A 144,179-nucleotide genomic window follows, 5' to 3' on the forward strand; every position below is an offset into this window, starting at 1 on the left:
AGAGCTCTTATAGGATCAGTGCACAAATAATAATATACTAATAATCAATAATTTGACTATTTAGCCAACTCACATATAAAACCTTATTTGTTCATCAAAAATGGTGAATAACTCACCACAAGTTAATGAGAAGTGTATGCTTGAAAAAATGCACATAACTTGGCAATGTTGGGTTGTATTGGAGAGAATCTCAGTCTTAAATCATTTTCCATCACAGTCTGTGCCTGTATTTAGTTTTCATGCTAGTGAGGGCTGAGAATCCACTCTCACATAGATACATGGTTGCAAAAGGCATCAGTGTCTTAACAGCACAATTTTCCAAAACAAGAAACTCTGAGCGCAGCCCAATCCAGAAATCTGGCAGTGGCTTCTGATTAAATTCAATTTTCACAGAACCGCTTGTTGCAATTTCGATGAGGCTCTCTTCGGTAAGTGGACTGGAGGCAGGGCATGAAAGGGATAATGAATCCAGTTTTTTGTGTCATCCATTTTGGGAAAGTACCTGCGTAATTGCGCACCCAACTCACACAGGTGCTTGTGTGTTGTCCTTCTTGCAAATCAGTGGGAAGCTAGCGTAATTCGTAATATCAAACATTCATGAAAATACAAGTGTCTTACATCGTTTAAAAGCTTCACCTTATGTTAATCCAGCCACTTTGTCAGATCTCAAATTGGCTTTACGGCAAAAGCATACCATACGATTATCTGAGGACAGCGCCCCACTTACAAAAGCATTACAAACATTGTCCAAACAAGCAGAGGTGTCACGGAAGTCAGAAATAGTGATAAAATAAATCACTTACCTTTGAAGATCCTCCTCTGTTTGCATTCCCAAGGGTCCCAGCTACATAACAAATGGTTGTTTTGTTCATTAAAGTCCTTCTTCACATCCCAAAAAATTCAGTTTAGTTGGCACGCATGATTCAGTAATCCACCGGTTTCCCTCGTTCAAAATGCATACAAATGAATCCCAAAAGATACCAATCTGCAAGCATCACAATACTACTGCCAAAATGGGAGCGACCTAGAAAAACTACAAATTCTAGCTTTTCAAAAAACAAGCCTGAAACTCTTTCTAAGGACTATTGATATCTACTGGAAGCCCTAATGAACTGAAATCTGGGAGGTATTCCATTGATTTTCCCATAGACTGCCATTTCAATGAGTGGTGAGCTCAATTTTTTTTCCCAGATTGATTTTCCTCGTGTTTTTGCCTGCCATATCAGTTGTGTTATACTCACAGACATTATTCTAACAGTTCTGAAAACTTTAGAGTGTTTGCTATCCAATTCTACCAATTTATATGCGTATCCTAGCTTCTGGGCCTGAGGACAGGCAGTTTACTTTGGGGACCTCAGTCATCCAAACTTCAGAATACTGCACCCTATCCCTAAGAAGCAGACAGAGAATAACTCCAACTTCTTAATCATAGCCTCAATTTTGTCCCGCACATTGAATATAGTTGCAGAGAGTCGCTGTAATCCTAGAATAAGATCATTCAGGCGAGAAAAAACTTCACCCAGATAGGCCAGTCTTGTGAGAAACTCGCCATCATGAAAGCGGTCAAACAAGTGAAAATTATGGTCAGTAAACAAAACTTTAAGCTCGTCTCTCATTTCAAAGAAATGTGTTAATACAATGCCCCTTGGTAGTCAGCGCACTTCTGTATGTTGTAAAAGTGTTACATGGTCGCTGCCCATGTCATTGCATAGAGCAGAAAATACACGAGAGTTCAGGTCATTTGCTTTAACTCAGTTAACCATTTTTACTGCAGTGTCCGAAACGTCTTTCAATCTGTCAGGCATTCCAATGGAAGCAAGAGCCTCTCGGTGGATGCTGCAGTGTATCCAAGTGGCATCAGGACAAGTGCTTGCACGTGTGTTACCACTACACTATGTCTCCCTGTCATGGCTTTTGCGTCATCAGTACAGATACCAACACATCTTGACCACCAAAGTCAATTTGATGTCACAAAGCTGTCTAGTACTTTAAAACTATTCTCTCATGTCGTCCTGGTTTCCAGTGGTTTGCAGAAGAGGATGTCTTCCTTAATTGACCCCCCATAAACGTAATGGACATAAACCAGGAGCTGTGCCAGGCCCGCTACGTCTGTTGACTCATCCAGCTGTAATGCATATAATTCACTGGCTTGTATGCGAAGCAGTAATTGTTTCAAAACATCTCCTGTCATATCACTGATGTGTTGTAAAACAGTGTTGTTTGATGAAGTATTGTCTGTATATTTTTTTTGTTCTTTTCCCCCCAGCATTGTCCCAGCCATATCCGCGGAAGCAGAAAGAATTAAGTCCTCCCCAATAGTATGGGGCTTGCCTGTCCTAACCACTCGGTAGCTCACCATATAAGACGCTTCTAGTCCCTTCTTAATAATGGTATCTGTTGCTTTTATACATGTCTTACTACCCAAAAGTGGTCTTTATTCTCACGCAAAAAACTCCTGTGGCTTATTTTTCAAATTGTCATGTTTCGTTTTCTAAATGTCTGAGCAAGAGTGAAGGTTTCCCGTGAGAGATGAACAGTTAATGTTATTGGATGTTAATTATTTGACTAGGCTACCTGCATTTGACATTGTGTTGTTATTTCGCTGAACACTAGATGGAATAATTGTATTTTTGGCAGTGAAACGAGGCTACTCAGGTGAGAGAAAACCCTCATCCAAATGTAAAGCCCCGTTTGAAAATATAAACATACTGTTTGAAGATGAAGAGAATTATTATTATTTCTTTTAAATATTTGTAATGTTTTTTTATTTAAAATGTGAATCACATTTTTATTTTGGCTTACCCCGACGGCATTGCGTGGCCCACATCAACACCATTATCCTATAAACCCTAGATCCACTCTAATTCGTATACCACCCCAACAGATCCATAGATGATGCAATCTCTATCGCACTCCACACTGCCCTTTCCCACCTGGACAAAAGGTACACCTATGTGAGAATGCTGTTCTTTGACCTACAGCTCAGCATTCAGGGCCACCCCCAGGTGGTAAGGGTAGGCAACAGGGAGACATAGTGTAGTGTCTGCCATGCTGATCCTCAACACTGGGGCCCCTCAGGGGTGCTTGCTCTGTCTCCTCCTGTACTCCCTCATCACCCACAACTGCGTAGCCAAAAACGACTCCAACACCATCATTAAGTTTGCTGATGACACAACAATGGTAGGCCTGATTACTGAAAACGATGAGACAGCGTCAGAGACCTGGCTGTGTGGTGCCAGGACAACAACCTCTACCTCAATGTGAGCAAGACAAAGGAGCTGATCGTGGAAAAGGAAAAGGCAAGCCAAACAGGCCCCCATTAACATCGACAGGGCTGTAGTGGAGCGGGTCGAGAGCTTCAAGTTCCTTGGTGTCCACATCACAACAAATAATCATGGTCCGAACACACCAAGACAGTCGTGAAGAGGGCCCGACAACACCTTTTCCCCCTCAGGAGATTGTGAAAATGCTGCCCCCTATCCTGAAGAAGTTTTTAACCACTCCACACATTTCTTGTTAACAACCTATAGTTTTGGCATGTCGATAGGACATCTACCTTGTGCATGACACAAGTCATTTGTCCAACAATTTTTTCCAGGTCATATTATTTCACTTATAAGTCACTGTTTTACTATTCCAGTGTGTCAGATGTTTACATACACTAATTTGACTGTGCCTTTAAACAGCTTGGAAAATTCCAGAAAATGATGTCATGGCTTTAGAAGCTTCTGATAGGCTAATTGACATCATTTGAGTCAATTGGAGGTGTACCAGTGGATGTATTTCAAGTCCTACCTTCAAACCCAGTGCTTCTTTGCTTGACATCACGGGAAAATCAAAAGAAATCAGCCAAGACCTCAGAAAATGTTTTGTAGACCTCCACAAGTCTGGTGCACCCTTGGGAGCAATTTCCAAACGCCTTAAGGTACCACGTTCATCTGTACAGACAATTGTACGCAAGTATTAAACACCATTGGTCAAGCAGCCGTCATACCGCTCAGGAAGGAGATGCGTTCTGTCTATTAGAGATGAACGTACTTTGCTGCAAAAATTGCAAATCAATCACAGAACAACAGCAAGGACCTTGTGAAGACGCTGGATGAAACACGTACGAAAGTATCTATATCCACAGTAAAACAAGTCCAATATCGACATAACCTCAAAGGCCGCTCAGCAAGGAAGAAGCCAATGCTCCAAAACTGCCATAAAAAGCCAGACTATGGTGTGCACCTGCACATGGGGACAAAGATCATACTTTTTGGAGAAATATCCTCTGGTCTGAGGAAACAGAAATAGAACTGTTTGGCCATAATGACCATCGTTATGTTTAGAGGAAAAAGGGGGAGGCTTGCAAGCTGAAGAACACCATCCCAACCGTGAAGCACAGGTGTGGCAACATCATGTTGTGGGGGTGCTTTGCTGCATGAGGAACTGCTGCACTTCACAAAATAGATGGCATCATGAGGAGGTAAATGTATGTGGATATATTGAAGGAACACCTCAAGACATCAGTCAGGAAGTTAAAGCTTGGTTGCAAATGGGTCTTCAAAATGGACAATGACCCCAAGCATACTTCCACAGTTGTGGAAAAATGGCTTTAGGACAACAAAGTCAAGGTATTGGAGTCGCCATCACAAAGCCCTGACCTCAATGCTATAGACAATTTGTGGGCAGAACTGAAAAAGCGTGTGCAAGCAAGGAGGCCTACAAACCTGACTCTGTTGCAACAGCTCTTTCTGGACGATTGGGCCAAAATGCCCTGAACTTATTGTGGGAATCTTGTGGAAAGCTACCTGAAACGTTTCACCCAAGTTAACAATATAAGGCAATGCTACCAAATACTAATCGAGTGTATGTATCTTCTGACCCACTGGGAATGTGATTTACAAAATAAAAGCTGAAATAAACAATTCTCTCTAATATTATTCTGACATTTCACATTCTTAAAATAAAGTGGTGATCCTAACTGACCTAAGACAGGGAATTTGTACTTGGATTAAATGTCAGGAATTGTGAAAACTGAGTTTAAATGTATTTTGCTAAGGTGTATGGTAACTTCTGACTTTAACTGTAAATAAAGGTTATATTTGAAAAAACGTCCAATGTAGTGAGAGCTACTTGATCACATCCTGCCGTTTTTCTGTGTGCTTGACCGCCAATTATTCAAATACACGAGAAAACATTCATAATGAGTTAACCTTTCCTTTAAGAAACTTCTTAAGTTTTTGCATAATACATGTTTTGTGAGGTCTGCTCCAAAAAGGGTGCTTGCTATATTTCCATTATTTTGTATTATTAAAGTCATCTTACACCTTGATGACATTTGCATAGGATACAAGACATCAAAGCAATAACGATCTGAGCAGAATCATCACAATAAATGGCAAAACCATTAACTTCTTGGTGACAGGGGGCAGTATTTTCACGTCTGGATGAAATGCATGCCCAAATTCAACTGCCTGATACTCATCCCCAGAAGATAAGATATGCATATTATTAGTAACTTATTTAGCAGACGAAACCCCGAGGACAAACCATTCAGATTTTCTTTTTTGAGGTCACTCTCTTTTCAATGGGATTTCATTGGGAATCCAGATTTCTAAGGGACCTTCTTGCAGTTCCTATCGCTTCCACTGGATGTCAACAGTCTTTAGAAATTGGTTGAGGTTATTCCTTTGTGTAATAAAGAAGTACGGCCATCTTGAAGGAGGGTCACTTGAAGTGTACTCTTAGATAGAGGCGAGTGACCAGAAAGCATGCTTCAGTTTGTTTTCTTCCTATATTGAACGCAGATCATCCCGTCTTCAATTTTATCGACTATTTACGTTCAAAAATACCTAAAGTTGTATTACAAAAGTAGTTTGAAATGTTTTGGCAAAGTTTACAGGTAAACTTTGATATATTTTGTAGTCATATTGAGCAAGTTGTAACCGGTGTTTTTCTGGATCAAACGCGCCAAATAAATGGACATTTTGGATATATATGGACGGAATTAATCGAACAAAAGGACCATTTGTGATATTTATGGGGCATATTGGAGTGCCAACAAATGAAGCTCATCAAAGGTAAGGCATGAATTATATTTTTATTTCTGCGTTTTGTGTCGCGCCTGCAGGGTCAAAATATGCTTTCTCTCTTTGTTTACGGAGGTGCTATCCTCAGATAATAGCATTGTTTGCTTTCACTGAAAAACCTTTTTGAAATCTGACATGTTGGCTGGATTCACAACAAGTGTAGCTTTAATTTGCTATCTTGCATGTGTGATTTAATGAAAGTTTGATTTTTATAGTAATTTATTTGAATTTGGAGCTCTGCCTTTTCCCTGGCTTTTGGCCAGGTGGGACGCTAGCATCCCACATATCCCAGAGAGTTTAATCAGTCCAATTGTATTGATGATTCTTGTAATTTAATGTTCTTTCTGCATTAAGACACTAAGACCGGGATTCAATCTGATTGCTCATGTAGATAATGCCGCTTTTAAAGACAATGTTCCCACTTTTGCAGAGATTGCATTCACAATAAATGCTGCAGATGCCGGATCAATCGGATATGACCTTTAAATGTCGACTCAAGCGAGCTATAATGCAGATCTAATGCGGATCAGATTGAATTTCGGCCTAAAACAATAAAGCAAGGAAAAATGGACCTATATAAATGGACCACCCCTCAACTTCAATTTACTGCAATTGTTCATAAGAGTCAAAATATTTAACAGGTCCATGTCAATCTTAACAATCATTTTTTATTATTATTACTATGATTTTATACAGAATTAAAGTAGTACATATATGATCCTGGGGCTTACCATTATATAATACTAATACATACATGATCTTGGGATTTACCATTATCTAATACATACATGATAGTGTGGATTACCATTATCTAATACATTGTGTAATGATCACATTTTTCAGAAATAAAGCATAATCCGATGGTGAAACACATGGGTTATTACTGCAATGGTGTTCAAATGCACTTATTACAGGGCACAGGTTATATTGAAACATTTCAGAATTTAGGTAACATGCTGAAAATCGAATTGCAGTTTCTATTTAAGTGTGTAAGCCCAATGCTAGTAAAAGTTTCTCAACACAGTCATCAATTATCAGAACTTAAAATGTATTCCCTTACTTCACAAACAGAAGTATACAAACTGACAGAGAAGGTTATTTAAGCAATAATGCATGAGAACCAGTGGATTATTGTGAATAAATCATGGCTAAGGTTGGCTTGCTACCCAAACTCCTTGCTCTGGCCGAACGCTATGCCACACCCACGGACAATATGTTCCTTCTCTGCAATGAGGCTAGATCTGAGTACCTCCCTGACGATTTCTAGAACGCAAACACATTCTAACCGTTCTGATTGGTCCCAGAAACTGATGGGTTGGGCCAGAGCCAGAACACTTGGGTAAAGCAGCATTTGATACTCTGATTGGTTAGAGATGATCCAATCAGTGATGGTATTGTTTTGTACAACACTCCTCATTTTGACGGCTCTACAAACAACTTCAACTATGGCAATAAACGTTGATTTGATTTCTATTGCAACATTGTTGCACAGATTGGAGAGGCAGACAGCAAGGCTTATACAAACCCCCGCTTTTGAAAATCAAATGAAAGGCTAGAAGTAATAGGAAATGTTTATTAGTGGAGATAAAGTTTATGAATTGCCTGACTGGGCTGTGGGACAGTGGTTGCACAGTGATAATTAAAATGCTTAATAATTAAAATGGATAATCCGTGAATAACGCATATCAACCAATCAGCATCCAATATCCAAATGACCCATTTTATAGCATATACTTTCATTGGCATCAGCGCAAAGGGTTAAACATTTTACAAATGTTCCATCCAGAGAATACATTTATTTTCTTCCGGACAACACGGTATTTCCCACCAAAACCCGAAGGGTCATTCAAAAGGATTATAACGTGTATAAATAGCCCTGTGTCTGGATTTGATTAGAGCTTTGATCAAAAAGCCGGATGCTACCTGAGGCTGATGAGCCATACATGAAATACATTTTATGAGCCCTACAATAAAGACATTTAATGAGCCCAAGCCCAAAAGATTGTGGCGTTATCCAATACATGACCTATATATGATCTAGGCTACTGCACATTACACACAACAGAACAATTTAAAAGCCCATAGGTGTAGCTAGCTTTTGAGTGTGAACTGTATTACTGTACTGCAGTGGTGGAAAAAGTACCCAATTGTCATACTAGAGAAAAAGTAAAGATACCTTAATAGTAAATGACTCAAGTGAAAGTCACCCAGTAAAATACAACGTGATTAAAGAGTCTAAGAGTATTTGGTTTTAAATATACTTAAGTATCAAAAGTAAATGCACTTAACCCTTGTGTGGTTGGGTCTGAGGGACCCATTTTCCTGTTTACAAACAGAAAAATGATACAATGAATTATTTGTTCAACTTGAGACTCATTGTCCTTGACTCATATTCTATGAAGAACATGTAATATAACACATTTTAATTGAGTGGACACTGTGCACCTCCCTACACCTTTTTATTACACATGTGGTGTTCGTGTCCACTGGATCCAAGGGTAATAAAAGTGTGGAAAAGTCTGTGTACATCTGAAAACAAGTAAAAAATGAAACAAAAATGTTTGCTGTGTGCCTTCACTCTGTCTTCCTCCTCCCTGGGCCTTCTGTTTCAACATGCACCAATAACCTGCCTGTCTCCTGCTTTTCTCACACTCTTTACCCTTTGTAGTTTGTGAAACTACACAATGTCTTGCGCGATGAGGCACAATGTTATTTCGATACATTGTTAAAAAACATTTTAAAAAATTGCTTTGCATGTGTGGCTCCTAACCACAATCAATCAATTTGGCAAAAATAATCTCTGCTCAGAGGGCCTTAGAAAGAGAGAGAAGCTAGTTGAAGGAGCATCTTCCACTTTGGAAGATGAAGAATTTTCCCGAATATGGGGTTCAGGAGGACAAGATTGACCCTTAGCCAGCCCCAGGACCAGTCCATCAGCAACCAGCTCATCAGCAGCCTGCAGGAGGAGAAATATGGATGTCCAGAAATTGTGATATTGAATAGTCTTCTTGCCCATGGAATGAGCCACCCGACATGGCTGCCAATGTGATAAGAATGATACCAGGGCCGACGCTGATGGCGGTTACTCATGCGCAGGACATAAAGTCTAATTTTGAACTGTTCATCCCAGACACCATCCAGAAAATCATTCTGGACTGCACTAATTTGGAGGGAAGGTGTGTTTTTGGAGAGAGATGAAAGGAGATTGACCAAACTTGTTTAAATGCATACTGTGGGATTCTTATCCTTGCTGGTGTGTTCAGATCCAATGGGGAATCCACAGATTCCTGTGGGATGCAGAAACTGGCAGAGAACTTTTCAGTGCAACAATGTCTCTGGAAAACCTCCACATTATTTCCAGGATTATCTACTTCGATAACCGAGACACCAGACCCGCTCGGCGGCAGAGAGACAAGCTAGCTGCAATCAGGTCAGTGTGGGACAAGTTGGTGGACCAGCCTCCCCTGTTTTACCACCCTGGGCTCAATGTTGGCCCTTCAGGCAGTATATACCGTCTAAACCCACAAATATGGAATCAAGATCTGGGTTGCCTGTGATGCTGCTTCATCATCTCGGCTCTTGCAAGTGTATACGGGGAAGCCAGAAGGAGGAGCCCCTGAGAAAAACCAAGGGATGCGGGTTGTCCTCGACATGAGACAGGGACTCCATGGCCACAACATCACATGAAATAACTTTTACTTCACACAACCGGGGCAGGAGCTCCTCAAGAGGAAGCTGATGATGGTAGGAACAGTATAAAAGAAACAAGCCAAAGTTCCCACTTCAGCTGCTGAATACACAGAGCAGGCCTATCAATTCCTCTAAGTTTGTGTCCACGACCAACACGTCCCATGTGTCCCACGTGCCAAAGAAAGGCAAAAATGTGGTCCTCATGAGTACGCTGCATAGGGATGGAGAAGTTGTGACCAGGAACATTAAAAAACTGAAATCATAATTGATTTCAATGCTATAAATGGAGGGGAGGACCACTTATACAAGCTGGTGACTGGCTACAGCTGCAAAAGAAGAACCCCACGCTGGCCACTTGTCATATTCTTCAACATCTTGGACATCTCGCACTACAACGCGTTTGTCAACGCGTTGAGCCCAGATTTTAACAGAGGGAAGCTCCGGTGGAGACGGCTCTTTCTCGAGGAGCTGGGCAAGGCATCGGTAAGAACAGAAATCCAGAGGAGGCAACATATCCCAAGGACCCCAGCTTCTGAAGCCATTGTGAGGAGGATTCAGGAGGAGGATGCTGGTGCCCAATCCGCCCGACCCACAGAGCAAACAACTCCAATACCGGAAGTATGTGTGAGTGATGTTGCATTTGTGTGTTTCTGACTCTCCTACCTTGGCCTGCTGTAACTATATATGTGAGGGAGATGTTAGTAAAATTCCTGAACTAAGTGTTTATCATTCTAGATTGCAGACGGAAGCAACAAGAAGAAGCGCTGCGATGTGTGTGGACCCAAGAAGGACAGGAAGACACAGTACACATGCATCACATGTAAGAAATACATTTGAAACACACACACAGTAAAACTCTGTCCCTCGTGTGGTGTGTAGACCGTCCATAATGTGTGTTCAATGGGGATAATTTATAATTTCCATAAAATACTGTTTGTTAAATTACTCCTTTCAATTTGTTCAGATCGAAGCAATAAACATCAATAGTGATGAAAACCTTGTTTCATTTATATTTGTTCAAGATAAACATGATTCATTCCACCAATGTCTTGATTATAATTGACTGTTGTTTACAAAAATCACATGTAAATGGAAAATATTAACCATTGATATTAGTCAACATCAAAGTATTAGGTATTTTTACGTAAATTGTTATGGCTGTATTGTTTTAAAAAACCAATAATGTCATGGGTAAATCAGACCTGCGAACATTGGGTGAATAACAGAAACATGAACTCCACACAAGGGTTAAGTGAAGAGATGTGCTGAAACTGAAAAGCTATAGCTAGGTAATGACTTCCTTTTCAACGTGGAAATAAATGGTGGACCAAGACCTGCTAGCTACGTTAGCTAGCTAGCTTGGATTTTCTACAAGGAATCTGCCTCCCGGAAAAATACTTTTACAGGTGGGTGTGACACCTACTCCCATTGCCTGCTGCACCACTGCTTGGATTCCACCTGGTGATCTATTCACCGTCTGCCCTGGCCTGTCTCTCCCTGTCTGGTACAGGAACCCGCGCCACACTCCCCCCTCTCCCCCCTCTCGCCCAAGCTTTCGCTCACCTCCAGCACACTGACTATTTTTTTTATTGTGCTTTATGTTGTTTGCCTCATGACTCCTGTATGCTTTGTTGGCTATGAACTTGCTTGGTTACCTGACCGTGGGACAGAATATGTTTGTTCCCACACTCAGGACACTTACACAGACTCTTGGCCACCTATCCTGTTCTAACCACCTCTCGCCAGCTTTGTATTCATCTTACCTGATGAAATTGCTGTACAATATGGTCTTGTTGCCATCTAATGCACATTCAAATGTCATAAATCAACACCCCGAACTCTCCCTATCCTCTGCCATGCCCTGATTGTATTACTGCTGATGATATCTGGAAATGTGCATGTACACCCTGACCCATCTACTGTTGCTGGCCCCTATTCTCACTTGTGCTCTGATATCTGATTTACGCTCTCGTAAAAGCCTGGGTTTTCTGCACGTTAACACTAGAAGCTTATTACCTAAAATGGATCAATTGAAAGTGTGGGTTCACAGCTCCAATTCAGATGTGTTGGTCATTACTGAGACATGGTAAAAAAATAGTGTTTTGAACACTGACGTTAAGCGTTCAGGTTATAACCTTTTTCGGCAAGACAGATCTTCCAAAGGTGGTAGAGTGGCAATCATTACCAAGGAACAACTTCAGTGCTCGGTCGTCTCCAGCAAGTCTGTCTGGTTTTAAGCATTAACCTTTCAAGTAGCTCTTTGTTGACTTTTGCTGGAAGTTATTGTTCACCATCAGCATAGGCCTGTATCCTAAATGCCCTAACCTCTCTCATGGCACCTTACACGAACACTGAATTTGTTCTGCTAGGTGACCTAAACTGGGACATGCTTAAACCACCTGAACAAGTCCTAAAGCAATGGGACTCCCTAAATCTTTCTCAGATTATTACCAATCCCACAAGGTATGACTCCAAACACCAAGAAAAGGTTACTCTCCTTGATGTTATCCTCACAAATAATCGTATCAGTCTTGACATATCAGTCTTGTTTTTCTGTAATAACTTTAGTAATCACTGTTTTACTGCCTGTGTTTGTAACGGCTGCTCAGTGAAATGGCATGTCCTGATTTGTCATAGAAGCTTGCTAAAAAACTTTGAGAAAGCCTTCCTTCATGACCTGGCTTTTTTTTCATTGGTATTGTTAAGAAACACACCCCCATAAAGAAAATGAGAATTAAAAACAAGTTCAGCCCCTAGTTCGACAGTGATCTGGCAGAGTTACTCCACCTCAAGAATTCCATTTGGTGAAAGGCTCGGAACACACACACTCAGGTTGACTGGCTCTCGTTTAGGCAAATGAGAAATAAGTGCACTCAGGGTATCCGGCAGGTTAGTTACTTTAAGGAGCAATTCTCTCTCTGTGGGTCTATCCCCAAGAAGTTCTGGAAAATGGTTAAAGACCTGGAGAATAAACCCTCCTTCTCAGAGCTGCCCATGTCCCTTAATGTTGATTTTGTGGTTGTTTTACTGACAAGGAGCACATGGCTGAGCTGTTTAATCACCACTTCATTAGTCAGGATTCCAATTTGACTTAGCCATGCATCCTTGCCCGTCATGCATCCTTGCAACATTCCTCATCTCCCACCCCTTCTAATGTGACTCCCTCTTTTTTCCCCTGCCCTATTACAAATGTTCTACCTGCAGGCAGTCACTGAGTCCGTGGTGATAAAGGAGCTCCTTAAACTTGACCCCAAGAAACCATCTGGGTCAGATGGTTTAGACCCTTTCTTATTGAACATTGCTACCCCTTTCATCGCCAAGCCTATCTCTGACCTTTTTAACCTGTTTCTCCTCTCTGGGGAGGTTCATTTTGCTTCGAAGGCAGCCACGGTGTGGCCTTTAATTTTCAAGGGAGATATCAAGCTGATCCTAACTGTGTTGTAAAAACTTGTCAATAATCAACTGACTGGCATTCTTGACGTCTATAATATTTTCTCTGTGACAGAGAATCCTCTATTTCATGGAAGATCAAAGTTATGTGGTGTGCATGACACCATCCAAACAGTCTTTGAGAGTCAAGTTAACACTGTGTGTAACAGTGATCACCAACCGGGCGATTGCAATCGATTTCTAAGGCTTTTCTAGTCGGTCACCAAACGTTTATGTAGGCGGTGTTCCGATTTACATGTGGAACCATTTCATGTGTCTGAAGGTACAAATCCGCCCTCCTGGCAGGCCGGAGAGCAAATCAAGTGCACTATAGGCCTACCGCTGGCCAATCGGATTGCTCCGATTTCTCTGCAGTAATGTAGCAGGTGTTAAAAAAAGCTACAGCGAAGTTGATACTGTGAGATTTCCAAACTTTTAAAACCATGACTAGAGAGAGACTGTCAATGAATACTGTAAGGAGCTGCTGTTTTTATGAGCGAGTTCATGTTAAAGTTCTTGAGAGAGACAGAGGCTCAACACCTTTCGTTGGCGCTCCCTATTCTGATTTCTAGAAAAATAAGCCTTGATCTGATTGTCTCCGTTTTAGTTTTGCTCCACTTTTTGGGTTGGTTCCTCTTTACGTTTTCATGTGGATTTTCTTTGGTTTTTGCTTCTTCTTGGGCTAATTTAGTGGGTGCTCATTGTGGGTTTACTTTAGGTCACAGTAGTCAACTTTCTGTGGACAACCTCATGAGTGTCTTTCCGAACCCTTCCTAAAACCTCACTTGTTTTGTTTGGTTGTTGTCAGTGACCTTTTGTAAGTTCCCCTTTCTGTTTGAGCGACCATTTTTGATTTTCTTGCTAGGGAATTTAACACTTGCACTACAACAAATACTGGAGCTCTAATGAATGAGTAAGGAAGTGTATTGATAAGCTTGTTTTGTTATTATTAGCCGCTTTGGTCTTTTTTTAATATCAAAGAACATTTCACTTTCTCTGTTCATAGGAGTAACAACATACATTTTTGAATGACGCAGGAATAATGCAGTGTGACTCGAGTTTTGCCATCAGCTGGAAGACAGTGTTCCATTTTGGTCAGTGGAAGAAAGGGAGAGCGAAGGGACGTTGAGAGGCGGACCCTCAGTCTGCAGCTCTCCCTCCGCTGAGACTGACCATCAGATGCAGGCACCATCAGCCCAGTAAAATAAAAATATGTATTACCTCGTGTGATCATGGAGCCTACCTCAAATATTGAAATATAATTTTTTTAAATGGTCTGAACAACAATTAATTGGCAAGGCAATTCAAGCAAAGCCAATATGCAGTGATAATGTATTGGCCCTATAGCCTACTACACAAACCTTACTGCGACAGTACTGTTTTTAATAGGTTAATATTGCATTTTTAAGCTATGTTGAAAATAATCCAAGCAGTAGATCTGTGCTTGCATTTTGACTCAAAGTGATCTTGACTCAAAAGGTTGGTGACCACTGGTATACAATAATTACTGACGAATTCCCTCAAACCTTTTTCACAATAAAAAGGGAAGTAGGCTGATATTGTCTAACTTTGATAGCGTAAGATTAGGTATCCTATAGTCTAAAACATTCCAGGCAACAATAAACAAGCATGTTTAAATCTCCGCTGTTGAAAATCAAATGATAGGCTAGAAGTAAAGGGAAATAATGTGTAGATGCTTTTTTTTACTGTGATATAAAGTTTATGAATTGCCTGGCTCAGCTGTGGGATAGCAGATGCACAATGTAAAATGTAACTGGCATTTGTCTTGGATTATTGTGAATAACTAACTCTTATCAACCAATCAGCATCCAGTATCCAAATTACCCGTTTTATAACACAATTTCATTGGCATCATGGCATGAGAGACAGATTGAAATCCTTTTCTTCATTTGGTAGGGATAAAACAAGAGAATATCAGAAGTCAAATGAATATAGTATGCTGCATGGCATGTAGGGAGTACACTCAAAACAAATAACTATGGGTGTTCTGTTTGTATTTAATCTGTTTGTATTGAATCTATTGATCTCCAAAAATACATCCTCTGTCCACTTGGGGTGATGACACCTTGTATTGCTTTGGCTCATGGGGCCCAACTCCATTGAACAATGTCATGAGACTCTTTCAGTCACATGGAAAGACTTCCTTTAGTTTAATGTTGACTTGCACTGTTGCGCTGATGGCTACTAGGTCAAAACTTGGAGGATTGTTTGGTCCATTCTATTTCATGGAAGATCAAAGCTGTGTGTGTGGTGTGCATGAAACTGTCCAAACAGTCTTTGAGAGTCAAGTTAACACTGTGTGTAACAGATAAATTCACTCCAACCTTTTTGACAGCAAAAGGCAAGCATGCAGATATTGTGTAATTTGGAGAGCATATGATTCTCTGTTAAATCTTTCAAGCAATATAAACTTAATTTGTATAAAAATAGGTACCTTTAGACATTTTTTTTATATTTATATACAAAAATGGAAAACTTTCACAAGAGGTAAATAGTTGCCAAATTTCCATGTCTTCTCTTGTTTGATGAATTATGTGGTTGTTGATCTCTTACTGGCAGGTTAAGATCAGAGAGAGAGAGAGAGAGAGAGAGAGAGAGAGAGAGAGAGAGAGAGAGAGAGAGAGAGAGAGAGATGTTACTCAGAGTAAAAGTAAATGAGTTTAAATACAAACACTCAAGTAGAAATACAATTACTGAAAAACACTCAAAAGTACAAGTTCAAACACTCAATTACAGAAATATGTGACACCTCTGTTATGGTCTATCATGTGACATGACCTAGATTTTAACCTTTTATTATAAGCATTGTGTAGGAAAGAGAATTACACCAAAAATGACATTAATTGTCTGGGGTTGATGCTTGACCAATTGACACAAAGAAAAGGGATAGTTGGCTGACAAAGCTTTAAATAAAAGTTAGAATCCAGGTCATGTGACATCATTGTCCTAAACACAGCTCCCTAGGAATAGTATTACACTGTTTCTCTCCGATCTCAATAGGGATCCAGTCTATCCCAAATATGGGGCCGCAATCCCAGATACCCTTCTTGAGTAATTGAGACACATAAATACCATTTGAAATGAAAGACTCAAAACAAAACCAGACTCTGGCCATTTTAAGAGCTTGAAGCGGAATAAGGGTTCAAGATGTTATTTCCACATATTTTCACATTTGTGCATTTTCGTCAGAAATAATTGCCTATGTGTACGTACCTCCATGTGTGTGTAAAATATAACTGTTCTCAATTTTTTTATTCATAGATTTTGTATCCTGTATATTTGACGGTGATAGTGGTGGTCTAACCTATCTATCTTAAGATCATTGCACTTACTGTAGTCACTCTGGATAACAGCATCTGCTAAATTTCTGCATTTTTATCCAAATTTACTTATTGACATTGCCTTGTTCCGTTCAATGTTCTCTATGTATATAGTACTCTAAATACCCCAATTCATGTTGTTAAGTTCAAAAGAATACAACATAAACATTTCTAGCACCATTCAAACCAATATGGGTTCAGAACTTATCGTCCCAAACTCTCAAAATGTAAAATGTAAATGTTTTACATACAGATCTCATATTTCTGTATTGAATCTTTTTTTCCACCCTTTTTAAGTATCATTTGTGGATGTATCAAAAAGTATATATTTTGTTAATTTCGATGGATAGCATTTAGCAAAAAACATTATTTGTCTCTTTGAAATGAAACCATCAAACAATAAAACCTAATTTACCGATGTCTATGAAAATGGATATATAGCGTTTTGGAGTGAAACTCTTCAGATCTTCTCTAATGACATCCAAAAATCATTTTGCATTTCACTCTCACTGAAGAAGTGGGAAGGAAGGGTAGTGGCTCTTACCAGCTCTCTCAATCCTTGGCTTTGCAATATTGTAGCTCAATGTCCTCAATGCTGCTGCATGCCCTGTGGAACATGTTACACGGGTTAGGTTTCAGTGCAGACTAGACAATGGCATTGTGAGGGTGAGGTATCATATTCATTATGTAAAAATAAGTTGCAACAGAACAGACCATTTCTGCAGTTTTATCCTAATCAATTATCTGAAACAATACATTCATTGATCTGGACATAGGGATGGACACCAGGATCACTAGGATAACACTGAACATACCAATAAATGCTGCTGTCTAACATTTATATAGCCTATAATGTAGGTTTCCAGATATATTTACAGGAAAAATCGATATGAGTTGGAGTTCATTATAAGTTGCAAATGATCTCGAGCCAAAACAATGAGTCCATCACCTGACAATTTCTGTAGCTGTAGCACACCAATGCCATAATATCTGTGCTGTGGTTGTCGTTGCTTAGCAATAGTGCCACGCTGATTAGTGTAAATAGCCTTCAAAGGACTCCACTGTTCATAATGTTTTCTATTTTTACATGACATTTAAGGATATAATTAAATAAATGTACCTCTGGTTTTCAATTATGCTGGTACTGTGGATAAGGGCTTGGAGTCTCTGGAAGAAAAAAAAAGTAATTTGATTTTCATTTAGGAATCAGAGAGGGAAGAGTTAGCATAGTTTTTCCCCACTGTTAGAGGTAGATGTAAACTACCACTGAACAAAAATATAAACGCAACATGTAAATTGTTGGTCCCATGTTTCATGAGCTGAAATAAAAGGTCCCAGACATGTTCCATATGCACAAAAAGCTTATTTCTCTCACATTTTGTGGCACAAATTTGTTTATATCCCTGTTATTGAGCATTTCTCCTTTGCGAAGATAATCCATCCACCTAACAGGTGTGGCATATCAAGAATATGATTCTGCACCCTGTGCTGGGGACAAAAAAAGGCCACTCTAAATTGTGCAGTTTTGTCACACAACACAATGCAACAGATGTCTCAAGTTTTGAGGGAGCGTGCAATTGGCAAGCTGACTGCTGGAATGTCCGCTAGAGCTGTTGCCAGATAATTGAATGTTCATTTCTCTACCATAAGATGCCTCCAACGCCGTTTTAGAGAATTTGGCAGTAAGTACAACCAGCCTCATAATTGCAGACCAGGTGTATGGTGAAGTGTGGGCAATTGGTTTGCTGATGTCAACATGGTAAACAGAGAGCCCCATGGTGGCAGTGGGGTTATGGTATGAGCAGGCATAAGGTACGGACAACAAACACAATTGTATGTTATCAATGGCAGGGAATTCTTTGAAGACAGTACAATACCAAAAAAATACTGTCTGACACAGCATTACAGAATGAAGTGCTACTGAAATCACTTCAGGCTGTTTTCAGTGTTTCATTAACTTTGCATTAAGCACTAACCTAGCAAAGATGTCCAGATTAACACAATGTAGGCTAAAATATTGGCCTCAAGTAGGCTGCCCACATTGGGCCCATGTGCCTTTCCTCATCAACTCATTGCCCCAGTGTGTCCCAGTGTGGATAGCCCATATCCTTTGAGGGCAGCCCTCACTTTGCTTGAAATAATCAACTCTTTTGCCAGCACACAATGCCCACATTGGAACAATGTTGGCACAATGTGGGCCCAATGAGGGTTAAAACATTAGATGTAAACATGTAAACTGCCCATATTGTGCCAATGCACCTTTGCTCATCGGCTCCACATTGGCCCTCACTTTGCCTGAAATAAGCCCACCCTTAAGAAGCAGGATGTACAGGTCCTGGGCTGGCGTGGTTACACGTGGTCTGCGGTTGTGAGGTCGATTGGATGTACTGCCAACGACGTTGGGGTAATGGTATGAGTAGGCATTAACTATGGACAATGAACACAATTACATTTTATCGATGCCAAATTTGTATGCACAAAGATAGCGTGATGAGATCCTGAGGCCCATTGTCTTGCCATTCATCTGCCGACAACACCTCGTGTTTCTGCATGATAATGCATGGCTCCATGTTGCAAAGGTCTGAACACAATTCCTGGAAGCTGAAAATTCCTCAGTCCATGGCCTGCATACTCACCAGACACGTCACCCATTGAGCATGTTTGGGATGCTCTGGATTGACGTGTACGACAGTGTTCCAGTTCCCGCCAATATCCAGCAATTTCGCACAGCTATTGAAGAGGAGTGGGACAACATTCCACAGGCCACAATCAACTTTATGAGAAGGATATGTGTCGCGTTGCATGATGCCAATGGTGGTCACACCAGATACTGACTGGTTTTCTTATCTACGCCCCTACTTTTTTTAAAGTATCTGTGACCAACAAATGCATATCTTGTTCAGTGTGATCCATCTTACCTTCTTCTCACTGAGACAGAATAGGGTAATGATCAGGATTGGTCCGCTGCACACTGCTGCAATGATAAAGGCTGTCTGGTAGGAGATGCTTAGATCGGAATGACCAGTTTTCCCGTGCCGGAATTCCTTCACTGAGCCTTCACTGGACCTTTCTGAAATAGGAGCATCGTCTGCAGCTGTCCTCTCTGACAGGATATCTGAGGGAGAATGAGGAAGAGCATGAGCCATTGTTTGGAGACTGAATCTTTATTCAAAGCTCAAGGGCATTTATTTGATGGTACAAAGTGCAGTGGGGAACCATGAGTGCCATCTAGGCATTTATTCAATTCAAACTAAAATGTTGTCATTTATATATCATCTTCTGATGTCATCTCTTCAGTTTGTGTTGGAAAGAGATGGGTTAATACTGAAGAGAAAAAATATCCAATCACGATTTTCTTTGGTGGTCTCTGCGTAGAAATATATAGCTAGCTCAGCTAGCCATTGGCTAGCCTTCAGAAGCTGGATAGAAGGCCTTTGCGAGCGAAACCAACCAAAGGGCGGGGTTTGGGCTTTGAGAAGTCAATGATGGATGTGAAAAATGATTCCTTAGCTTTACATTTTATCAATCTAAAGGCACAACCTAGATTCGAGCCAATGTCTTAAGTAGTTAAACATGTTATTACTCCAACCTCATGAAAGCAACAAACTGACACGTTTTCATTTTCATGCAAAACAACTTGATATCGAAGGAGTGCCTTTGCACTGTTGGCAGTTTGGCGAGAGACGACCTTAGTAGAAGTGTTTCTAGTACGCATGAGCTTTGCTAGCCAACATCGCCATAACATTGTCTACAAGTGTGATCGGAGATTCTATTGTAGAAGCAGTTTTAGCTTCATACTGTACTGTCTTTGATTCAACTGTATTAGAGGTGAATTTTGGGGTGACAGTGGAGTGAACCAATCACATTTTGACTTGCAATGGGTGGGACAGTTTAAAAAAAGAGATGTGTCTAGGCCTTCTTAAAGGCTTAGACAGGTCACTACTGAGAGCGCAAGAAAAAACAATCAGTGGCGCAAGCAGTAGTTTTCTCATGCTAATACTAGTAACGTTAGTTAGCTTGTGTTGTAGTAGAGTGACAATGGCGACAGCAGCTGCAGCAGCTGTTATCAACTTCAAGGTGGATGTTACTCATTTGCTAGCAACACCCTTTTCAAGATTAACTTTCACACTCTTTCAAACTTAATTTGCAAATGATCTTCATCTAGTGAGTGGCACAGTTGTTGTTTTTTTGCAACTCACTTGTTATTAGTTATCTCTTTGAAAGCAATGAAAAATTGCTGAACATGAACTTCCGATCACTGGTTAGGGAGTGAACGATACATGGAGAAAATCGGACTTGAAATGAAAATGGATGGCCCTCCCTGAATGCTTGAAAAAAAACTCGTGACCCCTATACCCAAAATAATAATGAAAACAAAGTGGATAGCAGAGAACATGTCTACCGTTTACCCTCACTTCCTGGACAGACCAGAGCCTTGGATATGCAGTTTTAGCAACTGTTCTTCGTCCTCTAAGCATTTTATGGCAACACAGGAATGTTGACGTGCACAGGGCTACAGGCCAGAAGATTGTGTATTCGCAGACCACCGTGAACAAGAATAGGGGTGGAAAGATCTCCTTTATAGTAAAAGCATTGCATGACTCTATCATCGTATTTGCAGGTCTGAGAAAAGAAATGCCTTTTATTAAAATGTCATGCAATTCTATGTCATTTTACATATTAGCTGACACACAAATTACAAAAATGACAGGCTAAGTATGGACAGAGATAGGCCTGTGTGTTCCTCTTATCATATTTCTCCAATGCCAAATCAGTGTGTCTTGTTTACAACGAATCTGCCCCCGTTTACAAATAATTATATCTGAGACGTTATTAGGAATACAAGCATGGTACTTTCAAAAGTTAGGCCTGCTTTCCACCCCAGACAGAGTAGGTTCAAGTTTCAGCACCATAATGTAAGAATCTGGCTTATTGTGAGGTCAATAAATCTGAATGACACATAATGGGCAATAAATGCTGTATTTTGTTTTTAATCACATCAATTACAGTAGTAGCAAGCTATCAAAGTTGACCTCTAGTCTTCCTTATCTTCGCGCTCTCCGTCTCAAACTGAACAGAACATGGGCTATAGGCTAGTCCGCCCACAAGATGGTGCGTTTTTGGATAAGGCCTATTTTCTGAAGAAACCTTTGACTTTCCTCCTGAACTGTCACTGTAGCCTTAAACAGCACAGCCATTGGTTAAGCAACACACAAACGTTGTTGATCAGCAAGAGCAGAGCAGGCCGGGGCTCAGGTTTGGAATATCCATTGCAGTGTGTAATGCAGACTAATTATATTGACACCATTCCAGCAGCTATTTTAGAAATATAAACGTATTCTGTGTTTATCCAAGCAAGGCACTTCACAGCCTATAGGCTATGGATCATTTGGTTGAGACCACAATATTGAAATTGATATTGCGCTCCCAGCGGAGAATCAGAGATGAGGGGGCGGTATCATACACATATCGTTATGTATATCCTAAATTAGCAACTAGTTCTATTTCTGAGAAATAATGAAATTTCATCAATTACAAATTACATGACCCTCCCCTGGACGAGATTCAAAAAATACGAACTCCTCTCCTCCCCCTGAAAAGCATGACCCTCTCCCATTTTCCTCCAGGTAGTCATTCTGTAAATTTCGATCTGTCCCTTAGTGTGATGAACATGATCAAATATATTTGCAATGGGAAGTAACAGCTAATATTCATTTTGGAAAATAAATGATTGTGTTTTTGTATTGTTATGATTTCATGAGGCCTAACATTATTTGATGCCGTGTGTGACTGCTGTCGCCTGTCTATCAGCCTTGTATATGTGTTTGACCAAAATTGTCTCACCTTCAGCGCCATGGAGTGCTGAAGGTGTTGTTGTTGTCGGTCTTTCTGATAGTGTGATGGTGGTTTTAGGCTACCATAGGTTGTGTAAACAGTGTGTTTTTTATTTTGCTGGTTGCATTATTTTATGCTGTGTCACGTATGACTATGCCGTTTCTGTCTCTGTGCGTGCCCTGCAGCCCAAAGCGTGGCCAGGCATGTTTGATTCATTCATAATGGAATCAAAAAGCATTGCTCCTCATTGGTCTGACTACAGAAGATATAATGACAGGCACATTAAGTGATGCTATGTTTTCTGTAAAAAAAATATTTTTGAGTTTGATACAACATATTGGAAGATTATTGGTCCCGCTGAAGGCCTAGGTCCTATAGTCACTGCACAAATGTTTTCTAAATATATTACATGGTGAAATGGTAATAGCACAGCATTTGGTAGTATCAGGTAAGTATCAGGTTAACCCTTGATCTACAAGTTCCTCGCCCCATGGAAATCCCCATCACAATTAGTCTGTTTAAGCTAGATATCAGTTTTTTTGCATGGGCTGCATCTCAATCCACCACATCAGCCGACATTGCCATTCAGCATCTGCTGTGAAAGTTGGCTCGAGCTAGAGCTGTTTGTCAGACCATAAGAAATCCCCCAAATCAGTCTTCTCACAAAAACGTCTGTAGTGTTCGAATGGATTGTCCTGCAAACTAACCTGTCTGTGGAAAGCTGAAACTCCCACGAACACGATGGTGTTCTCCAGAAGGTTCTCTCATCTGAAGATCCCCGGTACAATATTTAAAAAATGAATGTAAGTACAATATACATGGAACAGTTTAGTTACTAAAATAAGGGGACACATTTTTTTATTGTGGCATACAGCAGGTCAGCCACCAGGGGGAGACTCGAGGCCTGGTGGCAGACGGAGTCTACATCACGAGGCGATGGCTCCCTCTGCTGGACGTGCCAAGTCTTGACAGGCTCTCCTGCCAGGACTAATTGGGGCTGATTGTAGTTGGTGGGTAATCCCATAAAGCTGCCAGAAGGGCAGCACACAAGGAGAGGGACTGGGGGAAGAAAGGTGACTTCCGTATAGTTGGAGACGGTGCCCGAGCTAAAAGGAGGGAGTTCAGTTTTTGTGACTGACAGGATACAGCAAGACCCGGAGCCCAGAAGACGGTATCCCGGAGAGGGTCTCATGGGGGAGACATATCCTTTTCTTTTGATTTATTGAAACCGAGCTAATCGAGCTAATCGAGCTAATCGAGCTAATCGAGCTAATCGAGCTAATCGAGCTAATCCTACTCTGTCCGTGTCTGATCTGTATAAACGTCTTGACCAAGCCCCCCGGTCTGCCACAAGTGGTGGAGAATGCGGGCATTCTGATAACGTGGTCAGATCATGGTTGACGTTTACACAGCATCAGTATGGAAGAGCTGATAGCTCAGTCCGTCTGGGCCCAACAAGCACAACAGGCGGTTCAGGAACGAACGCTGGAGGAACAGCGACTACAAAACATCCGCCTCCTTGAAGAAATCAGGAAGCTGCAAGGAGGAGTGTCTCCTGAATCACAGACGATGACATTGAAACATACGCTTGAACGGACAGTGCTACGGGAAGGATGGCAAAGACCGCAGTGGGCAAGTCTGCTAGCACCGTTCCTCTCTGGGAATGCCCAAAAAGTGTATTGGGACCTGAACAACGAACAGGCGGCTAATTACGGCAGACTAAAACGGGAGACACTTAGCCACTATGGTTACAGCCTGGCCAATCGGTCTCAACTGTTCCAAGACTGGAGGTTCGTACCCGACGCATCCCCCGAGCCCAGATGAGAGACCTACTGCGCGTCACCAGGGCATGGCTCCTAACCGACTTATCCATCCTCTCCATCCTCGACAAAGTGGTCCTGGATCGCTTCTACGGGCGCTACCCCACAACATGAAGAGGGCAGCAAGTCTATGAATGCCCCAGACCTTGGAGGGCCTCCTGGAAGCAGTGGAGATTAATCAGAACACTCAGGCCCTGCTGAGTGGGAGCCGGCCCGAGTCCTCGACCCGTTCAAGGGAACGGAGGGACAGCCCCACCGCTGGGTACCCCGAACCGACAGTCAGCAAGGCCAAAGGACCGCAAACCCATGGAGAGATGGCTGGGGTAGGGCCGACCTGCCACCGATGACCCCAGGTAGATGGAGACCAAAGGAGGGGATTTGAGTGTGGCGCCTGGGGGCATATTGCCTGGAATTGCCTGGCTCGAGAGGAGTCAATGCCAACAACAAGTCCCCGAGGTGAGGTGGGTCACGCAGTGAACTATGTCACCTCCTGTTGGGTGCACCATGAATCAACTGCACCCATGGTCCCGGTGATTCATGGATGACGGACACGACACGGAAGCTCTATGGTTACATATGGTTACGCTCGTAACCACGAGCCTGCTGAACCAGGAGACTAAATATGGTAGGGAGACACAAAGTGGTATCCAACCGTATGGACCAACATCATGACGCCACAAGGGAGCTGCTAGATGATGGTGGGTGCAGTGCCAGAGTTGCCGGTACCTGTCCTAGTGGGACAGGATTGTCCGCTGTTCGCGGCCCTATGGGGCACGAGCTGAAGAAAAAGATACGAGCCGGCTGAAGAAGAGACGGACGACCCATCGCCTGTGTGGCCCGGAGTTGACCAACCTGTATCTACGGGTCCGGAGTCGGAGGGGGCGCCAGAACCCGCCCCCCTCACCGGGGAACCACGGGAGGAGGAGCCCAGCCTCCTCTCCTCGATTTCGAGGGGCCAGTCAAGACACCCGCTGGGGGCCAACTGATGAGACAATTCGGGACGGCCCAGTGGGAGGATCCGAACGTGAAAGCCGCCGCAGCCCAAGTGATAGCGGTGGATGGACAGCTACATTGTTGCTGCCCCAACGGTACGTGGGAACCGTTCTTCAGCTGGCCCACACCCACCTGTTGGGGGTGCACCTGGGAATGGAGAAGACCCGGGAACGGATCGCCTCCCAGTTTCACTGGCCAAGGTGAGGAGGGTCGTGGAAGACTACTGTCGCAGCTGCCATGTATGTCAACTCACTGCCCCAAAAGCACACTTCCGAAACCCACTGGTCCCCCTACCGATCATCGGGGTACCCTTTGAACGCATGGACATAGTGGGACCCCTGGTAAAAACAGCACGAGGACAGCGGTACATCCTGGTGGTGGTAGATTATGCCACCCGGTATCCCGAGGCCATTCCCCTACGGCCGGTGGTATCCAAGGGAATCACCCGGGAGCTGTTCCACCTCTTTAGCCAGGTGGGCATTCCGAACGAAATCCTGACAGACCAAGGTACTGAGAAAGACCCGGAGCCCGAAGACGGTATCCCAGAGAAGGTCTCATGGGGGAGACCTAACCTTTTCTTTTCATTTATTGTTTAAATACACACCCTTGAAACCGAGCTAATCCTAATCTGTCCATGTCTGATCTGTGTAAACGTCTTGACCAAACCCCCTGGTTTACCACCATTATATATATATATATAGTTTCCTGCTCTTTTTATATCTCTCAGATTTAGGACAGACCCCCCATGCTTAGACAGGGCTTAGACTCTAGAGGGTTAATACCAGTGCAGTCAAATAAATTGCTAATCTCTATGAAATTGATTGTGTGTAGTTTGAATCTGTTGGGATTCATAAAGTAGTTTAAACAGGGTGCTTTGCTTTACCTGTGCTGAATACTTCCTTATAGGATGTCCTAGGATGGTTTGGCTCAGTCTTCATGATTTGGTCGTGTGCCTCTGTAGTGGTGTGTAGTTTGTCTGGCTCCTCCACTGTCATCTTCAAACGTGGAGATGCTTCGGTCGTAGTGCTTTCAATCGGAGGGTTCCAGTCATGTAAATATCTCTCTGTGCCTGGGTATTTTTCTCTAGTGTCCTCTAGTTGAGGGGTCTCTGTTGAAACCCAATCCTGAAGTATTCCATAATTCCTGGCATCCAGCGACCTCTTGGCCAACACATAGGCAGTGCTCTCATCACTACTGGGGGTGATGCCAATCAACTTGTAAAGGAAAGGGACTGGTGTGATCAGCTTGGCCCCAGCAACAGCGAAGTGACTGTGGGGTGAGCCTGCTGCTCCTCTCCCTGCTGGTCGGGCTGTGGAAGTCTCCCTTATCCTCTCAGTCTGGGGGTAGTAAAATGTCTCGTCATGGGAGCCAACGGTCCCCAGGAGAACCAGACTAGGAGGGGTAGACGGGGAAGGTTCATTCGTGGCAGACGGGGTGTCAGCAACTGCCTGGTAGAGTCCCGAATCTGACTCAGTTCCATTGGGTGAAGGTGGATGAAAGTCCCAGTGTATATCCCCCTCTCTGCGCCTTCCAAGTGAACGTCCATCGGGGCCAGTCCGCTGCAGCTCCCTGGGGAAGGGGGGTCTTACGGTACCAGAACTCACCAGGAACACCCGGGGCTCAGCGCCCTTGGTACCCAGGGATGGATGAGTCGGCCTGGGAGGCACAATCGAGGTGAGTTGGGAGAGGGTGGGCTGTGGGGGACTGCTCCATACGCTGTGGGACACCAGGGAGACATCAGGGGTTACCGGACCCACTGTCGGACATGTACACCGGCGTTCAGGTTCAGGTTCAGCTAGGGCAGAGGACAGGGACATGGGAATGGTTAGGGTAAATAGCTCTAAGAGAACAGTTTGAAAACAGCTTTGAGTAATCATGGGTGGCAAAATGTTTTCTGAAACAGCAAAGTAAACATACACAGAATCTCTTAATAATTTCTGGGAGCATTGCTGGCTTTTTAACATGAGGCATTGTTGAGGTGTGTGTTTTCGAGATTTTCTGGTGTTAATTTAGGTATTTTCCTCATAACATGCAAGTTGACAGATCCAAATGAAATATGATCTTTCCAGCCTATGCTCATAAAATATACCACTACGGGGGACAAATGGCAATAACAATCAATAAAGTATGTGGTAGTTATGGGAGACTGAAACCACCAGTAAAACTATACAAAACGACTACCTATCTCTTAGAATGGATATTAATAGATATTATCATAATTATCAGTTTATATCTCCTACTACCTGTGGTGGGGGTGGGGAGGGCAGTGGTGGATTCTTGGTAATCCTCTGCATACTCTTCCTCACAGTTCCAGTCGACGGGCCCGTTGCTCTTGGCCATCAGGGTCATGTACATCTCAATGACCCCCCGGGCTTTCGTCAGAGCCTCTCTGGGCGAGGTGCTGTGCATTCTGACAAACTTCAATGGGGTGTCCTGTGACATGGACGGCAGGAGAGAGGAGATGGAACGGGTCACATTCATTCCCTACTAACAATTCAAAACCTCCTGAAACACTTTCAAGTGGTTTTTAATGGCACCTATTGAATAATACATCATGCTTAATGAATGTTTCTAATGATGAAAACTCAGATCTCAGTGAAGGGAGTTGCCAGAGGAGCAGGCTATTGTAGATCATTATATACAGTTTTCTCACAAAATGAAAGTGTCTGTTTTCAAAGCCACTGCATTGGCTATCGGCAATCTTGGCTTAAGTCTTAGAGTATTTAAAAGTTTGAAAGGGTTTTGTAAAGATCTCTAAAAACAAATTACTTTGCAAAAAGTAAAACTATTTCAAAATATTTTGTTTGATTGCAGGAAATCAACTAAGAATTTTTTCAATCAATCACTCTGATTGGATCAAGTCATTTGTTTTGTATTGGGGTTAATTTAATATTTGATCATGGATACGACTAGCCATTTAGCTAGCCCAAACTTCACCGTGAGGATGTTGGACAAGGGGTTCTCATAAAATAAAGGAAAAAACTATATTTTGGTAGTTTTTCCTTTGGTGTACTGTTGATACAGTACCAAATGTTTTGCATGTGAGCAGCAAAGATTATCCATTATATTGACAAGATAGTCGGGTGACCACTCTAATGGAAATACATTGACGGCAGGCGGGGGGAGGCGAGATTAGGTGGGACCATTCTATCCAATGAGAGGGCAGATAAGCGTGTAAAAAACAGGCCCAACTCCTATATAAAGTAGTGTTTTTTTAAGTTGTCAAAATGACACTTACGTCCACTTACATCAGTGCATTCATTGCAACCTAACCATTACATTTTGTTGTGAACCAAATTCAAAAATCATTAACCTCCATACAAAAATGCCTCAATTCGTGGTTTATTTTCTTGGACAGATTTTAGGTGGCGTAAACCCTCTCACTTCGCCTGTCAGCAGCCAAATTTTCAAGACATAGGATTGTCAAGTTGCAAAGTGTCACTTGCCACCTCATAATGATGATGCATTTTGCATGATGCACCTTGGCACAATCCAAAACACCTTTGGAAGAGACTGTTCCTGGACTAGAGTAGGAAAGCTCATATGTAAGTAGCACTCACCTCAATCTCCTCATTAATTTCAGGTATGCAGTTTTGGGAGTAGAGGTCATATATGACCTTTTTCAGGAGTTTGACATAACGCCCGTTGTCCGATTTCCTGACATACTTGAAGTGTGTGTTCAGAAGCTCCAGGATTTGTGGAAATGCTGCTTTGATGTAACAGACTTCACTCTGTGTTTCAAAGGAAAAAGAAACCTATCGTCACTGCATTTTTTAACACTGGTTTGTATTGAGCCTTGAATCCCTTTTCCAAAAGCAGACCAGGGTTAGGGCTTTTAAATATATATATATATTTTTTACATTAATATAGATGTGGAAATAGGTGACAAAATGGGCTTTTGGATGTCACATCCAGGCCTGTACTTGTAGTCTTGGACCGAGAATATACAGTGTATTTGGAAAGTATTCAGACCCCTTGACTTTATACACATTTTGTTATGTTACAGCCTTATTCTAAAACTGATTAAATCTTTATTTTCCCTCATCAATCTACACACAATACCCTATAATGACAAAGCAAAAACAGATTTTTAGACATTTTTGTAAATGTATTCCATTTTTTAAAGTGTTCAGACCCTTTACTCTGCACTTTGTTGAAGCATCTTTGGCAGCGATTACAGCCTTGAGTCTTCTTGGGCATGACACTATAAGATTGGACAACCTGTATTTGGGGAGTTTCTCCCATTCTTCTCTGCAGATTCTTTCAAGCTCTGTCAGGTTGGATGGGAAGCGTTGCTGCACAGCTATTTTCAGGTCTCTCCAGAGATGTTCGATTGGGTTCAAGTTCGGGCTCTGGCTGGGTTACTCAAGGACATTCAGAGACTTGTCCCAATGCCACACCTGCGTTGTCTTGGCTGTGTAGTTAGGGTCGATGTCCTGTTGGAAAGTGAACCTTCACCCCCAGTCTGAGGTCCTGAGCGCTCTAGAGCAGGTTTTCATCAAGGATCTCTATGTACTTTGCTTCATTCATCTTTCCCTTGATCCTGATTAGTCTCCCAGTCCCTGCCACTGAAAAAAGAAAATCACCACATCATGAAGCTGCCACCACCATGCTTCACCGTAGGGATGGCACTTGGCAATCAAGCCAAAGAGTTCAATCTTGGTTTCATAAGTCTGGATAATCTTGTTTCTCATGGTCAGAGTCCTTTAGGTGCATTTTGGCAAACTCTAAGCGAGCAGTCATGTGCCTTTTACTAAGGAGTGGCTTCCGTCTGGCCACTCTACCATTCAGGCCTGATTTAGTGGAGTGCTTCAGATATGGTTGTCCTTCTGGAAGGTTCTCCAATCTCCACAGAGGAACTCTGGATCTCTGACAGAGTGACCATCGGGTTCTTGGTCACATCCCTGACCAATGCCCTTCTCCTCCGATTGCTCAGTTTGGGTGGGTGGCCAAACAATTTATTGAATCCATTTTAGAATGAGGCAGTAACGTAACAAAATGTGGAAAAAGTCAAGGTGTCTGAATACTTTCCGAATGCACTGCAGTTGTCCATTTTCAAATTGGATATCCTGTTTTATCCTTTAGTATGATGATGGGTTGGCCACGCCTATCTTGTTTATATACTTGATAAGGTCCTAAGGCCATTTGTCATATATTGATGCTGCGATTGGCCCAACATCAAGTTTGATGTTGGCAGTGCCACGCCCAGACACCCACTGAAGTTACAAGTGTCCAGGGGCAAGCATTCTTATATCCATGGTCTGATTGGCGTGAGACTCACATATGCATCTCCACAGACACGTTTGAGTGAAAATCCCCCCGAAAAATCCCCCCAGTGGCTTGAAGGGTTTATCGACTACACATGGATACATACCCTTACCTAGATTGAGTTTGGAAGTCTTCCCAAAAAGGGCTAAACAAAAGGCTCAGAAACAACTGGTTTCAACATATTGTATGTGCCTCTTTTCATCCCTGCAGACAAGAATCTGAAGAAAAGTGTGAAGTTCCCCCTTGAAATGTCTTGCCACCCTACTCAGTGGGTGCTAGGTGTATACACTGCAAGACCTTTGTCACAACTGAAAAACAGGCAAGAGATGAGCATATTGCAATGTTTAAAAAAATATATTCTAGTGTGAAAGACAAGTCCCTGTTGGCCCCGCTGGTATAAAATCAACTCTGTTTGCCCCCCATCCCTCTCAGTAGTCAATTAACCCATTGCGAGATGCAATCCTACTGACAGTCAAAATCATCTTGACTCAAGAACTTCAGAGACAGCTGATCTTCACATACAGTTCCAGTGTTTGGAGACACCTACTCATTCAAGAGTTTTTCTTTATTTCTACATTGTAAAATAATAGTGAAGACATCAAAACTATGAAATAACACATGGAATCATGTAATAAGCAAAAAAGTGTTAAACAAATCAAAATATATTTTATATTTGAGATTCTTCAAAGTTGCCACCCTTTTCCTTGATGACAGCTTTGCACACCCTTAGCATTCTCTCAACCAGCTTCACCTGGAATGCTTTTCCAACGGTCTTGAAGGAGTTCCCACTTACGCTGAGCGCTTGTTGGCTGCTTTTTCTTCACTCTGCGGTCCAACTCATCCCAAACCATCTCAATTGGGTTGAGGTCAGGTGATCGTGGAAGCCAGGTAATCTGATGTGGCACTCCATCACTCTCCTTCTTGGTCAAATAGCCCTTACACAGCCTGGAGGTGTGTTGTGTCATTGCCCTGTTGAAAAACAAATTATAATCCCTAAGCACAAACCAGATGGGATGACGTATCGCTGCAGAATGCTGTGGTAGCCATGCTGGTTAAGTGTGCCTTGAATTCTAAGTAAATCACAGACAGTGTCTCCAGCAAAGCACCCCTACAACCTCACACCTTCTTCTTCGTGCTTCACGGTGGAAACCACACATGTTGATATCATCCGTTCACCTACTCTGCGTCTTGCAAAGACAAGGCGGTTGGAACCAAATATCTCAAATTTGGACTCATCAGACCAAAGGACAATTTCTACCGATCTAATGTCCATTGCTCGTGTTTCTTGGCCAGTGCAAGTCTCTTTTTATTATTGGTGTCCTTTAGTAGTGGTTTCTTTGCCTCAATTTGACCATGAAGGCCTGATTCACGCAGTCTTCTCTGAACAGTTGATGTTGAGATGTGTCTGTTACTTGAACTCTGTGATGCATTTATTTGGGATCAAATGTCTGAGGCTGGTAACTCTAATGAACTTATCCTCTGAAGCAGAGGTAACTCTGGGTCTTCCTTTCTTGTGGCGGTCCTCATGAGAGCCTGTTCCATCATAGCGCTTGAAGGTTTTGCGACTGCACTTGAAGGAGTTTTCAAAGTTCTTGAAATGCTCCAGATTGACTGACTTTCATGTCTTAAAGTAATGATGGACTGTCAATTCTCTTTGCTTATTTGAACTGTTATTTTACCAAATAGTGGTGGCATACAGAAGATAGCCCTTTCTTGTCACAACACAACTGATTGGCTAAAACACATTAAAAAGGAAAGAAATTCAACAAATAAATTTTTAACAAGGCACACCTGTTAATTGAAATGCTTGACTACCTCATGAAGCTGGTTGAGAGAATGCCAAGAGTGGGCAAAGTTGTCATCAAGGCAAAGGGTGGCTACTATGAAGAATCTCACTTTTTTGGTAACTACATGATTCCATATGTGTTTTTTCATAGTTGAGATGTCTTTACTATTATTCTACAATTTTGAAAATAGTAAAAATAAAGAAAACCCATGAATGAGTAGGTGTGTCCAAACTTTTGACTGGTACTGTATATTGTCCCATAGATGCCGCCCAACAATACTTTTGGGAGAAGTTCAATTCATACAACCCTAAAAGCTTGAAGAGTTTCATAAACTACATAAGGGTAAATACCCTTACCTAGATTGAATTTGGAAGTCTTCCAACAAGTGGAAAAGAACACCTCAGAAACACCGTCTTTTGACATATGTGACATTAATGAGGGTCGCCAAACCATACATATGAAATTTTGGAAAGATTCAACCTTTTTAACCCTTTCAAAAAGCCCCTATGATACCAATTGAATGCACTTCCTGCTCTTCTGGATCCCCTGCAGTTCGTGTTTCGCACAAAGAGAGGTGTGGACGACATCAAGCTGTTTTTAATGGATACCATCGACAGACATCTGGAGAGCAGGAGGGACTTTGTTTCTGGACTTTTCATCTGCATTTTACACCATGCAGCCTTCCATCCTAGCCAGAAAACTTGACTCACAGTTCAATCTCGACCATGGCCTTATCTAATGGATTATGGATTTTTTAACTGACTGGCCACGTGGACAATTGCACAGGTTCACCACAAGGGTGTGTATTGTCACCCCTTTTTTTATTTATCTACACCAATGACTGTCAGATGACACATTCCTTCTCTAACTCCTCTCAGGGTCTGAGCAGGACCACAGCCCAGCCCTTCAGGACTTAATTATTGTGTGACAGTGCGCTGTTGGAGTTCAATGTGTCCAAGACGAAGGAAATGGTTGTTGACTTCAGGAAAGGACGCCCCCCTGGATGGTGATCATCCATGGTGAGGAGGTGGACATTGTGCACCAGTATAGATATCTTGGTACCATCTTTGATAATAACCTGAAGTTTGAACAAAACACAGACGCCATCATCAAAAACGCCCATCAGAGCAATACTTCATCAGAAACTGAACTCATTCAGTGTCCACAAATCTATATTGTAAACCTTTTACAGTTCTTTCATTAAGAGCGTGTTCTGTCTTTCTCTTTAAAATGCTGGTTCACATCCCTCTTTGTCAAGAAAAGGACTGCCTCCAAGCCATTGTGAATACCTGCTCTAAGATCACTGTGGTGCCTCTCGGAAGTCTGGCCTCCTTCTTTGAGCAGCAGACCAGGAGGAAGATGTATGACATGCTGGGGGACAGCACCCATGTCCTCAACCCGCAGATCCAACTGCTCCCCCTTGGACGCCACCTGCACTGTCTGAAGTGCTCCACCAATAGGCATATGGCCTCATTTGTGCCAGAGGCAATTCACCTGTTTAACAGGACCAACAAGGAAGATCTAGCGACTATTCTAGAGATAGTTTAGCCCTGAAATGGATTAAGGACTGTGGCTACCATAACTTTGTAGTTTCTTAAAATGCACCATTAACTTTTACTTGATGCATTAGTGTACATACTTAGATAGAATTTTGAAGTCTTCCAAAAAGGGTTGAAAAAGGCTCAAACACCTGGTTTCTACATATGTGCCTCGTTTCATCCCTGTAGACAAGTACCTGAAAAAAAAGTGGGAAATTCCCCCCTTTGAAATGGCTTGCCACCTCACTCAATTGGTGTTAGGGTTATACACTGCAAGGCCTTTTTGATAACTGAAAAAGAGGCAAGAGTTGAGCATATTCCAATGTTTAAATATATATATATTCTTGTGTGAAAGACCCTGTTGACCCCCCTGGTGTAAATATCTACTTTCAGTTTGCCCCCATCCCTCTTAGTGGTTGATCATCCCATCGCGAGACGTTGTCCTTCTGACAGTCAATCTTTCCCAATAACTTCAGAGACAACTGATCTTCACATATACTGCCCCTTAGATGCCCCCCAACAATACAACAACAAGTTTCACATTTGTGCCGGTTCATGAGGGTCACCGAACCACATGCAGTGCATTCAGAAAGTATTCAGACCCCTTCCCCTTTTCCACATATTGTTACATTACAACCTTAATCTAAAATCTAAAATTAGCATTCAAAAATTTGGGGCCACTTAGAAATGTCCTTATTTTTTAAAGAAAAGCAAATTTTTTTCCATTAAAACAACACCAAATTCATCAGAAATACAGTGAAGACGCTTAGTGGGACTCTCACAGGACAATGACCCAAAACCTCCACGATTTGTAAGGTTTGGGACGAGTTGAACCGCAGAGTGAAGGAAAAGCAGTCAACAAGTGCTCAGCATATGTGGGAACTCCTTCAAGACTGTTGGAAAAGCATTCCTCCAGTTGAGAGAATGCCAAAAGTGTGCAGAGCTGTCAAAGCAAAGTGTGGCTACATTGATTTGTTTAACACTTTTTGGATTACTACATGATTCCATATGTGTTATTTCATAGTTGAGTTTTGATGTCTTCACAATTATTCTGCAAGTAGAAAATAGTAAACATTAACAAAAACTCTTGAATGAGTAGGTGTGTCTAAATTTTTGACTGATACTGTATATACACTGCTCAAAAAAATAAAGGGAACACTTAAACAACACAATGTAACTCCAAGTCAATCATACTTCTGTGAAATCAAACTGTCCACTTAGGAAGCAACACTGATTGACAATAAATTTCACATGCTGTTGTGCAAATGGAATAGACAACACGTGGAAATTATAGGCAATTAGCAAGACACCCCCAATAAAGGAGTGGTTCTGCAGGTGGTGACCAAAGACAACTTCTCAGTTCCTATGCCTCCTGGCTGATGTTTTGGTCACTTTTGAATGGTGGCGGTGCTTTCACTCTAGTGGCTCAGGTAGTGCAGCTTATTCAGGATGGCACATAAATGCGAGCTGTTGCAAGAAGGTTTGCTGTGTCTGTCAGCGTAGTGTCCAGAGCATGGAGGCGCTACCAGGAGACAGGCCAGTACATCAGGAGACGTGGAGGAGGCCGTAGGAGGGCAACAACCCAGCAGCAGGACCGCTACCTCCGCCTTTGTGCAAGGAGGAGCAGGAGGAGCACTGCCAGAGCCCTGCAAAATGACCTCCAGCAGGCCACAAATGTGCATGTGTCTGCTCAAACGGTCAGAAACAGACTCCATGAGGGTGGTATGAGGGCCCGATGTCCACAGGTGGGGGTTGTGCTTACAGCCCAACACCGTGCAGGACGTTTGGCATTTGCCAGAGAACACCAAGATTGGCAAATTCGCCACTGGCGCCCTGTGCTCTTCACAGATGAAAGCAGGTTCACACTGAGCACGTGACAGACGTGATAGAGTCTGCAGATGCCGTGGAGAACTTTCTGCTGCCTGCAACATCCTCCAGCATGACCGGTTTGGCGGTGGGTCAGTCATGGTGTGGGGTGGCATTTCTTTGGGGGGCCGCACAGCCCTCCATGTGCTCGCCAGAGGTAGCCTGACTGCCATTAGGTACCGAGATGAGATCCTCAGACCCCTTGTGAGACCATATGCTGGTGCGGTTGGAGTATGTCAGCAGTTCCTGCAAGAGGAAGGCATTGAGGCTATGGACTGGCCCGCCCGTTCCCCAGACCTGAATCCAATTGAGCACATCTGTGACATCATGTCTCGCTCCATCCACCAACGCCACGTTGCACCACAGACTGTCCAGGAGTTGGCCGCCACCTCATCAGGAGCATGCCCAGGCATTGTAGGGAGGTCATACAGGCACGTGGAGGCCACACACACTACTGAGCCTCATTTTGACTTGTTTTAAGGACATTACATCAAAGTTGGATCAGCCTGTAGTGTGGTTTTCCACTTGAATTTTGAGTGTGACTCCAAATCCAGACCTCCATGGGTTGATAAATTTGATTTCCATTGATAATTTTTGTGTGATTTTGTTGTCAGCACATTCAACTATGTAAAGAAAAATGTATTTAATAAGAATATTTCATTCATTCAGATCTAGGATGTGTTATTTTAGTGTTCCCTTTATTTTTTTGAGCAGTGTATTTTTTTTGTTGCAACATTTGCAAAGACATTGGCAACTTTGTAATTGTAGTCGACTTTGCTTTGAAGTATTTGGAGGTTACAGAGAGACATATAAATATCTTGATTCAAGGTTTTGCAGAGATCTGTATATAAAGTGACGCGATAGGGAAACAACGTGTCTAAAGACGTACACAACTGTTCTTCATGTGGTCTGAGGCAGTTGGTAAATAATGAGCGTTTTCAAGAACAACTTTAGCATTTTACTGCAGTGAGCTAAATCTGGCTCACACAGTGTTTCTTGGTAGTCTTAAACAAATCTAATTTGAAACAAAAGTATGCACCTCATACACATGGTTATGGGTTTAATAAAAGATTATACTTATACCATGTCCGATTAAGGGCTCAATCTTCGGCTGGCTTTGAGGTGGCGATAGTGTCAAACGGATGTTAGTTTGCAATTTCTTCATGTAAAACGGGCGCACTGGCATTTCCAGTCTTAACGCCAGTTTCGGTAAATTATCTGTTTTATATCAGCACGTATGCGCTCCGATGGGTAGGTCGGAAATATTTGAGGTGTGTACTTAAAAACAAATCCCGAAGTGCTAATTTTAGGCAGCGAAAATAGGGATGTTTAAGACCAACCAAAAGCGGGAACGCAGTTGGCTATGGCATCGATTTTTTACAGTGGAAGCGCAGCCTATCCAGCCATGCCGCACACTGCCCATGTCCGCATGGAACAAGAGTAGTGTAATGTGCTTTTGAAACATAAAAAAATGACAGTTTTTTTTCCCATTTTGGGGGGGATTCAAAAACCAAGCATAGCCTCCCCTCCTCTCAAGGAAGGCTCCTTTTTTTAACCTTTCCAGTTCAATCGCGAAGTAGTCAAGACTGTCGATAAAGGTTTTGACTCCTGAAACCGCTTGGAAATAAATCTTAATCACCAAAGCTTTATTGAAATATCAAGTTTGAGAGTGGTCAAACAATGAGCTGATGTACCCTTTATATCTATGCATTGTATGCTGGCCCACATTATTTTAGCCATGCAGGTCCCGTTTTGGATGTGCGTAAAACGCTCCATAGTCTGGGTTGTTTAAATATTACATTCCCACGGGGAGAAATTATGGGGCCTTTAATTGTGAGGTAGCCTATTTAAAACAAGTTATTGTTTGCTTTTGTTTAGAATTTATTAGAATTATTTATTCTCATTCCCATTCTTTTAATCTTGTTTATTGACAATGCTTGGCATGTTCATGCTCAGCCATAATGCAATTAGGCCTATTACTTCGAACAATGTAGTCTGAAAATGGGTTCAAGTTCACGTATTTAGCAAAGATAGGTCTACATTTTGTTATTTTGTTTCTGTAAGGCATTTAACAAACTATAATGGACTAACATTGAAATTGGAGTTTATTCCAAGGCAATGCATAAAAGTCCGGAAATACACAACATGAATCAACCACATATTTTGCCATGGAGCACATTCTGATTGGCCAAGCCTCGACACTTCCACGACTTCATCATCAAAACCCAGCCATTCCGCAGCAACGCCAGCAAGTGCTGTGATAGTTGAGATAGTGAAAATAGCTTAAATATTTCTCACACACCCCAGAACCTATATCGCTACCACCTGTGCTTAGATTTACCATTGCATTAGGCTCATTAAAATAGAGCCCATAGAGTTGAAATGTATTACATTTTGAGTTTGCATCCCAATGTTACACTTTATATGCATCACAGAAGACTGAAATACAACGAAACCGTTTGATATAGAAACACCAGTTTTCTGTGTTAAAAATAAAATAATGATGAAGTTATGAAAAATATTAACATTCCACCCATGAGGCCACTAGAGGACAATTTGGTGATTTGACTGCAGGCAAGGGATACTAATGATGGTTTTGGGAAATAGCTTGGAGATTTAACAATGCTCCTACAAAGGTTCTAACATGAAACTTAGACTTAAGGTGCTTTGGGGAAACCAGCCCCGGACACTCATGTCTCAACAGATAGTCCTTTCCTCTTAGCCATATCAACTTTGCTTCCTGTAACACTAGACTCAAGGAGTAATAAAAGTTATCAACAATCAAGCAAGTCATCTTGACTACTTTCTTATGTCATTCTAGTTGGCACCAAATGTGAAAAAAGTGTTGATAGGAGACAGAATGCAGTCGGACCATCAGATAATTGGCATATACATTACTCTTGATGAATTTCCACATGGCCGGGGATATTGGAAATGTAATCCAAGCCTATTGGATAATAACTTGTTTTTAACTAGGACAGAGGAATTTATAACTGACTTTTTCAGACATAACATACTGTAGGTACAGCAAATCCCCTTATTGTATGGGACACTTAAATGTATGGGACACTTTTAAATGTGTCTTTAGAGGCCATGTAATTCAGTACTCAGTATAAACAAAAGCAATTTAGTTCAAAAGAGTCCATACTAACAAAGGAAATAGAAGGTCTAACCGAACAGATAAATAGCAATAAAAACTGTACCATATTGTCTCAGAATAAGTTATAGGAAAAACAAAAATAAATGGAGGAACTTAATTCAAGAAAGATCAAGTGCAATATATATTTTTTAAGTAAAGCAAACTGGATGGAATATGGGGAAAAAAAATCGCCAAATAATTGTTTAATCTTCAACATAGAAATGCTACCAAAAATAATTTTCTGAAACTTGTTGCAAATGACGGAATCACCCATGATACACCAAATTATATTTGAAAGAGGAAGCAAAGTACTTTAATAAGCATATGTTTTGGTTTCAGTCTCCTCCATCTCCTCTAACCGAAGCTAATTGTATGGATTGTTTTATATTATTTCTGTAAAATGAACAGGCATACAGAAAGACTCATGTGAAGGCGAAATTACGGAGGAGGAACTTCTTGATGCATTTAAAGCCTTTAAGTCCGAGAAAACTCCAGGGCTGGATGGTATATAAGTTGAGGTATACCAAACTCTTTTTTGATGTACTCAGAGTACCGTTATTAGCATGTTTTCACCACTCAAGCTGTTTGCAAATGGTAGATTATCAGACACTCAAAAAGAAGGTCTGATGTCATTATTCGTGAAACAGGATATAAGTGGGAAATATAAAGATCCAGTCCTCTAAAAAAAATGGAGAACCCTTACACTCCAATGTTGTGATGCAAAAATTCTCATAGAATTAAAAAGGTATTGTCGGACATTATTAATTCTAATCAGACAGGTTTTTTACATGGACGATACAGTGGAGATAATATAAGGCAAGTACTGGAAACAATAGAACACTAGGAAAAATCTGGGAAACCAGGCCTGCTACTCATAGCTGACTTTGAAAAGGCTTTTGATAAACTACGACTAGAGTTTGTATATAAATGCCTGGAATATTTACATTTTTGACAATCTCTTATAAAATGGGTTAAAATCATGTATAGTAACTCTAGGTGTAAAATAGTAAATAATGGCTACTTCTCAGAAAGTTTTAAACTGTCAAGAGGAGTAAAACAAGGTTGTCATCTATCGGCATATCTATTTAATATTGTCATCGAAATGTTAGCTATTAAAATAACCGCTGTTACTATGATGTTGGTAATGGCGCTGGAGGGGAAGGCTGCCGTCTTATTGACTTTTAACCAACCATGCAGTTTTGTTAGTTTTTCTGCATTGTTCGTAACTTGTTTTGTACATAAAGTTGTTGCTACCGTCTCTTGTGACCAAAAAGAGCTTCTGGACATCAGAACTGTGATTGATCACCTCAAACTGGAAAAAGAGTTCTTCTTCAATGAGTCAGATGGGAGGGATATAATACAGACACCCGACCAGGCCTAGATCCCCGTTATTCGCTGGAGAAGGATACACAGATTTAGCAAAAAGAGATCAGGGTGCCTTGTGAGGATCAGGCGATGAGTGGCTAATCTGCCCATGCCTTCCGTCCTGCTAGCTATTGTTCAATCGCTGGAAAATAAATGGGATGAACTGAAAGCACATTTATCCTAACAACGAGACATTACAAACTGTAATATCTTATGTTTCACTCGTTGCTGAACGACAACATTAACAACATACAGCTGGTGGGTTAAACACTCTATTGGCAGGACAGAACAGCAGTCTCTGGTAAGATACAGGGCGGGCACCTAGGCATTTATGTCTACATACCATCACAGACCGATACTGGCACTAAAACCGCACTCAATAAGCTGTACACCGTTGTAAGAAAACAATAAAAAGCTCATCCAGAGGCGGCGCTCATAGTGGCCAGGGACTTTAATGCAGGGAAACTTAAATCAGTTTTACCTAAATGCTATCAGCATTTTACATGTGGCCTATCAGAAGGAAAAAAATTCTAGACCGTATACAAAGCTCTCCCTCGCCCTCCATTTGGTAAATCTGACCATACAGTGGGGCAAAAATAGTATTTAGTCAGCCACCAATTGTGCAAGTTCTCCCACTTAAAAATATGAGAGAGGCCTGTCATTTTCATCATAGGTACACTTCAACTATGACAGACAAAATGAGAAGAAAAAATTCCATAAAATCACATTGTAGGATTTTTTATGAATTTATTTGCTATTTATGGTGGAAAATAAGTACACAGATTATGCCGTCTCTATTGCACACCACACCTCCCTTTCATACCTGGACAAAAGGAACACCTATGTGAAAATGCTCAGCGTTCAACACCATAGTGCCTTCAATGCTCATCATTAAGCTAAGGACCCTGGAACTAAACATCTCCCTCTGCACCTGGATCCTGGACTTGCTGACGGTCCGCCGCCAGGTGGTAAGGGTAGGTAACAACACATCCGCCACGCTGATCCTCAACACGGGGGCCCCTCATGGGTGCATGCTCAGCCCCGTCCTGTACTCCCTTGTTCACTCATGACTGCATGGCCAGCCACAACTCCAACACCATCATTAAGTTTGCTGATGACAGAACAGCAGTAGGCCTGATCAATGAAAACGATGAGACAGGATATAGGGAGGAGGTCAGAGACCTGACCGTGTGGTGCAAGGACAACAACCTCTCCCTCAACGTGATCAAGACAAAATAGATGATTGTGGACTACAGGAAGAGGAGGACCGAGCACGCCCCAATTCTCATTGACTGGGCTGTAGTGGAGCAGGTTGAGAGCTTCAAGTTCCATGGCATCCACATCACCAACAAACTAACATGGTCCAAGCACACCAAGACAGTCATGTAGAAGGCACGACAAAGCCTATTCCCCCTCTATACCAGGGGGTGTCAGAGGAAGGCCCTAAAAATTGCCAATGACTCCAGCCACCCTAGTCATAGACTGTTCTCTTTGCTACCGCATGTCAAGCGGTACCGGAGCGCCACGTCTAGGTCCAAGAGGCTCCTAAATAAATAGCTTCTACCCCCAAGCCGTAAGACTCCTGAACAGCTATTCAAATGGCTACACAGACTATTTGCATTCGGCTCAGGTGACAAATAAATATTGATTTGAAATCAGATCCAAGAATAATATCAAGGGATTAGAAATCCAGGGTTGAAAAGCAATGGTGTCATTGTACGCTGATGATTCATGTTTTCTTATAAATCCACAACTTGGATCACTGGATTACAACCAAATTATGATAAATGTACTATTTACGTATTTGATCACAAAAAAAGTATGACTTTTACAGTACCATGCAGTTTGCAAATAAAATGGTCTGATGGTGATGTAGATATACTCAGTATACATTTCCCAAACTAAATAAATGATCTCACTCCAAGAAATGTTAATAGGAAGTTAAAAATAGGTAAGATATTGCTAACATGGAAAGGTAAATGCCTGTCTATTTGTGGAAAAATCAGCCTGATTAACTTTTTAGTCATTTTACCTATTTGCTCATGGTCTTGCCTAGCAAACAGTTTTTTAAATTGTTTGAGAAAAATATTTTCCATTTTATTTGGAATAGCAAGTGAGACAAAATTAAAAGGGCCTATTTATATAATGAATTTGTATTCAGAAGGCAGAAATGTTTAAATATTAAAGAGTTAGAACTCTCAGTAAAGGCTTCAGTCATACAAATGTTATACTTAAATCCAAACTGGTTCTCTAGTAAATGAGTAAGAAAGTCTCACCCTATGTTCATGAATGGTCTTTATCCTTTTTTAAGATTTCAACCTCTCACTTTCAGTTATTTTAAAAGGAAATCATCTCCCAAATATCGCTATTTTAAAACAAATCTAATTTCAATCCACCAGAAAAGACATAACAAATAATACAATAAATATTGTGGATAAAATCAAATATAATAATTGATAGAAAAAAACATTATAACATTTTTTTTAAAGTATAATCTACATAAATTACATCATAAATATGCCTGGTGGGATTATGTCACACATGCATTTAACAAAAATATATGGAAATTAGGACAAACAACTAATTGCAGCATTACCTCAAAAATGGAAGAGGAAAGTTGAAAAGGGGAAAAGTAAGGAACTTGCCTGTCAGCCCTGCATTAAAGACAATAATTGGTTAAAGAAAATTGTGATAAATAAAAAGTATACCAGTTTCATTTAAGGACCAAAAAATTGACAGCCGTGCCATCTAAATGTCAAAATAGTTTGGAAGAGATTTTTACGAGATACGCAAAACTTCATTTTTTACAATTAAAATTATTATACACAATTCTTGCAACCAATAGAATGTTATTTATATGGGGGATACAACCTTCCCAGCTCTGCAGATTTTACGGTGAAGAGACAGAATCATTTGTAGCTTGTTTTTGGTAACAGTTTCAGAAATGGCTGAAGAATTGCAATATTTACCTGGAGCTAACCCTGCAGATAGCACTACTTGGTGATCTGAAAAGTCATAGTCAATCTATCAACACTATAATAATACTTTTAGCAATTTTTAAAATTTTCAATTAAAAATCTGTGGGAACAATGAGAATAGAAAGTTTCAGATCTTTTGTGAAACATCACATCACAGTTGAAATATATATGGCTGTCACGCCCTGACCGTCGATTGCTTTGTATGTTTCTATTTTTGTTTGGTCAGGGTGTGATTTGGGTGGGCATTCTATGTTTGTATGTCTAGGTTTTTGTATTTCTATGTTTCGGCCATGTATGGTTCTCAGTCAGGAACAGCTGTCTTTCATTGTCTCTGACTGGGAATCATATTTAGGTAGCCTCTTTTGCCACCTTAGGTTGTGGGTAGTTGTTTTCTGTTTAGTGTTTAGTTTCGAAAAATAATATGAACACGTACCACACTGCACCTTCATCATCACCTTCTTCCTCTGAATGCCGTTACAATGGCAAAAATAAATCCAATATGGATGGTGTTGAGAGATAGATGGGAGGGGTTGAATGGAGCTGAAGGTTGGGATTAATAACAACAAATAATAACAAGATAACTAACGTAAAACATACTGTGTCCATATAACATATATGGTTTAAGAACCTTTGCGAAAGACCACAGTTTGAAAGACATGGCAAATATAAATCAAACCGGATGGACATCGGAAATAGATGTGAGAGGTTGAAGGTAGAGAAAGGACAGGGGTAAAATGTATACAGTATGCATAAACTGGAATTAGAGGCCTTGTTCACTAGTTTACTCCAATTAGTATATGTATTTATTTGTATGTATGTATGTATATATATGTGTACGTATTTGTATGTATTTATATATATATATATATATATATATATATATATGTATTTGTATGTATTTATATACATGTATGTATTTGTATATATATATATATATTTGTATGATTTATATATATGTATATATATATATACAGTATATATTTGTAAATATGTATGTGTATATACACTGCTCAAAAAAATAAAGGGAACACTAAAATAACACATCCTAGATCTGAATGAATGAAATATTCTTATTAAATACTTTATTCTTTACATAGTTGAATGTGCTGACAACAAAATCACACAAAAATTATCAATGGAAATCAAATTTATCAACCCATGGAGGTCTGGATTTGGAGTCACACTCAAACTCAAAGTGGAAAACCACACTACAGGCTGATCCAACTTTGATGTAATGTCCTTAAAACAAGTCAAAATGAGGCTCAGTAGTGTGTGTGGCCTCCGCGTGCCTGTATGACCTCCCTACAATGCCTGGGCATGCTCCTGATGAGGTGGCGGATGGTCTCCTGAGGGATCTCCTCCCAGACCTGGACTAAAGCATCCGCCAACTCCTGGACAGTCTGTAGTGCAACGTGGCGTTGGTGGATGGAGCGAGACATGATGTCCCAGATGTGCTCAATTGGATTCAGGTCTGGGGAACAGGCGGGCCAGTCCATAGCCTCAATGCCTTCATCTTGCAGGAACTGCTGACACATTCCAGCCACATGAGGTCTAGCATTGTCTTGCAGTAGGAGGAACCCAGGGCCAACCACACCAGCATATGGTCTCACAAGGGGTCTGAGGATCTCATCTCGGTACCTAATGGCAGTCAGGCTACCTCTGGCGAGCACATGGAGGGCTGTGCGGCCCCCCAAAGAAATGCCACCCCACACCATGACTGACCCACTGCAAAACCGGTCATGCTGGAGGATGTTGCAGGCAGCAGAACGTTCTCCATGGCGTCTCCAGACTGTCACGTCTGTCACATGTGCTCAGTGTGAACCTGCTTTCATCTGTGAAGAGCACAGGGTGCCAGTGGCGAATTTGCCAATCTTGGTGTTCTCTGGCAAATGCCAAACGTCCTGCACGATGTTGGGCTGTAAGCACAACCCCCACCTATGGACGTCGGACCCTCATACCACCCTCATGGAGTCTGTTTCTGACCGTTTGCGCACACATATGCACATTTGTGTCCTGCTGGAGGTCATTTTGTAGGGCTCTGGCAGTGCTCCTCCTTGCACAAAGGTGGAGGTAGCGGTCCTGCTGCTGGGTTGTTGCCCTCCTACGGCCTCCTCCACATCTCCTGATGAACTGGCCTGTCTCCTGGTAGCGCCTCCATGCTCTGGACACTACGCTGACAGACAGAGCAAACATTCTTGCCACATCTCGCATTGATGTGCCAGCCTGGATGAGCTGCACTACCTGAGCCACGTGTGTGGGTTGTAGACTCCGTCTCATGCTACCACTAGAGTGAAAGCACCGCCAGCATTCAAAAGTGACCAAAACATCAGCCAGGAAGCATAGGAACTGAGAAGTGGTCTGTGGTCCGCACCTGCAGAACCAGTCATTTATTGGGGGTGTCTTGCTAAATGTGTATAATTTCCACGTGTTGTCTATTCCATTTGCACAACAGCATGTGAAATTTATTGTCAATCAGTGTTGCTTCCTAAGTGGACAGTTTGATTTCACAGAAGTGTGATTGACTTGGAGTTGCATTGTGTTGTTTAAGTGCTCCCTCTATTTTTTTAGTGGCTCCGCAAGAAGCATCTCAAGGTCCTGGAGTGGCCTAGCCAGTCTCCAGACCTGAACCCAATAGAAAATATTTGGAGGGAGATGAAAGTCCGTATTGCCCAGTGACAGCCCCGAAAACTGAAGGATCTGGAGAAGGTCTGTATGGAGGTGTGCGCCAAAATGCCTGCTGCAGTGTGTGCAAACGTATGATCTCTGTAATTGCAAACAAAAGTTTCTGTACCAAATATTAAGTTATGCTTTTCTGATGTATCAAATACTTATGTCATGCAAGGAAATGCAAATTAATTACTTAAAAATCATACAATGTGATTTTCTGGATTTTTGTTTTATATTCCGTCTCGCACAGTTGAAGTGTACCTATGATAAAATTTACAGACCTCTACATGTTTTGTAAGTAGGAAAACCTGCAAAATCGGCAGTGTATCAAATACTTGTTCTCCTCACTGTATATACTACCATTCAAAAGTTTGGGGACACATAGAAATGTCATTGTTTTTAAAGAAAAGCATCTATTAAAATAACATCAAATCGAACAAAAACACAGTGTAAACATTGTTAATGTTTGAAATTACTATTGTAGCTGGAAACGGCAGATTTTTTATGCAATATCTACATACACGTACAGAGGCCCATTATCAGAAACCATCACTCCTGTGTTCCAATGGCAGTTTTGTGTTAGCTAATCCAAGAAGTTCAGCATCCCGGAGTTGCTTCTTATTTAATGAAGCTGCCAGTTGAGGACTTGTGAGGTGTCTGTTTCTCAAACTAGACACTCTAATGTACTTGTCCTCTTGCTCAGTTGTGCACCGGGGCCTCCCACTCCTCTATTAATTCTGGTTAGAGACAGTTTGCGCTGTTCTGTGAATGGAGTAGTACACAGCGTTGTACGAGATCTTCAGTTTCTTGACAATTTCTTGACAACACAGAAGTGATGGTTGCTGATAATGGGCCTCTGTAGGCCTATGTAGATATTCCATAAAAAATCTGACGTTTCCAGCTACAATAGACATTTCCTATGTCTACACTGCATTTCTGATCAATTTTATGTTATTTTAATGGACAAAAAATGTTTGCTTTTCTTTCAAAAACAAGGACATTTCAAAGTGACCCCAAACTTTTGAACGATATTTGCAAAAAAATATATGTGGATTGGAAGTGATGCAGACAATTACATTGATGGAAGCTACAATCTATCTGCAATATTACAGCTAATCTACCCACTGAAAAAAAACATTACCAACACATCAACAGCTTCTCATGAACTATTATGGCCTGTCTGTAAGATGCAACACTTAACCACACACCTTCCTAAATATGTCTTACACTTCCTAACCCCCTGAGATCCCCCTAAAGCCCTCCCCTGCATGTTGCCCTCCCCAGGGGAAACAATATACAGTTGGGCAAAAAAGTATTAAGTCAGCCACCAATTGTGCAAGTTCTCCCACTTAAAAAGATGAGAGAGGCCTGTAATTTTAAACATAGCTACACTTCAACTATGACAGACAAAATAAGAAAGAAAAATCCAGAAAATCACATTGTAGGATTTTTAATTTATTTATTTGCAAATTATGATGGAAAATAAGTATTTGGTCAATAACAAAAGTTTATCTCAATATTTTGTTATATACCCTTTGTTAGCAATGACAGAGGTCAAAAGCTTTCTGTAAGTCTTCACAAGGTTTTCACACACTGTTGCTGGTATTTTGGCCCATTCCTCCATGCAGATCTCCTCTAGAGCAGTGATGTTTTGGAGCTGTTGCTGGGCAACATGGACTTTCAACTCCTTCCAAAGATTTTCTATGGGGTTGAGATCTGGAGACTGGCTAGGCCACTCCAGGACCTTGAAATGCTTCTTACGAAGCCACTCCTTCGTTGCCCGGGCGGTGTGTTTGGGATCATTGTCATGCTGAAAGAACCAGCCACTATTCATCTTCAATGCCCTTGCTGATGGAAGGAGGTTTTCACTCAAAATCTCACGATACATGGCCCCATTCATTCTTTCCTTTACAAGGATCAGTCATCCTGGTCCCTTTGCAGAAAAACAGCCCCAAAGCATGATGTTTCCACCCCCATGCTTCTCAGTAGGTATGGTGTTCTTTGGATGCAACTCAGCATTCTTTGTCCTCCAAACACGACGAGCTGAGTTTTTACCAACAAGTTCTATTTTGGTTTCAACTGACCATATGACATTCTCCCATTCTTCTTCTGGATCATCCAAATGCTCTCTAGCAAACTTCAGACGGGCCTGGACATGTACTGGCTTAAGTAGGGGGACACGTCTGGCACTGCAGGATTTGAGTCCTTGGCGGCGTAGTGTGTTACTGATGGTAGGCTTTATTACTTTGGTCCTAGCTCTCTGCAGGTCATTCACTGTCTTCCATTTCCTAATATTTGCTCCCACAGTTGATTTCTTCAAACCAAGCTGCTTACCTATTGCAGATTCAGTCTTCCCAGCCTGGTGCAGGTCTACAATTTTGTTTCTGGTGTCCTTTGACAGCTCTTTGGTCTTGGCCATAGTGGAGTTTGGAGTGTGACTGTTTGAGGTTGTGGACAGGTGTCTTTTATACTGGTAACAAGTTCAAACAGGTGCCATTAATACAGGTAACGAGTGGAGGACAGAGGAGCCTCTTAAAGAAGAAGTTACAGGTCTGTGAGAGCCAGAAATCTTGCTTGTTTGTAGGTGACCAAATACTTATCTTCCACCATCATTTGCAAATAAATCCATTAAAAATCCTACAATGTGATTTTTGGAATTTTTTTCTCAATTTGTCTGTCATAGTTGAAGTGTACCTATGATGAAAATTACAGGCCTCTCTCATCTTTTTAAGTGGGAGAACTTGCACAATTGGTGGCTGACTAAATACTTTTTTGCCCCACTTTATATGGTAGTATATGGTCTGTCTGTAAGGTACATCACTTGCCTACACTGAAGTGATTGTTCCTCTCCCCAGGTGAGAAAACCTTTAAATCAGACCTTCATTTGTCAGAGACCTTGTTAACCCATAAACCATAAACTGGGGCAAGTTAAACTGTTAAAACTTTTAAACTGTTAACCAGCAAGTTAAAATGAGGGAAGGCATCCCGACTCCGTGCTGCCACACAGCTCACACAGCTCTCTCCCCCTTGGGTTGTGCCATGGCGGAGATCTTTGTGGGCTATACTCAGCCTTGTCTCAGGATGGTAAGTTGGTGGTTGAAGATATCCCTCTAGTGGTGTGGGGGCTGTGCTTTGGCAAAGTGGGTGGGGTTATATCCTTCCTGTTTGGCCCTGTCCGGGGGTGTCCTCGGATGGGGCCACAGTGTCTGACCCCTCCTGTCTCAGCCTCCAGTATTTATGCTGCAGTAGTTTATGTGTCGGGGGGCTAGGGTCAGTTTGTCATATCTGGAGTATTTCTCCTGTCCTATTCGGTGTCCTGTGTGAATCTAAGTGTGCGTTCTCTAATTCTCTCCTTCTCTCTTTCTTTCTCTCTCTCGGAGGAGGACCTGAGCCCTAGGACCATGCCCCAAGACTACCTGACATGATGACTCCTTGCTGTCCCCAGTCCACCTGGCCGTGCTGCTGCTCCAGTTTCAACTGTCCTGCCTTATTATTATTCGACCATGCTGGTCATTTATGAACATTTGAACATCTTGGCCATGTTCTGTTATAATCTCCACCCGGCACAGCCAGAAGAGGACTGGCCACCCCACATATGCTCTCTCTAATTCTCTCTTTCTTTCTCTCGGAGGAGGACCTGAGCCCTAGGACCATGCCCCAGGACTACCTGACATGATGACTCCTTGCTGTCCCCAGTCCACCTGACCGTGCTGCTGCTCCAGTTTCAACTGTTCTACCTTATTATTATTCGACCATGCTGGTCATTTATGAACATTTGAACATCTTGGCCATGTTCTGTTATAATCTCCACCCGGCACAGCCAGAAGAGACCCCACATAGCCTGGTTCCTCTCTAGGTTTCTTCCTAGGTTTTGGCCTTTCTAGGGAGTTTTTCCTAGCCACCGTGCTTCTACACCTGCATTGCTTGCTGTTTGGGGTTTTAGGCTGGGTTTCTGTACAGCACTTTGAGACATCAGCTGATGTACGAAGGGCTATATAAATAAATTTGATTTGAGCTCTCTCGCTCTCTGTTTACCTCCTGTAACTTCACACAGTTTATAAGTATTTTCAAACCATTTCCCTTCCAGGTTATTAACAACCAAGGCCTCTTTCATTACATTACATGTTGTCTTCTAAATGCAATTAGACTATTGCGTAAAGGTCGAAAGGAGCAAGAGATGTAATGGACTTGAATCTCCTTGACAGATGTGAGAGCATTAGTTTCAATCAGTTTGCCAGCCTGGCACATCTTGAAAGTGTAGGTACTGTCTTGACACTGACTGATTGTGATGTCGTTTATCTTTGGTATACCATTCTTTATCTGCACAAATCAAAGTCATTTTGTTGTGAAAGATGTAATTGCAGTGAAGTAGGAAATACTCACCAAACTCTGGCGCTCAGTGAATCCGTAGGTTATTGACCAGCCATTCTCCAACTGATTATCAATCTACGTGGCAAACAAAGATACAAACATTGACATTTAAAACAGAAGCGTAGAATTGGGCAGTTATGATACTCCAGGAGGACAGTAGGAGTAGGCATGCAGCCGTACAGAATTCCCATCTGCCACATATAGTTCTCGTTAGTTATGTGTGTGGGTCACATAAGGTAAAGAAATTACCTTAGAACAATAAAATAAGTCTAACTTGGGAGGAAACCTTAACATCAATACATTCCAGGCATGACTTATGACTGTTTGAGTGATTTTAATGATCTGTATCTCAACTTGATATTTCGTTTGTAGAGTCTGTTGATATTACTGCATGATTTGGTGTGGTATGAGGTGTCCTCACCAGGCAGTTGAGGTTGAGGAGGTGACCCTTGGTCACAGAGTGCCGACATGGGCCAGGGACGCCACCCCACGCCAAAGGGAAGCACATGAGGAAGAGGAAGCACAGATGCCTAGCCTACAATGGACATAACATTATCATTACATTATGACCCTTATTACTGCTGCTACTACTACTACTTCTGCTAATACTACTACTATTACTACTGCTTTTACAAACTACTACAGTACTACTACTATTACTCGATAGCACCACAACAACAACTTGTATTTCTACAGTACTACTGCTCAGGGATCTACATCTCAAAGTGTTGTGAAAGGAGAGCATAATAAAGGAATATTGATCAATAATGTTCAACAGTGAGTTCCAAAATTATAGGCACAATGGTGCCTTTCGTCCACACTTGCTAACTTAATATCATATTACGGGAATACAATTCTAAGTCACATGGGGATTGACACATTTTTTTAAATATGTTTTCAAATTTGATATTCAATAGAATCATGCTATTTTTCTTACATAGCACCTTATGGCCTGTCTATTTGAGAACATTTTTTAGTTTTTGGTGACAAACTATTGAAGGCCATGTTGAGAGCTGGGAAAAAGCTAGACAATCTGCTCCCAATTCCATACTGTTGCAGAACACTGGTTATAAACATCTGGAAAAGCTAACGGTTAACAATAGATACTAGATCAAAATGTCATAATGCTTACTGCCCAAAATTGCTGATAGTACTGTTTTTTCACTTTATTACAGAACTGAGGCTCTACAGAGGGCCAGACAGAGAAACAAATGTGGCATGTGTGGCAAATATAACAGATGTGGCAAATATAACTTTACAATATTAAGGTTTACCTTGGTGTAAACAGAGGTGACCCAACACAAATAACATATACACACGTGCACAGGCATGTGCGCACACACTTCACTCTTACCAAGGAGATCCTCAAGGAACCTTTGCTAGTCAATGGATTCTTATTTGCACCTTTGGTTAGTTGAGGGGTTCTTGGAGGAACCTTGTTGCTGGCACTTGCGGAGCATTTAAAATGTATTTTTTACTAGTGGATTTGCCTGACAGACTCAGCAACCAAGTCAAGGAAAGGGGGGTACCGAGTCAGTTGTCCAACTCAATGTATTCAACTGAAATGTGTCTTCCCATTTAACCCAACCCCTCTGAATCAGAGAGGTGTGTTTTTTTTGCCTTAATCAACATTAACAGGGAGCAGTGGCCTTGCTCAGAACAACAGATTTTTACCTTGTCAGCTCAGGGATTCGATCCAGCAACTTTCTGGTTACTGGCCCAAAGCTCTAACCACTATGCTACCTGCCGCCCCACTGAAGTAAAGAAATGTAGCTAGTCTAAGGCTCAATCTCAATACTTCCACTTAGCCCTCCCCATCCATTTTGCGTTATCCCGCAAGCCGTATGGATTGGGAATTGTGCCTCAGTTAAACTTTGAGTGAAGCGTAGTGCCTTTTTAGTCCTCTAGCTGGCCTTCCAAATGAAGCAAATTGAGTTTGTAATGACAGGTTTTTCTATCACTGAATAAAAATGTTTTCCTAGTTTATTATCAGTAGATACATTGTATTTATATTAAACTATATGTATTCTAGTGGTGGCATTCTGTCAGAAGATTGGAGACGTAGCTTTCATAATGTTCTTTTTGGCCACCTGTGAGAGTAGTTATCATTCCTGTGTTCTGTTTTAAAGTCATTAAAGGTTAAGATTGAACACGACCAGTTCTGCAGCATTGTTAAAAGCTGACATACAAGTGTAGGATCTTAATTTGATCACACTTTTGTAACTGAGAAAAATGTAATTCTCCGCTGAAAATACAGACTAGCTTTGTGATTTGTGAAACCTGTACTAACATGGTTATATAAATAGTATTTCGCTTTTCATGTAGCCTACTTATGTACAGCTAATAGCCTAACCACCAATCAAGCAACATTATGGACTAAACGTTAAAAACCTGTGGCTACAGGATTATTTTGCTACGACAATACTGGTCAAATTAAAATCCTATATCTGTAAGTGTATGTGGTTTTAAAGAGCCAAGTAGCCTTCCATTGCTACAGGTCAGCATTTTGTTACAATACAATATTGATAATATTTAAATATTGATTAATAATATTGATTATATAAAAATATGAATGTATAATACATTAATATTAACAATAACAATGATAATCATGTAAATACCAGTAACAATATATTATTTAAAAGGTTCAAAATGGAACCCTAACCCTAACTTGAAATAACAAAATACTATTGAAATGAAAATGAAAAGGTTCCCCACAGTGGCAATCGTTTTGACCCCCAAAAGGTTCCTGGGGGCTCCTTTTCTGTCTGGAGTGTACTTCAAGGTAATAGCAGTAATAGTCCTCCCCAGCAGGGATCCGGCACTGTTTCAGGGAAGATTTTGGCACATTCACATACTTTATGGAGATGGTTCTCCACATAATCATGTCCAGATGGAATATATGGGCTTATTTCCTTTCCTTTCTTTCAAGGCAAAAAAACGGCATATTGTATCTAATTGATTAAGTATGTTTTGCAATGGTATAAGGTGGTATTTGGATTCCTAATAGTTTATAATAAGAGTTTGTTACTTATGGTTCCGGTGGCATTGAAATGTGTGGGTTTCTCGTAGATTTCCTTTGCAAAATAACTATGAATTAACAGACTTATTTTAAAATAATTGTCAACATGTAACATCTTAATATGGTGTGGGACGTTCGCTGTATTGCAAGAATCAATAGCAGGTCTATTTCGCTCCAGCATCAGGCATATTCTGTCTGTTCACAATTCACCTTTGGGAACATGGCAGCACTCAACACCCGACAACAGAAAGAGTTGGCCACTATTATCTGAGAGATTGTTTGTGAGGAAATTACCTCTGCCCTTGACTTGCAATTAAGACCGGTAAATTATTATCTTGCACTGCTCACTTCTAAAGTGGATACCTACTAAACTGAAGTGGAAAGTTTGGAGATATCGGCCAATGTGAGAGAGGGGCGACAGTCACACTTTATTTGGATAGTCCAAATTCTTCATCTGTAAATGCTCTAGAGATGGTCATACCATCAACAAACTAGTAGTTGATAAGCAACTGCTTGCTAAGGTTAGGTTTAGAGCTACGGTTAGTAGATAGTTAGTGGAAATGTTACTCAGTCTGTATAGTTTGTGCCTTCAGAAAGTACTCACAACCCTTGACTTATTCCACATTTTGAAAAATGGTTTAAATAGATCGAATGCAACATTGATTGAATACATTTTTTCCTCTCACCCATTCCGCATAATGACAAAGTGAAAATTTTAGCAAATGTATTAAAATACAGAAATATGTCGTTTGCATAAATATTCACACCCCTGAGTCAATACGCGTTAGAATCACATTTGGCAGCGATGACAGCTGTGAGTCTTTCTGGGTAAGTCTCTAAGATCTTTGCACATCTGGATTGTACAATATTTACACACATTTTATAGACTTTTTATTCTTCAAGCTCTTTCAAGTTGGTTGATGATCATTGCTAGACAGCCATTTTCATGTCTTGCAATATAATTTTAAGCCTATTTAAGTCAAAACTGTAACTAGGCCACTCAGGAACATTCAATGTCGTCTTGGTAAGTAACTCCAGTGTATTTTTGGCCTTGTGTTTTAGGCTATTGTCCTGCTGAAAGGTGAATTTATCTTCCAGTGTCTGTTGGAAAGCAGACTGAACAAGGTTTTCTTCTAGGATTTTGTCTGTGCTTAGCTCTCTTCCATTTAAAAGAAATCTTAAACAACTCCCTAGTCCTTGCTGATGACAAGCATACCCACAACATGATGTAGCCAACACCATGCTTGAAAATATGAAGAGTGGTACTCAGTGATGTGTTGTGTTGGATTTGCCCCAAACATAACGCTTTGTATTCAAGACATGTAGTAAATATCATTGCAATATTATTTGCAGTTTTACTTTAGTGCCTTACTGAAAACAGGATGCATATTTTGGAATATTTTTATTCCGTATAGTCTTCCTTCTTTTCACTCTGTAATTTAGGTTAGTATTGTGGAGTAACTATAGTGTTGCTGATCCATCCTCAGTTATCTCCTATCACAGCCATTAATCTTCTGTAACCATTTTAAAATCACCATTGGCCTCATGGTGAAATCCCTGAGCGGTTTCCTTCCTCTCCAGCAACTGAGTTAGGAAGGGCGCCTGTATCTTTGTAGTGAATGGGTGTATTGACCCAAAGATATACTCAATGTCAGTTTTTTTTACCCATCTACCAATAGGTGCCCTTCTTTGCAAACCATTGGAAAAACTCCCTGGTCTTTGTGTTTGAATCTGTGCTTGAAATTCACTGCTCGACTGAAGGACCTTACAGATAATTGTATATCTGGGTTATAGAAATGGGGTAGTCATTTAAAAATCACGTTAAACATTAATTGCACACAGAGAGAGACCATACAACTTATAATGTGACTTGAGAGGGACATTTTCACTCCTGAACTTATTTAGGCTTGCCATAATAAAAGGTTTGAATTCTTACTGACTCAAGACATTTCAGCTTTTCATGTTTATTTAATTTGTAAAAATTACGAAAATAATAATTCTACTTTGACATTATGGGGTATTGTGTGTAGATCAGTGACACAAATCTCAATTTTATTTAATATATATATACACAGTGAACTCCAAATGTTTTGGGACAGTGAGGTTAAAGTGAAGGCTGTCAGCCTTAATTTGAGGGTATTGTCATCCATATTGGGTGAACTAAATTACACCCCTTATTTACACAGTCCCCCCATTTTTAGGGACCAAAAGTATTGGGACAAATTCACTGTATGTTAGGTACTAAACGGTATTTTGTCCCATATTCATAGCACACAAATTACTACATCACGTTTGTGACTACAACCCCACCCCCCACCCCCAAACAATAAAACATTTAAATGATTAAACATTTGATCCTAAATAAAAGGGTTTTATCTGAAATAATATTTCAAATGTTTTGCATGATTGTGACGTGGCCCATCCCATACACTTCTTTCAAAGACCCACTCAGACATCAGGCACTGGTCACTTTCATCCCATCTTCGACATAGAAAATATAATATATAATCTACATAAACTTCATGTCATAATGTACACATTGGCTAGCATGGTGGAGGCCAAAGAACAAGTGCAGCATCCAAATGTCCCTCTACATCAGCAAATTAGCACCCTCTCGCCACTTCTTGTGTAATGTTCTTGATATGGTACATGGTGGCTGTTGTTCTAATGAAACACTCCAACAGCACTGAAGAAATTGAGTCTGAAGATAAGTATATTTAAAGAGTTGCTTATTCAAGTAACTCAACTCATGTAAACACCCTGCTTCCAATATCCCTACAATATGAGTACAGCATTTACTAGTTATTTATTTTTTATGGGGTGTGCAAAAGAGCAGAAAATTAAATACAAATATAAAGACCATTTGTGAGCTACTTTATCAAACAGGACTTTCGTTGAAAAAAGTCCGACTAAATTCCAGTTTTTTTTTTAACTTTAAAATGAATAAATTATGTATTTTCATGAAAACATTTATAGTAATATAATCAACTTATTAAATGTTAAAGCTATTTCCTGAAAGAGGAATTCCTAGACTTGAAATTGCCTTTCTGAGAAAAATGCCTCATATCAAAAATGTTGAATAATTGTATTAGTAGCTTCCATTATTATGGAAGGAATTCTAAACTTGCCGAAAATACAAAGATAATTATTTCGACCAGATTCAGAAAAGTATGGATAACATTTTCAACACAGCATCATCCAAAATCTTCTCTTCATCCTGATTGCAAAAAATTAAGGTTCAATCCGTCAATCAAACCTTCCATTGTTGTCACGCCTGCTCCCTCTCTTCCCCCCTTGCCATCGAGGGCGCCAGGCTCCCCAGCATCGCACACTCCTGCCATCATCATTCCGCACACCTGCCTCCCCCCCATCACGCGCATAAGTGATTATTGGATTCACCAGGACTCAATCAGCTCTGTATACTTCTGGCCCTTCTTTGTACACTGTGTTAACAAACCTCCAGACAAGCTTCAATGCCATACAACTCTCCTTCCGTTGCCTCCAATTGCTCTTAAATGCAAGTAAAACTAAATGCATGCTCTTCAACCGATCGCTGCCCGCACTTGCCCTCCCGTCCAGCATCACTGCTCTGGACGGTTCTGACTTAGCTATTTGTAGGTGTCTGGTTAGACTGTAAACTCTCCTTCAAGACTCACATTAAGCATCTCCTATCCAAAATGACCTCTAGAATCAGCTTCCTATTTCACAACAAAGCATCCTTCACTCATGCTGCCAAACATACCCTGTAAAACTGACTATCCTAACAATTCTCAACTTTGCTGATGTCATTTACAAAATAGCCTCCAACACTCTACTCAACCAATTGGATGCCGCCTATCACAGTGCCATCACAGTGCCATCACAATGTTTAGCTGAGTGGAAAATGTAGGCTTTGATGGTAATTGCTTTATTAGTGTTTGGTATGTTCTGATTGGAGGGGCTTCCCCTAAAAAAGAGCCTCTCTTTCAGTTCAAGGGGGGACCATTTTGGATTGAGTTGTTGATGGGGCAGCATTGATTATAGCTGTCCCATAATGTATTATTTTGGTGGCAGTACTGTTGTTTCTCTTCCGGATTCAGTACTTTTGTGGCTCCGCTATCTTATTATTTGATAGAGGTTACTGTAGGTTTTTCAGTGTAGCCTTCTGGACTACTCTACTCGACAACCTCAATACTATGAATTAACACATGAAATCATGTAGTACCAAAAAAGTGGAAAGCCAATAAAAGTATATTTTATATTTGAAATTCTTCAAAGTAGACATCCTTTGCCTTGATGACAGGTTTTCACAATCTTGTCATTCTCTCAACCAGCATCATGAGGTAGTCACCTGGAATGCATTTCAATTAACAGGTGTGCCTTGTTAAAAGTTAATTTGTGGATTTTTTTCCTTCTTAATGCATTTGATACAATCAAGGTAGGGGTGGTATAAAGAAGATAGCCCAATTTGGTATAATAAGTCCATGTTATAGGCAAGAACAGTTCAAATAAGCAAAGGGAAATGACAGTCCATCATTACTTTAAGACATGAAGGTCAGTCAATCCGGAAAATTTCAAGAACTTTGAAAGTTTCTTCAAGTGCAGTCTCCAAACCCATCAAGCACTATGATGAAACTGGCTCTCATGAGGACCGCCACAGGAAAGGAAGACCCAGAGTTACCTCTGCTGCAGAGGATAAGTTCATTAGAGTTACCATCCTCAGAAATCAGAAATTGAATCCCAAATAAATGCATCAGAGTTCAAGTAACAGACACATATCAACATCAACTGTTCAGAGGAGACTGCATGATACAGGCAATAATGGTTGAATTGCTGCAAAGAAATCGCTACTAAAGCACACCAGTAAGATGAAGAGACTTTCTTGGGATAAAGAAACAGGAGCAATGGACATTTGACAGGTGTAAATCTGTCCTTTGGTCTGATGAGTCCAAATTTGAGATTTTTGGTTCCAACCGCAGTGTCTTTATGAGACGCAGAGTAGGTGAACGAATGATCTCCGCATGTGTGGTTCCCACCGTGAAGCATGGAGGTGTGATTGTGTGGGAGTGCTTTCCTGGAACACTGTGATTTATTTAGAATTCAAGGCACACTTTACCAGCAAGGCTACCACAGCATTCTGCAACATTACACAATCCCATCTGGTTTGTGCTTATTGGGACTATCATTTTGATCAACAGGACAATGACCCAACACACCTCCAGGCTGTGTAATTTATTTATTTTTTATTTTACCTTTATTTAACTAGGCATGTCATTTAAGAACTGACTTTTCAATGACAGCCTAGGAACAGAGGGTTTGACTAAGAAGGAGAGTGATGGAGTGTTGCATCAGATGACCTGGCCTCCACAATCACCCGACCTCAACTCAATTCAGATGGTTTGGGATGAGTTGGACCGCAGAGTGAAGGAAAAGCAGCCAACAAATCCTCAGCATATGTTTGAACTCCTTCAAGACTGTTAAAAAAGCGTTCCAGGTGAAGCTGGTTGAGATAATGCCAAGGGTGTGCAAAGCTGTCATCAAGGCAATGGTTGGCTTGTTGGTTATACATGATTCCATGTGTTACTTCATAGTTTTGATGTCTTCACTATTATTCTACAATGTAGATCATCGTAAAATAAAGAAAAACCCTTGAATGAGTAGGTGTGTACTAACTTTTGACTGGTGTATATATAGTAAGTGGACCATAACATAACCATCCATTTGACTGTTTTGCATTGACAAGGCACTTGGCCCAGAACATGAGTTTTGAACTTCTTCAATGTATTTCAACATTATTTTTTTTTAAATAATTAATGTTCATAGTGCATAAGCACGAAATCTATTGTATTCCACAAAATACAGTTGTCCCAAATTTGTCCCACAGTATTGCATCATTACCACCACGCTGTGCTTTTTCAAAATTGTACATATCGAGTCACACAAGAACTGGGAAGAGACGGTGAAGAACAAGGATATGACGTATAATATATTATATATCCACCTCCAAGTAAAGTAACTTGGAATGTGTCAAACGGTCATAAGTCATCTAGACTGTCCTCTATTTGGAAGGATACATCTCATTCTATTGTGGCCGGAGTTTATCAAATGGAAACTGATCATATTAACAAAGTAAACCTGGTAGTGTAATCCCAAATATTAGCAAATTGTCATTAAAACATTGTCATTACCACCACAAATAGGGTCGGTATTGACATTTTCCAGGTTATTGCCATCAGAAAAGAAAGACTTTTTGTATAACTTTTGTATAAAATGGGTAAACCCTGCTCAATATTGCTTATCACATAATCTTTTACTGTTTTTATAACAATCGATCATATTGTAAATACCCATTTCCACAAAGGCATTTCTAACAACATTATCCTGTCGTTATTGCCACACAGTCTTTACCACCATAATCGACAAATATTTCTGAATAAAAAAACGTGTACACATTAAATATCCCCACTCCTCTCTTCATCAAGTGTAAAGCACTTGTTCTCAATAGATCAACTTAAAAATGAGTGAGTACATAACCATTTCGACATGTAATTGCATTGTTTATGGTACTGTACAAACACAGGCAGCAAACAGCCACAGGCAGCAAACAGACATATAAACAGCCAATAAGGAATTCAAATACGTTTTTCGAAATGTGCAAGTGCCAAATCCTATTGACAGATAAACCAAATAATCCCAAACCACATGTTGTTTGTGATTTAGTTGTAAACCAAAATTGAAGGTTTTATGATGTGATGGTAATAACATTTGCAGAGGTAAATTCCATCTATTGTCGAATAAAATGGTCACAGCCAATACCAGGTTATGGCTCCTGATAAAATGAGGAAAGTATTTATTGTGATAAAATTATTTTTTAAGAAACATTTTATTTTAAATATGACATGCCAAAAGTGCCCGTAGTTGCAAAATCACCTATATACAATGACATCTTGAGTTCTGGATAGTGGAGCAGTGTTTAGGGACACCACAACTTGTTATCTACTATGTCCTAAAACCGGGCTCCCCAACTGTGATTTTACTTGCCCCCCCACCCGTACGGCCCCACATGTACAACTATAAAACAAATAAAGGTGTGACATTCTGGCGTCAAAATACACAAACTAGCAGCTCAAAGAACCAACAAGAAGAGCTGAATTATTGAGTCAAGAATTTACATTTTAAAAGATACTTATGTCTTCTTAGATGTTTTGAGTGTGGTACTGTGTGTTCTAGCTGCGCCACAGAAGTTGTTTCATAAACCTGTGACGTGTCCTGGGCTCATTACATGAACAAAAAAAATGCTATTTATTGTCACTCCCCTAAAATCTACTGGCTAGACATCTGGGTATCACATTACAGACTAAATACTTCACAGTAACAGTAACCACTCTGTGCATTGCCTGGGCTTACTGCAGTAAATTACTCAGATGAGTACAATTCAATAACTGTCTTGTCAAATTCACACATGTGTCAATGGCTTAATAAAATACAATTGTTATAGTAGGTACTTACTATTAGCAGCCCATCAGTTGTTACCGCTAACAAAAAATCTTGGAATGATACCAGTAACCCAAAATGCCCAGGTTCCAGAGTAGGGGACATACCTTGGCTTTGTGGGCTGGTTTGTGTGTGTTCATCTGGCTGACCTAGGCAAGTAGAACAGAGTAGAGTCCACTTTTAGAGTCATTGGAGCAGAGTTCCTGTCTTTGGTGAAGATGAGATTATTTCCCACTTGATGTGCATAATGATGAAGAGCAAAGAGAAGGAAAGGACAGACAATCCAAATGAGGGAATGATCAACATCCGGATGTTGACTTACAAGAAGTCTAGGGTCCAATGGTCAACTTTGCTTAGCCATCTCTGTCTTCAATGACTGACTGAGCGAGTGTGGGTGGTGGTGTGTGTGAGTGACCGCCTATCCTCACTGGTACCTCATTGAGAGGCAGAGTCTTAAAACCCCTCCTCTTTCTCTCTTTCTTTCTCCCTCCCCCACCCCTCTCTCTCTCTCTCTCTCTCTCTCTCTCTTGTTCCTCTGACTTGCTCTTTCATTGTCTGACTCACTCTTTTCCCCTCTCATTATCATCTTCACTCTCCATCTCTCACTCAAACTACTTTAAATGTCTATCAATCTCTTTCTCAATCTCTTTAAAGTCCTCATACATTCCTCGCGACATGGAGCAATACCCCCGTTGACCACTCATGAAACCCAATGCAGTCCTATTAGATGTTTATGTTAGTCTAGCTCCTTAACACAGTAAGACCTCTTGTTATTTGTCTTGTAACTTGCCCATAATCTTTTCAAGACACTGTATGTGAAGCAACTTCGAGCAGCTCTGGAAACACGAAGGGTCTTTTATCATTCAACTTTTGCAGAGACAAAAAAATTAAAAATTCTCATGAAGTCTCACATGATCAGGGTGAATCTTCATAGCAACAGTTGACCATGGTGAACATGGTGGTGGTATGCAGGGGTGGAAATGGAAGCAAATCACTCTAGGAACCCTAGAATGTAAAATCCTTGAAATCAGTGTATTTGTACATGTCAAAATTATTTCACTCAATGAATTCAATTTCAAATACTGAGGATCTGAAAAAGATTGGTTCATATTTAATTGCCCTTGCCCTCAGTTCAGAAAATCATTTAATTCAATCAGGGGATTGACTTAAAATGTAAAGGAAATTACCTTATACCTAGAGGTCACAGAGGTCAAAGACTAGTAACACAGGGTAATATAATTATCTTATCATTCTGCTTGTAATACCAAGAGTATGCTTTTTGTTTGTTCTAGCCTGAAACCAAAGCCTGCAATTCATAGCGACAGGAAGTAGGGGTGTTGGAGATGCTGCAGCACCTCCTGGTAAATGTTATTAAAATTGCCAAAATTATATAACTTAGACTTGATTGATGTCATATTCTACAATATGTTCGTCTGCCATCTTTTTGTAAACCGGAGATTTTGGTTACATTCAAGACAATGTTCTTTTGATTGATATCATTTGGTCGGTATCAAAGTAGCCTGTCATTTCGGTATTTTTTTTTGTGGTATTAAAACATATTCTGCTAATGTCACCAGTCTGTAAAACGAAGTACTGTATAGTTGCATGAAATGCATTCATAAAATGACACCATTTTGACCCCTTGGGCTGACCCAAATGTATGCTCCGCACATTAGACTTTTTTGAAAAGAGTCGTGAGTTAAATAACTTTCTAACCTGCAGTGACTAGGCTACTGGTATCCAATCTAGGCCTAGGCCTACTCATCATAGAAGGAATTGTATTTTAATGTTTGTCTGCAATGTGCTTTATTACTAAGGAGAATTCTTCAGTGCTGGTCATGTGTTTCCACCATAGCTCCGGGAAGATGTTTTGAATAGGCGCAGGGGGTGAGCACCCCTTAACCTAACCCTTCCCAGAGCTATGGTGAAAACTCAGAACCAGAAATTATGAATACTAGCCCTAGGCTTTGGGTCAGCCAATGAATCTATACACATGTCCTAGACAAGACAAATGGTTCCATGCCTTTTTCATTACATATTGACTTTCAACATGTCAATACATGGCCACGAAATCATGAGACGAGGGTGCTGGGGCAGAGTTCTCCCTGATCTTGTAGTTGGCCAACCTAACCAATTCCGGACCCAAGTTGTAGCATATGACATAATACATCAGATGTAAAAAATGGCTTTATATAGGCTATGATGGGACCTGATAATTTGTCTAAAAAAGGTACTCATACAGTATGGCATCACTATTGTGTTGATTGACAAAGCAGAAACAGGGTTTTAGAATTTTTGTAAATTTATAAAGATAAAAACAGAAATACATTATTACATAAGTAATCAGACCTTTTTCTATGAGACTTGGAATTGAGCTCAGGTGCATCCTGTTTCCATTGATCATCCTTGAGATGTTTCAACAAATTGATTGGAGTCCACCTGCGGTAAATTAAATTATTGGACATGTGGAAAAGCACATACCTGTCTATATAATGTCCCACAGTTGACAGTGCATGTCAGATCAAAAACCAGGCCATGAAGTCGAAGGAATTGTCCGTAGAGCTCCGGGAAAGGATTGTGTCGAGGCACAGATCTAGGTGAAGTGTACCAAAAAATGTCTGCAGCATTGAAGGTCCCCAAGAACACAGTGGCCTCCATCATTCTTAGATGGAAGGAGTTTGGAACCACCATGGATCTTCCTAGACCTGGCTGCCCGGCCAAACTGATCAATCGGGAGAGAAGGGCCTTGGTCAGGGAGGCGACCAAGAATCCAATGGTCACTCTGATAGAGCTCCAGAGTTCTTCTGTGGAGATGGGAGAATCTTCCAGAAGGACAAACATCTCAACAGCACTCCACCAATCAGGCCTTTATGGTAGAGTGGACAGACGGAAGACACTCCTCAATAAAAGGCACATGACTGCCCTCTTGGAGTTTGCCAAACGGCACCTAAAGACTCTCAGAACATAAGAAACAAGATTCCCTGGTCTGATGAAACAAAGATTGAACTCTTTGGACTGAATGCCAAGCGTGACGTCTGCAGGAAACCTGACACCATTCCTAAGGTGAAGCATGGCGGTGGCAGCATCATGCTGTTGGGATGTTTTTCTCAGGGCAGGGACTGGGAGACTAGTGAGGATCGAGGGAAAGATGAACAGAGCAAAGCACAAAGAGATGCTTGATGAAAACCTGCTCCAGAGTTCTCGGGACCTCAGACTGGGATGAAGGTTCACCTTCCAACAGGACAACAACCCTAAGCCCACAGCCAAGACAATTTAGGAGTGGCTTGGCTTGGCTGCCAGAGGCTGCCAGAGGCTGCCAGAGCTCGGACTTGAAACCGATCGAACATCTCTGGAGAGACCTGAAAATAGCTGTGCAGCGACGCTCCCCATCCAGCCTAACAGAGCTTGAGATGATCTACAGAGAAGAATGGGAGAAACTCTCCCAATTACAGGTGAGCCAAGCTTGTAGTGTCATACCCAAGAAGACTTGAGGCTGTAATCGCTGCCAAAGGTGCTTCAACAAAGTGCTGAGTAAAGGGTCTGAATACTTATGTAAATGTTATATTTAAAAAATGTCTAAAAATCTGTTTTTGCTTTGTCATTATGAGGTATCGTGTGTAGATTGACTAGGAGGAAATAAACAATTTAATCAATTTTAGAATAAGTCTGTAATGTAACAGAATGTGAAAAAAGTCAAGGGGTCTGAATACTTCCGAATGAACTGTATATATAATAGATTAACCTCGGTTTATGCACTAGGGGGAGGGAGAGAGACACACAGCCGCATGTGAGCCTCCGCATATTTCTGCATGTTTAAAAAAAAAAGATAGATTTACAGTTCAATAAAATTTCATTTTTTGGCAAGGACATATACAGGATACTGTCCTCCACAACATAACCTGCACTTCAAATCAAAACCTACAACCTGCTTTTGGACAAATTTACCAGGAAGGATTCCTACTACCAAAGATTCCTATTCACAAGCTATACTGCTACTGCTCTGGCAAACAAATGACAGAAACCTGAAAACACCATCCGACCTGGAACTGATTGAGTAATGTTTAGTCTGAAGCTATTTTGAAACCCAAAAAGAAAAATACATTCCAGTGATATATTTTACTTTATAAGAATTGAACGCTAAGTTAAGGCTACCAAGCTTGCTAGGACAGAACAGATACAACTTCAATTAGCACTGAGGTGTGAAGTGAGAGGTGTCAAAGCTTTCGAGCCCAACAATGGCAGGAGAGTCTCACAGCCTACAGCCTACCCCACCCAAATTGAAGCTCTCTTCTGCTTTTCAGACCATCCCCTGGCATTTTCTACAAGGTATCTGCCCCCAGAAAAATATTCTCCCAAGTGGATGTGACACCTACTCCCGTTGCCTGCTGCACTGCTGCTTGGATTCCACCTGGCGATCTGTTCACCGTCTGCCCTGGCCTGTCTCCCCCTGTGTTCATAATGGCTGCTCAGTGAAACGACCTGTCCTGATTTGTCATAGACGCTTGCTAAAAAACTGTATGGTTTGGCCTCTGTAAATTGCTATAGAATCTGCTTGATCCCCTCTGTCGAAGATGATTGGTACTTATTTTTTAATATTTTCAGTGGTATTGTTAACAAACATGCTCCCATAAAGAAAATAAGAATTAAGAACAGGTTCAGGCCCTGGTTCGACCGTGATCTTGCGGAGTTACTCCACCTCAAGAATTCAATTTTGCAAAAGACTCGGCACACGCATACTCAGGCTGACTGGATCTCATTCAGGCAAATGAGAAATATGTGCACTCAGGCTATACGGAAGGCCAAAGTTAGTTACATACCTTAAGGGAACATTTTGACATTCGCCACATTCGCCAAATGTACGGTCCCTTAATTTTTTAAGGAGAACTTCGCTCTCTTTCGGTCTAACACCAATAAGTTAATGTTGATGATGTGGTTTTTACTGACAAAGAGCACATGGCTGAGCTCTTTAATCACCACATTAAGTCAGGATTCCTTTATGACTCAGCCATGCCTCCTTCACCGTCCAACATTTCCTCATCTCCCAACACTTCAAATGTAACTAGCCCCGATGCTCCTCCCTCTTTTTCCCCTGCCCCGCTACAAAGTTTCTTGCTGCAGGCGGTAACTGAGTTTGAGGTGCTAAAGGAGCTCCTTAAAAACTTGACCCCAAACAACCATCTGGGTCAGATGGTTTAGAACCTGCCCCTATCATCGCCAAGCATATCTCTGACCTTTTTAACCCCTCTCTTCTCTGGAGAGTTTCCCATTGCTTGGAAGGCAGCCACAGTGTATCCTTTATTTAAAGAGGGAGATTGAGCTGATCTTAACTGTTATTGGCCAATTCCTATTTTGCCCAAAGGTAATGTGGTTTGGTAAGAAGAAGCCCCTCTCCCCACAGGTGGGATTACTACCTCTGAAGGTTTAGAGCTTGAGGTAGTCACCTCATGCAAGTACTTGGGAGTATGGCTAGTCGACACACTGTTCTTCTCTCAGCATATATTCGACCATCAGATTTGCCACCAATGCTCCTTAAAGGACACATCACTGCACTCTATACTCCTCTGTAAACTGGTAATCTCTATATACCCGTCGCAAGACCCACTGGTTGTTGCTCATTTATAAAACCCTCTTAGGCCTCACTCCCCCCATCTGAGTTACTGTACCTATGGCAGCCATCATCCTCCACATACAGTGGCTTGCGAAAGTATTCACCCCATTGGCATATTTCCTATTTTGTTGCCTTGCAACCTGGAATTTAAAAAAAAATGTTGAGGTTCGTATCATTTGAATTACACAAGATGCCTACCACTTTGAAGATGCAACAATTTTTTTATTGTGAAACAAACAAGAAATAAGACAAACAAAACAGAAAACTTGAGCATGCATAAGTATTCACACCACCCCCTCCCCCCAAAAGTCAATATTGTGTAGATCCACCTTTTGCAGCAATTACATCTGCAAGTCTCTTGGGGTATGTCTCTATAAGCTTGGCACATCTAGCCACTGGGATTGTTGCCCATTCTTCAAGGCAAAACTGCTCCAGCTCCTTCAAGTAGGATGGGTGTACAGAAATCTTTAAATCATACCACAGATGCTCAATTGGATTGAGGCCTGGGCTTTGACTAGGCCATTCCAAGACATTTAAATGTTTCCCCTTAAATCACTCGAGTGTTGCTTTAGCAGCATGCTTAGGGTTATTATCCTGCTGGAAGGTGAACCTCCGTCCCAGTCTCAAATCTCTGGAAGACTGAAACAGGTTTCCCTCAAGAATGTCCCTGTATTTAGAGCCATCCATCATTCCTTCAATTCTGACCAGTTTCCCAGTCCCTGCCGATGAAGAACATCCCCACAGCATGATGCTGCCACCAACATACTTTACTGTGGGGATGGTGTTCTCTGGGTGATGAGAGGTGTTGGGTTTGCGCCAGACATAGCATTTTCCTTGATGGCAAAAAAGCTACATTTTAATCTCATCTGACCAGAGTACCTCTTCCATATGTTTGGGGAGTCTCCCATGTGTTTGGGGAGTCTCCTCCCCAACACCATTATTTCGCAAGGCAAGGTACAACACCCGTTCTGCCAATCACATTCTGTAAATGTCCCCAAAGCACACATATCCCTAAGTCGCTCCTCTTTTCAGTTCGCTGCAGCAAGCGACTGGAACGAGCTGCAACAAACACTCAAACTGGAATGTATTATCTCCATCCCTTCGTTCAAAGACTCAATCATAGACACTCTTACTGACAATTGTGGCTGCTTCGCGTGATGTATTGTTCTTGCCCTTTGTGCTCTTGTCTGTGCCCAATAATGTTTCTACCATGTTTTGCGCAGCTTCCATGGTGTGCTGCTGCCATGTTGTTGTCATGTTGTGTTGTGTTGCTAACATGCTGTGTTGTCATGTGTTGCTGCCATTGTATGCTGTTGTCTTATGTCTCTCTTTATTTTGTGTTGCGGTGTCTCTCTTGTCGTGATGTGTGTTTTGTCCTATATTTATATATTTTTTATCCCCTGTCCCCTCAGGAGGCCTTTTGCCTTTTGCTAGGCCATCATTGTAAATAATAATTTGTTCTTAAATGACTTGCCTCGTTAAATAAAGGTTACATATATTATTTTTTAAATATACAGGTGAATGATTAGGGCAATTATATGAACCTGTAATTAGAAAACTAGCTCCCGGTGAGCTCACTTCAATTATCAACAAAATGGTTAGAACCCTCCAGAAAGAAAATTGAGTGTTATCTTAAACAAACAATACTTATAGTATTGTAGGCGATCCAACCAAATTAATATAGAAAAGTAGTTATAGATCTTTAATTCTCATTGAAAGCAAGTCTGATAAGGGGTAGAGTTGTTCCATGTACACTATTTCTATGTTTCCCGTCCTAAAGTTTCAGTTTGAGTCATTTTACATCAGCATCAAACAGCTAAAAAGTATATAATTTTTTATTATTCAAAATATATTTCCCAGGGGTTTAGATGGTACAATGATGTGTTTTGTTGCATAAACTGAAATGAGGCAGACATTGTAGAGTTTCAGCAACCATGCAATGGCAGTGCTATATCTGCATATTGTGCCTTTAATTTACATTTCAGTCTGTCATATTGTAGATCTGTATTCATTCAGAAAATCCCTGAAAACAACTAAATGTTTAAGGGACCGTATCTTTAATTACTTTTGATATCGGAGATGTTGGTTCTGTGTGTCGGGCGGTTGGGGCACCAACTTCCTCCTCCTGAATCCTCCTCACGATGGCTGCAGAAGCTGAGGTCCTTGGGATATGTTGCCTCATAGACTACCCACCCCAACTCACGCCCTGACCAAACTAAAACAAAGACATAACAATGGAACTAAGGTCAGAACGTGACAATACCCCAATAAAATATGATGTAAGAAGATTGACAACTTCATTTAATTACATTACAGTACAATTGATCTTATAGTTGTTAGTAGTAATATCTCCATCAACATTAGCAGAATATTTTTTTGCTGAAGTATATTCAGGGAACGTTATTGAAACCATCATGTCACAATGTCACACTATAACTTTGTGACCATTGTAGGAATATTCCCTGCTTGTTGTTATGGGTGTTTTAAACCACATATCCAACAACATCAACAGAACATTCCTGTCATGTTTCCTCAGAACAACTTCCATTGGTCCCACATTTTGTTGTGGCAGTATGTTCTAAGAACATTACTGGAACATTGTGTTGTTACATTCCCTGGCAACCGAATGAAAACCTTTGGAGAATGTTCTGTGGTAGTTTTTACAAATGCTGTGAACAATATTTTTGTTAACTTTATTTAATTTCTTAGAAAAAAAATATGTCATCAAAAAAACAACATTTGTGGGATCATCCTATTGTGAGCTCAAACCAAAACTATAATTCAATGGGAATGTTAGATCATGTTCTGGGAATGTTCCCGGTTTTCTGGGCTGTTTGTTTTTATCAATACACATCATTGGTTGTTAGGACTATTGTAGGAGAAATGTTCCTGCATCGCAGGAAATGAAAACGTGTATTCTATTCAGGGTTTAAAAATGCTTCTAAAGTTCAGAATTTCCACTTTAACATTTCTGACTTGATTTGCCCTAATAAAAATGCATCAACACATATAAAATTGCCATGAATTATAATCCACATAGTAATTCACATTTCATGTTGGTGTAGGATTATTTTCCTGCTGTGAGAAATTGGTCAAATTAAGATCCTGTACCTGGGTAGCTGTCTCGGATGACATATCCATTTATGTAAGTGGAACGTTCCAGTAATGTTTTCTCAGAACCAATTTAATTGAATCCAGACATGATCTCTGAAGAATGTATAGGGAACTTTAATGGAATAATCATGTCATAACATCACAATATAACTTCAGGAGAGCTTTGTGGGAATTTTCCCTGTGTTGTTATGGGTGTTTTTAATTACATCTCCATAGCACTAGTAGAACATTCCCATAATGATTTCTGAGAACCATTTCTATTGCTATTCAATTTTGTTGTGGCTGTGTGCTCTAGAAACATGACTGGTACATTGCATTTTTACATTACCAGGAAACCTAATGAGAAATTGAGTGGTTGAACAATTCTGAACAAATTTGATTTGATTTTAATATTTTTAGGCTGTTGTCATCCTAATGTTAAAATAAACCCTAACTAGAACTTAATGGGAATATTGGTCATGTTCTGGGAATGTTCCCATTTTGCTGTGTTAGTACTCCAAGGAAAAAAAGGTAGGAATGATGGGCAATTTTTGTTTTACCTTTATTTAACTCAGCAAGTCAGTTAAGAACAAATTCTTATTTTCAATGACAGCCTAGGAACTGCCTTGTTCAGGGGCAGAATGACAGATTTGAACTTTCAACCTAGCCCAATGCTCTAACCACTAGGCTACCCTGCCGCCCAAATGGAAAGGGGGGAAAAAGGAATGGGGGAAAGAAGTTAGACTGACAAAGATGCACCCAGGCCACACAGCATGGAGCTACTGACCACTTAGTCAGTAGAGTCAGAGAGTATGTCAGTGGTCAAAGTCTCAATGACACATCTTCAACCAGAAATGCATTCTTACTTTGGGAAAGAGCTTAGATCTCATGGATTGCACAGGAGTAGGGAACGGGGATTCATCAAAGAATGTACTGATTGAGAAATGTTCCAGCGTTTTTGCAGTTCGGATACTCCTCAGCTTTCCAGCACTCACTTCTCTCACTCCCTCAGTAGGGAGGAGGTCATAGGGTCATAGAGATTTCTATTTCTAAATAACACAAAGACTATTTGAAGGAGTGGGATGTACAAATTCCTTTAAAACATAGTGAACTGCAGGGGAAAGTACACTAACCATATTAACATCTGAAAAATGTTGGTCAGGATACTGCACTTGCATTTGTGTCTGAAGAAATTTCTCTGAACATACCATGAAATATTCCAAAAAGACTGCAACAACAAGAGTTATATTTATAATACTTGTTTCAATGTGTCACTTATGGAAAGTGCTTAATTTGTAAATAGGGAGGTGACGGAATAAGTGAAAGAAAATAAGTATAAAACAAAACAGTACCGATAATGAACTGGTAAAAACAGTGTGAAGGTGAGGTTGGAAGCCCGAAAGGGCCAATATGAAAATCACACCACAAATATAGGTAAAAAAGTTTGTTCAATTAGTTAAAGTATATTAATTATAATTGTACACAATATACTCATTAAACAAGAAAAAACATGTTTGATTATGTGTGCATGTGCATGTGAGCGTGAGAGTTAGGCAATATGGAGGGGATTATTAGGTAGTTTGGTTCAATTAGAGCTAAACTGTATCACTATTGTTCCACCTCATTTTGTCCTCATGCAGGTTCCTGTGTGTGTTTGCCAAAGTGTTCTACAACTGTGGAAAATAGCATTGTCATTTAAAGGCAATTTGTTTTATTCTGTGCATGCTTTACTTTGTGAAAGTAATTAACATTAAATAAACATTTACAGCTCCTTATCTGAGTGGTCTCTCAGATTAACACAAAAAAGGAATGTCATATTTACTCAGGTCAGATGCACAAAATAATACTGCCATATTAACAGAATGTTTCCAGGTGAGATGGTTTACATGTTCGAAATCAGTAAAGACATTGGTTGTTTCTCAAAAGGCATACTACCGTGCAACTAGCACGCAGATTGGAGCACGGGAGGGTCAGAGTATGAGTCCAAATCAAGGTATGGGATACTGATCACGGAGTGCATTTTCTTGAAATCAATAGGGGCCAATATTTGAGCTGAAACAAGAGAAAATACACTCCTACTTCAGAATGAAATGTTACCTATTCACATCTCATATGAATGTTGCTTGACTACAACATAAAAAAAATGTTTTTATTTATTTCACCTTTATTTAACCAGGTAGGCTAGTTGAGAACAAGTTATCATTTACAACTGCGACCTGGCCAAGATAAACGAAAGCAGTGCGACACAAACAACGACACAGATTTACACATGGAATAAACAAACGTACAGTCAATAACACAATAGGAAAAAAAGAGTCTTTATACAGTGTGTGCAAATGGCGTGAGGAGGTAGGCAGAAAATAGACCATAGTTAAGAAATAATTACAATTTAGCAGATTAACACTGGAATGATAAATGAGCAGATGATGATGTGCAAGTAGAGATACTGGTGTGCAAAAGAGCAGAAGGGTAAATAAAAACAATATGGGGATGAGGTAGGTATATTAGGTTTTATCTTGTCCTCATCTCATCTTTTATCTTATTTTATCTTGATATGTTAAGAAATACATACTGTGTTAGTTTTGGCACGTTTACCTGCCTACAACACAAACTGTAGTGTGCGTAGGTCATAAGCTCATAGTAAGTCTAACTGTGGAGCTACTACTGTTAGATAGCCGCGAAGAATTGTTAGCAAACTACCAATGAATAACATCTACCTTGGATAACATTGTTTTCAGGTCATTTTTCCTGTTATACTATCTGGTTAGCTACATTATTACGATTCACATACTCTATACAGTGCATTCAGAATTTCTTCCCCAAAGTGTAAGTCTTATTCTACAACAGATTAAAAACATATTTTCCTCATCAATCTACACACAGTACCCCAAAATGACAAAGCGAGAAAAAGAAATGATGTTACCATGTTATGTTAAATGTTAGCAAATGTATTAAAAATTTAAAAAACATAAGTACCTTATTTACATAGGTAAACAAATCATTTACATCTACCTTGGATAGCGTTGGTTTTAGGTACTTTTTTCTGTTAAACTAGCTGGTTAGCTACATTATTACTATTCACATATACAGTGCATTCAGAAAGTATTGAGATTTTGTTACTTTACAGCCTTATTCTAAAATGGATTAAGTTAATTTTTTTCATCAATCTAAACACAATTATGACAAACTGAAAACAGGTTTTTAGAAATGTTGGCAAATGTTTTAAAAATAAAAAACAGAAATACGTTATTTACATAAGTATTCAGACCCTTTGCTATTAGACTCTAAATTGAGCTTGGATGCATCCTGTTTCCATTGATCATCCTTGTTTCTACAACTTGAGTGGAGTCCACCTGTGGTAAATTCAATTGACTGGACATGATTTGGAAAGGCACACACCTGTCGATATAACGTCCCACAGTTGACAGTGAACGTCAGAGCAAAAACCAATAAATGAGTTCGAAATATTTGTCTGTGAGCTCTGAGACAAGATTGTGTCGAGGCACAGATCTGGGGAAGGGTACCAAAACATGTCTGCAGCATTTAAGGTCTCCAAAAATACAGTGGCCTCCATCGTTCTTAAAAGGAAGAAGTTTGGAACCACCAGCACTCTTCCTAGAGTTGGCATCCCAGCCAAACTGAGCAACCAGGGGAGAAAGGCATTGGTCAGGGAGGTGACCAAGAACCTGATGGTCACTCTGACAGAGCTCCAGAGTTCCTCTGTGAAGATGGGAGAACCTTCCAGAAGGACAACCATCTCTGCAGCACTCCACCAATCAGGCCTTTATGGTAGAGTGGCCAGACGGAAGCCACTCCTCAGTAAAATATTCTCTGGTCTGATGAAACCAAGATTGAACCCTTTGGCATGAATGCCAAGTGTCACGTCTGGAGGAAACATTCTACCATCCTTACGATGAAGTATGGTGGTGGCAGGATCATGCTGTTTTTCAGTGGCAGAGACTGGGAGACTAGTCAGGATTGAGGGAAAGATGAACAGAGCAAAGTATGGATAGATCCTTGATGAAAACCTGCTCCAGAGTGCTCAGGACCTCAGACTGGGGCGAAGGTTCACCTTCCAACAGGACAACAACTATAAGCACACAACCAAGACAATGCAGGAGTGGCTTCGGGACAAGTTTCTCAATGGCCTTGAGTGGCCCAGCCAGAGTCCCGATCGTACATCTCTGGAGAAACCTGAAAATAGCTATGCACCGACGCTCCCAATCCAATCTGACAGAGCTTGAGAGGATATGCAGAGGAGAATTGGAGAAACTCCCCAAATACAGGTGTGCCAAGCTTGTAGCATCATACCCAGGAAGACTCAAGGCTGTAATCACTGCCAAATGTGCTTCAACAAAGTACAAAGTAAAGGGTCTGAATTCTTACTGTATGTGTTATTTCAGTTGTTGTTTTTGTAGATTTACAAAAAAAATCTAAAATCCTGTTTTTGCTTTGTCATTATGGGCGTAGATTGATGAGGGAAAAAAACTAAAAAGTGTTACATAAATGCTAGATATTATTATGTTCAACTGTTGCGCAACACCAATCCAGTCAGCTCTCCAGTGGAATGTGAATGGTGTTGATTTCTCCCTGCCACCGTTGGAAGCCCACTGGTCTCTGCCAGTTTTCACTCCTCTTAAACATCCAAGACTGGGCTCCTACTGTCATGTCAGAGAGGGAGGGGATGGGAGAGAAGAGGATCAAGGAAAAGGCTGAGAGAAAGACTTCCCAGCAAACCAAAATTGGTTCTGGTTGCAGCAAATGTTCTCATAACACAAAAACTGTCCATTTGTGCTCATGATTATACAATATTTTACGCTTGACGTTGCAAGAAGATACATGTACAGTGGGGCAATAAAGTATTTAGTCAGCCACCGATTGTGCAAGTTCTCCCACTTAAAAAGATGAGAGAGGCCTGTAATTTTCATCATAGGTACACTTCAACTATGACAGACAAAATGAGAAAAAAAATCCAGAAAATCACATTGTAGGATTTTTAATGAATTTATTTGCAAATGATGGTGGAAAATAAGTATTTGGTCAATAACAAAAGTTTATCTCAATACTTTGTTATATACCCTACTTTGCTATATACGTTTGACCTCTGTCATTACCAACAAAGGGTATATAACAAAGTATTGTGATAAACTTTTGTTATTGACCAAATACTTATTTTCCACCATAATTTGCAAATAAATTTATAAAAAATCCTACAATGTGATTTTCTGGATTTGTTTTCTCATTTTGTCTGTCATAGTTGAAGTGTACCTGTGATGAAAATTACAGGCCTCTCTCATCTCATCCTTTTGAGAAACACCCAATGTCTTTACTGATTTCGAACATGTAAACCATCTCACATGTAAACATTCTGTTAATATGGCAGTATTATTTTGTGCATCTGACCTGAGTAAATATGACATTCCTTTTTTGTGTTAATCTGAGAGACCACTCAGATAAGGAGCTGTAAATGTTTATTTAATGTTAATTACTTTCACAAAGTAAAGCATGCACAGAATAAAACAAATTGCCTTTAAATGACAATGCTATTTTCCACAGTTGTAGAACACTTTGGCAAACACACACAGGAACCTGCATGAGGACAAAATGAGGTGGAACAATAGTGATACAGTTTAGCTCTAATTGAACCAAACTACCTAATAATCCCCTCCATATTGCCTAACTCTCACGCTCACATGCACATGCACACATAATCAAACATGTTTTTTCTTGTTTAATGAGTATATTGTGTACAATTATAATTAATATACTTTAACTAATTGAACAAACTTTTTTACCTATATTTGTGGTGTGATTTTCATATTGGCCCTTTCGGGCTTCCAACCTCACCTTCACACTGTTTTTACCAGTTCATTATCGGTACTGTTTTGTTTTATACTTATTTTCTTTCACTTATTCCGTCACCTCCCTATTTACAAATTAAGCACTTTCCATAAGTGACACATTGAAACAAGTATTATAAATATAACTCTTGTTGTTGCAGTCTTTTGGAATATTTCATGGTATGTTCAGAGAAATTTCTTCAGACACAAATGCAAGTGCAGTATCCTGACCAACATTTTTCAGATGTTAATATGGTTAGTGTACTTTCCCCTGCAGTTCACTATGTTTTAAAGGAATTTGTACATCCCACTCCTTCAAATAGTCTTTGTGTTATTTAGAAATAGAAATCTCTATGACCCTATGACCTCCTCCCTACTGAGGGAGTGAGAGAAGTGAGTGCTGGAAAGCTGAGGAGTATCCGAACTGCAAAAACGCTGGAACATTTCTCAATCAGTACATTCTTTGATGAATCCCCGTTCCCTACTCCTGTGCAATCCATGAGATCTAAGCTCTTTCCCAAAGTAAGAATGCATTTCTGGTTGAAGATGTGTCATTGAGACTTTGACCACTGACATACTCTCTGACTCTACTGACTAAGTGGTCAGTAGCTCCATGCTGTGTGGCCTGGGTGCATCTTTGTCAGTCTAACTTCTTTCCCCCATTCCTTTTTCCCCCCTTTCCATTTGGGCGGCAGGGTAGCCTAGTGGTTAGAGCATTGGGCTAGGTTGAAAGTTCAAATCTGTCATTCTGCCCCTGAACAAGGCAGTTCCTAGGCTGTCATTGAAAATAAGAATTTGTTCTTAACTGACTTGCTGAGTTAAATAAAGGTAAAACAAAAATTGCCCATCATTCCTACCTTTTTTTCCTTGGAGTACTAACACAGCAAAATGGGAACATTCCCAGAACATGACCAATATTCCCATTAAGTTCTAGTTAGGGTTTATTTTAACATTAGGATGACAACAGCCCAAAAATATTAAAATGAAATCAAATTTGTTCAGAATTGTTCACCCACTCAATTTCTCATTAGGTTTCCTGGTAATGTAAAAATGCAATGTACCAGTCATGTTTCTAGAGCACACAGCCACAACAAAATTGAATAGCAATAGAAATGGTTCTCAGAAATCATTATGGGAATGTTCTACTAGTGCTGATGGAGATGTAATTAAAAACACCCATAACAACACAGGGAAAATTCCCACAAAGCTCTCCTGAAGTTATATTGTGATGTTATGACATGATTATTCCATTAAAGTTCCCTATACATTCTTCAGAGATCATGTCTGGATTCAATTAAATTGGTTCTGAGAAACATTACTGGAACGTTCCACTTACATAAATGGATATGTCATCCGAGACAGCTACCCAGGTACAGGATCTTAATTTGACCAATTTCTCACAGCAGGAAAATAATCCTACAGCAACATGAAATGTGAATTACTATGTGGATTATAATTCATGGCCATTTTATATGTGTTGATACATTTTTATTAGGGCAAATCACGTCAGAAATGTTAAAGTGGAAATTCTGAACTTTAGAAGCATTTTTAAACCCTGAATAGAATACACGTTTTCATTTCCTGCGATGCAGGAACATTTCTCCTACAATAGGCCTAACAACCAATGATGTGTATTGATAACAACAAACAGCCCAGAAAACCGGGAACATTCCCAGAACATGATCTAACATTCCCATTGAATTATAGTTTTGGTTTGAGCTCACAATAGGATGATCCCACAAATGTTTTTTTTTTGATGACCACATTTTTTTTCTAAGAAATTAAATAAAGTTAACAAAAATATTGTTCACAGCATTTGTAAAAACTACCACAGAACATTCTCCTAAGGTTTTCATTAGGTTGCCAGGGAATGTAATAACACAATGTTCCAGTAATGTTCTTAGAACATTCTGCCGCAACAAAATGTGGGACCAATGGAAGTTGTTCTGAGGAAACATGACAGGAATGTTCTGTTAATGTTGATGGATATGTGGTTTAAAACACCCGTAACAACAAGCAGGGAATATTCCTACAATGGTCACAAAGTTATAGTGTGACATTATGACAGGATGGTTCCAATAAAGTTCCCTGAATATACAAAAAATGCAGCTAATGTTGATGGAGATATTACTACTAAGAACTATACTGTAAGAACAAACTAGAAACATTCCTGCAAGACTCATATAAAGTCATTGCATAAGGTTATGACATGATGATCCAGAATTGTTTTAAAAACACATTTCAATGATAATGGAAGTAGTTCTGAAAACATCGCAGCAATGTTCTGCTAATATTGATGTGTAATGTAATATTATTCAATGAAGTTGTCTTACATCACTATATTTTATTAGGGTATTGTCAAAACATACAGGTGACTAACAAAATAAGAGAAACCCCAACATAAAGTGTCTTAATTGGGCATTAGGCCACCACGAGCCAGAACAGCGTCAATGCAACTCGATGTAAATTGTACACGTGTCTGGAACTTTATTGAAGGGATGCGACACCATTCTTCCATGAGAAATTCCATAATTTGGTGTTTTGTTGATGGTGATGTAAAACGCTGTCTCGGGCGCCACTCCAGAATCTCCCATAAGGGTTCAATTGGGTTGAGATCTGGAGACTGAAATGGCCATGGCATATGGTTTACACCGTTTTCATGCTCATCAAACCATTCAGTGACCATTCATGCCCTGTGGATGGGGGCATTGTCATCCTATGGGGAATATTCCCTGCTTGTTGTTACGGGTGTTTTAAACCACATATCCATCAACATTAACAGAACATTCCTGTCATGTTTCCTCAGAACAACTTCCATTGGTCCCACATTTTGTTGCGGCAGTATGTTCTAAGAACATTACTGGAACATTGTGTTATTACATTCCCTGGCAACCTAATGAGAACCTTAGGAGAATGTTCTGTGGAAGTTTTTACAAATGCACAATATGAACAATATTTGAGTGAACTTTATTTCATTTCATACATTTTCTTAGAAAACTAAATGTGGTGATCAAAAACATTTTTGTGGGACGTTATTATCCTAATGTTAGCTCAAGCCATAACTAGAAGTCAATGGGAATGTTAAATCATGTTCTGGGAATATTCCCAGTTTACTGGGCTGTTGTTTTAATAAATACTCATCATTGGCTGTTAGGCCTATAAAGGATCATCATTTGACCATCCTGTTGCAGGAGAAATGGTTTGGCAGGGTAGCCTAGTGGTTAGAGTGTTGGACTAGTAACCAAAAGGTTGCAAGTTCATATCCCTGAGCTGACAAAGTACAGATCTGTTGTTCTGCCCCTGAGCAGGCAGTTAACACACTGTTCCTAGGCTGTCACTGAAAATAAGAATTTGTTCTTAACTACCTTGCCTAGTAAAATAAAATGTGTCACAGGAAATGAAAACTTGTATTCTCATTTAAATATGCTTACTAAGTTGATAATTTACACTTTAGCATTTCTGGGTTGATTTTATTTCTGACTTGATTTGCCCTAATAAAAATGTATTAACCCATACAAAAATGGCCATGTCACACCCTGATCTGTTTCACCTGTCTTTGTGCTTGTCTCCACCTGCCTCCAGGTTTCGCCTATCTTCCCTATTATCCCCAGTATATTTATACTTGTGTTCTCTGTTTGTCTGTTCCCAGTTCGTTTTGTTCGTCAAGCCTACCAGCGTTTTTCCCCTTGCTCCTGTCTTTTTCTAGTTCCTGTTTTCTAGTTTTCCTGGTTCTGACCATTTCTGTCTGCCCTGACCCTGAGCCTGCCTGCCGTTCTGTACCTTGTCACACCACCCTGGATTATTGACCTCTGCCGGCACTGACCCCGAGATGTTCTGTATCTTTTGGACTCTGACCTGGATTACTGACCTCTCCCTGCCCTTGACCTGTTGTTTTGCCTACCCCTGTTCTAGTAATACACCTTTGTTACTTCAACACTCTCTGTATCTGCGACTTCTCCTGAGCCTTGAAAGTACGAACTGGCCATGACTGACCCAGCAGACTCGGACCATCTCCGCAACCCCATCTCCTCCCAAGGCACCACTATTGGAAGGCAGTAGGAGCTGCTTCGGGTCTTATGGAAGGGTTCCAGACCTTGCCCGAACACCATGACCGAGGGTTGAACACATTGCTGGAGCAATTCCGTGGGTTGTCTGTTAGTCAGCCTACCACGATGGTAACTTCCCAGCCCCTCAGTAACCTGGCTGTTAGCAGCACCGCCTCCCCGGTTACCCGGGGAACCCCACTTTCCTCCCCCGGGCCGCTTCGTTGGAGATTCGGGCACCTGTTGATCATTACTCGCTCAGTGTTCCCTCATCATCGAGCAGCCCTCCTCCTTCCCTCGGACAGCTCTAAGATAGCATACCTCATCACGCTGATGTCCAGGAGGGCTCTCGCCTGGGCTACGGTAGAAGGGGAACAACAGTTGGCTGTATGCCTCAATCTGGAGGAGTTTGTGGCGGAGGTGAAGAAGGTTTTCGATGCTCCTTTGTGCCGGGAGGTGTCCATCTTCAGCAAGACCCCCGCAGTGTGGCAAACTATGCGGTGGATTTCCGCACTTTGGCAGCTGAGAGTGCCTGGAACCCGGAAGCGCTGTTCGACATGTTCCTGCACCGAGTATCAGAGGAAATAAAGGAGGAACTTGCAGCCCGGACCTACCGACGGATCTCGACTCGCTCATCACTCTGACCTACATAAGGGAAGCATGTGGCAGCTCCCTTATGATTGATGAGGATTTTCATAGGGCAAATGGATGGTCTCTTACTAGACCTGCGCGGGTGCTATTAAAATAGGCCGGCGGCCTCAGGCTGCCCCCCAAGGCCCGGTCTTCTGGGAAGTCAAAAAAGAACATTTCCAGGACACTCGGTTTCCGAGATATTATTTATTTTTTCTGCTGTTCAGGAAAGTTCCACCAGATGGAGACTGATTGTATTTGGCAAATGCACATTTCATAACCAAATTGACATGGCTGTTTTTCATAAACGACACAGACTTCAAAGACAAACTTGGCGATCACAGGTGTGACCAAATATACTTTTAGCCTAGAAACAACACTCTTTAAGTTAATGCACATTTTGTGGAATTAAACGTTGAAAACAGCGCTAATTTGACCGCTTCACGTCAAAGTACATAAACCTACAGTGTAACGAAAAATAGAACTGGCCATTTATCTACCGTAGTTTACGAGAAATCGTGCAAAACATCCATTTCATGATGCAAAAACAAATGTTTTTTTTAAAGTTACAAATCCAATTGAGGTGTGTTAAGGCAGGTTTCGGAGCTCTATGTGATTTCTGTTATTTTCTGGACTCTCTCTCTCTCTCTCACACACACACACACACACACACACACACACACACACACACACACACACACACACACACACACACACACACACACACACACACACACACACACACACACACACACACACACACACACACACACACAGCCAAGATGGAGTGACACACTGTGGGGCTTACAGACACACAGAGCCTGCAATAGTTACCGGAGTTCGAACCATCAAATCAAATCAAATTTGATTTGTCACATACACATGGTTAGCAGATGTTAATGCAAGTGTAGCGAAATGCTTGTGCTTCTAGTTCCGACAATGCAGTAATAACCAACAAGTAATCTAGCTAACAATTCCAAAACTACTACCTTATACACACAAGTGTAAGGGGATAAAGAATATGTACATAAAGATATATGAATGAGGGATGGTACAGAGCGGCATAGGCAAGATACAGTAGATGGTATTGAGTGCAGTATATACATATGAGATGAGTATGTAAACAAAGTGGCATAGTTAAAGTGGCTAGTGATACATGTATTACATAAGGATGCAGTAGATGATATAGAGCACAGTATATACGTATACATATGAGATGAATAATGTAGGGTATGTAACCATTATATTAGGTAGCATTGTTTAAAGTGGCTAGTGATATATTTTACATCATTTCCCATCAATTCCCATTATTAAAGTGGCTGGAGTTGAGTCAGTGTGTTGGCAGCAGCCACTCAATGTTAGTGGTGGCTGTTTAACAGTCTGATGGCCTTGAGATAAAAGCTGTTTTTCAGTCTCTCGGTCCCAGCTTTGATGCACCTGTACTGACCTCGCCTTCTGGATGATAGCGGGGTGAACAGGCAGTGGCTCGGGTGGTTGTTGTCCTTGATGATCTTTATGGCCTTCCTGTGACATCGGGTGGTGTAGGTGTCCTGGAGGGCAGGTAGTTTGCCCCCGGTGATGCGTTGTGCAGACCTCACTACCCTCTGGAGAGCCTTACGGTTGTGGACGGAGCAGTTGCCGTACCAGGCGGTGATACAGCCCGACAGGATGCTCTCGATTGTGCATCTGTAGAAGTTTGTGAGTGCTTTTGGTGACAAGCCGAATTTCTTCAGCCTCCTGAGGTTGAAGAGGCGCTGCTGCGCCTTCTTCACGATACCGTCTGTGTGGGTGGACCAATTCAGTTTGTCTGTGATATGTACGCCGAGGAACTTAAAACTTACTACCCTCTCCACTACTGTTCCATCGATGTGGATAGGGGGGTGTTCCCCCTGCTGTTTCCTGAAGTCCACAATCATCTCCTTAGTTTTGTTGACGTTGAGTGTGAGGTTATTTTCCTGACACCACACTCCGAGGGCCCTCACCTCCTCCCTGTATGCCGTCTCGTCGTTGTTGGTAATCAAACCTACCACTGTTGTGTCGTCCGCAAACTTGATGATTGAGTTGGAGGCGTGCGTGGCCACGCAGTCGTGGGCGAACAGGGAGTACAGGAGAGGGCTCAGAAAGGACCCTTGTGGGGCCCCAGTGTTGAGGATAAGCGGGGTGGAGATGTTGCTGCCTACCCTCACCACCTGGGGGTGGCCCGTCAGGAAGTCCAGTACCCAGTTGCACAGGGCGAGGTCGAAACCCAGTGTCTCGAGCTTGATGACGAGCTTGGAAGGCACTATGGTGTTAAATGCCGAGCTGTAGTCGATGAACAGCATTCTCACATAGGTATTCCTCTTGTCCAGATGGGTTAGGGCAGTGTGCAGTGTGGTTGAGATTGCATCGTCTGTGGAACTATTTGGGCGGTAAGCAAATTGCAGTGGGTCTAGGGTGTCAGATAGGGTGGAGGTGATATGGTCCTTGACTAGTCTCTCAAAGCACTTCATGATGATTGAAGTGAGTGCTACGGGGCGGTAGTCGTTTAGCTCAGTTACCTTAGCTTTCTTGGGAACAGGAACAATTGTGGCCCTCTTGAAGCATGTGGGAACAACAGACTGGGATAGGGATTGATTGAATATGTCCGTAAACACACCAGCCAGCTGGTCTGTGCATGCTCTGAGGGTGCAGCTGGGGATGCCCTCTGGGCCTGCAGCCTTGCAAGGGTTGACACGTTTAAATGTTTTCCTCACGTCGGCTGCAGTGAAGGAGAGTCTGCATGTTTTAGTTGCGGGCCGTGTCAGTGGCACTGTATTGTCCTCAAAGCGGGCAAAAAAGTTATTTAGTCTGCCTGGGAGCAAGACATCCTGGTCCGTGACGGGGCTGGTTTTCTTTTTGTAATCTGTGATTGACTGTAGACCCTGCCACATACCTCTTGTGTCTGAGCCGTTGAATTGAGATTCTACTTTGTCTCTATACTGACGCTTAGCTTGTTTGATTGCCTTGCGGAGGGAATAGTTACACTGTTTGTATTCCGTCATGTTTCCGGTCACCTTGCCCTGATTAAAAGCAGTGGTTCGCACTTTCAGTTTCACGCGAATGCTGCCATCAATCCACGGTTTCTGGTTTGGGAATGTTTTAATCGTTGCTATGGGAACGACATCTTCAACGCATGTTCTAATGAACTCGCTCATCGAATCAGCGTATTCGTCAATGTTGTTGTCTGACGCAATACGAAACATATCCCAGTCCACGTGATGGAAGCAGTCTTGGAGTGTGGAATCAGATTGGTCGGACCAGCGTTGAACAGACCTCAGCGCGGGAGCTTCTTGTTTTAGTTTCTGTCTGTAGGCAGGGATCAACAAAATGGAGTCGTGGTCAGCTTTCCCGAAAGGAGAGCGGGGCAGGGCCTTATATGCATTGCGGAAGTTGGAATAGCAATGATCCAAGGTTTTTCCAGCCCTGGTTGCGCAATCGATATGCCGATAAAATTTAGGGAGTCTTGTTTTCAGATTAGCCTTGTTAAAATCCCCAGCTACAATGAATGCAGCCTCCGGATATATGGATTCCAGTTTGCAAAGACTCAAATAAAGTTTGTTCAGAGCCATCGATGTGTCTGCTTGGGGGGGAATATATACGGCTGTGATTATAATCGAAGAGAATTCCCTTGGTAGATAATGCGGTCGACATTTGATTGTGAGGATTTCTAAATCAGGTGAACAGAAGGACTTGAGTTCCTGTATGTTGTTGTGGCCCCACCACGTCACGTTAACCATGAAGCATACGCCCCCGCCCCTCTTCTTACCAGAAAGATGTTTGTTTCTGTCGGCGCGATGCGTGGAGAAACCAGCTGGCTGCACCGACTCCGATAGAGTCTCTCCAGTGAGCCATGTTTCCGTGAAGCAAAGAACGTTACAGTCTCTGATGTCCCTCTGGAATGCTACCCTTGCTTGGATTTCATCAACCTTGTTGTCAAGAGACTGGACATTGGCGAGGAGAATGCTAGGGAGTGGTGCACGATGTGCCCATCTCCGGAGTCTGACCAGAAGACCGCTTCGTTTTCCCCTTTTACGAAGTCGTTTTTTGGGGTCGCCGGCTGGGATCCATTCCGTTGTCCTGGGTGAAAGGCAGAACACAGGATCCGCTTCGCGAAAGTCATATTCTTGGTCGTACTCATGGTGAGTTGACGCTGCTCTTATGTTCAGTAGTTCTTCTCGACTGTATGTAATGAAACCTAAGATGACCTGGGGTACCAATGTAAGAAATAACACGTAAAAAACAAAAACTGCATAGTTTCCTAGGAACGCGAAGCGAGGCGGCCTTCTCTGTCGGCGCCGGAAGAAGAACCGTCAGACGTAGAGCTCTGACGCTCTATAAACCTGTTCTAGAGCTTAAGTCGGTAGTGTACGGTGAGTTATGTGGCTCTAGAACAGGTATTCCCAAACTGGGTATGACACGTTTTTTAACTGAGAGACGAGCTTAAAGTTCTCTTTACTGACCATCATTTCTCAAATGACTGGCCTATCTGGGTGATGTTTTTTCTCGCCTGAATGATCTAAATCTAGGATTACAGGGACTCCGCAACTATATTCAATGTGCGGTACAAAATTGAGGCTATGATTAATTAAGAAGTTGAAGCTCTTCTCTGTCTGCATTAACATGGACAACACACAGGTCTTTCCATCATTGTGTGCAAATGAACTGAAGCTTACAGACAATATCAAATGTGATATAGCGAAGCACCTGAGTGAGTTGGTTGCGCAACGGATGACAAAAACACAAACAACTGGAGTCGTTATCCCTTTCATGCTCTGCCTCCAGTCCACTTACCGATATCTGAACAAGAGAGCCTCATCGAAATTGCAACCAGCGGTTCTGTGAAAATGTTTTATTTAAATCAGAAGCCACTGCCAGATTTCTGGATAGGGCTGCATTCAGAGTATCCTGCCTTGGCAAATCCCGCTGTTAAGACATTGATGCCCTTTGCAACCACATACCTATTTGAGAGTGGACTCTCGGCCCTCGCCAGCATGAAAACTAAATAAAGGCACAGACTGTGTGGAAAATGATTTACGACTGAGACTCTCTCCAATACAACCCAACATCACCATCTCTTTAACCTGTGGTGAGTTATTCCCAATTTTCAATGAACAAATAAGGTTCTATATGTAAGATGGTTAAATAAAGAGCAAAATGATTGATTATTATTATTATTATTTGTGCCCTCGTTCTACAAGAGCTCTTTGTCAATTCCCACGAGCCGGGTTGTGACAAACTCACACTCATTCTTATGTTTAATAAATGTATCGTGTAGTGTGTGTGTGGCAGGCTTACAATGATGGCAAAAAACAGCGTTTGAGATTGCGCTGACCCTGGTGCTAGAGGGGATATGCAGCTGGAGGTTGAATGTTTGAAGAGGTACGGGACTATAAAAAGTTTGGGAACCACTGCTCTAGAAGGTTTTCAGGCTGAAAAACAGCCTCGTCCATTTGCTATATCTTCAATATATTTTTAACGTCTCAAATATTATAACATTTATAAATGTCCCATGATCACAAGATTAGGTGCATTGAAACCGCCTCGGACCATAGAGACGGACCCTACCATTTGCTGTCTGATAGCTGTTTCAGGGACCCCATATCAACGCCCGAAGATAGTGAATTTTCAGTACTATTTAAGATCCATAAGACTCCTGAACAGGTAATTAAATGGCTACCCGGACTATTTGCATTGTGTCCCGCCACCCATCAACCGACCAACCCCTCTTTTACGCTACTATTACTCATATATGGGATGCCTAGAAGGCCAGCATCCCAGAGTCGCCTCTTCGCTGTTGACGTTGAGACTGGTGTTTTGCAGGTAATATTTAACTTATTTCGGATCATTGGGATGCTAGCGTCCCAACTCGACAACATCCAGTGAAATACAAGTGTTATGCACCATGCTTTAGCATAGAATATTGGTAATCGAATCACTTTGTCCGATTTACATTTGGCTTTATTAAGGCGAAAGCATAGCATTTGATCATCTGAGGACAGCGCCACACCCACTTACCTGTAACCTTCGTCCAAACAATTCAAACAACGTTTCTAATCCAACCGGAGGTACCCTAATATGTAAATAATTGATCAAATTTAAGACGGAATATACTGTGTTCAATACCTGAGGAAAAGAACAAGGAGCACGCACTCATTCAAGCGCGCCAAAAGACTAGAGTCCTTCTGAGGGATAGTTCGAAAAAATATGAATACTTAATTTTTCAAAAAACAAGCATGAAACCGTTTCTAAAGACTGTTGACACCTAGTGGAAGCCATAGGAACTGCAATCTGGGTCCTAATTATTAGACTTTCCCATAAAAAATCCTGGATGTATTGTCCTCTGGGTTTCGCCTGCCAAATCAGTTCTGTTATACTCACTGACATTGACTTTCTTTTAACAGTTTTAGAAACTTTAGAGTGTTTTCTATCCAATACTACCATGTATATGCATATTCTAGCTTCTGGGCCTGAGAAACAGGTAGCTTACTTTGGGCACCCCAGTCATCCAAACTTCTGAATACTGCCCCCTAGCCTTATAAAGTTAATGAAGCTACCAGTTGAGAACTAGTGAGGCACTGGCTGGAGGGGGCAGAACATCCGTTCATTGTGTGGAATGACAACAAGAACCTGGAATATCTCCGCACCACCAAGTGTCTCAATTCCAGGCAAGCTAGGTGGGCCCTGCTTTTCACCCTGTTCAACTTCTCCTGCTCATACCAACCGGGATCCAAGAATGTCAAGCCAGATGCGCTGTCACGCCACTATAGCCCAGCATCTACACCCCTGGAACCCAAGACCATCCTTCCCACCTTGTGACAGGACTAAGCTGGGGTATAGGGAAGCAGGTTTGTGAGGTGCAGCGTTCCCAGCCGAACACCAGGGGGGTCACAGATAACCGGATATTTGTTCCTGACGCTGTCCGCTCCTCGGTCCTGGAGTGGGCCAACTCTACTAAGCTTGCCTGCCACCCGGGCTTCCGTCTGTTGGAGGAAATTATAGTTGAAATGATTAATTATGTATACATTTAAATTAGAACCGTTACTTTAATACTATTATGTTGTTGTATGAAATGTATGGGTTTTTAGTTAAACTAGGACTGAAAATGTAGTTAAAACGAATGAATTGTCTGTACCTTGCGGGTTTAAGGGAGAAGGAGGCTATATCTTTTCAGAAGGATAAGAATGTTCTTTGATGTTCCGTTAGTGGAGGAGAAAATGATCCATGGACTCCCAGTGAACATGGTCTCTGACCGGGGTCCTCAGCTCTCGTCCCGGTTCTGGAAGGCATTCTGCACACTCTTTGGGTCGTCGACCAGCCTGTCCTCTGGGTTCCAACCCTGTCCAACAGCCAGTCGGAGCGAGCCAACCAAGACCTGGAGACAGCTTTTCGCTGCCAAGTCTCTGCCAACCCCACCACCTAGAGCCATCAACTATTGTGGGTCGAATAACCACGCAACACCCTTCCTTGCTCTGCCACGGGTCTCTTGCCCTTTGAGTGTTTAGCCCCCGCACTTCCCTGAGAAAGAAGACAAGGTCTGCATACCCTCGGTCCAGATGTTTGTCCGCTGCTGTCGTCATACCTGGAAGAGTGCCCGGTCGGCTCTTCTCAAGTCCTTCTCCAAGTATCGATGACAAGCGGACCGCCACCGGACCCCGGCTCCCCGCTATCATCTCGGGAGGGTATGGCTGTCCATCCGAGATCTGCCCCTCTGGGTGGAGTCCCGTAAACTTTCCCCATGGTTTATCTTCCCTTTCCCCATCTCCAAAATCATAAGCCCCTCTGCATTTCGTGTTCCGTTGCCCCGTACCCTCCGTATACATCCCACTTTTCATGGGTCTAAGATCAAACCCATTGCTCACAGCCCCTCTCCCCATCTCATCGATGGCCAACCGGCGTACACAGTGAGGTGTCTCCTGAAGGTTGGACCTCGGGAAAGGGAATTCCAGTACGTGGTTGACTGGGAGGGTTATGTCCTGGAGGAGAGGTGCTGGGTCCCAGCTAGGGACATCCTGGACACAGGCCTCATCGCTGATATCCAATGCCAGCTCCCCGGTCAACCAGCTTTGCACCCAGGTAGGACGCCTGGTGGCACCCCTAGAGGGGAGGGTGCTGTCACACACTGAACTGTTACACCTGTCTTTCTGCTCGTCTCCACCCCCTCCAGGTGTCACCTAACTTCCCTATTATCCCCAGTGTATTTATACCTGTGTTCTCTGTCTGTCTGTTGCCAGTTCATTTTGTTTGTCAAGCCTACCAGCATTTCCCCTTGCTCCTGTCTTTTTCTAGTTCCTGTTTTCTAGTTTTCCCGGTTGTTACAATATCTGCCTGCCTGCCATTCTATATCTTGTCATCCCACCCTGGATTATTGATCTCTGCCTGCTCTGACCCTGAGACTGCCTGTCGTTCTGTACCTTTTGGACTCTGATCTGGATTACTGACCTCTGCCTGCCCTTGGCCTGTCGTTTTGCCTGCCCCTGTTCTAGCAATACACTTTTGTTACTTCAACACTTCTACTGAAATGTGATACATTAATTATAATCTACATAGAAATTCATATTTCATGTTGCTGCATTATTATTTTCCATCTGTGAGAAATTGGTCAAATTAAGATCCTGTACCTGGGTAGCTGTCTCGGATGACATCTCCATTCATGTTAGTGGAACGATCCAGTAATGTTTTCTCAGAACCAATTTAATTGAATCCAGACATGATCTCTGAAGAATGTATAGGGAACTTTAATGGAATAATCATGTCATAACATCACAATATAACTTCAGGAGAGCTTTGTGGGAATTTTCCCTGTGTTGTTATGGGGGTTTTAATTACATCTCCATCAGCACTAGTAGAACATTCCCATAATGATTTCTGAGAACCATTTCTATTGCTATTCAATTTTGTTGCGGCTGTATGCTCTAAAAACATGACTGGTACATTGTGTCATTACATTACCTGGAAACGTAATGAGAACTTTATGTAATGTTCTGTGGTGGTTGATACAGATGTGCAAAACATTTTAGTGAAAGTTAGGAGAAAATTCAGAGGATATTTATTTTATTTTTTGTACCAAAATATTCACATTGAATGTTTTATTATTTTAATGTGTTTGCGATGATATCATCCTAATCTTTGGTAATGTTCTGTGAATGTTCCCATTTTGCTGTGTTAGTACTCCAAGCAATATAAGGTGGGAAGGAAGGGTAAAGGAGAGGAAGAAAATATAAGGAATGGTGGAAAGAAGTCATAGACTGACAAAGATGCACCCAGGCCACACAGCATGGAGCTACAGTACTGAACTCTTAGTCAGTAGAGTCAGAGAGTATGTCATTGGTCATAGTCTCCAAGAAGAATATTCACCCAGAAATACGTCCTTACTTTGGGAAACAGCTTAGATCTCATGGATTGAACAGGAGGAGGGGGCGGGGAATCATCGAATAATGTACTGATTGGGAAACATTCCAGTCTTTTTGCAGTTTGGGTACTCCTCAGCTTTCCAGCACCCAATTCTCTCACTCCCTCAGTAGGGAGGAGGTCATAGAGATTTCAAACTGGTTCTATTTCTAAATAACACAAAAACTATTTAAAGGAGTGAGATGTACAAATTCCTTTAAAAAATTTGCGAACTGCAGGGGAAAGTACACTAACCATATTAACATCTGAAAAATGTTGGTCAGAATACTGCAAGACTATACTTCACTTGCATACGCTGATTCGGTGAGTGAGTTTATACGGAAGTGCATAGGAGATGTTGCACCCACTGTGACTATTACAACCTACCCTAACCAGGAACCGTGGATTGATGGTGACATTCGCGCAAAACTAAAAGCATGAACCACCACATTTAAACATGGAAAGATGACCGAGAATATGGCTGAATACATATAGTGTAGTTATTCCCTCCGCAAGGCAATCAAACAAAAAAAATGTCAGTATACTGACAAAGTGTAGTCACAACTCCACGGCTCAGATACAAGACGTATGTGGCAGTGTCTACAGACAATCACGGACTACAAAAAAGAAAATCAGCCACGCCACGGACACCGACATCTTGCTTCCAGACAAACTAAAAACCTTCTTTGCCTGCTTTGAGGATAAAACAGTGCCACCGACTCGGCCTGCTACCAAGGACTGTGGGCTCTCCTTCTCCGTGGCCAAGGTGAGTAAGACATTTAAACGTGATAACCCTTACAAGGCTGCCGGCCCCAAACAACATCCCTAGCCACATCCTCAGAGTATGCGCAGACCAGCTGGCTGGTGTGTTTACGGACATATTCAATCCCAGTCTGCTGTCCCCACATGCTTCAAGATGGCCACCATTGTTCCTGTATCCAAGAAGGCAAAGGTAACTGAAGTGAATGACTATCACCCCGTAGCACTTACTTCTGTCATCATGAAGTGCTTTGAGAGACTAGTCAAGGATCATATCACCTCTACCTTACCAGTCACCCTACACCCACTGCAATTTGCATACCTGCACAACGCATCACTGGGGACAAACTACCTGCTCTCCAGGACACCTACAGCACCCAATGTCACAGGAAGGCCAGAAAGATCATCAAGGACAACAACCACCCAAGCCACTGCCTGTTCACCCTGCTACAATCCAGAAGGCGAGGTCAGTACTTTAACAAATGGAATACGAGTCACTTTATTAATGCCACTTTAAAAATTATGTTTACTTATCTTGCATTACTCACCCCATATGTACTGTATTTTATACCATCTATTGCATCTTTCCTTTGACGGTCAGTCATTGCTCATCCATATATTTACATGTACATATTCTTAATCCATCCCTTTACTTAGATGTGTGTATTAGGTAGTTGTTGTGCAATTGATAGATTACTTCTTAGATATTGCTGCACTGTCGGAACTAGAAGCACAAGTATTTTGCTACACTCACAAAAACATCTGCAAACCATGTGTATGTGACCAATACAATTTGATTTGATTTGAGTCTGAAGAAATTTTATAGAGTTATATATTTAATATTTGTCTTGATGTGTCACTTACGGGCCGTGCTTAATTTGTAAATCGGGAGATGTCGGAATAAGTGAAAGGAAATAAGTGAAAGACAAAACAGTACATATAGAAAACTGGTATAAACTGTGTGCAGGTGAGGTTGGAAGCCCAAAAGGGGCTATGAAAACCAAACCACAAATAAGTATATTAATAAAAATTGTACAGGATATACTCAGTAAAGAAGAAAAACCATGTTTGATTATGTGTGCATGCAGTGGCGAATTTAGGCATAGGCGACATGGACAGTTGCCCACGGCTTCATTTTGCCGGGGGAGGCATGGGGAGCACTCACAAAATAAATAAAAAATATATATTCTGAATGGTGACATTTGCACGATCGGTTTTCTATCGCTCATTCGCATGTCACGTAAATTATATCATATCACCGTGTAGGACTGTGGGTCAATTAACCTTGTCGGAGTGGGCGCCCTTATTCTAGTTTGTGAGCTAGGTAGGCTACTGCCTGGGAAGGTCTCCCATTCGGAAGTACAAGATGGGGAGGGGGAGGGGGTAGGTTGATCTCAGGTCTCCCCACTGGAAGCCCGAGGTAGGGGGAGTGGAAAATCTATTAAATAGCGCACCTCTAACTTTGTACAGTACTAATGCAATTAGTTGTGCAATTAGTTGTGCAGGGAGCCATTCAAGCTGGAATCGCCAGTGTGTGCATGTGTTTGTGAGTGTGAGAGTTAGGCTATATGGAGGGGATTATTAGGTAGTTTGGTTCAGTTAGAGCTATTCTGTACCACTATTGTTCCACCTCATCTTGTCCTAATGCGTTTATAAAAGTGTGCTACATCTGTGGAAAATAGCACTGTAATTCTCTTTTAAAGACAATTCGTTTTATTCTGTGCATGCTTTATTTTGTGAAAGTAATTAACATTTGAATAAACATTTACAGCTGCTTATCTGAGTGGTCTCTCAGATTAACACAAAAAAGGAATGTCATATTTACTCAGGTCAGATGCACAAAATAATACTGCCATATTAACAGAATGTTTACATGTGAGATGGTTTACATGTTCGAAATCAGTAAAGACATTGGTTGTTTCTCAAAAGGCATACTACCGTGCAACGAGCACGCAGATTGGAGCACGGGAGGGTCAGAGTATGAGTCCAAATCAAAGTATGTGAACCTGATCGTACATCTCTGGAGAGACCTGAAAATGGCTGTGCACCAACACTGACAGTGTCGGTCCAACCTGACAGAGCTTGAGTGGATCTGCAGAGGAGAATGGGAGAAACTCCCCAAATACAGGAGTGTCAAGCTTGTAGATTCATACCCAAGAAGACTCAAGGCTGTAATCACTGTCAAAGGTGCCTCAAGTAAAGTAAGTAAAGGGTTTGAATATTTATGTAAATGTGAAATTTTACTGCTGCTCTTTATTTGTTATTTTTATTTCTTACTTTGTTTAGGTATTTTCTTAAAACTGTATTGTTGGTTAAGGGCTTGTAAGTAAGCATTTCACTGTAAGGTGAAATGTAACCTGTTGTATTCGGCGCATGTGACAAATACAAATGGATTTGATTTGACATATTTCAGTTTATTTCTTTGTTTTTGCTTTGTCATTATGGCGTATTGTGTTTAGATTGGTAAGTGGGAAAAAAAACTATGTAAATCATTTTAGAATAAGGCTGTAACATAACAAAATGTGGAAAAAGTCAAGGGGTCTGAATACTTTCCGAATGCACTTAACTAGCTGATAGTTTTGGAAAAAAAAGTTTGGTTTGTGCATATCTTGTTTCATCTCTTGCCCTTGTCCTGGCTAGATGAAGGAAGGGTCAGTGAAGGGGTAACTCCCTAGTAAGTCAACAGTGCTAACTGGCTAGCTAGCCAAGGAAGTATTCAGACCCCTTGACTTTTTCCACATTTTGTTACGTTACAGCCTTATTCTAAAAGGGAATTTTTAAAAAAATCCATCAATCTACACACGATACCCCATAATGTCAAAGCAACAACAGGTTTTTGCAAATGTATTTTTTTGCTGATAATCGCCTTGCGGCATTGTCACTGGATTGTTCTATCCAAAAGGTACCGTCCCTTCCTCTCTTTGGTGGTGGAGCGGGCACCTTCTCAGTGCGTACCATTCTGTCTTTTTTGCGCTTAATCCTCGGAACTGTAGGGTCGGGCTGAGGTTCAGAATCAGAAGAATAATCATCTAAGATATCATGATTCATATTTCACCCTGCCATTGGAGTCGTTTTCATTCAGATATTGTAGCAGCGCTAACGCAGCATGTGCATCCATTCATCTTGGTCTTCTTGCCATTGTAAATTATGCAATTGTCAATATGCACTCCAAGTCGCCCAAATTATATTGATAAATCTGCTTGGATCTGGTGGACTGAAATTTGTTGGACATCCCATTTTGAGATTATAATTAGAATGCAATAATATCATAGAATGGCCCGCCCTGTTTTTCATGCATAATTGGTGATTACATAATTATGCATTGTTCATTTCCCCTTGCTCATCAACTCACCAATTCCCATCTGTTCTCCCCCGTCATACTTGACTTAATTTATTCCATCTGTTATTATATGTGTGAAATTTGTTTCGTTATAGTTTTAGGTTCAGTTTCGAGGCAATTATCGGGGTAGTTATCAATTGGGAACTAAACCCTCTAATGTTGGGAGAATGAGCAGAGCAGGCCCTACTGTCAGGAGAAGGAGAGGGAACCGGGGAAAACCATTCAAATAATGACATGCCCTCCTAAAACTGGTTAAAACTCCAGTTCTGTTTGTGATATAAGCCGCATCTAACCCTCAGCCTTACTCTTCAGCAGATCAAAACAACCCGATGCAATGTGATTTATCTTTGTCATATCTATCTGTTTGTCTTCCATTTCTGACTTTGTCGAGGATTGTGCTGCCAAGAGCAAAATCAATTTTCCCCCTAAGGAAATAATAATGTTTAAATTTAATTTGAATGTTATGTTTTTCTCCTGAAGCATTATTTTTCAGTAATATCTTGCAGCGTCAGCAAGACGAGCACACAATATGCCATTTAGAATAAAGTTGATCCTGTATGGTTTTGGCCCCCTGATCATTTCCATTGTTCTCCCAAGTGTTGTTTCTTCAATGTTATGTTGAACGAAAACACCAGATGCTTGAAATACTTCTGGAGGTAAAAACTTGGATGGTAAGATGCAGAGTCCTAGAATAAGGAATTGACATACTCAAATCAAACGTTTGTAGTAGCAAAAAGTACTAGTGTGCCGGGTTCAAAAGGCATACACTGGTGAAAAGGAAAACCATACCTAAAGTTTTTAGGTATTTTTTTTAGCAGCAGAGGTCAGAGCAAACGGACACGTTTCGGCAACAACCTTGATCAGCCTCCATTTGCTCTGAACTCTCCTGCCCAAAAAAGTACATTACAACATATATTTAAAGTATATTTCAGTGAGTGCAGGTTTTTCCTTTTTTCTAAAATGGAAAGTCCTAACATCAGTGGAAGCTCCTCAAAGGAGGAAGGGTGGGACCATCCTCCTTAGTGATAAAATAAATAATGAAAACATTTACAATTTTTTTATTTTTTTATATAAAAAGTACACTAAATAAAATCCTGTCACAAAACAATTGTTTAAAACATACTATTTTGCAATGAAGGTCTACAGTATCATAGTCACACACCTCATGTAGCCTAGCCAATAGGCCTATATGTTTTGATAAGGTTTGTATCACAACTAAATCGGCCAAATAACTTCTTAAAATTAAGCACGTTAATCCTCGTTACAAGTGGTTTAGAGCCTATGTCACGTTGTTCGTAATAATGATGATCGGACCAAGGCGCAGTGTGCATAGAGTTCCACATGTTTAATAAAGAAACTCACCAAAACAATACAGAACAACGAAACGTGAAGTAATGGAGTGCTCACAGGCACTACAAAAAACAACAATATCCCATAACCCACAGGTGGAAAAATGCAACTTAAGTATGATCCCCAATTAGAGACAACGATTACCAGCTGCCTCTGATTGGGAATCATACACAAACCCCAACATAGAAAATAAAACCTAGAACCCCACATAGAAAATATAAACTAGACTAAAACCCCTAGTCATGCCCTGACCTACTCTACCATAGAAAATACAGGCTTTCTATGGTCAGGACGTGACAGCCTAATAGGCATAATTGCATTTGCTGTCACTTTTAATAAATGTGTTTTCCCGTTAATTTAACATTGCACTTATAGCCTACTGCCATGTGTGCATTGCTGTTCTTATGCTGTGAAGAAATAGCCTAATAGTTTATTCATTTTTAAATTTCGATGTTCTGATCTGTTGTATCAGCCACATTGCGTAAAAAAGTTTGATGTTAGTGGTTGTCCCAGACTATGTTTTGAATATTTATTTCTCGCACAGAATAGAATTGGTCTACTTTTGTACTACGGGAGATAGTAGATTGACATAGGCTACTGCTTTTGCTGTTCGTTAGGCCTACTGATCTTGTTGGCAGCCGAAAAATAAATGTGGATCATTCCAATATCTTCAATATGCACCTCGTAATTGGATATGGACGCACAGAGTTGCATCCCCGATGTGACTGTCTTAAATTGTAGCCTGTAAGAAAGACCTGGTCACGTGATGGAGAGCCATGTGAGTGACAGGTGCTTAGGAGCTCGCAGCACTCAGGGAGAAGAGCACAAAGCAGCACTCCGGGCCAAGTGCACAACGGCCACTGGCCGTCAAATTGTGATTGAGAAATTAATGACGTGTGTACAGCCTGCACAAAAAGATCATGCCTTTCAAGCAACTTTTTTTCAAATCATCATTGGAGTCGCATCATGCAGCCTTAAGCCTTACAATGTATACAAAATCTAAACATACAGCCCAATGTTTGTAGAACAACTAAATTTACATTAATAACTCTAAATTAAGCATATAGGAGTACCTATTTCTTTGTTAACTGCTCCATAAAGAATAGACACATGTGCGCACTCCCTCAAATCATTTGTATTCTTCATACTATAAAATCGTATAAAATAATGCCATGGAATTCTAAGCAAATATTTTCTGCTAAATGAACTAGTGTAGCCCACAGCCATTTGGCTGGACTACTCAGTTTCCTATTCTCTTCTTCGGAAATACATTTTTTTCCCATGTCATGCTTCTTTAGACCTGTCTAAAGAATGGATTTATTGTGAAGGTGTAGGCTATATTACATAGATTCCACTGCATCACAGTGGAAGACAGGAGATGTTAAATGTGTTTATGTTAATTAATGGTCAATTACTGTGAGACCGACAGTTATCAATCACTGGCTGATGAAAATCCCCCTAATTATGACAACTTCCAGAGGACGTCTTGCAACATGAACTGACATATTGTCCACCCAATCAAAGAATCAGATAATTAACCTAGTTCTTAAAGCACAAGATACAGCTAGCTAGCGCTGCAGTGCAGAAAATGTGGTGAGTAGTTGACTCAAAAAGAGAGAAAGACAATAGTTGAATAGTTTTTTCACTTTCAGTTTCCCTTACTTAGCTAGCAAATGCAGGTAGGTAGTTTAACCTACTCAAACACCCTGCTCAAACAGGGGGATGCTATGCTATGACTATCTGGCTATGACTATCCAACGCAACACTAGATTTCTTCCAAGTCAAGGTAAGCTTTTGGTTTTACAAATGTATTACCACCGTGGCCCGCCGGTGTGTACGTGCTAAACTGCTTACTGACTGTACACTGTAACGTTACTGCATGATTGTAGCAGGTTTACTAATGCATTAGTTCTATTGACTATGATACTACTTTAGTTAATATGATGACTACAATGTCAGCTCTGTGTAGCAGTTATGATACGGTTTGGCTTGAAAAGGTTTTTTCACTTGGTCACACCACAGCTGATGTGTTGTGCATTGACGTCCACAAGCGAAGAAGGGAAAGATGCGAGAAGGAGAACGCATAGATGTGAGAAGGAATGCAACGTGGCTGTTATGAAAGTGAACTGTGTTTACGAGTGATCAGGGGTATATTCATTCCACCACTTCTGTTGAAAAGCATTTCTTAAATGGAACAAAACAGGAATAAACATACATGGATTTGTCCAATAGAACCTATTGTTTGCAACAGTTTGACTAATGATTACACCCTATTTCAGCTAGAAGAAGCTAGAAGGCGGTATTGAATGTGTCACTGTCTGCCCATATGTCACCTCACATTTTTCATCTCGACCTGTAAACTCGACGTTGTAAACTTTCATTCTTAGGCTAGGTTGTAGCAACCTCATGATGGGTATAGGGAACATTGGAATATCATGTAGTAGCCAAAACCTATAGCTGTTACATTGAACTGAGTGAATGGAATATGAATGAAATTCCTCCAATTTGCTGTAATAAGGCCATGCTCATTAAACAATTGTATTGTCCTCCCTCATCTTAAATGGCACTGACCGCCACTGCCTAACATTGTGTGGGCCCACTAGTGTGGTTATAGCTATAACAGGGTTGTGCGGACTCAGCTTTCGAATACTTCTGAGTTATGAAAGTGTTTGGTGTTGGTGTGAATTACTCTGTTATCATAAGAGTTTGAAGGTCTCCACTCGAAAGCTTACTCCCTACTGCCCTTGACACACACCATGCAGAGTCTCGCTCTCTCTCATTCTTTTAGTTTTTCAGATTCACTAGCAGGCTTCTTAGTCATCATTTGTTACATTCTGACTAAATCATGAACACATTGGTGTGTTGCATGTCACCACATAATACAGAGCATTCTCATGGATTCAACAGCAGCGCAAGAGCAAAACAACTCTGTAAACGGAAGCCAGTTCTTTTTGTGGTTGTTTTGCAGCTCTTTCTTCCTAATCCAATATAATTCAAATTCGATTTTGGAGCTATGCTGCCTTGTAGTGCGCCCAAATGTTTCTTAAATTGTTGTGCTTTTACAGATCTAATAACCAATGACATTCCATTATTGCACTGCGATTTATCGGAGGTTGTAGGCTGCTGGGAATGGAAGGGTGGTTAGGGAACAGGCATGTGATGTTTCAAATTTATCGAAAGGCAGTTTGGGGCGTTAAGAATGATATAACATTTTTTTATCACATTTTAGGGAAGACCCAGATGCAGACAGTGTCGAAGTAACAAATGTTTATTAACTGAAATCCTGTTAATGGGATCGATATGACAACAGCCAGTGAAAGTGCAGGGCGCCAAATTCAAAAACAACAGAATTCCCATAATTAAAATTCCTCAAACATAGAAGTATTTCACACCATTTTAAAGATACACTTCTTGTTAATCCCACCGCAGTGTCCGATTTCAAATAAGCTTTATGGCAAAAGCACCACAAACGATTATGTTAGGTCAGAGCCAAGTCACAGAAAAACAGACATTTTTCCAGCCAAAGAGAGGAGTCACAAAAATCAGAAATAGAGTTCAAATTAACCACTAACCTTTGATGATCTTCATCAGATGACACTCATAGGACTTCATGTTACACAATACATAAAGTTCATATTTATATCAAAACATCTCAGTATACATTGGCGCGTTATGTTCAGTAGTTCCAAAAACATCCAGGGATTTTGTAGAGAGCCACATCAATTCACAGAAATAATCATAATAAACATTGAAAAAAAGATACAACTATTGTACATGGAACTTTAGATAAACTTCTCCTTAATGCAACCGCTGTGTCAGATTTTTAAAAAAACTTGCACTCCCAGGAATCCCAGTTCCACAATAAATGTTTGATTTGTTCGATAATGTCCATCATTTATGTTAAAATAGCTACTTTTGTTAGCTCATTTTGTAAACAAATCCAACCTCACGAAGCGCGTTCACTAGGTGCAGACGAAATGTCAAAAAGTTCCGTTACAGTCCATAGAAACATGTCAAACAATGTATAGAATCAATCTTTAGGATGTTTTTAACATAAATCTTCATAATGTTCCAACCGGAGAATTCCTTTGTCTGTAGAAAAGCAATGGAACGAGAGCTACCTCACATTTGAATGTGCATGACCAGCTCGTGGCTCTCTGCCAGACCACTGACTCAAAGAGCCCTTATGAGCCCCTCCTTTACAGTCGAAGCCTCAAACAAGTTTCAAAGAGTGTTGACATCTAATGGAAGCCTTAGGAAGTGCAACATGACCAATATCCCACAGTATCTTCAATAGGGGCTGAGTTGAAAATCGACCAACCTCAGATTTCCCACTTCCTGGTTGGATTTTTTCTCAGGTTTTTGCCTGCCATATGAGTTCTGTTATACTCACAGACATCATTCAAACAGTTTTAAAAACTTCAGAGTGTTTTCTATCCAAATATACTAATAATATGCATATATTAGCAACTGGATCTGAGGAGCAGGCAGTTTACTCTGGGTACCTCTGGGCAACTTATTCATCCAAGCCACTCAATACTGCCCCCAGCCATAAGAAGTTAATAGAACAGGGGGCAGGCAAAACAACAGGTCAAGGGCAGGCAGAGGTCAGTAATCCAGGTCAGAGTCCAAAAGATACAGAACAGCAGGCAGACTCAGGGTCAGGGCAGGCAGTTCAATAATCCAGGGTGGTGTGACAAGGTACAGAACGGCAGGCAGGCTCAGGGCAGGAAAAATGGTCAAAACCGGGAAAACTAGAAAACAGTAACTAGTAACAGACCGGAGCAAGGGGGAAAACTCTGGTAGACTTGACGAACTAAAGGATCCGGCAACAGGCAAACAGAGAACACAGGTATAAATACACTGGGGATAATGGGTAAGATGGGCGACACCTGGAGGGGGGTGAAAACAAGCACAAAGAAAGGTGAAACAGATCAGGGTGTGACAATTTTTGTTTCAAACACTGTGGTCACAGAAGCCTAACCTTATTCGATCATCCCGATCTTTCAATTCTGTTTTGTACACAAATTCAAGAAACGAGAGTACTGCGGTATGGATGGTGGATCAGGCTACACAATCAAACATTGCTATGGTGTGTTTATGTCATATTGTCTGCACACACTACTGCCTGCACACAAATACACACTCCCATCTGCACACACACACTGCTGCCTGCACACTCAGACTTCTTATTCAGAACAGCATCCACCTGTGAGGGCAGTCTGCATGGTAGTGTAAGAGGTATTTTACAGTACCCCAAACTATTCTGTCATTTCATTTGACCGTGAGAAAAATACATACTGTGTAATTACTGCAATGTGGTTTCCATTGCATTGAGCACTCAGGTCTTACATAACAGAGTCAGAAACTGCCAGATCACCACTTAGAGATATTGAAATCCTTAACAGTTTAACAGCTGTGGTTTTGCACATTGTTTGTGGCATTTGTACATTGATGTTGATGTACTTTCTTGACTTGATTGAGTCATCTGTCTTTTTGTGTGTGTACAGCTTGCTCTGTCTGAAAGTTGGATGCCTTTATCATATCATATGTCTTTATCAAGATCTTTGCAGGCATTCATCTACATATTTCCTATAGCAGAGATTTGGAATTAATCATTTCCAAAACTAATACAGTGAGCTCCAAAAGTATTGGACACCTTTTTTTGTGGATTCGGCCCTGCATTCAAGCACTTTGTATTTAAAATGATGTATTGACTATGATGTTAAAGTGAAGACTTTATTATTATGATTATTATGACTACTTTTATTGATGTTTATACCACTATTAACATTATCCTCATTATTGGTATTATCACGATTGACACTATGGTTACTATTATTTGTCTTATTATTATTATCATCATCAATATCAATACTTTTGTTTTAACTTATGTTTATTATCGGTATGAGGTATGACCAGAAATATGGATCACATTGAATATTTAGTTATAATATAAAGTAATATTTGTTTGCTTAAATGCTGTATTCCTACTGACTGCTCCTGGTTAAAGGTAATTGTATTTTTGTAGGAAGTGCCTTCATTTTATTTAACCTTTTTTTAACCAGGTAGGCCAGTTGAGAACAAGTTCTCATTTAAAACTGCGACCTGGCCAAGATAAAGCAAAGCAGTGCAACAAAAACAAAAACACAGTTACACATAAACAAACATACAGTCAATAACACAACAGAAAAATCTATGTACAGTTTGTGCAAAAGAGCAAGAGGATAAATAACAATATAGGGATGAGGTAGTTGGGTGTGCTATTTACAGATTGGCTGTGTACAGGTTCAGTGATCGGTAAGCTGCTCTGTCAGCTGATGCTTAAAGTTAGGGAGGAAGATATAAGACTTCAGTGATTTTTGCAATTCATTCCAGTCATTGGCAGCATAGAACTGGAAGGAAAGGCGGTCAAAGGAAGTGTTGGCTTTGGGGATGCCCAGTGAAATATATCTGCTGGAGCGTGTGCTATGGGTGGGTGTTGCTATGGTGACCAGTGAGCTGGGGTAAGGTGGGGCTTTAACTAGCATAGACTTACAGATGACCTGGAGCCAGTGGGTTTGGCGACTAATATTTAGTGAGGGCCAGCCAATGAGAGTATACAGGTCGCAGTGGTGGGTAGTATATGGGGCTTTGGTGACAAAACGGATGGCACTGTGATAGACTACATCAAGTATACTGAATAGAGTGTTGGAGGCTATTTTGTAAATGACATCGCCGAAATCAAGGTTCGGTAGTATAGTCGGTTTTAAGAGGGTATGTTTGGCAGCATGCTTGGAGGAGGTTTTGTTGCGAAATAGGAAGCCAATTCTAGACTCAATTTTGGATCGGTGAAGCTTAATTTGAGTCTGGAAGGAGAGTTTACTGTCTAACCAGACACCTAGGTATTTATAGTTGTCCACATATTCTAAGTCAGCACCGTCCAGAGTAGAGATGGTAGTCGGGAGGGAGAGTGCGGGCAGCAATTGGTTGAAGAGCATGCACTTAGTGTTACTTGCATTTAAAAGCAGTTGGAGTCCTTGGAAGGAGTTTTGTATGGCATTGAAGCTCGTTTGGAGGTTTGTTAGCACATTGTCCAAAGAAGGGCCAGATGTATACAGAATGGTGTCGTCTGCGTAGAGGTGGATCAGAAAATCACCAGCAGCAAGAGTGACATCATTGATATAAGATGTATATACTGTATATAATATTAATTATTACCTGTCTATTTTAAAAGAACTCATGCTCAGGGAATAATCTAAATGTGTCTTCATTATACACGTATACCTTTTAAAATAATTGGACAAAAATCAAATCAAATTTATTTGTCACATACACATGGTTAGCAGATGTTAATGCGAGTGTAGCGAAATGCTTGTGCTTCTAGTTCCGACAATGCAGTAATAACCAACAAGTAATCTAACTAACAATTTCAAAACTACTGTCTTATACACAGTGTAAGGGGATAAAGAAAATGTACATAAAGATAAATGAATGAGTGATGGTACAGAGCAGCATAGGCAAGATACAGTAGATGGTATCGAGTACAGTATATACATATGAGATGAGTATGTAAACAAAGTGGCATAGTTAAAGTGGCTAGTGATACATGTATTACATAAGGATGCAGTCGATGATATAGAGTACAGTATATACGTATGCATATGAGATGAATAATGTAGGGTATGTAACATTATATTAGGTAGCATTGTTTAAAGTGGCTAGTGATATATTTTACATCATTTCCCATCAATTCCCATTATTAAAGTGGCTGGAGTTGAGTCAGTGTCAGTGTGTTGGCAGCAGCCACTCAATGTTAGTGGTGGCTGTTTAATAGTCTGATGGCCTTGAGATAGAAGCTGTTTTTCAGTCTCTCGATCCCAGCTTTGATGCACCAGTACTGACCTCGCCTTCTGGATGATAGCGGGGTGAACAGGCAGTGGCTCGGGTGGTTGTTGTCCTTGATGATCTTTATGGCCTTCCTGTAACATCGGGTGGTGTAGGTGTCCTGGAGGGCAGGTAGTTTGCCCCCGGTGATGCGTTGTGCAGACCTCACTACCCTCTGGAGAGCCTTACGGTTGTGGGCGGAGCAGTTGCCGTACCAGGCGGTGATGCAGCCCGCCAGGATGCTCTCGATTGTGCATCTGTAGAAGTTTGTGAGTGCTTTTGGTGACAAGCTGAATTTCTTCAGCCTCCTGAGGTTGAAGAGGCGCTGCTGCGCCTTCTTCACGATGCTGTCTGTGTGAGTGGACCAATTCAGTTTGTCTGTGATGTGTATGCCGAGGAACTTAAAACTTGCTACCCTCTCCACTACTGTTCCATCGATGTGGATAGGGGGGTGTTCCCTCTGCTGTTTCCTGAAGTCCACAATCATCTCCTTAGTTTTGTTGACGTTGAGTGTGAGGTTATTTTCCTGACACCACACTCCGAGGGCCCTCACCTTCTCCCTGTAGGCCGTCTCGTCGTTGTTGGTAATCAAGCCTACCACTGTTGTGTCGTCCGCAAACTTGATGATTGAGTTGGAGGCGTGCGTGACCACACAGTCGTGGGTGAACAGGGAGTACAGGAGAGGGCTCAGAACGCACCCTTGTGGGGCCCCAGTGTTGAGGATCAGAGGGGTGGAGATGTTGTTGCCTACCCTCACCACATGGGGGCGGCCCGTCAGGAAGTCCAGTACCCAGTTGCACAGGGCGGGGTCGAGACCCAGGGTCTCGAGCTTGATGACGAGCTTGGAGGGTACTATGGTGTTGAATGCCGAGCTGTAGTCGATGAACAGCATTCTCACATAGGTATTCCTCTTGTCCAGATGGGTTAGGGCAGTGTGCAGTGTGGTTGAGAGTGCATTGTCTGTGGACCTATTTGGGCGGTAAGCAAATTGAAGTGGGTCTAGGGTGTCAGGTAGGGTGGAGGTGATATGGTCCTTGACTAGTCTCTCAAAGCACTTCATGATGACGGAAGTGAGTGCTACGGGGCGGTAGTTATATAGTATATAGTTATATAGTAAAACTGAGCTGAAAGGGCAAGAAATGCTTACTGCTGCCTACCTGTTTTTGTGCTGTAAGTGGCACTTTTGAGCTCTTCAATGGAAGGGTTCCAATTTCTTATGGGCCCTACAATAGTATCCATGTGATGGAACATACATGGAAATACAAAAAATGCTACTCAAGGGAAGTGGTAGCACCATTTGAGGTCATTTAATTTATGATTTTGAACAGCCTTCGACTTGAGCTTGGTAATGTCAAAGTACAGTACAAAGAAAACAGTTTATACATTGTTAAATAAATACAAATACAATAAATACAGGATTATAGGAAAATTAGAGGAGACCAACGCATTTAAGGCACTACAAGAAACAACCAAAAATCAGTCCAAAATACTTACGTGTACAGTTGAAGTTGGAAGTTTACATACACCTTAGCCAAATTCATTTAAACTCAGTTTTTCGCAATTCCTGACATTTAATCATAGCAAAAATACCCTCTCTTTGGTCCATTAGGATCACCACTTTATTTTAAGAATGTGAAATGTCAGAATAATAGTAGAGAGAATGATTTATTTCAGCTTTTATTTTGTAAATCACATTCCCAGTGGGTCAAAAGTGTACATACGCATAAATTGCAAATTAGCTGCTTCCATTCATGCAATGACAATTTAGGTTTTCAACAGGGATTACATTTATGAAGTCTCACACTGCAGGTGAAACAAGTCTTGACATTAAAGCAAAGTACATGTTAATATTGGTCATTGACCTTAAGTCAAATTCAGTTTAAAACAGCATTTGAGGAAGCTTTATTGGGCTAGAATTATACATTAACAATTTACCAACATGGATACTATCACAATAATGGTAAAAAAAAAAAATTAAAAGGAAAATACTAGCAGCTAAATATTAAAATTGTCAGTCATTCACGTAGTAACATGGATGTCAATTGTAGATTCTACAAAAAAAATGTCACCCAATATGTTTGTGTATAATTTAGTACTACTAAAGAGTGTGTATCCACCTGTTTGTGTTCAGGAAGTAATCGTGTGTGGGATTGTGTTCGTGTGTGACATTTCTTACAAAGACAATTATACATTAATATTTCAAATCTACACTAGAACCAAACAGAGCTACCAGCTGGTTCTCATATTGGGAAATGTTCCTCTTCATAATCTCCTTACAGGAACCCAGCAAACGCTCAAATGCCTGAATGTCTATTACTGCAAAAGAGAGGTGAGGGAGAGAAAGAGGGTGTCAAGTCAAATTCTTTAAAAGGCTATTGATCTACTGTGCCTGTATTTATAGTGTCCTTGTGTAGGAGTGCTGATCTGGTCCCCCTTTTATTCATTATCATTTAAAAGACTAGATCAGCACTCCCGAGACTACTCTGAGGCGCTATGGGCCCGATTCAGACTTAGGAAATGTAGTCCTTTCCTATGCACGTCTCAGTAGTTGGTATTCAGATGCATAGCTGCCTAATGCTTTGCAGGCATGGTTCCCTTCACGTGCCCTGAATACATTTAATTAAATCGCTGAAAACCCTCTCACTTGCTGGGTTTTCAGTACGCTTAATTCAAATTTTCTCAACAGACTCATTACAATATATGGAAAGAACCATTCAGAATGTAAATACACGCATATTTGTCTACCTTTCAGCACCAATTGATACATTTAAAAATACTCTGATCTTGTATATTATTTAAGGTTAGGAAAGGATTTATGAATGATAAAAAATTTAAATATATTTTAGAGAGCCTTTTCACAAAATATATTGGTTTATCAAAAATACAGTGGTTTGATTCAACCTGGAAGTTGCCATATTCAAATAGTTCAATCCATGAAACATTGGAAGGTAAGAAAAATGTACAATGGGTTGACCTGAACTTGACCAGTTGCCCTATAAATCTACCCTAATAATCCTCACTAATTATGGAACTGTGATGTCCGCCATGGTCTGCATTCCACAATGATTCAAATAGGTTACATGTTCCAAATGAATGCAAAGCTTGTATTACGTTAGCCTAATATAATCCACTACTTGTCATGAACAGTCAATATCATGTTTTTTTATGAAATTGGATGATATTTAGATGAAAGTATGAAAAATGATTGTTGCTTCTACATGGATAAAGTTTGATCATAAAGTTACTGTTCCCCCATGTCAAAAGCATGGATTCAGGAGGCGGGATTATTTTAATACACCAATGCTAACATGACATTCTCCGCCTTGTAACCAACATCAGAGAAGGCATGTTTGCGGAGGGGCGTGCGTGGTTTATATAGCTACTCTACAGTGGTCAAAATTTGACTGTATGGTATCAGCAAATATAATTAAACGTTTTCACTATTCATCTATGGCAAAGAAACACTATATAGTTGAAGTCGGAAGTCTACGTACACTTTAGCCAAATACATTTAAACTCAGTTTCACAAATCCTGACATTTAATCTAAGTAAAAATTCCCTGTTTTAGGTCAGTTAGGATCACCACTTTATTTTAAGAATGTAAAATGTCAAAATAATAGTAGAGAGAATGATTTATTTCAGCTTTTATTTCTTTCATCACATTCCCGGTGGGTCAGAAGGTTACATATACTCAATTAGTATTTGGTAGGATTGCCTTTAAATTGTTTAACTTGGGTCAAACGTTTCGGGTAGCCTTCCACAAACTTCCCACAATAAGTTGGGTGAATTTTGGCCCATTCCTCCTAACAGAGCTGGTGTAACTGAGTCAGGTTTGTAGGCCTCCTTTCTTGCACATGCTTTTTCAGTTCTGCCCACAATGTTCTATAGGATTGAGGTCAGGGCTTTGTGATGGCAACTCCAATACCTTGACTTCATTGGCCTTAAGCCATTTTGCCACAACTTTGGAAGTATGCTTGGGGTCATTGTCCATTTGGAAGACCCATTTGTGACCAAGCCTTAACTTCCTGACTGATGTCTTGAGATGCTGCTTCAATGTATCTACATAATTTTCCCACCTCATGATGCCATCTATTTTGCACCAGTCCCTCCTGCAGCAAAGCACCCCCAACACACAATGCTGCCACCCTCGTGCTTCACCGTTGGGTTGGTGTTCTTCGGCAACCCAAACATATCGATGTTCATTATGGCCAAACAGTTCTACTTTTGTTTCATCAGACAGAGGACATTTCTCCAAAAAGTACAATCTTTGTTCCCATGTGTAGTTGCAAACCGTAGTCTGGCTTTTTTATGGCGGTTTTGGAGCAGTGGCTTCCTCCTTACTGAGCGGCCTTTCAGGTTATGTCAATATAGGACTCGTTTTGCTGTGGATATATAAACCTTTGTACCCGTTTTTTACTCCAGCATCTTCACAAGGTCCTTTGCTGTTGTTCTGGGATTGATTTGCACTTTTCGCACCAAAGTATGTTCATCTCTCGGAGACAGAACGCATCTCCTTCCTGAGCTGTATGATGGGTGCATGGTTGTATGGTGTTTATACTTGCATACTAGTGTTTCAACAGATGAATGTGATACCTTCAGGTGTTTGGAAATTGCTCTCACGGATGAATCAGAATTGTGGAGGTCTACAATTTTTTTCCTGAGGTCTTGGCTGATTTCTTTTGATTTTCCCATGATGTCATGCAAAGAGGCACTGAGTTTGAAAGTAGGCATTGAAATACATCCACAGGTACACCTCTAATTGACTCAAATGATGTCAATTAGCCTATCAGAAGCTTCTAAAGCCATGACATAATTTTCTGGAATTTCAACAAGCTGCTTAAAGGCACAGTCAACTTAATATATGTAATCTTCTGAACCACTGGAATTGTGATACAGTGAATTATAATTGAAATTATCTGTCTGTAAACAATTGTTGGAAAAATTACTTGTGTCATGCACAAAGTAGATGTCCTAGCCGACTTGCCAAAACTATAGTTTGTTAATTAAAACCTCTTTGGGCTGCAATCCTGTTAACGGGATGATATGACAACAGCCAGTGAAAGTGCAGGGCGCCAAATTCAAAACATCAGAAATCTCATAATTAACAGTCCTCAAAATACATGTATCTTCTACCATTTTAAAGGTAGTCCAATTTCAAATAGGCTTTACGGCGAAAGCACCACAAACGATTATGTTAGGTCACCACCAAACCACAACAAAAACAGCCATTTTCCCAGCCAAAGATAGGAGTCACAAAAAGCACAAATACAGATAAAATGAATCACTATCCTTTGATGATCTTCATCAGATGACACTCATGGGACTTCATGTTACACAATAAATGTATGTTTTGTTTGATAAAGTTCATATTTATATCAAAATATCTGAGTTTACATTGGCGCGTTACATTCACTAGTTCCAAAAACATCCAGTGATTCAATAGAAATACTTGAATAAATGTAGATGATAATACAAGTTATACACATGGAATTCTAGATATACCTGTCCTTAATGCAACCGCTGTGTCAGATTTGTTAAAAACTTTACAGAAAAAGCAAACCATGCAATAATCTGAGACGGCACTCAGAACAATCAAGTCAAATTAGCCGCCATGTTGTAGTCAACATAAACCATAAATTACATGCTAAATATTCCCTTACCTTTGATGATCTTCATCAGAATGCACTCCCAGGAATCCCAGGTCCACAATAAATGCTTGATTTTGTTCAATAATGTCCGTTATTTATGTCCAATTAGCTACTTTTGTTAGTGCGTTTGGTCTACATATCCAAACGCTCGTTCTGGTCAGCGTTACGTCGGACAGAAACTTCAAAAAGTTATACTACAGGTCAAAGAAACATTTCAAACTAAGTACAGAAAAAATCATTAGGATGTTTTTATCATTAATCTTCAATAAAGTTCCAACCGGAGTATTCCTTTGTGTCTTGAGGAGCCATGGAACGCAGGTCGCTATCATGTGAAATGCTTATGACCAGGAAATGGCTGACTGCCAGACACCTGATTCATTCTGCTGTCATTCAGTCCCACCACGCAGTAGAAGCCTCATTCAAATTTCTATAGACAGTTGACATCAAGTGGAAGCCATAGAATGTGGATCTACATTCAATTCCCAAGGGGATTTCAATAGGGAATGGGTTGAATATATACCACCCTCAGATGTCTCACTTCCTGTTTAGATTTCATCATTCAAACAGTTTTAGAAACTTCAAAGTGTTTTCTATCCAATACTAATAATAATATGCATATATTAGCAACTGAGACTGAGGAGCAGGCCGTTTAATCTGGGCCCCTCTGGGCACCTTTCATCCAAGCTACTCAGTAGTGCCCCTGCAGCCATAAGAAGTTAACAAGAAATTTGTAGATTGGTTGAAAATGGAGTTTTAATGACCCCAGCCTAAGTGTATGTAAGCTTCCGACTTCAACTGTATACTTAAATGGCTGGCAAAGTAAATATGACTTGGTTGTAATATAAACTGCTTTAATAGCCCTCCGAAATTGAAAAAAATATTGCTAAAACTTAAGAGGTGATATTGTCTTTCTCCAAGAAAGGGAAGCACAGCCGCGAGCTTCCCAGTGACACAAGCCTACCAGACAAGCTAAATTACTTCTATACTCGCTTCGAGGCAAGTAACACTGAAACATGCATGAAAACATCAGCTGTTCCGGATGACTGTGTGATCACGCTCTCAGTAGCCGATGTAAGTAAGACGTTTAAATATGTCAACATTCACAAGGCCGCAGGGTCAGACAGATTACCAGGATGTGTAATCCGAGCTTGCGCTGATCAACTGGCAAGTGTCTTCACTGACATTTTCAAACGGTCCCTGACTGAGTCTCAAATACCAACATGTTTCAAGCAGACCACCATAGTCCCTGTGCCCAAGAACACTAAGGTAACCTGCCTAAATGACTACAGACCCGTAGCACTCACGTCTGTAGCCATAAAGTGCTTTGAAAGGTTAGCATGGCTCACATCAACACCATTATCCCAGAAACATTAGACCCCACCCCAATTTGCATACCACCCCAACAGATCCATAGATGATGCAATCTCTATTGCACTCCACAGTGCCCTTTCACACCTCAACAAAAGGAACACCTATGTGAGAATACTATTCACTGACTACAGCTCAGCGTTCAACACCATAGTGCCCTAAAAGCTCATTGGAACTAAACCCCTCCCTCTGCCAGCCACGCTGATCTTCAACACGGGGTCCCCTCAGGGGTGAGTTCTCATCCCCATCCTGTAATCCCTGTTCACTCATGACTGCAAGGCCAGGTACAACTCCAACACCATCATTACATTTTCTGTCAGTGGTAGGCCTGATCAGACAATGATGAGACTAGGGAGGAGGTTCTGACCTTGGACCACAAGAAAAGGAGGACCGAGCACGCCCCCATTCTCATTGACGGGCTGTAGTGGAACAGGTTGAGAGCTTCAAGTTCCTTGGCATCCACATCACCAACAAACTAACATGGTCCAAGCACACCAAGACAGTGAAGAGGTCATGACAAAACCTATTCCCCTCAGAAGGCTGAAAAAAATTGGCTTGGGTCCTCAGATCCTCAAAAGGTTTTACAGCTGCTCCATCGAGAGAATCACTGCCTGGTATGGCAACTACCGCAATGGAGCATACCAGGCGATGTCAGAGGAACCAAGATTCCAATAGGCTCTGCTAAATGGCAAGCGGTTCTCCAATAGGCTCCTAAATAGGTTCTACCCCAAACCATAAGACTCCTGAACAGCTAATCAAATGGCTAACCCCCCGGGAACGCTGCTGCTACCCTCTGTTTTTATCTATGCATAGTCACTTTAATAACTCTACCTACATGTACATATTACCTCAATTACCTCGACACCGGTGCCCCTGCATATTGACATTGACACTGTTCTGGTACCCCCTGTATATAGCCCCCGCTATTGTTATTTACTCCTGGTCTTTAATTATTTGTTATTCTTATCTCTTACTTTTTTTGTAGTCATTTTCTTAAAACTGCATTGTTGGTTAGGGGCTTGTAAGTAAGCATTTCACTGTAAGGTTGTATTCAGCGCATGTGACAAATAACATTTGAATTGATTTATTCTGTACCACACACACAGACCATATTGAACATTATTTGCAAACATCCTAACTGGAACTGGAGGTCAGCTTTTGTATCCTAGCAACATATTGTTTGAACGTACAGTCCTTTACAAATTTACTCAAGTAAAAAAACTGCAAGAAGAAATGTTTCATGGATGCCAAGCAAAGCCAGGCTTCCCACAAAAAATGTACCAATAAAAAAAACAAGAAAAATACATAATTTATCTTTCATCTGTCTCTGTTTTCATAATTTTCTTTTAATTCGAAAGAGGCTCAATGTATCTCACTGGAGAAAGCATCTGAGTGTGCGAAACAGCACCCCTCTGTCTCTCTACGTGTAGGCCCTTTATCTGATGCTGTATGGTCCAAACGAGTATGACATTGTTGCCACCCGTAGCATTGAATGCAAGGGAAGCCAATGACCACTTGGCCTCCCTTGATAAGCAAAATCCTATAAAAATTTGCCAATCAGTGTTTTGCTAAACTGAGCGAGCTCAACTGTGAATGGTCCTGGAGCACCAAAAAAACTTTCAAGGGAAGCCAGCTTGGATTTTGGCATCACTCCTATGAAATCCCTTCGAGTGCATACATCATTGACTGAAGAACTTTAATTGTTGCATCTCATTGTGTTGTTCTCCTCCGGTGGCTATCTGGCTAGCTAAAATTGTCCCTTTCCTAAATTAGCCATGGATGGAGATAGGGATTTGGACTAATTCTCTGTACTGTATTAAAATAAGCAGAGGTGATTTGACGATGTTGATATGTTGAAGCTGAAATGTTGCTGGAATAGTGGAGGCAGCTCCTGTGTTTCTTTGTGACTTGCAATATTTCTCTGTGGTTCTAAATCAATTGTTGTTTAGTGGTCTGAAAATGTCGGTATCATTAACTTCTTGATGCACCCATCCCGTTAGCGGGATCATTTTCGTCAACATCCGCTGAATTGCAGAGCGCCAAATTCAAATGAAATTACTAAAAATATTTAATTTTCATGAAATCATAAGTGCAATATAGCAAAACAAAGCTTAGCTTGTTGTTAATCCACCTGGCGTGTCAATAAAGCTATTTCAATAAAGCTTTTCGGCGAAAGCATTCCAAGCGTTTATGTAAGGCCATCTCTCTCAGCAGACAAAACATTACAAACAGCTAGTAGCAAAGTAGATTGGTCACGAAAGTCAGAAAAGCAATAAAATGAATCGCATACCTTTGATCTTCGGATGTTCACGAGACTCCCAGTTACACAATAAATGTTCCTTTTGTTCCATAAAGATTATTTTTATATCCAAAATACCTCCATTTGGTTGGCGTGTTATGTTCAGAAATACACACGCTCGAGCGGTCATGACGGGGCAGACGAAAATTCCAAATAGTATCCGTAAAGTTCGTAGAAACATGTCAAACGTTTTTTATAATCAATCCTCAGGTTCTTTTTACAATATATAATTGATAATATTTCAACAGGACTGTAGCTTCTTCAATAGGAGAGAGAGAGAAAATGTCTGCTCCACTCTGTTGGCGCATGCAAAAAACTGCTGGCACCCAGCCATCCAATGACATGATGTGATCTTTCTCGCTCATTTTCCCCCCAAAAAGCCTGTAACTATGTTTAAAGACTGTTCACACCATATGGAAGCCATAGGAAAAGGAATCTGGTTGATATGCCTTTAAATTGAGGGAAGGCATGCAATGGAACAAAGAGCCGCCCCGTAGCACTCACATCCGTCATCATGAAGTGCTTTGAGAGACTAGTCAAGGACCATATCACCTCCACCCTACCTGACACCCTAGACCCACTCCAATTTGCTTACTGCCCAAATAGGTCCACAGACGATGCAATCTCAACCACACTACACACTGCCCTAACCCATCTGGACAAGAGGAATACCTATGTGAGAATGCTGTTCATCGACTACAGCTCGGCATTCAACACCATAGTACCCTCCAAGCTCGTCATCAAGCTCGAGACCCTGGGTCTCGACCCCGCCCTGTGCAACTGGGTACTGGACTTCCTGACGGGCCGCCCCCAGGTGGTGAGGGTAGGCAACAACATCTCCTCCCCGCTGATCCTCAACACTGGGGCCCCACAAGGGTGCGTTCTGAGCCCTCTCCTGTACTCCCTGTTCACCCACGACTGCGTGGCCACGCACGCCTCCAACTCAATCATCAAGTTTGCGGACGACACAACAGTGGTAGGCTTGATTACCAACAACGACGAGACGGCCTACAGGGAGGAGGTGAGGGCCCTCGGAGTGTGGTGTCAGGAAAATAACCTCACACTCAACGTCAACAAAACTAAGGAGATGATTGTGGACTTCAGGAAACAGCAGAGGGAACACCCCCTATCCACATCGATGGAACAGTAGTGGAGAGGGTAGCAAGTTTTAAGTTCCTCGGCATACACATCACAGACAAACTGAATTGGTCCACTCACACAGACAGCATCGTGAAGAAGGCGCAGCAGCGCCTCTTCAACCTCAGGAGGCTGAAGAAATTCGGCTTGTCACCAAAAGCACTCACAAACTTCTACAGATGCACAATCAAGAGCATCCTGGCGGGCTGTATCACCGCCTGGTACGGCAACTGCTCTGCCCTCAACCGTAAGGCTCTCCAGAGGGTAGTGAGGTCTGCACAACGCATCACCGGGGGCAAACTACCTGCCCTCCAGGACACCTACACCACCCGATGTTACAGGAAGGCCATAAAGATCATCAAGGACATCAACCACCCGAGCCACTGCCTGTTCACCCCGCTATCATCCAGAAGGCGAGGTCAGTACAGGTGCATCAAAGCTGGGACCGAGAGACTGAAAAACAGCTTCTATCTCAAGGCCATCAGACTGTTAAACAGCCACCACTAACATTGAGTGGCTGCTGCCAACACACTGACAATGACACTGACTCAACTCCAGCCACTTTAATAATGGGAATTGATGGGAAATGATGTAAATATATAAACAATGCTACCTTATATAATGTTACTTACCCTACATTATTCATCTTATATGCATACGTATATACTGTACTCTATATCATCGACTGCATCCTTATGTAATACATGTATCACTAGCCACTTTAACTATGCTACTTTGTTTACATACTCATCTCATATGTATATACTGTACTCGATATCAGCTACTGTATCTTGCCTATGCTGCTCTGTACCATCACTCATTCATATATCCTTATGTACATATTCTTTATCCCCTTACACTGTGTATAAGACAGTAGTTTTGGAATTGTTAGTTAGATTACTTGTTGGTTATTACTGCATTGTCAGAACTAGAAGCACAAGCATTTAGCTACACTCGCATTAACATCTGCTAACCATGTGTATGTGACAAATAAAATTAGATTTTTTTTATTTGATTTGGAACAAAGAGCTTTCAGGAAAAACCTTCACTTTCTGGTTGGATTTTCCTCAGGTTTTCGCCTGCAATATCATTTCTGTTATACTCACAGACAATATTTTGACTGTTTTGGAAAGTTTAGAGTGTTTTCTATACTAATCTATCCTAACCTAATGACAATTATATGCATATTCTAGATTCTGAGACTGAGAAATAGGCAGTTTCATTTGGGTACGTTTTTCATCCAAATATCAAAATACTGCCCCCTACACTCAAGAGGTTAAATCTTCTTTGGGCTAGTCCCCTTTTTTTCTCAATTTCCACCGGAATGACATGCCCAAAGTAAACTACCTGTTGCTCAGGCCCCGATGCCAGGATATGCATATAATTGGTACCATTGGAAAGAAAACACTTCGAAGTTTGAATTGTTTTAGAATTGTTAAAATAATGTAGGAGAATATAACACAATAGAAATGGTAGGAGAACGCCCTTTCCTGTTTCAGCATGACAATGCCCTTCTGCACAAAGCGAGGTCCATACAGAAATGGTTGGTCGAGTTCAGTGTGGAAAAACTTGGCTGGCCTGCACAGACCTCTGACCTCTAACACGTTTGAGATTAATTGGAACGCCAGGCTTAATTGCCCAACAGCAGTGCCGACCTCACTAATACTCATGACTAAATGGAAGCAAGTCCCCGCAGCAATGTTCCAAAATCTACTGGAAAGGCTTCCCAGAATAGTGGAGGCTGTTGTAGCAGCAAAGAGGGGACCAACTCCATATTAATGCTCATGATTTTGGAATGAGATGTTTGACAAGCCCATGCCCACATACTTTTGGTCATGTAAATGTAGCTAGCTAGCTACCTTAGATAGCTGGCTATGGTGACAGTGACAGTGTGTTCTGCTAATTGGCTAGCAACCCATTTTACTGTATAAATTAGCTTGATCAACAATTTATGTTTTTTTTTTCAAATTGTAAGAAGAGTTAGGTATATACTGTAGTTTAGTCCACTAAAGTCTGCTTGCTTACAACTGATCGTCTCATCATATCTTCCACACAGTTTGCACCAATCAGAGTATCTCCACATATAGGTGAAGCTTGCTCTGCCACTGCAGTACTGTTACACTGTGTACAGCATATTTGCTTGACTCAATACTTTTAGAGATATACCTTACTTCACAAGGGTGACAATCCTACATTCATGCATATAGAGTTTTTCCTTGCCACAATGAACAGGAAAAGGTTGTGTGAGGTATAAAGTAAATAACAATCTTGATATCATTAGTTAATTGATTTGTCATGCCTACGACATACCAATTACTATGAACGTTTAACCATCACATGTTATTAATGATATTGTAACCCGTGGACCTGTGATAGAGACATTGTCTAAAGCTTAGACAGTCATTTTTGTCGAAAAAAAAAATTTGATGTTCAAGAAAGGTTGTAATTTACATAAGTAATGTGCAACTAGGTTTCTTAAATATGGTTTACAACATAAAATTGCCAGAACCTTGCTGAAGAGCAAGCGCATTACCATACTGAAATTATTTTTACAGAATATATTGTTCACTTATGACTAGTGGTTGCGAACAAAGTAACACTGGTAGTTATGACTGAAGTACTGTATAGCAACCACCTCAGTACAGTTAGTTTTATTTCATTGGTTCAGGGTAGTACTGCCACCATGGTGCATCTGTGAAAATGCAATGACCTCAAGGGCAAAGGGTTCCAAGTATTGGATATGTATTACATATTATGTATTACACAGATAAAACAGGAACACAGATGCACGTGAGAGGTTAAAATTAAGGTGTTGGAGTGGAGGCTTAGTAGTTGGAGTTTCCTGTTGGATGGTTGTGGTAGGTAGGAACACAATATAAAAAGTATATAAATGATAAAGTAGGGCAAATATAGTGACTAATATGTAGGGAGACTGTCAGAACTGAGCATAACTGTACAATAGTGGACCCAACGTGGCCAAGGAGGGAATGAAGAGGATCTTAACTTGTAGGGAACAAAATATCCTCTCTGGACTACCAACCAACCACATTGAGCCCAATGTCAAATGAAAAGAGCATTGAATTTACAGAGAGTCTGAAATATTTATATTCTGGGCTTGATTGTCTGGACTTTAGTACTGAGAAGAATGAGCTGCTTCGTGAACACTTATCATTAGCACAATGGTTGAATTTATTTGGTAATAGAATAATATTGTTGCATTAAAGGGGAATTAAACAGTTGATACATACATTTTTGGACTAAATATGTACCCATTGATTCTTGAAGCATATGACTTATAAATGCCCCATGAGATGAGTTCAACTGTTGTACCTCATCAAAACTCAAAATATAAGCCTGTTCACTCCAATGTTTGTAAACAAACACTATACAGTATCAAAACACGGTTAAAACTATAATTTTGATATCATAGATGGTCAGTCCTTGCATCCATAGCTCTGTCTATGAATTTGAGTGGTTACATTTCTCCAATCCCATCCCTCATCTTTTAAAGAGTTTTGAGTGCATTTGAATCAAGTCCAAAACCTATTTTGTGGATCTTATATTTCTTTGTCAATAGGAATGCAATGAGTTAGCGTCAATAGTGAGTGCAGCACAAATAAATACATATCAACTGAAAAATCACAGGTCCCAGTCATCTCTCCAATTTCCTATTTACACAGTCTCAGCTGCCCTGAGATAACATATATCAAATACTCAGGTGACACTGTTACTATTGATACGTGGAATTCTAGGGTGGAGACAGGGGTAGATATAGGGAGTGAAAGGGAGAGAGAGGGGGTATCTCTGAGTAGAGTGTTGTCAAATGTGAGTGTGTCTGCCACTGCTTGCCCACCTGCCTGCCTGTCAGTCACATGTTTGGGCTGTTAAGATTTAAGCAAGCTTTGATCTCTTAATGTTTATCCTTACTACTGTCTAGACCCCTTCAACTAGTATCCTCTTTTAACCCAATATGAGGAATCTGCTTGTATAGGACCACATAAATTGCTATATCTTTTTGCTGATTGTCCAAGATCATTTCATGAAGGCATATCAATATTCACTCTAAACTCTAGTGCTATTTTGAAATCAGTAAGAACGGCTGAGCAAATGATTGATGGTCAAAGAGCAATAATATTTCTACCCTTGCCAATCACCAAACCTGCTCACATAGTTGCTGATTTCACCATCCTCCATCAGTTAAGAAAATATACCACTTGCAATAGAAAAATGCGCCAAAGCGAAAAAAAAAAAAAAAAAACTAAGCATCTGTGTCCTGAAACTGTTTTCCAATCAAAGCTATTCATTCACTGTATGTACTGACCGAGTGGCTTTTTAAATGTTGTTTCTATAAATGTACCTTTTAATATAGGAGACCTCCTTTGCTGATGTAGATGGACATTACAAGGACGGGCTCCTACAAGTGCTCATCGAGAATGGAGTTAGTGACCAGGGCCCAAAAACTCTCAGAGTAGGAGGGCTGATCTTGTAGGAGTAGGAGGGCTGATCTTGGATCAAATCCCCTCTATCCTTATAATATTGCTCATTATGATCTTGAAAAATCTTGGTCTGAATTGTTCTCTTGGGTCAAAGTCAATTGTTATTTTGGGACCTAGGCTAATTGTATCCGCTGGTATAGATTAACTTCATGGCAATGAGTTCTACATGTGCTCAGTGAAGTTACTCTCCCTCTAGTGGCCACCCCCACTCTTCAGCCTGGTACTGGAAATCCTAAGGGGACAGGCAGACATACTAACAGACTGGGCAACAGAATCAAAAGCAAAGGTCGTAGCTAATGGTATACCGTAATTTCCGGACTATAAGCCGCTACTTTATTCCCACACTTTGAACCTCGCGGTTTATACAATGACGTGGCTAATTTATGGATTTTTCCCGCTTTCACAAGATTCATGCCGCCAAAAAACTGAGCACCATCACATAATGTGACGTAAATCGAGCGAGCTCAAACTTCCCATCATTCTGATTATGGTAGTAATTTTGTCACCCTCATCATGGCAAAGACACGGAGAAATGCATATGATGCAGCTTTCAAGTTGATGGCGATTGATCTGGCTGTTGGAAAAGGAAATAGAGCTGCTGCATGGGAGATTGGCCTTAATGAGTCGATGTTAAGACGTGGAAACAGCAGCGTGAGGAACTGACTCAGTGCAAAAATACAACAAAAGCTTTCAGAGGGAAGAAAAGCAGATGGCCCAAAGTATTTGCAGCCACTCGGCATCAGTGTAAATCGTGCATTTACGGTGGTGCTCCTTGTTCAGTGGGAGGCTTGGATGACAAGTGGGGAGAAATCCTTCACTAAAACGGGCCGCAGGCGAAGAGCATCTTATGGTCAAGTCTGCCAGTGGGTCCTGACAGCGTGGAGTATTGTCAAAAAATCCACTATCATCAACGGGTTTCGAAAGGCCGGACTGCTGCGTGTTGAAGGGGCAGCATGAGCTCAGCGGGGTATTTGCCTCCGGATGAAAGTGATGAGAGCGACAATGAAAACGATCCAACATCGGATGAAGCAATTCTGAGGCTATTCAACTCCGACACCGAAGGAGATGACTTCAGTGGTTTCAGTGCACAGAAGGAGGAAGATAGTGACCAATGACTTTCTTGGTAGGCTACTGTTTTAATTTTTGTTACAAGCCGTGTTTCGTTAAAGCCTATTTATTTTTGTTACAAGCCGTGTTTCGTTAAAGCCTATTTATTTTTGTTACGTTAAAGCCTATTTATTTTTGTTAAAGCCGTGTTTATTTATTCATTTTTGTTACAAGCCGTGTTTCGTTAAAGCCTATTTATTTTTGTTACAAGCCGTGTTTCGTTACAGCCTATTTATTTTTGTTACAAGCCGTGTTTCGTTAAAGCCTATTTTTTTTTGTTACAAGCCGTGTTTCGTTAAAGCCTATTTATTTTTGTTACAACGCCGTGTTTCGTTTAAAGACTGTGTAAAGTTCATTTGTTTCAATGTACCGGTAGGCACCTGCGGCTTATAGACATGTGCGGCTTATTTATGTACAAAATACATATTTTTTTATATTTCAGTGGGTGCGGTTTATATTCAGGTGCGCTTAATAGTCCAGCAATTACGGTAATTACCTTGACATGCTTTTCAGATAGTGGCTAGACAGATGCCACCGAGTCTTCATTCTGAATGGAAAAGTACTAGATACTAATCAAGCTGATTTATACAGTAAAACGGGTTGCTAGCAGATTAGTAGAACACACTTTTGCCTTTCACTATCTAAGATACTTTTGCTACAATATGTAGCTAGCTATCTATGGGGCGGAGTTGAGGGAGATAAGCAGGGAATCAGCATTGAACACTTATTTGTGACGGAGATCGGTGCCGCCAGTCAGTCAGATTCGGTATGCAGTCAGATTCGACATCGACACCGGCACAGTTTGTGTTGTAATTATTTAATACTTTTAAAATTCTGTTTTATTCACATGTTTTCAAGTCCTGGTGGCAAATCATCAAATCAAATAAAAGTTTATTTGTCACGTGCGCCTAATACAACAGGTGTAGACCTTACAGTGAAATGCTTACTTACAGGCTCTAAACAATAGTGCAAAAAAGGTATTAGGTGAACAATAGGTAGGTAATGAAATAAAACAACAGTAAAAAGACAGGCTATATACAGTAGCAAGGCTACATACAGACACCGGATAGTCAGTCTGAGTTAGGTAGTATGTACATGTAGATATGATTAAAGTGACTATGCATATATGATGAACAGAGAGTAGCAGTAGCGTAAAAGAGGGGTTGGCGGGTGGTGGGTGGGAGACAATGCAGATAGACAATGTGCGGGAGCACTGGTTGGTCGGCCCAATTGAGGTAGTATGTACATGACTGTATATTTAAAATGACTATGCATATACAGTGGGGCTGGGTCTTTCAGCATGACAATGATCCCAAACACACCGCCCGGGCAACGAAGGAGTGGCTTCGTAAGAAGCATTTCAAGGTCCTGGAGTGGCCTAGCCAGTTTCCAGATCTCAACCCCATAGAAAATCTTTGGATGTAGTTGAAAGTCCGTGTTGCCCAGCAACAGCCCCAAAACATCAGTGCTCTGGAGGAGATCTGCATGGAGGAATGGGCCAAAATACCAGCAACAGTGTGTGAAAACCTTGTGATGACTTACATAAAATGTTTGACCTCTGTCATTGCCAACAAAGGGTATATAACAAAGTATTGAGATAAACTTTTGTTATTGACCAAATACTTATTTTCCACCATAATTTGCAAATAAATTCATTAAAAATCCTACAATGTGATTTTCTGGATTTCTTTTTCATTTTGTCTGTCATAGTTGAAGTGTCCCTATGATGAAAATTACAGGCCTCTCTCATCTTATTAAGTGGGAGAACTTGCACAATTGGTGGCTGACTAAATACTTTTTTGACTCACTGTATGATAAACAGAGAGTAGCAGCAGCGTAAAAAGAGGGTTTTGGGGGGTGGCACACAATGCAAATAGTCCGGGTAGCCATTTGATTACCTGTTCAGGAGTCTTATGGCTTGGGGGTAAAAACTGTTGAGAAGCTTTTTGCCCTAGACTTGGCACTCCGATACTGCTAGCCATGCGGTTGTAGAGAGAACAGTCTATGACTGGGGTGGCTGGGGTCTTTGACAATTTTTAGGGCCTTCCTCTGACACTGCCTGGTGTAGAGGTCCTGGATGGCATTCTTGCATAGATTATAATGGATACATGTGAATTTTTTGAAGGTTGTACTGATTATGATGAAATAATGCTAAGCTAATTGGCAGCTATGTGTGGAGCCATGTTGGTCTTACATCATACAATGCATTCTGGGTGTCATGTAATCATCTGTCAGACCAAAGATGTTATAACAAAACGACATGAATAGAAGGTTCACTTGTCTTTCGAGTAAACTTCCAGAAGTGAATAATGGGAAGTGAATGATGGTAGATGACACACCCCCTTCAACATGCATACTACAAAACAGACCGAACTCATCATGTCACCTCTTCTTATCTTTGGTTGAAGTGGAAAAACATACATGATGGCATGCACAACTCTACCCACCATCGGATTACTTGAAACAACGGGCAGGGTGGAGGCCAATTACACATTTGCAGAACAAGTCCAATAGCCAAATGACCTTTCTGCATGCTCACAACAAAGCCCCAGCGCTTCCACATCACAGGAAGTTGCTGCTCTTTACGAGTACACAAGAGTGTTTTTTGGGGTGAGCCCTAGCTCCTTGCACATTTTCTAAGTGCCAGCGGCCCACACTGTGGTCCTTCTGGGACTTTTGTGCATGCGCAGGTTACAGCGGTGGTTTGCCCGGCTACAGCTAGACCCTGTGCGCCATCGCCATCGTCTGTTGGCTGTTCCCCACTCTCTTAGAGCAGATCTGGATCATTGGAATGGGCAGTAACCTCGCATATCCTAGTCTTCAGATACGCATCCTTGATGGGATGGGGCGGGACATGTCAAACTCTGGCAGTGGGGTGTGAGTGGTTTGCAATGGCACTGGAAATGGTTCTGTTGGTGCTACGGGTCCCATGCTTTGAGGACACCATGCTTTGGTTTGGTCAGACAACCGGACCAGAGAGGCTTACGTGAACCGCCAAGAGAGAGTGAGATCCCCTGCTCTTCACACCCTGGTGGAGGAACTGTGGCTCTGGAATTACAAGCATCTTCTCTCATTGTCGGCTCCCCACATTCCGGGCCACCTCAATGTGGGAGCAGAACTCATGTCCCGACGAGGCCCTCAAGATGACGAGTGGCGTCTACAATCCAATATTGTCCTCATGCTATGGGAACTATTCAGTAGAGCTGAGATGGATCTTTTTACAACAGGAGAGAAAGAACATTGCCTCCTCCGGTTCTCTCTTCTGGCCCAGGATGAACTGCCGCTGGGATTGGATACATTCGCATACCACCCGTGGCAGAGAGTTCTCTATGCTTTTCCCCCAATGTCCTGCATTCTCCCATAGGTGCACGGGTGAGATTGGAGGGGCTGTCGGTCATCCTGATAGCTCCCGATCGCCCATGGTTCAGATGATGTAGATGCTGATCTCGAGCCCTTGGCCAATTCCACATTTTGTTGGCTACTGTGATCAACGCGATACATGGCGCATGGGTCAGCTCCATGACTAGGACTTATGCTAGTAAGTGGGACGCGTTCGCGGGCTGGTGCGACGGTGAGTCCACCCCGAAGGAGTGTTCTCCCTTTCCTACAACATCTGTCGCTTCCTCGTTCTCTCTCGCTCTCTCTCTCTCTAGTCATAGAGGGGTTGAGACCAATGGTAAATATGGTTCTATGCACATGCACGCCAAACACTACTATGGAGGGAACGGCATTGTGGGAGGTCATGTAATACTCTGAATAGGTCACACACACAAACTGACCTCACTCACACATTCTCACTGTTTGTGTGTGTGTGTTTGTGTGTACAGGTTCCATTGGGGGCAGGTGTTGGTCTAGCCTGTGTCATGATGTTGGCCTGGGGGTAGGTTTATGACAGTCATAAATACCTCTTCCCCCCTTTTTCCTCACTCTACCCTACTAATGTTACATTTACAAACCCCTTGGTTAACATAGAGGTTCTGGGAACATCAGAAGGTGGGGGGAAATTAACTATATGCTGGTAATCCGACCAATTGAACATATGCGGTGGTACTTAATGAATTTGATGTCAGTTCGGTTGTCATCTAAATGATAAGATGACAAACTCTACAGTGGAAAGTCTTCACATGGAATTGTTGTTCAATTTAAATGTTTGAATATGAAATGATTCGTGATGGGATGAAATGTGATTTTTGCTTCTAAAATGTGAGATTTGAGTTTTTATAAGGTTAGGGCTCTGCTCAATCAGTGGCCTGCCCCTGTGAAGGGACAGGCTATAAAACTTTTCAAACACGCCCTCCTCTCCCTTCCTATATAAAGCCTTGACGACAATATCACCTCCTGTTTCGAGGATGTGAGGACGACGGTCCGATGTCAGAATGATTCGGATAATAACTACAGAACAAAGCCAACATCAGCGTGAGCTTTGGTTGTGAATGGTATAAACTTTGAACTCTTATTCACTACAGAAGTGACACCTCCTAGCCGTTGAGTTAGCAACAGCAGCTTCAAACGCAGGTTAGGAAGGAACAGACAGAGTATCCCGTCTACCACACAACGACATTACTACAATTTACCAGCAGAGACATTCTTCAAAGGACTCGGTTGGGCAACACGGCCTTTCATCTACCACCATCCTACCGAAGCGCAGCTCAGAGTGAATATTTATTGTATTTTCCTTTTCCAAATGGGCGGTAATTTAGAATGCATAAGATACCGTATTTACGATAGCACAGCTTCTCCCTGTGTCCCTCAGTCTTCCCGCTCTTTACTCAAACCCAGCCCCTTTTCTTTTGTGTAACCAGCTGTCATATCTGTTCCGCCTGCTAGGGACGTTTTCCTTTATGACATAATTTGTAATCAAGTTATGATTAATTATGTGTATGTGTAATTCTGTGTCATTAGTTAGGTATTTAGTAAATAAATAATTCAACCCGATTTTGTATTGCTGATTCAACTTGTTAGCCAGGGTTTGTGCAGATAACCAAGAATTTACAACTTTCAGATGAGACTGAATTAAGGTGAGGATTAATATTGACTGCTATTGATGTAAATATTACTAGGTCTTTAAGAGTTTATTCGGAAGATAACAGCTCTATAAATATTATTTTGTGGTGCCCCGACTCTTTAGTTAATTACATTTACATGATTAGCTCAATCAGGTAATATTACTTACAGAGAAATTATTTTATAGAATAGCATGTCATATCACTTAACCTCTCTGCGCATGGACCCGGTAGCGGGCTGAAATTCCACAACATACGGTAATCGGTACATAAATAGTCATATTAAACATTTATGAAAATACAAGTGTCTCACATGTATCAAAAGCCTAGAATCTTGCTAATCCAACTACGTTGTCAGATTTAAAAAGGATTTACTGTGAAATAATACGATGCGATTATCTGAAGATAGTTTTTTTTAAATGGGGCTCTATTTCAACCAGCACAGGCTAACAAAATCACAAACTGCATTAAAATAAATATTTTACCTTTGACGATCTTCGTCTGTTTGCAATCCCAATGCTCATTGTTACACAATGAATGATCTTTTGTTTGATAAAATCCATTTTTATAGCCTAACACAAAACATTTTCTGAACCGCTTGTGTCGTGAATTCCGTCTCATTCCATTTTCGACGATCGAGAGTAAATACCCACACAAAACGTGACTTTTCCAGTCATGTTTGATTTCATTGCAATCAACTGGTTTGTTTGTAACACAACCAAACCTGATGGGCTATTTCACGGGACGTATTGACTGAAAGAAACCGATTTGAAGACAACAAGTAATGACATCACCACTGTTTCGTTGATTGACTGTATTTTAACCCAATGATCGTCTTGAAATCTAGCTGGGTAGATTTCCAATGAGCTAAGGTAAATGGCAATATGCAATGGTCATGTGTTGGAAGAACAACCCATTAAGTTTTATACCGGAAGGAGCTACGCATATTACGCACTGCATTGTTTGGTAAACACGCAGATTCAGCTGTTTATATATCAATCAGTATGGCAACTAAGTCAGGGAAAGCTAAATTGAAGTCTAGATATACAGGTGTACACACAATCTTAGAAGAAATTGATCGGAAAAGTGAATGTGTTGTAGGACGATTCATTTAGCGATTCCCAAATGGAGGAATATTTTTTGAAATTATTCTCATGCTAATCCCAGGTCCCCCCTGCTTTTGTGTGGGCTTATACTTTCTGTCAGTGGTGTATTATTGTTTTGCTCTTACGTGTTTGCTGTCCGTTATTTTCCCTGGTTGGGGGACTTATCGGTTTATTGGTCATTTTGCCTGGTTGTTGGCTGGACCCAGCTGAATAAAACGTATTCATTGGAAGCACTGTTCTCTGCGCCTGACTCCACACCCACCACTCCTAGCAATCCGTGACAAAAGTCTCCTCCTCTTGTCCAATCAGGGCCAGATCTTTGTGTCTTTCAACATGGCGGCTCTGTGGAAGCTGCCGTGTATCTTCATCTGTAACAACAACAAGTTCGGCATGGGGACGTCTGTAGAGAGGTCCTCTGCTAGCACTGAGGACTTCAAGAAAATAGACTATATTCCTGGCCTCAAGGTATGACACATATACACACGCAGTAAGTAATACAATAATATAATATGCAGTTGAAGTCGGAAGTTTACATACACTTAGGTTGGAGTCATTAAAACCTGTTTTCAGCCACAAATGTCTTGTTAGCAAACTATAGTCGTTTAGGACAACTACTTTGTGCATGACAGAAGTAATTTTTCCAACAATTGTTTACAGACAGATTATTTCACTTATAATTCACTTTATCACAGTTCAAGTGGGTCAGAAGTTTACATACATTAAGTTGACTGTGCCTTTAAACAGCTTGGAAAATTCCAGAAAATGTCATGGCTTTAGATGCTTCTGATAGGCTAAATTACATCATTTGAGTCAATTGGAGGTGGACCTGTTGATGTATTTCAAGGTCTGCCTTCAAACTCAGTGCCTCTTTTCTTGACATCATGGGAAAATCAAAAGAAATCATCCAAGCCCTCCACAATTCTGTGGAAAAAAATGTGTAGTCCTCCACAATTCTGGTTAATCATTGGGAGCAATTTCCAAACGCTTGAAGGACCACATTCATCTGTACAAACAATAGTACGCAAGTATAAACACCATGGGACCACGCAGTCGTCATACCGCTCAGGAAGGAGACGCGTTCTGTCTCTTAGAGATTAATGTACTTTTACAAATCAGTAACAGAACAACAGCAAAGGACCTTGTGAAGATGCTGGAGGAAACAGGTACAAAATAATCTATATCCACAGTAGAACAAGTCCTATATTGACGTAACCTGAAATGCCGCTCAGCAATGAAGAAGACACTGCTCCAAAACCACCATAAAAATGCCAGACTACAGCTTGCAACTGCACATGGGGACAGAGATCATACTTTTGAGAGAAATGTCCTCTGGTCTGATGAAACAAAAATAGAACTGTTTGGCCATAATGACCATCGTTATGTTTGGAAGAAAAAGGGGGATGCTTGCAAGCCGAAGAACACCATCCCAACCGTGAAGCACGGGGGTGGCAGCATCGTGTTGTGGGGGAGCTTTGCTGCAGGAGGGACTGGTGCACTTCACAAAATAGATGACATCATGAGGACAGAAAATTATGTGGATATATTGAAGCAACATCTCAAGATAGCATTAATGCTTGGTCACAAATGGGTCTTCCAAATGGACATTGACCCCAAGCGTACTTCCAAAGTTATCGCTTAAGGACAGCAAAGTCAAGGTATTGGAGTGTCCATCTCAAAGCCCTGACCTCAATCCCATAGAAAATGTGTGGGCAGAACTGAAAAAGCGTGTGCGAGCAAGGAGGCCTACAAACCTGACTCAGTTACACCAGCTCTGTCAGGAGGAATGGGCAAAAATTCACCCAACTTATTGTGGGAAGCTTGTGGAAGGCTACCCAACATGTTTGACCCAAGTTAAACAATTTAAAGGCAATGCTACCAAATACTAATTGAGTGTATGTAAACTTCTGACACACTTGGAATGTGATTTACGAAAAAAAAGCTGAAATAAATCATTCGCTCTACTACTATTCTGACATTTCACATTCTTAAAATGAGGTGGTGATCCTAACTGACTATGATTAAATGTAAGGGATTGTGAAAAACTGAGTTTAAATGTATTTTGCTAAGGTGTATGTAAACTTCCGAATTCAACTGTGGCTAGCTAGCTAAACAATGAACCAGCTTAATCCCAACTCATACTACTACCAATACAACCATTGTCATAGCTGTATTATGAATCTGCATGTAGCTAAGGCTAACCAACTAAATTCAATGTTAGCTAGCTAACATTAGACTATAACTAGCAATGCAAATAGTTTCTGATTTGAATAAAATTAATACACAGATCAAAAACACATAACGTTAGCTTGTGAGACAGCAAGCTAATGTTTGCTAGCTAGCTAACAGTATTCTTTAACTTGCAATGAAAACATCTTCTAAAATCTGAAAATGTAACTGGACTCTGGAACCATTTAACTATGTTTTGTTTGTAGCTACATCTTGTTTGGCCAGCGTTGTGTCAAGTCACACTGATCATGATGTGCGCAGAAAGGAGCCCATCATACCTTTTGCCAGCTGATCTGTTGATAGCGCCTACTAAATTCAGTCTATCAATGTTGTTGAGAAAATAAGAAAATCTTTTGTAGTTCTCGATGGCTAACGTTATATCTTTCAAAAAATGCTGCATTAGAAAGGACTATCAACACATTCTGAGCAGCTCATGCCATAGAAAGAAACATCTTACATGGCAGACCAGTCCAAACTCAACTTCATGCATGTCCAGCTCATCGATTATCACAGCCAATCATGGCTAGTAGAAAGGTTCTTGTCTTTTTTCATGGCAAAACCAACTAGGCTCGTAATTTAACAATTGTATTCATATTTACAGATGGAATACACATTTGTTATTAAGGCACGTGTACCAGAAGGCATTTCTGCCAACGCAATTTGCGAGCAAGATATGGGATATACGAAGGTATGGGAAATGCTGTACCAGTCAAAAGTTTGGACATGTAGTAACCAAAAAAAGTGTTAATGAAATAAAAAATATATTGACGACAGCTTTTCACCCTTGAATAAGTACTGTAGGTGTGTCCAAACTTTTGTCTGGTACTGTACATTTTAAAATAAATTACAAATATAGTCTAGTATTTACTGTCGTATCATGATGGAAGGGTCCCCAACCCTATACCTTAGACACCCACCTGAGCGACCCATACACTAAGGAAAAGTCCTTATCTGTTCTATAGGGCTTACTACAAGTAGCCTATATGCAGCCAAGAACGAAAGATAAAACACAGTCAGAGATCCACTAAAGCAGCACTGCCCCTCAAGAGTCTGAGCCTACCTGGCAGGGTTGGTCCAACCAAGCCAAAGCCCCCGGGTGGGTGAGCATAATATCAATGGAATTTCTCAAAGCTGCTATTGAGAAACTTGACGACCTTGCACCTAGCCGGTGGGAATTCCAGTGGAGACAGGTAGTGGCAGTGCTGGCAACACTAGCTGCAGTAACCATGGGAGGGGGAAATAATCAAAAGGCATAAAATAATCAAAAGGTCTGACTGCTCAGAGATGCTTGAGAAAATGGTCACAGTGGGGGACCAGCATGTGTGTGTTTTAAGGGAGAGGCGTGTATCTGAGAACCATCAGCTTCGACTTAACATTGGTTAAGCGAATCTCGCCATTCTTGCCCAATTTTGCATGCCTTCATAGACAGCTACAACTGTATACGCATTCGCACATCATCTTTTCTTGAGTTGGGCTCTGGGATGGAACAACATCTCAGCTTGTGGTTGTTTGTGGGGAAGGGTGAGGAGAGTGTGTGTATGTGTTCCACATCTGTTGCTAAGGAGTAATGATAGGAACAGTATAGGACAAATCCCAATAATTGTTTCCCAAAATAATAATTGTAATTTTTGGAATGCCAGTCCTGGCTATAGGTAACAATCCTTTGTATGAAGTGCCTACAGTATTACGCATATTATTAGTTAATTGTGGAAATAAATTGACATTTAAAAAAATATATATATATATTTTAATAACAGTATACAATCGAGGTGAGGGCATTGGATGTGCTTTTTGCTGTTAATCTGCCTATGTTCTGTAGGTGGCACTGTGTGCTCTTTTAAAAGGATGGGTCCCAATCTCTCAAAGGCCCAATGATCCAATTGGAGGTTTACACAGTAGCAGTGCAAATATCATGGTACAGCTAAATGGACACTCAATCATCATGTTACTTTTTAATGTTAAGTTGACAAACATTTATTGTGATAAATAGAATTAAAATGTGCATCTCATTAGGGTAAATGGTGAAATAATACAGCCAGTTATAATTGTAATGGCTTGGCAGATAATAAGAAAAGACAATCAGTATTTAACTGACTTAAAGATGAGTAATATAATATACATTGTTTCCAGGGGGGGTATATTAAATCTAGTGGATATATGGAGGATTAAATATCCTGACCTACTGAGATATACAAGGCAGAGGCTCTTATTGTATGGGATACTTTTAAATGAATGCCTTTAGAGGTCTAGCAATTCAATACTCATCTTTAAAACAAAAGCAATTTAGGTCAAAAGAGATTAATTTAACAAACAAAACAGAGGGACTATAAGTATAGATAGCAATAACAACTGTACAATGGATGCACAGAATAAGTTAGTGGAAAACCCAAAAGAACTGGAGGAATATGGGGAAAAATGCCATCAATTGACTCTTTTCTTCAACATATACACTACCTTTCAAAAGTTTGGGGTCACTTAGAAATGTCTTAATTTTTGAAAGAAAAGCAAATGTTTTGTCCATTAAAATAACACCACAATGATCAGAAATACAGTGTAAATGTTGTAAATGACTATTGTAGCTGGAAACAGCAGATTTTTTAAACGGAATGTCTACATAGTCGTACAGAGGCCCATTATCAGCAACCATCACTCCTGTGTTTCGATGGCACGTTGTGTTAGCTAATCCAAGTTTAGCATTTAAAAAGGCTAATTGATCATTAGAAAACCCTTTTGCAATTATGTTAGCACAGCTGAAAACTGTTGTCCAGATTAAAGAAGCAATAAAACTGTCCTTCTTTAGACTAGTTGAGTGTCTGGAGCGTCGGCATTTGTGGGTTCGATTACAGCCTCAAAATGGCCAGTAACAAATAACTTTTTTCTGAACCTTGTCAGTCTATTCTTGTTCTGAGAAATGAAGGCTATTCCTTGCAAGAAATTGCCAAGAAACTGAAGATCTCGTGCCATGCTGTGTACTACTCCCTTCACATAACAGCACAAACTGGCGCTAACCAGAAGAGAAAGAGGAGTGGGAGGCCCCGTTGCACAACTGCAAAAGAGGACAAGTACATTGGAGTGTGTAGATTGAGAAACAGATGCCTCACAAGTCCTCAACTGGCAGCTTCATTAAACAGTCCTGGCAAAACACCTATCAACAGTGAAGAGGCGACTCCGGGATGCTGGTCTTCTACGCAGAGTTCCAAAGAAAAAGCCATATCTCAGAATGGCCAATAAAAAGAAAAGATTAAGATGGGCAAAAGAACACAGACACTGGACAGAGGATCTCTGCCTAGAAGGCCAGCATCCTGCAGACTCTGTCTCAACCTTTAAGTCTATTTTGAAGACTTTTCTTCATTCGGTCCTATGATGGAGTTTAGTCTGGCCCGGGGGTGAGAAGATGAACGAAAAAGCACTGAAGCGACGAACCGCCTTTGTTGTCTCTGGCCAGTTCCGCTCTCTGCACTGGGATTCTCTGCCTCTAACCCTGTTTCGGGGGCTGAGTCAATGGCTTACTGGTGCTCTTCCAAGCTGTCCCTAGGAGGGGTGCGTCACTCGAGTGGGTTGAGTCACTGACGTGATCGTCCTGTCCGGATTGGCGCCCCCCTCGGGTTTGTGCCGTGGGGGAGATCTTCGTGGGCTATACTCGGCCATGTCTCAGGGTAGTAAGTTGGTGGTTGAAAATATCCCTCTAGTGGTGTGGGGGCTGTGCTTTGGCAAATTGGGCGGTGTTATATCCTGCCTGTTTGGCAGTGTCTTCCGACCCCTGCTGTCTCCGCATCCAGTATTTATGCTGCATTAGTTTATGCCGGGGGTTAGGGCGGTCTATATCTGGAGTATTTCTCCTGTCTTATCCGGTGTCCTGTGTGAATTTAAGTATGCTCCCTCTAATTCTCTCTCTTCTCTCTTTTTCTCTCTGATGACCTAAGCCCTAGGACCATGCCTCAGGACTACTTGGCCTGATGACTCCTTGCTGTCTCCAGTCCACCTGGTCGTGCTGCTACTCCAGTTTCAACTGTTCCGCCTGTGGCTATGGAACCCTGACCTGTTCACCGGACGTGCTACCTGTCCCAGACCTGCTGTTTTCAACTCTCTAGAGACAGCAGGAGCGGTAGAGATACTCTTAATGAACAGCTATGAAAAGCCAACTGACATTTACTCCTGAGGTGCTGACTTGCTGCACCCTCAACAACTACTGTGATTATTATTATTATTATTTGACCATGCTGGTCATTTATGAACATTTGAACATCTTGGCCATGTTCTGTTATAATCTACACCTGGCACATCCAGATGAGGACTGGTCACCCCTCATAGCCAGGTTCCTCTCTAGGCTTCTTCCTAGGTTTTGGCCTTTCTAGGGAGTTTTTCCTAGCCACCGTGCTTCTACACCTGCATTGCTTGCTGTTTGGGGTTTTAGGCCGGGTTTCTGTACAGCACTTTGAGATATCAGCTGATGTGAGAAGGGCTATATAAATACATTTGATTTGAGTTATCCAGAAAACATGACCCATGTATTCATGACCCATGTACAGTGGTTCAAAGAGCAACTTTTGCATAGATAATTATGCAACCACTTTTGTTATCCAGCAATGTTGATTCAATGATGCACATGTTTATATTCAAAACAAAGAAGTTGTAATTAATCAAAGTCTTATTGTCTCATTTAATGTATTGACTGTACATTTTATATAACAACATGTTTCCTAAGTTGTAGATGACTATGTTGGTTACTATGCTGTACCACAGCGCCGATGTCAAGTCTTCCGCAAAAGTTGGTCTCTCTCCTTGTTCGGGCAGTGTTCGGCGGTTGACGTCACCAACCATTTAGCCATCATTGATCAATTTTTCATTTTCCATTGGTTTTATCTTGTCTGTCTACACACCTGGTTCCAATCCCATCAATTACATGTTGTGTATTTAACCCTCTGTTTCCCCTCATGTCCTTGTCAGAGATTGTTTGGTGTATGTAGGTGTTTATTGTTAATTCTGGTGTGCGATGGGTTTTGTACCCCCTATTTGTTATTTTGTTACTTTGGTTTTCGGAGGTTTTGATGTTTATTAAACAGCTCCATTTTTAACAAATTCATTCTCCTGCACCTGACTTCCCTGCCACGAGTACGCACCACATTACAGCCGATAAAAGACGATGTCCATCTGGACCTTTAACCACCTAGGATATTTGTGTCACTGGACCTTCTCAAATAGTAGTTGAGCACTCCTGATCTAGGCTACATATTGAACTTCAATCATCTCAGGCCAGTGGCACAATATTTCAATTTATGGTTAGAACAGAATTACCGCCATAATCATTGGCCTTGAGTCAAAAGTCAAAATACCCATTTAAATCTATGGCTTAGGAAGGGGACAATTTAGCAAGCTAGCTACTGCAGGACATCAACACAAGCAGACCAGAAAGACACATTTTTCTGACAATTAGGACATGTTGCTTATGATGTGATTTGATGATTTATTTTAAGGCAGAGGGGAACTGTTTCCCTCGGGCTGATAATTTCTCCATGAGATTTAGCCACTCGCAAATAGATTGAAAATGATGAAAACAAAAAAGTCAAAATAATTTAAAAAAAATGTATGGTTAAATATTTTGGAAAACCTCGCTTCCCTTGGCATCCATGAATACTTGCCACACACACACACACACACACGGTTCAAGTACTCCAATAACTTCTGGGAAAAAGTCTAGTCCTTTCCTCTTCTCTTCCTCTCATTCCCTTCTCTCATTAGTTCTCCAAATAGGGTCCAAAAATAGTTTACTCTGTAGCAGAATTCTAAACCAGTTCATCACCTCTGACCCTGTGATGTAATTGGTATTTATTCATAATATGTAGTGTGTAGCTAATATAATATAAAACACCTGATTCAACATACATGATTGAATGGTGCCGGAGGGGATGGCTGCCGCTTTACGTGCTCCTAACCAACTGTGCTATTTTGTTTGTTTTTTCATGGTGTCTGTAACTTATATTTTAACTTATTTTGTACATAATGTTGCTGCTATCGTCACTTATGACCGAAAACAACTTCTGGATATCAGAACAGCGATTACTCACCTGGAACTGGACAAATATTTGTTCTTTAACTAGTCCGATGTGAAGGATATACTGCTTTCTCGGGAACTGGCCCAAATTCCCGTCATTTGCATGAAGAAAAGTCAGAGAAAAAGGGGGCGGAGGTCAGTTGATGAACAGAGAGTAGCAGTAGCATAAAAGAGGGGTTGGCGGGTGGGACACAATGCAAATAGTCCGGGTAGCCATTTGATTTCCTGTTCAGGAGTCTTATGGTTTGGCAGTAAAAACTGTTGAGAAGCCTTTTTGCCTTAGACTTGGCACTCCGGTACTGCTTGCCATGTGGTAGTAGAGAACAATCTATGACTGGGGTGGCTGGGGTCTTTGACAATTGTTTGACCCTTCCTCTGACACCGCCTGGTGTAGAGGTCCTGGATGGCAGGCAGCTTAGCCCCAGTGATGTACTGGGCCGTATGCACTACCCTCTGTAGTGCCTTGTGGTCAGAGGCTGAGCCACTACCGTTCCAGCAACTCTCAATGTTGCAGCTGTATCACCTTTTGAGGATCTCAGGACCCATGCCAAATCATTTTAGTTTCCTGATGGGGAATAGGCTTGGTCTTGCCCTCTTTACGACTGTCTTGGCGTGTTTGGACCATTCTAGTTTGTTGGTGATGTGGACACCAAGGAACTTGAAGCTCTCAATTACCTCCACTACAGCCCCGTCGATGAGAATGGGGCGTGCTCGGTACTCCTTTTCCTGTAGTCCTCAATAATCTCCTTAGTCTTGGTTACGTTGAGGGATAGGTTGTTATTCTGGCACCACCCGGCCAGGTCTCTGACCTCCTCCCTATAGGCTGTCTCGTCGTTAATGGTGATCAGGCCTACCACTGTTGTGTCATCTGCAAATTTAATGATGGTATTGGAGTCATGCCTGGCCATGCAGTCATGGCTGAACAGGGGGTACAGGAGAGCACTGAGTATGCACCCCTGGGGAGCTCCAGAGTTGAGGATCAGTGGCCCGTCAGGAAGTCCAGGATCCAGTTGCAGAGGCAGGTGTTTAGGCCCAGGATCCTTAGCTTAGTGATGAGTTTTGAGGGTGCTATGGTTTTGAACGCTGAGCTGTAGTCAATGAATATCATTCGCTGATGGACGACATGGATAATATACAGCTGGCAGGGTTTTCGGTCCATCGGCAAGATAGAACAGCTGCCTCCGGAAAGACAAGGGGTGGCGGTCTGTGTCTATTTGTAAATAACAGCTGATGCTCGAAATCTAATTAAGGAAGTCTCAAGGTTTTGCTCGCCTGAGGCAGAGTATCTCATGATAAGCTGTAGACCACACTACTAACCAAGAGAGTTTTCATCTATATTTTTTATAGCTTTCTGTACAACCCGATGCTGGCACTAAGACGGCACTCAACAATCTATATAGGGCCATAAGCAAACAGGATAATGCTCATCGAGATGCGGTGCTCCTAGTGACTGGGGACTTTAATGCAGGGAAACTCAAATCCATTTGACCCATTTTCTACCAGCATGTTAAATGTACAACCAGAGGGTAAAAAAAAAAAAAAAAAAAATTTTTTTTTTTTAAATTACAAAAAAAAAACTCTAGACCACCTTTAATCCACACACAGAGATGCATACAAAGCTCTCCCTTACCCTCCATTTGGCAAACCACCTTCGTTCCTGTGTCCAAGAGCACCAATGTAACCAGCATAAATTACTACCGACCCGGAGCACTCAAGTCTATAGGTATGAAGTGCTTTGAAATGCTGGCCATGGCTCACAACACCATTACCACTGCAAGGAGTTACAGATGGTAGTGTGTTTGGCCCGTTACATCACTGGGGCAAAGCTTCATGCCATCCAGCGCCTCTATACCAGGCGGTGTAAGAGGAAGGCATAAACAATTGCCAAGGACTCCAGTCACCCTATTCATAGACTGTTCTCGCTCTGTAGGTCAAAAAGGCTTCCTAACAGCTTCAACCCTGCAAGCCATGAGACTTTTGAACAGTTAATCAAATGGCTACCCAGACTATTTGCATTGTCCCCACCACACCCCCTTTTTTTACACTGCTGCTACTCTCGGTTTATTATAGTCACTTACCTCTTCCTACATGTACATATTACCTCAATTACCCGGTGTCCCCGCACATTGACTCTGTACTGAAACCCCGTATATAGCCTCGCTACTGTTTAGTTGTTGCTACTTAATGTGTTAAATTTCTAGTTATTTATTTTTCTTAAAACTGTTGGTTCTTCTTAAAGCTAGGGGGCAGAATTTTCACTTTTGGATAAATAGCATGCCCAATTTAAACTTCCTGCTACTCATGCCAAGAATATAAGATATGCATATTATTCATAGATTTGGATAGAAAACACTCTGAAGTTTCTAAAACTGTTTGAATGATGTCTGTGAGTATAACTGAACTTATGTAGCAGGCAAAACCCCCGAGGACTAATTGTTCAGATGTTTTTATCCCCCCCCCTGTTCACTATATTGTCTTTGCCATTGGATATTTAATAGGAACCAATTTTCAGTTCCTACCGCTTCCACACGATGTCGCCAGTCTTTGGAATATGGTTGAGGTTATTTCTTTGTGCTTTGAAGAAGTAGGCCAACTCGGAACTGGGGACACTTGTGAGTTGCGCAGGACGTGAAAAGCAGAGCTGGTTCCACATCGATGGAACAGTAGTGGAGAGGGTAGCAAGTTTTAAGTTCTTCGGCATACACATCACAGACAAACTGAATTGGTCCACTCACACAGACAGCATCGTGAAGAAGGCGCAGCAGCGCCTCTTCAACCTCAGGAGGCTGAAGAAATTCGGCTTGTCACCAAAAGCACTCACAAACTTCTACAGATGCACAATCGAGAGCATCCTGGCGGGCTGTATCAGCGCCTGGTACGGCAACTGCTCCGCCCACAACCGTAAGGCTCTCCAGAGGGTAGTGAGGTCTGCACAACGCATCACCGGGGGCAAACTACCTGCCCTCCAGGACACCTACACCACCCGATGTTACAGGAAGGCCATAAAGATCATCAAGGACAACAACCACCCGAGCCACTGCCTGTTCACCCCGCTATCATCCAGAAGGAGAGGTCAGTACAGGTGCATCAAAGCTGGGACCGAGAGACTGAAAAACAGCTTCTATCTCAAGGCCATCAGACTGTTAAACAGCCACCACTAACATTGAGTGGCTGCTGCCAACACACTGACACTGACACTGACTCAACTCCAGCCACTTTAATAATGGGAATTGATGGGAAATGTAAATATATCACTAGCCACTTTAAACAATGCTACCTTATATAATGTTACATACCCTACATTATTCATCTCATATGCATACGTATATACTGTACTCTATATCATCTACTGCATCCTTAAGTAATACATGTATCACTAGCCACTAACTATGCCACCTTGTCTACATACTCATCTCATATGTATATACTGTACTCGATACCATCTACTGTATCTTGCCTATGCTGCTCTGTACCATCACTCATTCATATATCTTTATGTACATATTCTTTATCCCCTTACACTGTGTATAAGACAGTAGTTTTGGAATTGTTAGTTAGATTACTTGTTGGTTATTACTGCATTGTCGGAACCAGAAGCACAAGCATTTCGCTACACTCGCATTAACATCTGCTAACCATGTGTATGTGACAAATAAAATTTGATTTGATTTGGTTTCTTTTCACTCATGTACTGAATACAGATTGCCCCGTCTACAATTTGTTTGATTATTAACGTTTAAAAATACCTAACGTTGTATTACAAAAGTAGTTTGAAATATTTTGGCAAAGTTTATAGGCAACTTTTGAAATATTTTGTAGTGACGTTGTGTTTTTGTAAGCTGTTTTTTCTGGATCAAACGCGCTTTATAAATGGACATTTTCGATATATATGGATGGAATTAATTGTACAAAAGGACCGATTGTGATGTTTATGGGACATATTGGAGTGCCAACAAAAGAAGCTTGTCAAAGGTAATGCATATTTGATATTTTATTTCAGCGTTTTGTGTAGCGCATGCTACGCTAGCTCCTTTGTTTACTGCTGGTGCAGATGTGTGCAGGTTATCAGATAATAACTTCTTATGCTTTCGCCGAAATCCATTTAAAAATCTGACATGTTGGCTGGATTCACAACGAGTGTAGCTTTAATTGAGTATCTTACATGTGTGATTTAATGAAAGTTTGAATTTTATAGCATTTTATTTTAATCTGGCGCTCTGCATTTCCCCTGGCAATTGGCCAGTTGAGACGCTAGCGTCTCCCCTATCCATAAGAGGTTTTAAGGGCTTGTAAGTAAAAATGTCACTGTAAGATCTACACCTGTTGTATAAACTCCCCGAATTGCGATAACTAAGGATTGCCACAACAAGATTACCACACTATATTAGATCACATTAGATCATCACTGAAAAATTGTGGATTACTGTGTGTGTGATCTCGACATAGGTAAGAGGGTTTGTATTCCATTCCTAACCTCAATATGCTGCCTCTCACTCGTAACAAAATTCAATATGAAGAGGACTATGTTTCTGCAGAAATTTACGAAAGACCCTTGCCAAACAAAGAACTTTCTATGAAGAAATGCTAACAGACAGGAGGCGCCAACTTCTGATCTTTTACACAGATTGTTTTAGATTCTGCAAACAACCGGATTGATAGTCTAGTCAGGGTAGTACAAGACCTAAAGACCAGTCTGCAATACTCCCAAAGATACATTGATGAGCTAAAAACAACGGGGGAAAATATCCATGACATTGAAACTATAGTTTACAGCCTTGCCTCGACAAGGTTGACACCGAAATGTTTGATTACCTTGATAAACTGGATTCCATGGAGAATCAAGCAGGCGCAACAATATTGTAATTGAAAGAATCACATCTGATCATGGGGCTAAAACATGGCTGACAGCGAGCGTCAAGTGTGTGACTTGTTTACAAACAATCTGAAGCTGGACTCAAACTATTGAAATCGAACGTGCACACAGGAATGGAAAATTCAGACAGGATGCTGAAAGACCACGGCCTGCGTGGGTCAAACTGCTGAGGTTCAAGGACAAGCAGCTGATCCTCTCCAAGGCCAGAACATTCCGGAAGAATATGTCTGTATACATCAATGAGGATTTCTCCAACAGACTCTGTACGAAGAGAACATAACTGCTCCCTGCTATGAGGGAGGCCAGGGCACGGGGTGAATACACGGTCATCAGCTATGATAGCCTTGTAGTGGTGCCCAGGAACTATGAGGAATCACGGAGAGTGAAGAGTTCATCAGTCCAACTCAACAGGGATCATAAAAACCTGACTCTGTATTCTGACGGTCTACCTCATTCTCAGTGATTGTGTCAGTCACTTCGTTTCATCATGACTGATATCTACAACATGAACTCTTTATCATGTCTGACAAATTGCTGCTAATTTCTTCCCAATAATGATATGATTGATAATTCATTTTTATGTTGAACCATTTAACACTGAATAAGCATTATCTTGAGAATGATTTCATTAAAAAAAAAAAACAATCAAGCAGAAAAAGACATTTAGACATGCAACCTTCTGTTTGGTTTTACTTTTATTTAACCAGGAAAAGCCCATTGAGACCCAGAGTCTATTTTACAAGGGAGACCTGGCCAAGAAGACAGCAACAATCAACACACTACAGAATTAAAACATACAACATGATCCAGCCTAAAAAAAATGTTTATTCTCCTCTGTAACAGAGTCTATCAATTGTTTTTCAATTCATTTGACACTAACATGTCTAGATGAAGCATGGATTGTAGACTATTCCATGCCTCTGGTGCACACGACTAGAAGGCAGTCTTGCCTAATACTGTAAATGTCCTGCGGGCTTTAAGTAGCAACCATCTAGCAGACTGGGTATGGTAACTGCTGGTGGTGAAGGAGACCAGACTACCGAGGTAAAGTGGGAGTTTACCCAAAATGGCTTTATAGATCAACACATACAAATATAGCATTCTGCGCATATAAAGTTGGGTCCAACCTACCATTTGGTGCAAGGTGCAATGGTCAGTGAGTGACTTGGCATTTGTAATAAAGCACAAGGATGCATGATAAACAGATTCCAGTCTCTGTAAGACAGAGGAGGCTGCATACATATACAACAAGTCACCATGATCAATTACAGAGAGAAAAGTGCCCTGAACAATATTCTATCCATAACCGGAAGCAAACCTAATTTTAATATAAGCTTCCTCACAAGATTATCCATATGAATTTAAGGGACAACTTGTCATCCAACCATATACAGTTGAAGTTGGAAGTTTACATACACCTTAGACAAATACATTTAAACTCAGTTCTTCACAATTCCTGAAATGTAATCCTAGTAAAAATTCCCTGTCTTAGGTCAGTTAGGATCACCAATTTATTTTAAGAATGTGAAATGTCAGAATAATAGTAGAGATAATTATTTATTTCAGCTTTTATTTCTTTCATCACATTCCCAGTGGGTTCGAAGTTTACATACACTAAATTAGTATTTGGTAGCATTGCCTAAAAGTAGTTTAACTTGGGTCAAATGTTTTGGGTAGCCTTCCAGAAGCTTCTCACAATAAGTTGGGTGAATTTTGGCCCATTCCTCCTGACAGAGCTGGTGTAACTGAGTCAGGTTTGTAGGCCTCCTTGCTCGCACACACTTTTTCAGTTCTGCCCACAAAAGGATTGAGGTCAGGTCTTTGATTATGGCCACTCCAATATCTTGACTTTGCTGTCCTTAAGCCACACCTTTGGAACTATGCTTGGGGTCATTGTCCATTTTAAAGACCCATTTGAGACCAAGCTTTAACTTCCTGTCTGATGTCTTGAGATGTTGCTTTAATATATCCACATAATTTTCCGTCCTCATGATGCCATCTATTTTGTGAAGTGCTGTCACCCCCGTGCTTCATGGTTGGGATGGTGTTCTTCGGCTTGCAAGCCTCCCCCTTTTTCTCCAAACATAACAATGGACATTATGGCCAAACTGTTCTATTTTTGTTTCATCAGACCAGAGGACATTTCTCCAAAAAGTACAATATTTGTTCCCATGTGCAGTTGCAAACCATTGTATGGATTTTTATGGCGGCTTTGGAGCAGTGGCTTCTTCCTTGCTCAACGGCCTGTCAGGTTATGTCGATATAGGACTCGTTTTATTGTGAATATAGATTATTTTGTTCCTGTTTCCTCCAGCATCTTCACAAGGTCCTTTGCTGTTGTTCTGGGATTGATTTGCACTTTTCGCACTCAAGTATGTTAATCTCTAGGAGGCAGAACACATCTCCTTCCTGAGCGGTATGACGGCTTCGTGGTCCCATGGTGTTTATACTTGCATACAATTGTTTGTACATATGAACGTGGTACCTTCAGGCATTTGGAAATTGCTCCCAAGGGAGAACAAGACTTATGGAGGTCTACAATATTTGTTTCTGAGGCCTTGGCTGATTTCTCCTATGATGTCAAGCAAAGAGGCACTGCGTTTGAAGGTAGGCCTCGAAATACATCAATGGGTACACCACCAATTGACTCAAATGATGCCTTTAGAAGCTTCTGATAGGCTAATTGACATGACATAATTTTCTGGAATTTTCCAAGCTCTTTAAAGGCACAGCCAACTTAGCGTATGTAAACTTTGGACCATCTGGAATTGTGATATTGAATTATATGTGAAATAATCTGTCTGGAAACATTGCTTGTGTTATGCACAAAGTAGATGTCCTAACTGACTAGCCAAAACTATAGTTTGTTTAACAAGACATTTGTGGAGTGGTTGAAAAACAAGTTAATGACTTCAACATAAGTGCATGTAAACTTCTGACTTCAATTGTACCTAGGTATTCGTAGGATGACACTTAACAGTAGTTTGCCTTAACCTTATCCATGGATTATCAACCATTTAAAATTGTTCTATTCTTGCAGTTACAGAGACATGGTTAAATAAAGATAATGTAGAGCCTTACCATACTGATAATTATAATCATGTCTACAGGTGTAGAGAAGGCCTAACCTGTCACGTTCGCCATAACGAGGAGATCAAGGCACAGCGTGATCAGAATACATTAATCTTTATTTACACGAAGACCACTAAACGTGACGCTATATAAACTGAGTGCTGACAGGCAACTACACAGACAATAACCCACACAACCAAAAATGGAAAATTGCAACCTAAATAGGATTCCCAATCAGAGACAACGATAAACAGCTGTCTCTGATTGGGAACCAATTCAGGCCACCATAGACCTACATATACCTAGACAATACCAAAACCTCATAGATATACAAAAACCCTAGACAAGTCAAAAACACACATACCACCCTCGTCACACCCTGACCTATCCATAATAATAAAGAAAACAAAGATAACTAAGGTCAGGGGGTGACATAACCAGTGGAGGAGTATCTTTGTACAAAAATGAGAACAGAATAGTCTCCAAAAAAAGTTATATTAAAGACTGTTTATTGTTGTCGAGAGAATATATGTTTATGGAAACCAGTGATAGCATAATCATTGTGTGTTTTACAGACCTAACTATAACAGAAAATAATTCAACCTCCTCTTGGCAGACGCACTTGTTATAGTAAGAGTAACTGCTATGTTAAGGGAGACTTCAGTATTAATATCATAAACTCTGCCAATCATGATCTTACTAAAGTCTTTTTGAATACCATGTATTCACATAGTTGTTATCCTGTACTTTTCAAACCAACTAGAATTACAGAAAACTCAGCAACCTTGACTGATAACATATTTACAAATGTTTTTGATAAGGAATTATTTTCTGTTTTCCTTTGAATGGACATTTCTGATCATCTTCCCATATTCCTAATGTCGTCGACGTCCGTGAGGAGATAGGTTAATGGAGTTAATCAGCAAAGTTATAAGCTAGTTAACCAGCATATAATAAATAATTCTAAGAATTTCTTTCTTCATTGAAATCCTAAATAAAATAGTTAATTAATTTAGAGTTGACTGATCACTTATTTCTGATCCAAAAAGATAGCGCACAAGTTGAATCAGATTTCCCCAGAAATTAGGCCTGCAAAAATCCTGTGGCTGATGAAAGTCCACTCCAATTTATGAATCTGTCTCAATCTAGCAAGTTCAAATTACCTCTAAGTCCTGTAATGAGGAATATGCAGTGACGACCCCACCTGTTTTGTTTTTAGAAACATAAATAAATAAATAAAAATAATAATATCAAATTAAAGGCTTATTTAACACGTCAAATAGTGTTATATGACATGTATCTTTTTTGACACGCAAAGACCCAAACGCTGTTCAATGTGCCTCACCCTAATAATTTGGTCTATTTTCACAATCTTAATTTTGCCTACTGTTCTATCTTGGTGGTGCACATATAGCCTAAAATCTGTTTTAGAGAAATGTAATCATTGAATATTGTAAGAGCTTTCATTGTCTGTTTATTTGCAACCTTTATTTATCCTACGGTTCTGACTTGTTGTACAGGGTGTACACTGTAAGAATGGCCCATGTTCTGAATTCTGTCACTGTACATTTCAAAAGTGCTGAACCAATAGCTATATTGACTAAGTCCGTCATCGCTCATTAATGTCTTAATCGAAATTACAGATGGCCTCTTATGTGCTTGTCATCCCCTTATGTCATAGTTTGTACATCTCAATTGTCAGTAGAACCACATTTGTTTTAGCAAGTCTGCCATATCAGCTATGTTTAAAAAAAACAGTAAATGAGGCTGTTTCGCTGCCAGACAAGGCTCTGCTGAAAGCCAGGTGTGGCAGTGGTAAGGTGCTGGGACTGCAGTTGGGACAGCTTTATGTAGGCCCAAGCGTTTGTGGGCACCATTTGTCAACGTTATATTGCAGTTCGTGTATTGTTCAGTGTTGTGTGGTGTAGTGGCTTTGTTGGCATGCATCTCACTTTTATTTTGCACCACCAAGATTTACATGCTAAAATCGCCACTGGGTATGTGTCATCTTATTATCTAAAAAAATCACTGCCTCTGGTCACAACATATTGGATGCTAAGCTTGTTAAAGGAGTGGTTGATTTCATTATCCCACCTCTTGCCCACATTTTCAATCTATCAATTGCAAAGTACATTGTGCCCTATGAACGGAAAATGGCTAAAATTGTTCCAATTCATAATGATGATCCAGCAAACTTTACAACTTACAGACCTATCTAAATGCTTTGATAATACAATGATGCAAGATTGTATTTGCTGATGATACAAGATACCATTCAACCCCACTTTTCAAAAAACTAGGACTGCTGAATATTTATGAAATTCATTATTTTCAAGTTGCTAAATTTTTATGCTGCACTTTAAAAAAATGTATTACCCTCTATCTTCTAAAACTCTTTTACAGCCACTTATGAATTACATAACTACTCAACAAGACAGAAAACAGAAAACTGCTACGTCACCCATATTCAAGAACAACCAATTCTCAATTCCGAATTACATACAGAGGCCCTATGATCTAGAACTGTTTCTCGACTGATTTTGCCATGCTATCCCCGTCATTGTTTAGAAAACATGTTAAGAGGCACCTAGTGTCCATCACAGTTCTACACCCCTAGTAGCTGAAATGTCTGTTTAGATGTTCTATTTTTCTCTTTTGCGTCTAGTTTTTATTTATATTTTGTTTGTTCGTCTACACTACTGAATCTGTGTGATTTATGACCATGGGAGGGTGAGGGTTACTCAACAAGCCCTTTTGGGCTCCCCCCTCTTGCACATATTTTTTTTACTACATATTTTGTCTTTAAATTTGTGCAAATAAACTGCACTAAACACCATATTGTCTGAGCATGAATGCTGGTCCTAAACCAGCATTCATGCCTAAGATTATTAAAAGCTAATGGATCCTTGTGCTATGGGCCTTCTCCTCATAATGGGGAGAGAGAGGAATTACTCCATCATCTGTGTCCTGTCCGCATCTTTGCACGTTATGTGGAGGAGACTGAGATGGTTATCAAAAGCAAATGCTATAAATCATTTCAAATTCCTTATACTTAGGCAAACCAGATGGCACAATTGTCTTGTTTTTCAAATGTATGGATAGCCATGGGCACACTCAGACATAATTTACAAACTACGCATTTGCGTTTAGTGAGTCTGCCAGATTAAGGGCAGTATATGGATGACCACGCACGAATGAATTG

General features: G+C 41.0%; 1 protein-coding gene across 2 annotated transcripts; it reads right to left on the reverse strand.

Annotated features, from left to right (window-relative positions):
• Window positions 1–15,028: 15,028 nt before the first annotated feature.
• LOC112244887 lies at window positions 15,029–61,068 on the reverse strand. 2 transcript variants are annotated; one of them, XM_042299339.1, is made up of 11 exons: window positions 60,979–61,068; window positions 60,764–60,805; window positions 50,583–50,696; window positions 50,174–50,236; window positions 28,743–28,913; window positions 27,426–27,615; window positions 26,066–26,977; window positions 19,453–19,649; window positions 17,655–17,701; window positions 17,078–17,141; window positions 15,029–15,785 (listed from the first exon to the last, which is right to left on the reverse strand). In XM_042299339.1, exons 2-10 carry the CDS (start codon window positions 60,794–60,796, stop codon window positions 17,087–17,089), a joined length of 1,782 nt encoding a protein of 593 aa, XP_042155273.1. In that variant the 5' UTR covers window positions 60,797–60,805; window positions 60,979–61,068; the 3' UTR covers window positions 15,029–15,785; window positions 17,078–17,086. The 2 variants fall into 2 exon arrangements, with proteins under 2 accessions (XP_042155273.1, XP_042155271.1); XM_042299337.1 differs by having other exon boundaries at window positions 60,672–60,805; window positions 60,979–61,035.
• Window positions 61,069–144,179: the final 83,111 nt, after the last annotated feature.

This window comes from Oncorhynchus tshawytscha, linkage group LG02 (assembly GCF_018296145.1).
Source record: "Oncorhynchus tshawytscha isolate Ot180627B linkage group LG02, Otsh_v2.0, whole genome shotgun sequence".
Lineage (NCBI taxonomy): Eukaryota > Metazoa > Chordata > Actinopteri > Salmoniformes > Salmonidae > Oncorhynchus > Oncorhynchus tshawytscha.

Coding starts and splice junctions, on each gene's coding strand:
- LOC112244887 (XM_042299337.1), bottom strand. CDS start 60,761: ATGTCCCCTACTCTGGAACCTGGGCATTTTGGGTTACTGGTATCATTC. Junction 27,616..28,742: donor AAATTAATGAGGAGATTGAG/GTGAGTGCTACT, acceptor TCCATGTCACAG/GACACCCCATTGAAGTTTGT. Junction 17,142..17,654: donor AGCATAATTGAAAACCAGAG/GTACATTTATTT, acceptor CATGTTCCACAG/GGCATGCAGCAGCATTGAGG.